This window comes from Brassica rapa, chromosome A09 (assembly GCF_000309985.2).
Source record: "Brassica rapa cultivar Chiifu-401-42 chromosome A09, CAAS_Brap_v3.01, whole genome shotgun sequence".
Classification (NCBI taxonomy): domain Eukaryota; kingdom Viridiplantae; phylum Streptophyta; class Magnoliopsida; order Brassicales; family Brassicaceae; genus Brassica; species Brassica rapa.
In genome coordinates, this window is record NC_024803.2 from 25670306 (window position 1) to 25791076 (window position 120771).

Below are 120771 nucleotides of genomic sequence, written 5' to 3' on the forward strand. Positions count from 1 at the left end.
ATCTGAACAGGTCGGTTGAATTCTTGTCAGGAATGAATCCATTTCATTCAAACTTGTGAAATTATTTTGGTTAACACATAGAACTGTCGAAATACTATGGTAAATATGATCGATGAAGTAATTAGCAATAGTGAAAAATAGAATGTACAAGATGTAATAAAAACACTTAAAATTTAAAACATGTAAATTCTATTTTGAATTTTTGTAATGAAGTCAAATTAATTAAAAAGACAATAAATAAAATGGTTATAATTAGTTTTAAAAAGAATAAAATATGTAAGAAATTACTTAAAATTAGGCAAATATTATTTTGTATTTCAATTTTAACAGAATAGATGTTATAGAAGCATTAATTAATTATATTATATAGTATTTTTTAAATTTTTTACATAGAAACATGTTGGATCTAACTTTGTACTTATGTTTTAATAGTAATGCTATCAAAATACTTGCTAATCACGAATTTATATATTTGATTGATTACAATAAATTTTGTATATCGATCAATTCAAATCTACCTAGCTACGTGAGAAAAATTAAACACAAAAATCTTTGGAAAATATTCGATACATTAAGTATATTCCTTATCTACACACGACTTGCTCATCAAGTTTTCTAATTAATAATTAAGATTTATTTCTCATCGATATCTCACCTATTTATCTATATATACACTTCGTTCTACGTTAAATAACAACATTCACATTGCGATCAAAACCAAAGCAAGAAAATGATGAACAATGCAAGTCTCACCCCTCTCAAAAACTTGAAGCCATTTAAGACTAAATGGCGATCTCAAGTGAAATTGCTACATTCCTGGCAACAAAACACTTCATTCGGTGGAGAGACTCTTCAGATGATCACCGATGAACATGTAAGTTTAAAAACGCAAACAATCATTTGATTGCTACAACAGTGAGAACAATACATGGGACATACAAATGGTACAAAACAGCAAAATATGGCGTAAACTGACTATTTGGTAAGCTATAAAAGTGAAGAAGAATGATCACTTGTCTATAGTTTATACAAGTCAAACACATTTCACTGACAGATACTATAAAAATGAAATAATTTTTTCTCATCTATTTTACAAATTCAGTCTCATGTGTTTAAACAAGTGCAATCTAATAAATTAGACCAAACAAACTTCACGGAGGTTAACATTTTTATAGAAACATTAAGCAATCTAAACTTATTATCTTTACAAGTTTATATAATACATTCAAGAAATCTAAACAGATTCTAAGTTTTATCATACTACTCACTGGAAATTTCTAAATATGGATAATAGAGTACTTATCTCTTTTTTTTTCATGTTGACCTCTTCCTTTTTTGCTGTTTACGGATCTGCTCTTATCACTCTCTAGATAACAATATGAACCAAACTATATCAGGAAACATAACCACATACGCATGCGACATGCGGCGTTTCTTCAATTGATGTATTGGATGTCTACTTTTTATTCTTCTATGTCTTGATTTCGTACACAATCAAGAAACCTATCAACTGGAGACACAAAAGATGTTTCATTAGTCTCAAACGAATATAGAACGCGATGTTTAAACAGAGTGTACATACTAATTGGTACCTTGATAGAGTCGATTAATCCATTCATTAAATCTTTTAATTCCAAATCACATTTAAATCGTCTGAAATTCTCCCTGGAACTCGCCGAATATCTCCCTATTTTTCCCTCCCAGCCCTAGAGTCTTCTCTTTCGATTATCGAGTTATTTTTTTTATCGTGTAACTGATTTTTTGTCCTGCGTAAAGTTGTTACACATCTAACTGGTTTTTGTTATTGTTATTTTTGGTTTAACATAGATAACTAGATTTCCACCCGCACAACCGTGCGGGTATATATTTTCACATTTATATATATAGATATTTGTTTTACATAATTATTATATATTTTTAATGTTACTTACATATTTAAATGTTTGTATAATTATACCAAATAAAATAATTTTATAGTTTTCATGTTGTAAATTAAAATCATCACATATATATGTTGCTTATTATATATTTGTCATATTGAATTTGCGTTTGATTACTAAACTAAATTTTTTAATGCATGAAACAATATATATGTAAACAAAATTTGTATTTAATTTATTATAATCATGATCCGTAATTCAAATCGATAGATTTTTTAGTAATTTTTTAATATTTATTAATTTTATATAATAAATTACTGTATATTAAAAAGTTTAAGATAAGATAAATTTTTAAACATGTATTATATTGTTTACTAATATTAACCCGTTCTACCAACATATTATATTTTTAGCATAAATATTTAATATTTATGAAAATAAAATATGTTAAATTATCAATTTAAAATAATTTTATCATATTTTGTTCAATGTAACGGTTTTATTTTAAAATTATAGATATTATTATAAAATTAATAAAATAGAATAAAATTTTACTCTTTTAGTAACATTTCGTTACTAATTACAAAATTAGTTGAAAATATTTATATTCAATTTATGACAATTAAGATCTTATTATAATCTTTTTCAAGAGATTTTTTAGAATTTTAAATTTTTTTAAAAAAATTAAAAGATATAAAAGTTATTATGATTAAAGTAGTTAAAATATTATATATATATTAGCATTATTGATATACATTTAATAGAAAATTTAAATGATGGTCCAAATAAAAATATCACTCATCAAAAAATCATGATTTTTATTTTATTAGAAAACAAATTTGAAAAAAATTATAATAGAAATAAATATTTATTTCTAATAAAATCTTTAAAAATTATTAGTAAATGTATTTTTGAAATTAATTAATTTCATTTTATTTAAATTTTCGTATATAAACGAAAACTATATTCAGTTTTTATTTCTAATTATATTTTATGATAATTTAAATTAAAACTAACTAATTTTTGAAAGTAAATTTAAAAAGATTCTAAGAAGATTTAAAAAGATTTTATTAGAACATTTTAAATATATTCATTTGTATTTCAAATAAAAAGATAAAGATATTAAAAGATATAATAATGAACTTATGTAAAATATGATATTTTCTAGGAATGGTCCAAACTAAAAAAATCACACATGAAAAGAAGTCATGACTTCTGTTTTAATATATTAGATTGGAAAGCCCATTTAGTAATTGGTTATATTTTGGTCTATAACCAGCAATTAAAAAGCCCATTTAGTAATAATATATATTGCTTAACTATAAATCTAATCTATTACATGAACATATTTAAAAAAATTAGAATTCGAATTTACAAATATACATAAATTATCTAATACTATTTTTGATTAATAACTTAATAATGTTAATAATCTAATATGGACTTATGCATTTCTAAATATATAAACAAAATATTTTAAAATATGTAAGTGAATGAGTATAAAAATATATCAAAATTTTCTTTTATTGACTATAAAATTAAAAAACTATCATAGACAAACTATATGATTAATAAAAAAGAATTTCAACCACTTAGATATAAATAACAAATGTAATTCATCTTTTAATTTTTTTACATAACCATATAATATAAGATATTTACTATAACACTTAAATAACCTGTAATAAATATTATAGCATTTCAAACCAAAAATGAAGACCCGCGCGGGCGTGCAGATCAAGGTCTAGTCTATATTATTAAAACTGAATTATCTTTTGATACTGTTTGGAAACATGAATAGGAGTATAAATAAGAATTGTTTGGAAACATTGATAGCAGTATAAAAAAAATATTGTCTTTTTAGTAATTTCGTTAATAAAATAACATTAATTGTATTTCCATATTTCACTTAGTTTAACAATTTCGTTAATTATATTACCTTAACAATACTTCACATAATTAATTATATTACCATATTAATAGTGTACATTTTTATTTTTTAGTTAATCAACATTAACTTTGTGTCAATTATAAAATCAAAAATGTAAAATTACTGGGTTTTGCATATGATTAAACATTCATAGTGTGTTTTACTAACACCATTTTTTATTTTAGTTTCCATTGGTGAAAAATTACATAGCCAAAAACATAATTCAAAAACAAATATTTTTGTGAATAAAATAATAACTTAAATAAAAATAATAAAAATGTATTAAATGTATTGCACTTTATTTTTCTCTCCATATAATTATTTTACTAAATAAAAAACTCCTTATATATCACTTAACTTAGCCAAATACATAGAAATAGTCCTTTTTATTAGTTTATAAAATCAGTTAGGTATGAACATTGGCTATCCATTTAGGTACGAGTTTTTCTTTTTGAGTATCATTTTTTTTAAATTAGGCCCCGCTTGAATACTATAAATTTATGTGTGAATTTTGAGTTGGATCCTTCTGGGTCTGGATGAGTTCGGTTATGATGTATATGAACATAAAAATATCTAAATAAAAAATGTATCTGAAATGGATTCGAATATTTGTACAAAAAATAACCATAATACTCAATTCGGTCCATACAATTAGTTATATACGACCTAACTAAAATAATAACACTAATTATAAAAACAAATGATGATTATAAATTTGCTGTATCAATTTAAAGCCATTGAGCTTTGGCTAAAATGTGAAAAGGAAACAAATTTAGGTCGAAAAATGCTATAAAACCCAAAACAATAAAAATGTGGGAGTATCATGTAAGACCAGGTGTTTAATTTGTTTTTCAACAGTTTAGACCCTAAATTGTCTTATGCTTATATGTTCAGATAATCACTCACACTCTCGTGCTATTCCAACTACTCAATTTTCTAGTATTACAAGATATCTTGGTGAAGAAATTAGTAAGTAACCATAGCAATCCTATGATTATCAGTTTGATATTAAGTTCATGGAATCCATAAACCTAATAGGTTGACTACTCTGACAAGAAAGCAATAACACAAATTATAGTCTCAATAAATAATAGATAAATCCAAAGGAGTTATAGGAAAACTCTAAAGGAGTTCTTCTCTTCTCTCCAGACCTAAAACGAAACTTAAAAGAAACGTTGTGCTGTCAACAATGACTTAGAAAAAATTATATAGGGCTTATACACGTTCTAGGATCTTATGTAAATAAGTTAAACTTTGAAACAAAGTTGCAATTCTTAGAACTTCATTAAAAGTAGTAGGTTTTTTGAGCCTTTCCCCCAAACTTAGGCTCTTCAGTCTCATATTGTTTTACCTAAGTTTGTTTTAAAATCAGGAGGGTGTCGATCGACGCTGGAGGGGTGTCGATCGACGCTGGAGGGGTGTCGATCGATCGACGCCGGAGGGGGGTCGATCGACGCCGGAGGGGGGTCGATCGACGCTGATGCTGGTTGTTCAGTCTCGTAATTTGAATCAGCTACAGGTGCTGGATCTCCAGGCAACTCTATGCAGGAAATAAGCTACTCGCTTTGGTCTTCTTCAAAGGATCATAAAAGACAGTTTTGTCAACAATAGTCAGACACATCTTATTCTTCTTTAGATCGCTAATTGCTCCTATTGTAGTCATGAAGGCTCATCCAAAAAGAAGAGAAGATTTCCAGCCTGATTTGTTCTCCAAAGTATGGAAGTCTACAAGCAAAATGAATTCTCCTATCTCTACTTTTACATTTCTGATCATGCCGGCTGAAATTTCTTAGAGTTATTCACGAAGTGAAACTAGCGTGAGAAGGTTCCAACTTTAATCCTAATAGTTCAGCAGTGTCTTTGGCCATATGCTGACCGCATATCTAATATAGCAAAGAGAATATGGGAAATCGTAGCCATGTATACAACAGGGAATAAGAAACTTCTCAGGATCTTGTTCCTTCTTTAGTGTCTTCTTGATTTTACGACTGAATTCTTTAAATAGCAGCTCAATGTCCTTATATGTCTCTTTTCTCTCTCAGAAGAAATTACCAAGTCTATACTGATGATAGGCATCCTCAAAAGACATATCTTTAGAAATCTTCTTCACTCTCTTATGAAATCCATCAAGTGATCAGCTTTGTTGGCTTCTCTCCTGAGGTGTTTGGGAACATAGGGCTTCCTATATTTCACTTTCTTCCCAATTGGAATTATTTTTTTCGTTGCATGCTTATCCATGTCAGGTTCGTGTTCGTCCATATGGTGTTGATCGACATTGGGTGTGTGTCGTTCGACACTCTCTTCTTGGAACGCGTCTTGAGAAATGTGTTGACCGACACGCATGGTATGTCGGTCGATAATTTCAGCTAGGGTTGATTGCTATGGTTTTGTTATCGGTTGACACCAGTAACCACTGCCGAATGACATGAAGCCTTCAACCGAAAAATCACCTTCTTCCAGCTTCTCATGCTCGACCACTTCCCTGAAATCATCATTGAAGATGGCATCAACCTGGTGCCTCTCACTTTCTTCAACTTTCTCTTTAACCAGAGCTTTTTACTTTTCATATCATCTGCGGTCTGAAAAACATGGGTGTCTAGCTTCTTCACATCGCTTTTGACACTAAAATCAATCTGAGACACAGCTGCCCCGCGAAGGATCTTGAGTAATCACAATGGAAGATGATGGTAGGATATGAGATTCAACCTCATATATACCACATGTAATCACAATCTCCCAAGGGTCTTGTAGCCTTGTGAGTTTCATGATCTCTACAGCTAATTATCTAGCCACATCATACAATGCATTGGTTTCCTTCATGGTTTCTCTAAAGGTATCAAAGAACTGAAAGAAACAAAAATCTTTGCAGGCATATTTAAAAGAGAAACCTTCAGGAATCATCTTCACTATCTTATTAAATCCAACCAATTCTTCTGTACAGATGGGTGGTTTCATATGCTTGTGGACAATAAGGTATGACACTTCAAGCTCGTACATTCTCTACTCAATTAGTTCTAACTCAATCTTGAGCCTCGGTAGTACGTCCAACCATGAGAGTCGATCGACATTAGATGAGTGCCAATCAATGCTAGTCTTTGGTGAAGTTTTTATATCTTTTTCCGATGGGTGTCGATGGATGATAGTGGAATGTTGATTGTCATGAAGCTTCAGTTTCGAGTCCTAACCAATATTTTCATGTTGTTCTTCATCCCCTAGCTTCAAAAAAAATTTCATAGTGATTTTGCTATTCAAATCGAGGGAAAGATGACAGCTCGACATAATTGTGTCGATCGACACGGAGCTCGAATAACCAGTACCAGTTTTGTTCATTGTGTTTAACTCGCTAAATCCATTGTGTTCATCACCATTTGCCATAGTGGAATCGGCAAGTTGTCTTAGTTTCAGTCTTTGCCTCTGCGTGATCTCGTCTCTGTTGAACCTGAATAATGGGCTTCTTGACATGATTGATCGGGGCTTCATATCTCCATTCGGCTCACTGTAGACCGAATCAAACTTCTGACTGCAATCAAGCATCATCTCCTTCTGCCAATCTTCCAGGACCTTGTCCACCATATCATCAAGCTCCTACAGTGTTGCTACATCATCATCGAGAAAATTATTGAGGTAGGAATTCTTTATGTCATCCCAACTAGTAAGAAATCCTGATAGTAGCTGTTTGAACCAACATGCTGCATTTTCAGCAAGAGAATACAAGAAAAGTTTGCAGAAATAGTAGTTTTCAGAGACTGCATTGAACTGAATGCATGATATATCCTCAAATGATTCAATATGAACCACTAGATACTCATGAGTAAGACAATGAAAGAGATGCTGACCCACAAGAGAGATATATGCATGATTCAGCTAAAAAAACATACTTTAGAGTGTATAATGACGAATCGTAGACCTGTTATCGTACAACTCTTCAGGACTGTTGTAATCTCTAAGAAGCAGAGATGAAACTCAAAGCCTTTCTCGAGAAGGCATAGAAAACTTAAAAGAAGAAAACATGTGTTGGACCAGAAAAGGAAAAGAAACCTTCAAAGATAAAGTTTGAAAATGCCATAGACAACAAGACATTTTACACACTAAAAGCTGCACACACAAACATCTGTAATGCGGTAGTCACACAACCACCATATCCACGGTGCACGAGCCGTCACGAATAAACGCTCGCCGCTCTTGAGCACCGGATAAACAATTAACTGAGATAAGACACCGAGCATCGACGCCATGAAAGCTGAAGCACCGCTCCACATCGAGAAGGAATTCTCGCTGAAGAAGACCATGAAAACCAGAGAAGCGAGGTCTATCTTGGCCTTAAACAACAACAGATCTAGAAAGAGGGAAACTAGATCTGCCATATTCCATTCCCTTTATAGCCTGCACCGCCTCATCTAAGCTCCAGAAAAGAGACTCAGCCACCAGATACATCACCCTTCGGAACAGCCTTAGATTTTTGTTGACGGAACTCTAAACAGAGCATCAACATTAGGCATGGGCATTCGGATACCCGTTCGGATTCAGATCGGATTTTTCGGATTTCGGTTCCATTTTGTAACACTTCCTAGGTCTCATTCTAGTAAATTTACAAGTACGGATCGGATTTAGATATAACACTTCGGTTTCAGATCGGTTCAGATATGTCCGAAGTAACCATATATCATTCGGATTCGGGTTATATTGGATCGCTTCAGGTATATCCAAAGTAAAATCTAAAATTTAAAAGTAAAACAAAAGAAATATATCCTTCTTTGTATATAATGGAGTATTTAAGGTGTTTATTTAAATTTTCAATACTTATTGTTAGATATCATATCCAAATAAATATGAAATTGAATATTTGAAGTACATATTTATGTTTCAAATATTTATATTATATATTAATTTGGACATTCGGATCGGTTATTTCGGATATTTTTTCGGGTTTTTGGGTTACTCGTTCGGGTTCGGTTAATAACACTTCGGGTTCGGATATGTTTTATAAAATCCTATAAGATCCATTGAGGTATTTTTTACATTTCGGATCGGGTACGGATCGGGTGTTTCGGTTCGGATTCGGTTCGGATTTCGGGTTTCAGATTTTATGCCCAACACTAATCAACATATTGGTGGCTAAATAAGAAGTAACGAAAATAAACAAACAAAAAAAGAGGAGAGGGCAGGTGACGCCCCTGATGGGGGCCTCATGGAGCTAACGCATGAATTTACCGGAAGGAGTTATCGCTTTTGTTTTCACTCGAGGAGAGAGAGAAAAAGTTTAAGTTTTTTTTATTGATGTTGGCTCTCTTTTGCAAATGATTAGATTAGTTTGCAACGGCTCTTAAATTTATTAGATTCTTAAAATATAATAAATTTAATATGTACTTTTATTTTAAAGTTAAAACTAAGTTAATATTTAGAAATATTTTCAGTAATAATTATGAATTTAATTATTTTGTTAAAAATAAAAGTAAAGGAAAATTCTAAAAATTATAAACAGAAAATATCCAAAGTAAAAAATCTATTTTATGAAATTAATCTTAATAAATGTATAAGAGGAATTAAAATTTGAATAACACAAACTGTAAATAATAAAAATAAAATTATATATATGATGTTTATGTTTAATAAGATAGAAGTAATTGTCTAGTAGTAAATATAATAAAACGCATAGTTGACGGGCATGAGTTTAAAATTTGTTGTTTAGTCCACTTAACATCCCCTATATATTATTTGAGAAGCATTGCAACATTTTTTTGTAACAACGTGTCATCACTAGAATGATTCTTAAAATTTTTAGAGAAATAAGTTGGTTCATCTAAACATATAATAAGCTTTTTATCAAACCACAATAAATACATTATTAATGTGCTTCATTATTTCCTTAAATAAGATTACGGAATTGCCTAATGTGGCTAAAGTATATATGACAATTAATGATTTTGAATAATAAATATTTGATAAAAATAAGTGTGTATTATAATTATTTTTGTTTAATTTTAAGCTATTAAAATAAATTAAACAATCATAGTAACCATATAAAAAAAATTAAAAAAATTATTTATATATTATATTTTGAATTTTTAAAAACGAGTATAAATTACTTAAACTGTTAAAAAATTCACATTCAAATTTTGTGATCTATGATTTGAAACTTTTGGTTATGACATGATACAAATAATTAAAAAATAATATAAGTTGAAAGTCTCATTTAATAAGTATCAAAAATAAAAGATATATAAATATATGTATCATTTTAAATTAAACTATACACCATATAAAAATACATAAATATCTTAATTTTGAAATTTACTTTGAACATTGTTTTGATAAAAAATATTGACAACTTAATTTTTTAAATATTATAAATTACTTAAACCATTAATCCCATAGTGAAAATTTTGTTATCAGATACAAATGATAAAAAAAATGAGCAAAAAACATCATCTGATAAATATTAATATTAAAATATAACATATATATGTTACTATCATTTAAATTTAATTATATATCATATCAAATAGAAAAATATTTTTTCGATTTATAAAATTTATTTATATATTCGCGCCAATTTAGTTATAGAAGTAGTAGATAATAACTTTTTAATTATTCAATATATATTTATTATTTTATAATATGTTATAGACATATAATATATAAAATAATTTATATATATAATGTTTATCCGTGGAAGGCGCGTGGATCTTAGTAAATTACTATTGTTGAAAATAAGATAAATAACTATCGGTATCTTTAAGAATTTGTTGGATATGCGTGAAGTGGCAGTCGCAATCCTATTTCTTCACGTGAAGAAAGTTGCTCCCTCAGCTGCGTAGTGGATTCATTGTCCATTTGTCTGATGAATCTCATCACTTCGGTTCTGAATTAACCTATAGAAACCAGTTAAAAATATATATATAACCCAATATAATTATAAGAACAATAATATCAAAATGAGAGAGTTCTAGACCGCTGATTCATTTACGGCGATCGTTTCGTAAATGATTACTCGACGCCACAATGGTTGGTCGGCTAATATCTACATAATATTTCATTTAAATAATTACTCGACGCCACAATGTATTATTATCTCTTAGAGCATCTCCAAAAAGGAACTCTATTTTGAAGTTTCCAAAACTTTATATTTGAAGTTTCAATGTGTTCTTCTCCAAAAGTAAAACTTCAAACCTAACTTCAAAATTATTTATATTTTACACTATGATCCTTATGTTTGTCATAGTTGATGTAAATTCATAAAACTTCTATAAATAACTAATACATATATATAAATATTAAAGAAATATTAATTAAAAAAAATCTTACACTAAAATATAAAATTATAAATAAAAGTACATAATTAAATATTAAACTGCAAGCAAATATTACATTATTGCATAAAATTATTTCCATAATGCTCCCATATATGATCAACTATTTCGAAGTAAGAAATGATTCTCTTTATTTTTTATTTGTAGATTACGAGCCAAAAATTGTTGAAACCGGATATCCTCATAATATGTCTGCTGATAGTTTGATATCATCAAACGAAAAAAATCCTTGATCTTTTAAACGAAAGTACAACAAGCAGGGAAAAATGTCATGAGATGATTGAATTACGACTGTAAAATGAAGCAAAAAAGTTAGCTTTTAAAGAAATAAAAGAGGAAAATAAAATATTGCTAAAAAACTTAGCTTCTATCGATGACGTTAATATTCGTGAATACATTCGATCTGAACAAGAAAGAATCATACGAAAAATGCGTCAAGAGCAACAACAACAATCATCTTCGGTTACACAAAATTTGTTGAACAATATTTTGGAGATTTTGGAGGTTCCGGAGCAAATTTACCAGACTATTAGTGTTGTTATAATATTTAAATTTGAGTAATAATTATGTCTTCATGTGTCTTTTTAATAAGTTTTTATTATGGTTTTTTGTAATATTCTTGTTGTTTAATTCTAGTTTTAAAATATTATAAATCTTGTTTTAATTTTTTTTATTTAATTTCATGTGTAAAACTTAAGTTTATATAACAAATTTGAAATATTTATGAGATATAAAAGTTTTAAGGATTAAAACAATAAACAAAAAAAATATTTAAGAATTATAAATATGATGTATAATTGTAAGGACCAAAATGCAAATAAAAAGATGAAACTTCAAATTTGAAGTTTTGAAAAGTGAAACTCTATATTTGGAGTTTCACTCTTCAAAACTTCAAATTTGAAGTTTTGAAATTCCTTTTTGGAGAGCAAAAAACTCTATATTTGGAGTTATAGAGTTTCTTTTGGAGATGCTCTTAGAAAATCGTTCTCTATCGTCATCATTATAAATGTATTACCACAAATACTATAGATAAAATCTACAAAAATAATGTAGAAAACATATTAATCCCTCACGAGAATTTATCCAATTTTGAAGCTTTCTGAAAAATAAATCAATTATACAGAATCTGAAAAGTGGGACCAGTCTTGCTTCTAGAGCAAAATGCTTTCAAGTTTTTCATCACTATTTTTTTTCCGTCTGAACTGATCATATTCATTAAACGTTAGAACACAAGTTTTGCTAGAGATGCTGGCGGATATCATAAAATCCCCAGAAATAAAAACCTAAAGAAAGACAACTATAACACCCACACTAAGACAACTTTCAAATATATATATATCTAACCTATACTAAAAGGGTTATATGAGCATCAGAGAAGCTGTCCACGTCAGCAATTAAATCCACGTCGGATTGGGTTGATGGGTTTCTCTATTTTTTTTTCTTTATAGTGTTGGCCCGTAAGGCCCGTTAATTTAGAGATATGGGTAGAGACGCATCGACACTCTGGAACCCTAATCTCTTCTCTCTCGCGCAAGACCGACGATCTCTTTCTGAGCCCTTTCATCTTCTTTCGTTAGTCGTTCACGTTTTGTCATTCAATCCACCATCAAACCTTAGGCTGAGATGATGAATATCTTCTGCCTCTCCTATCTTTGTCGTTTCCGCTACTCCGTCCCTGTGTCTTTATAAATTAAACATTTTAAAGCCTCTGATGCTCTTTGACAAAAAAAAAGTCTCTTAAGCTCCCACGAACAGGCCCTGTAACACTACCGTCGAAACTTTGTGTTCTCAGATTTTGCAAGGTCGGGAATCGGGATGTGATAAGAAATGGCAAGCTTATGGGGTCGGTCTACTTCTTCTTGACGCTAAGGTACCTCTGGCGATTTTCAAAAACAAATGGTTCCCTTTTCCTGATTTATAGGTAGCGATAGATTAATTATTCTATGGGTTCATGGTGTTTTTCAGCTTATGCAGGCCCGGATTGCAAATCTTTAACGAGTCATATGATTATGAACTGACGTGATCAAATCAGAAGCCAATCTAATCCCATGAGATCTTCCCGTAAGGGTCAATACCTATGGTAAGACAACTGATTTTACTTCTAATTTATATCATCATATAATTCAAAAATTAAAACCTCATGTTGGAGAAACAATTAAAAAGGAAATTGTTGGTGTTTATCTATCCTTGCAGGCCCAGATTGCAAACTTTTAAAAGAAAGTTGTTCAAGTAGATGTCAAAGGTACCTCTTTTTCATTAAGTTTTTTTATAAACACTGCTAATTAAAAGTTTAGCGCCAATTCAGTTACTGTCAATATGCCACTGGAAGCTTATAATTAGCCACAATTAACTTTTATATTGAGAGTTAAAGAAGATGAATTCATTCTTGGATTTTTCAGGTCTTGGCGCCACCACATCCATTGGTCAAACACTGGATCTTTGTCATGAGAAACGACCAACCTCCTACAGCTATTTCAGTGAGTATATATAATTTTGATTTCAGGGTTTGTGCAGATACAACCACTGTTAGGTTGTGCGCTTGAGTTTAAATACGAGTATTTAGGAACATGTTTTCAGTTTGCTACAGTAAGGTATCTGTCTTTCTTTTTAAGCTGAATTCTTTTGAGATTGTTTCAGGGAATGCAATAGCTGAAATAGGGAGACTATTGATGTTCGAAGCATCTCGAGAGTGGCTGGTACGTCCTGTTTGATACATCTCTCTTTTATTATGTTTGCTTATTTTTCTTGATTTTACACTCTGTCATGGTGATAAAGCCAATGGTTGTTGGAGAAATCATGACTCCAGTGGGTGCTGCTTCGGTTGAATTAATTGAGCGAATTAGTTTTGGTTCTGTTTTGCAAGCGTGTCTAATGCCGTAAAGCATATTAAAGTGGTGTTTGTTAGTTTAGAACGTTTGTTTTGTTTAATCTGCTCATATACGTAATTGTATATTTTATTGTAGCTGTGTTCATTCAGTAGCAAGTGTTTCTCAACACAGATCTATATGTGTCAAAGGTAATCTGGTAATGAAAGGAAATCTATTTTTGAGATACGTTCCTCATAGTTTAGCCAACTCACTTGATAAGGTATAAGTATTTGGCGTAGTTGCTTTATATGTTCAAATTTCTCATTCTCTCTGTATTATTATACGCTTGAGTTTCACTGAAGGCTTTTGAGTATCACTGATTCTCCTATACGAATAAATAAGCTTTGGTTGTTTGAATATGAGAGCCCATTAAAATTTTAATTAATTGTAACACAGATGTTTTATATTGAAATACTTACCATTATCTATTTCTTTGGTGAAACAAAAGATTCTAACCATTATCTGTTTGCAGGAATGGTTTCCAGAGGTAGGACTTTCTATGCAACAATTTTGACGAGCAAGCAACAGTTCACTGGAGAAGAAGAAATAGGAGTCTCGAGCACACACGGCTCAGATTCACGCTGATGTCTTTGTAGCTGGTGTGGATGCATCTGTTAGCTGTCGCAGGAGCAACCGTTGTGTCTTCCAGCTTTGGGAAGGACGAGAAAATGGCTAAGTCAGAAGTAGCAGTTGCCACGACCCTTGCGGATGCTCTGTATATGAAGGATGATGAAGTGATTGCAGCTAAGCGAGAGCATTTGGCCTTAACAGTCAATGAGACAATGAAGAAACCTTCAAGAATGAAGATTGTGGACAATGAGAAGAGCGGGAGAGTAACTTATCAGAAACTCAAAAAGCTTTGTTGAAAGATTTGATACCAATCTTGACAACTAGGACATCAGTGACCTGTACAATACTTGGATCCGTAGCTGTTGTAAGTATGATTCTTTATTTTTCCCATCAAAAGTTCTGATTTTGTATCTTACCTTTTGTCTAATGATCAAATTTTCTTAATACAATCAGCTTTGATCAATGGATTTTACAACATCTTTCTCATAGGTTTTTTGATGATTTAAATTAAACTATAGTATCTTCTTCTGCGTTTCAGAAGATAAAACTATGACCTTTTGTGATTTAGTTAAGTTTTTACGTTCTTTTCAGTGGGTCTATATGATAAAGGGAGATTGAATTTGGAGCTTGAGGTTTGACTGATAAGTGTGCATTGAACTTAGTTTTGAGGACCAATCAGACACTGTTACACTTATGTTCAAGGTCTTCATCAAGATATCAGTAGGGAAAGTTCTTCATCAAGATATCCGTAGGGAGATGGATCACAAAGGAGGACGGTTAATAAAGATATGAAGTTCAGTTATTAAAAGAATAATTGCACACAAAAGAAAAAAAATTAAAACTCTTGCGGAAAACGTACTCTATAGAATGTAGGACAACCTTAATATATCTCATAATTGTAACACAAACCCAAAGTTAGTAGCCATTAGTATCTACAAACCTTAACATTTGGTTAAACAACTAAAATCTGGTATTGATCTGGTATTGTAAAACGATTAGAACTCCATATTTGTCTTATTCAAATATATAACACATTCAATAACAAAATATAAAACCCACGGCACCTTGAAATACTTTACCACTTAAGTAATTTGTTGGTCTTTTCGGCTCTATTCTTTGTCTTCAATCTTTTATTTGGGCTACAATAGTATGAGTCTTACGATAATCAAATAGCAATTAACTAGATTTAGTCTTTTGTTTTGAAACAAACTAGATTTAGTTCATCGGTCAATTTTCTTTCTACGTCCATATATGGTCATTAATTTATCATAAATGTAATTATTTTAAACCTTTAGAATGACGAGGGGTTTGAAAAAACTTCAAAATCAACGTGCCGTTAACCAATACTACAAAATAGAGGAGGCAAAAACATTGGTACAATGACGGTTAATTTTCAAATCAATTACATGGAAGCCAAAAAGAGAAGTCAATGCAACTCCGAGTCCGAAGTATTTTATGTCCCAAAATATTTTCTTGCGAGCTCTTTTGAGCAAAAACATCTATCTATTTGTATTTAATTGATAACTAAAAGCTGGTTATGAAATAAAATTTCTGTATTATATTGAAGAAATCTCTAAGAATAAAATTATTTCTTTACTAAATAAAATAGAGAAACATTAAGTATAAAGTTAACATTAGATAGTATATTAAACTTTGGAAACAAACCCGGAGGGTTAAATACAAATAAAACAAAAAATAAGTATAACAAATTCAAAACTATATTATATTTTTTCCCATGTATTATTTGTGTGATCAAATTTCAATATTTTAACTAAAATGACCCAAAATGTATATACAACTACCACTGATAAATTTGTAAAACTTTATAAGCATCAAATAAAAATTTGAAAAATAAAGAATACAAAATGATTACATTAAAATAATTATAAAAATAACTCAGTTTATTTTCATCTTATTTGTTATGTTAATTGTGTTGTTTTACATATAGTTTAAATATGCTTTACATGAACATAAATTCTATGATACAATTGAAAAAATAAACCCAAATTAAAATTTGGAAATATTACACAATATTCAATTTAAATTGGTAACAAATAAACTGTTCCAAATTTAGTTAGAAATAATATATTACTAAATTTTTATATATAAATAAAACAAATTTAAAATATGTAATCCGCGCGCCATAAATATTTGATATCTTATTCTAAATTTATCATTGAAAAATATGTTTTAAGATAACAACACAATATATAAGAATTATCTTATTTCTTAGTTGCACCAAAAAGAATTATCTTTTTTTTAATCTTTCATTATTAAGAAAATTCGTTTTTGATTATATATATAATTAATTATATTAAAAGTTCATTAAATGTATCATCGACTTTGACCACTCTAATTTGTGAAGTGAGAACTCGATTGCGAAAACTTATTTCGCACTATATCGAAATTTTAAATGAAGCATTCACATATTAGAAATATTTTATAAAATATCTTTATATAAAATGTGTTAGTTGATTAATATTTATTTACAAATTGTTTATATGTTCTAACTTTTATAATTAATAAAATATTTTTTTAAGATAGCAACACAATACATATAAGAATTATCTAATTTAAAATATTGTAAAAATAAAAATTATAATAGTATCAATAATTTTTTTAATTATATAATTAATTATATATAAATTTCATCAAGGATAAAACTGATTTTAACCATTTAATTATTATAAATGGTTTGATATCTTATTTTAAATTTTATAATTGAAAATATGTTTTAAGATAACAACACAATATATAAGAATTATCTTATTTTGTAAAAACAAATATTATTAAGAAAATTTTGTTTTTGATTATATATATAATTAATTATTTATTTAAATATTTAATTTTGATAATAATTATGTAGAAAGAGGTTTTTAAGACACAAGGTATGATAACAAGAGTTACAAGAACTATATTTTCCAATGTGTTACAAGAGCTAGATTTTGAACACAATTATTCGTCAAAATTATTGAGTATTTACGTGGGTAATATAATACATGATCCTAACTCATGTGATTAAGAAAAATCCAAAAGACAATAATATTTGATAAGTTATTTAGGTGTCAAAAGCGATTACAAAATCATTGACATTTTACATAAAAATAAAATAATATATTGGAGTAAAAATCAACTCTATTTTAGTATTATATTATTATAAAATAAAATTTAGAATAATACTTGTGAAGTACTTTAATGGCCGCATTGTTTACTGAACTACCACATTTAAACACATGATTTAGGGGACGACTGGATTTCCCGCTACCACCCGCAAACGCAGCTTTTGCGGTTGGTAGCGGTTGTCGGCGGTTTGCAACAATCATTCAAATCGCTCTAAACCGCTTCAAACCGCTCCAAATCTCATAAATTCAAAAGCTGGTTCCAGCTAGCGTTTGCGGTTGCGGGCGGTTGCGGGAGGGTAAAAAAAATTTCTTTTTTTAAAACAATATATATACAAAAGTAAAAATATTTAATAAAAATTTTAAAATTGAAATTTTGAAAATATTAAAATATATCTATTATATTTTAATTAATATTATAAAATTTTATAATAAAAACAATTTCAATAAATTTTCAAAAATTAAAATTATAACTTTCTAAATATAAATCTTATATTTATTATAATTTTATGATTTTTGATATTTTTATGATTATATTAAACGTAAATATTGTTAATTTATTATTTGACTGTTATCACATTTGATAGTTAACCAGTCATAAGTCACCCGCAAACGCACCAATTTTTAACCGCAGTACCAATCGTACAAATCTCTTAAAACCGCTAGAAACCGCAACCGCCTGCATCCACAAACTCCCGCAACCGCAACCGCAACCGCTGCGTTTGAACCAGTCAGACCCTTAGTATATCATTTTCTCAGTAAAACGTTAAGGTTATTTGGTGTTGGTCATAAGAACTATCAAAACATGAGTACGTTTCAATCACCTATCCTACCATTTTTTTCTCTTTCAAATGCTTAAAAACATAGGAGTTATGATTAATAAAACAATACGAAAGATTTTTAAAATGATTGCAGCTTCTTTTTTTCAAAAGACTTAGAGCTTGATTGGTTTCCCCGCTACCACCCGCAAACGCAGCTTTTGCGGTTGGTAGCGGTTGACAGCGATTCGAAACAATCATCCAAACCGTTACAAATCGCTTCAAACCGCTCCGAACCTCTTAAAATCAAAAGCTGGTTCCAGCTAGCGTTTGCGGTTGCGGGCGGTTGCGGGAGGATAATTTTTTTTTCTTTTTCTTTAAAAACCATATAAATACAAAAATAAAAATATTCAATAAATTTTTTAAAATGGAATTATAAAAATACTAAAATATATCTATTATATTTTAATTAATATTATAAAATTTTAAAATAAAAATATTTTCTATAATTTTAAAATTTTAAAACTATAACTTTGAAAATATAATTTACATATTTATTATAATATTATGATTTTTGATATTTTTATAATTATATAAAATGTAAATATTGTTAATTTATTATTTAACCGCTGCTGTATTTGGTAGTTAACCAGTCATAATTATCCCGCAAACGCACCAATTTTTAACCGCAGAACCAGTCGTACAAATCTCTTAAAACCGCTAGAAACCGCAACCACCCGCATCCGCAAACGCCCGCAGCCGCAACCGCAACCGCTGCATTTGAACCAGTCAGGCCCTTAATCTCTTTTTTACAATATTTATGATAACTCTGTTACAAAAAAAAAATTATGATAATTTAAACTACTCTTTTTGTTTTTTAACAATTGCACAAATTTAATAATCATCAACTTTTCCATAATTTTGAAAAAAATACAATGTTCTCAGTCACCAGACAAAAACATTGAACCTATGGTCGTAAATTAAAATATCTACACACTTTTCCGCGCGTAGCGCGGAGAAAAACTCTAGTATATATAAAAGAAAGTTTAGATCCCTTCCAGGCTATCCACGTCAGCTGACAGATTACAAATTCGGATGCTATACGCGCGTCACCTGTCCCAAACGACTGAAACTCACCGTTTCATTTATTCCTCTTTTGATGGGCTTTGTAATTCACGTTTTGTTGCACGTTTTCTATGTGCTTAAAGGGCCTGAATAGAAAATGTATTGGGCCTTGCATCTCTAAACCTAAAGTTGTCTCTCTTTTGGTCTCGAAGTCAAGGTTCTCACCGTCGTCCTATCATGGTCATGCTACCGCCATGGATTAACAGTCGTGTTCTGTTAGTCGATTGAGTACCGGCGTACCCTAATTGAACGCAAACCGGTATCTTATTGAATTCTCACTACTGCCGTCAGAAAAATTTGGATATGTTACAGCAAGTCGGTTGAATTCACGCCATCATTAACAACAACTTTCCACTTTTCAACACGATCTTTCATTGAATGCATCCCCATTACTTCTATTGCGTGAATCTTCAAGTATAAATAGGTAACTCTTTCATCAGTTCAATCCAATCCTCTCAGAAGCATGCTATCTAGATCCGCTCTATATCCACAAAGAAGCCACACAGCTTACTTCGTAGTCACCAACTCCCACCTACTCAGCCTCCCACAGGTTGTCTTTCTTTCTTCTACTTTTTGGTTCTTGAGTAAGCTTTTTTTCTTTCTGAGAAAGCAAAGTGGAACTTCGACATTTTATCTATTTCCTCTTCACCTACATTCTCTTTTTGTTAATTTTCATGAAAATGACAAACGCCAAGTTTGATTCCAAAATAAAAAAAAAATCTGAGAAATCATCAATAAGTTTCAACATTTTTTACAGTTTTTGTTTTCTTTTCTTGATTTCAGTTTGATTTCTCTTCAGCTCTGCGGTTAAATTTAGCAAATGTCATATGACAAGCGGATAGCACGGTTTCTCAGCTTAAAGCTATTTCAGAGCAACTTGCTTCAGCCAAGCATTTGGGGGTTGTTCAGGTGTCTCTACCTGCAAATGTCCAAACTGAAATCGAGCAGATTGGAGAGATACTGAATTCTTCTATAGCTGCCATCACTAATAGCTCCAATGACATAAGAGACGATCTCAATTCCGTGTAAGAACAACCCTTCTGTTACGAATCCTTATGTTAAATCTTGAAAACAGTGTAACAGGTCATCTTCTTTATTGCAGAAGGGTGGCGCTTATCACAGTTTCAATCCTTATGCTTACCTCTTTACAATTCTTGGTCTCGGTAAGTCACAAATCTGCATCTTTTGTAATGTTTTAAAGTTTTGAAAGATGAGCTTCTGTATATCTCCTGCAATCTTCCACTACATGTTTCTCAACTGTATGTATAACTCATGATCTTATCTAATCATCTACTCTTGCAGTTTCTTCAATTTTTGGGATACATCTCATTGTCTACACGAACAATGACCCTGGAATGTTCTTTGTGTACTTTTTATAAGTAAGAACTATTTGAATCTTTTCCTCTTCCGCAGCCGTATGATTCTTGGATGGAGTTTGGTGACTGATGATTCTGGTGCATTCATCTTGAGCGGAGCATTCCTTCTGTTACAAAAATATGTCTCATGATTCTTCATAAACTTCTTCTTTATCGTTCAAAAATTTTAATGTGTTTGTTTGAGCATTAGTGAAACTGCAGGCAGATGTATAGCAATGAGTGCATCAGTAGAAAGGCCCGTAAGCAACACTCCTCTAGACGAGATCTTGCCTTGCACAGACAATGTTATAGCTGAGAAAATAACTGAAGTGCTTATAAATTTGGAAACATGACCATGCATCCTCTGCACACGTGACCTGCAAGCCTTTTAAAATATGTTAACAGATCACTTCTTCTCTAATTCAAACTGTGCTTACAAAAAAATTCAACAGTATTATATACAGTAAATCAGTTTAGTGGGATACAAAAAAAATTCCACCAGTTTCAGATTTTCTATTTTGAAATAATTTTAGTTAAAATGAATAAGTTATTTCTTTTGCATCGTGTAAATCATTAATTTTAAGAAAAACTGTATAAAGAAAAAGAAAAAAAAACAATTTATTTCATGAACAAATATATAAAAGAGACAGAAGTAAGTTCATTTTACTTATTATTTATAACATGATTAGACCGTAGTGTTTTAAAAAATTATTTTACTTATTTTTATTAAAGTGAAATAAACATTGAGAAAATCTAAAAAATATATTATAATATTATAATAACTAGAAATCATATAATTTCTAAAATAAATAGTTGAAATTGTTGTGAAAATTTTATGAAAGTAAATTGTTGTGAATACGTTGTTACAATTAATAAGAAAACGGGGTCGTACAAATATTTTCACGACTGTTTCTATCTCTCAAAACATATTTAAAAAAAAATTGTGATTCATTTAAATATATATTTCATTAAGTAAATTATATCACACTCATATTAATTAATTAATATATCTGCCAACCATGATAAATCAATGCTTATTGAATTAGAAAGAAAAAATACCAAAAAGTTAACACAATTAGCAACATCTAAGAGTTAATTTACCATATAAACAATGGTATCTAAAATCAAAGATACACGATAAAATTAAACAATGTAACTAATATTCCGCCCGTAGGACGGGCCGACCCTAGTACAACATAAACACGGAACAAAACCTAGCTAGAAACCGCATCTAAAACATAACCAACAAAAACGAGCTACACAAAGGTAAAAGACGATTCAGCATAACCAACGTTCCCACGTAATAGATAGCAATGATCTGGATATATCACAGCTGCCCTTAGCTCGTCGATACCTTCCACTTCTAGAACCGAAGACACCGAGTCTTCTCATGCCGGATCTATCGCTACCGTCTACGGCCGGCCAAACGATACCATCCCTAACTAGAAACCTAAAACCAGGACTTCACAACCCGACAAGCCTGAGCGCTTCACGCTCCACATAACTCTCAATACGGCTGGAACGCATTTTTGACCCTCCTTTACACCTAGATAGAAGTCCATCATAACCAAACAAACACACAAACCTCGTCAGTCACTCGGCTCCTATTAAAAATGAAATCCGCACCAACCTGAACCGCCGAGAGAACACTGCTACTACCACAATAGGAAAAGGAGACTGCACCTGAAGTCCAAGCTCCGTATTGCCATCGAACACAGGCTCATGACAGAGAAACAAGGCTCAAACAAACTACCGAGCAAACAAGAAAAACAAGGACAAGCCAGCACTTTAGACCTCCAACGAAACAGGAACAAGAGATGAAGAGTACAAAAAGAGAATCAAAAGATCAAAATCAGCGGCCAAAAACTACTACAGTACCAAAACGACCAAACCCTAGGTAACAAACCCAGATCTGAATCGAAGGGGACCAGAGCTCCAAATCACAACCTCGCCATACTAGATCTGAACCAAGACTCCAAATCAACTCCGAAGACAGCAAGAGATATCACCGGCGCTCAAAACAAATCTTTTCACCCCTCCTCACCTTAAATCACGATTGTAAAACACTTGCCCAGAAGAAACTACACACAGCAAACAAGGAAACCCTAGAGCTACACACTCCTCTCACAGCGCTGTGGAGGCCGCCGGAGAGGAAGAAACCCACAACCTTTTCTCTCTTTTTTCTCGCCTTAGACCGAGCTCTTGGAAATGAAGGCAAGCATGAAAAATTTCATCATTTGACAGTTCAGTATTTGTGGTGATCGAATCATTGTCCGGTCCTAATGAACATTCGCGCTAAACCAATTAAGGCCAAGAAAAAAAATTAAATTTGATAAGTGCATGACAGATAGTGAAAAGATTAGGCAGGTGATATTGGAGGGTTGTAACTCACCAGATCTTCTGTCAGATTTAAATATCATGACACATATCTCAAGTTTCCGCAGAGCTTTGAGCCCATGGAGATGAAAAAATGATATAAACTCGGATAAGCATGCGGAAGAGCTCCAAGAGAAAGTAGAGTCATGTACACGAATGATGATACATCCTCCGAGGACTTAGCTACTGCTATGAGTTATTTCAGAAATGTTTTTGAGTCATCAAACCCTAGAGAGATCGATGAAGCGCTAGAAAATATAGCCTCTACTATCACAGATACAATTAACGAGGATCTTACATATTCGGTTACATATTGGGAAGTCAAACTTGCTCTGTTTGCGATGCATACAAAAAAAGCTCATGGGCCAGATGAAATGATATTTTGTTCTATCAGAAATTTGAGATATAGTAAAAGGAGATTTAACTCTTATGCTTAATGATTTCATTTTTGAACGTATTATGGTGCAAGGATTAAATGATTAACAATGTGTCTCATTCGTAAGAAAGACAAGCCTACAAAGATGGCGCTATTTTGCCCAATCAGATTTGTGTAATGTTAGTTACAAGATCATTTTCAAGGTCTTACGTTATAGACTAAAGCGAGTATTATTTGACCGTATATCAGAGACCCGGTCAGCTTTTGTTCTGAGGGACAGATCACTGAAAATATTGTCATTTCTCAAGAGATGCTCCATGCGCTCAGAACAAATCTAGGAGGAAGAAATAAGAAAATAGCCATAAAAACAGACATGAGTAAATAACATGATCAAATGGAATGGGATTTTATTAGAACTGTTATGCAGAAGATGGGGTTTTCGGCAACCTGGATTAACTGGATAAAGTGTTGTATAACATATGTTAAGTATCATGTTATGATGAATGGTCATAATAGAGGCAACATGGTCCCTGAGGGGGGGATTACACGTCAATGAAATCCTTTGTTTTCTTTCATCTTTATTCTATGCAGGGAAGTACTCGCCAGCCTTCTTAATCATGCGAAGAATCAAGGAAGATAACGGTGATGTGCTTGTCATGCGCTATCCTCCCGTGTCACACATTTTTCACTGAGGATATCATTTTCTTCTGTGAGGCAGAGCCCCGTGAATGTGTTGAAGTAATGACAATAGTAAAGGTATATGGAAAGCAACGAGCCAGTGTATCAATTTGACAATTATTGTCTACTCTTTGGTAAGAGAGTGCCTGGTAATTTTAAATCAAACGATCAAATATTCATTGCTTATTGATAACGAAGGCATGAAGGGTTCACGTCTGGGAATTCCAGAGGATATCAGTAGATAAAAATGTAAACTTTTTGTGTTTCTCAAAGATAAATTGCACATAGGGTTAATAGATGGTATGCTCAATGGTTATCAAAATAAAAGAAAGAGATTCTGAAAACAAATTCTCTAGCTCTCCCAACCTATGTTATGTCCATCTTTCTGTTACAATTGGATATCTGGGAAAAGCTCACTAGTACCATTGCATGACTATAGTGGAGCTCAAATATAAAAGAATGATGCATTGGAAAAATGGGAAAAGCTGTGTTATCCAAAAGAGGAATGTGGTCTTGTTTTTATATGATCCATGATTTTAATCTAGAATTACTAGTAAGCAGTACAACCCAATTGCCAATACCAGAGATGACAAAATGGAGGCTTGCCCGTGGGCCTGGCCCGTAAAGACCCAATGCGGGGCGGAATTAGGCACAGATTTTACGGCCCGTTAATTGTGCTGGCCTCGCGGGCATAACTGCGACGGTATTGGGCCGAAGCGGGTTGCCAAAGCAGGACGCGGGACAATTGTGTGGCCCGCTTGACTCTTTCAATTTGTCTCTTTGGTGACACCGACTTCTCATCCCTGCTTCTCATTTTCCCAAACCGGTGACCAGAACTCATTCATTTCGGTCATGCCTCTTCCGGTTTGCTTCCAGTCTCTTCTCTTCAAACTTGGTAATGTTGACCAAAACTCATTCACTTTCTTTGTAACTCATCGCAGGGAAAAAAGGTTTCGTTTTTGAAGTGAGTGTGGGTGGAGAAAATGTACACACGACTTGTTTTTTGTTCTTGTTTTCTGGATGAAGTTCAAGTAATATTGTTATAGTTGATAAAGTTACTAATATCATGTGATACTAATGCTTCTATATAGGTGTTTGTGTTAGAATCAGTCTATACATAAAGATTAAGTAGACAATTGATTAAACAATATGTTTCCTTAAACATTGGAGGTTTAGTTGACCATTGGCATTATGATTTCTTGAGACTATTGAACACTTACAGGGTGCTTACCTTGGAAGATGCTTACTATGACAGGCAGAAACTCACCGGAAGTTCAGGGTTGCAGCGTTATACCAAAGGTCATGCATGGAGCACATGACTCCATGGGTTTAGCTGTGGCAAAGATGGCTTATCATGTCAATTATCTAGGGAGGGTACATATAAATTGCTTGCTGATTCACTTCACTGATTTCATCTTTTTCAACCAGGCTTTCATGGTTATCTTGGAAAATTTGAATTGTTGGGCTTCTTTTACAGTATGATTAAGTCTGGCATTAGGCAGTTATAGTTTACTGTGAGGGTTTTTCTTCTCTCTTTTTTCTTTGACATTAGCCACATGATTTAAAGCTTTTGTCTTGCCTGAGAACTTGGTAGCAGGAGCTTTTACTATTACAAAATCTTGCGGTTCTTGTTGTTAGCTACACACTGAATCGTATTGTTATAACTTAATATGGCTTTTTTTATTTGATGTAGTTTAGTTATCTTGTTCTGTTTCTCATCTTTAGAACACTGAAGTTACTCATGTTATGTACTCGTGTTGTTTCTTGATAACAATGCTACAACGGTTTTGATCAGTTTTTGTTTTAACTAGTGCTAAGAAGTAAGAGCGACTGTTGTTGTGTTATAGGCTGAGCATCATTGTGTTTAACTGATTCATAGAAAGACTTATGTTGTACTCTCCTCTCTATTGGTCTCTTCTTTTTGCAGGTGCCATGTTTTTATTGAAGACTGGAGTCCCGCGGGCCTGTGTCGCCAAGGCCTGTGCAAGTCGCGGGTCGGGATTGGTCAGCACTTCTAGGGACCGCATCCTGCGCGGGCCTGTACTGCCAAGAACCTCATCGAACTTGTACCGTGGCGGGGGAACTGTGGCGTATGATACAATTCCTAGATTCTCCTCTCGCAAGAGTACTGCATGGAAACTTTTACAGACATAGTTTACTTGTTTTTCATTTGCTACATATAGTCCTTCTTATGTTTGGATGATTCTATTGGCTGCTAGACTATTACCGAAATAAAGAATTCGTAAGAAAGTGCATTTTTGATTTGTCGTGGATTACAACGACTGTTTTGGTTGTTCATCCAAGGATGAAGGCGAGTAATTTTATTAATGGCCTGCCTAAACCGTGGGATATGGAGATGTTGGAGAGCCTAATTGTACCATAGGCATAGGATATACCATTTATTCGGCGTTTGGCCGTTAGCCGATCTACCCAAAGTGATAAGTTTTGTTGGAGCTACATATTGCTTAATTAGGTTACTAGGTAGCAATGAATATTCTAAACTGTGAACATGAAAGCTACGGTAAGTGAGCCTAGAATTACAAAGGTCCAAGCCTTTTCTCAGAAGATATGTCATTTGATAAGGCAAATTGTAAGTTGTAACACTTTGCGGTAACTAGGAACCTGACAAGTCATCCTATGTGATGTGATAATGATTTTTTTATTTGTAGCGAACCATATTAATCTGTTAATCAAGTAAATTATTTTTGAATGTCCTCCAGCTTTACAAACTTGGGCATTATCTTCTATTCCTTCCTGCTCATTGGGTTTTCCTATTTCTAGTGTTTATACCAACTTGAATTATCTGATCCGTAGGGAAAACGATATTGAAGATCTGTAGTTGAATAAAGATCCTTAACCATGGATAATCTGGTATTTCTGAAAAATGTGCAATGATAAATTATTTAGGGAAATCACAACTGATGCTCTAGAGCTAACATGCATGCATATGCTTGTTTGAAGCGAATGCAAAATAAATTGAGAAAAGGAAACCACTACATTATCCAATGACATCTCAAACCTCAAGGTTGCAGAGAAAATGTTTGGTGGATGATTCATGGACTAATGAGACATAGTTCAGTGGGTATAGGTGGATGTGAAAAGAGTCTTCAAGACAGGAGCAACTTTTGGGATTAAGGAAACAATGGAGGCGGCACGTCTCATCTCCGTATATGAAGCTGGAAGTGCTTACATGGGTTATGGAAAGTATGTTTCAATACTCAACATGTCAACATTTTGGAACAGTCTACAAGGACCTAATCTCAATGACTCAAGACCCAACAATATTGATATGTTGTTTATTTTGACACATTGTACAAACGTTTTCTGAATTGTTTTAGAGTCTTTATGGAGCCTTTCTAGTCTATTTTGAGTCAATTCAGGTCTAGAGTACGCATGGAGGCCCTTGGAGAGACGTATGAGGAAAAGAGTCAGAATTGGTGTTTTTCCACGAAGAAACCAAACAGAGCAGCCTAATAGGTGATCCTGAGCGGAGCAGCCGCTCAACTGCTCCCGATATTTAAGGAAACCAAGATTCTATTTCAAGATTTTTTCTAGTTTCCCTATCTTTTCATTCCAGCCGCATGTGGCCTCCATATATTATTTTCTTCTTTCTTTTATTTTTCTACTTTAGTTGTTATGCAAGAGACAAGAGTTTTGAGATTTGTACTTGGCGATTTTCTACTTTGTAAGTGAGATGGCTCCATCTCATACCTAGAGAAGATTACCATGAACCCTCTTTTTATTTGATCGCATGATGTATTTCTCAGTATTGATCTCTGTGTTATCTTGTGTTATGGCTGAGTAGTCGCTTGTTTAGACTAGGGTTCTAGGGTGTTAGATCCGTGAGCTAAACATAAATAAGTATCTATAAATTTTTTTTATTCAGAACTGTACTTATTGCTTGCATTAAACTGATCACTTAATGAATGAACTTAGGTTTAATCTATTCATTAACCGTGAAATAGATTGCTAGACATGTTATGAATGAGCATTGCATCCTAATCAGCGAGAATAGATATTAGAGTGTTTTGTGAACCAATTGGACCTGATCTTAATGTTTACATTCGCATCTTGATCCAAGCAAGAGCTTATATATCAAGATAGAATTGTAAAAGGAGAAGTTCCACGAGAGTGGGCTGATCTAACTAATGAGATTCAAGTTCTAGACTTGTCCCAATTCGAACTTGAATAATTGTTTGGCTCTCAACATTTTACACCTGATGATGTAACCATAGGTTAGCTTCTTAATTATCTGAAAACTTTAAACCAACTGTGTTGCTTGCTTTTTACATTTTCTCAGTTTTAAAACCGCCATATTGTTTTAGCTTGATATTGAACTTATAGAGATAAAGAATATCGAGCTAAAGTGCAAACTGGTCTTCTGGAACTAAATTTCAAAATACTACATTTACACTGTTAACTTATAATAGTAAAATACAAAATTTTAGTGTATAAGCATGACCAAGATTTTCAACGTAATTGAAACTTTTAGCTATTAAAGAATAGTTTCAAGACTTCAATATTGTCTGTAATTCATAAGCACATAATGTACTGCTGATTTATTAGTTAATACTGTACATGTTTTCATACAAATTATATTTTGTTAGTTATTTTATTTTGATTTGGATTTTCACAACACCTCTTAAACAATAAAATAACCTTTTATGTCAAAAAGAAAAAAAAATGGTACGTGAAAATGTCAAGTTTCTAGAAGTCAGTTATTTAACTAGCTATTTAGACATTCTAGAAAGATAAGAAAACGAAGACATTGCAAATTATGGAATAATTTATTTGTTTAAAAACCAAGACTCAGTTAAATGTTGGAATAATCTGCAGCTGAAAATTCGGTTCAACAAAATCAATTGACTAATCTCGTGGAGACATGCAATATATGTCCTTTCGAACTTGTTTAAAAGGAAATTTCAAGGTCAAAAAGTTTATAGTAATATATTTTATAATAAAAATTTGTTTTACAAAAAAAAAACTGATAATTAGATTGTATATTATTGATAGAGGTAGGTTTCACCCCGTTCCAAACCTCCTATTAAAGATCCAGCTCGATAACAAATTATAGTGAAATTAAAAAAATTATGCTATTATTACAAATAACAAAATTTAAAATTTTATTTTTATCGAAAACATTATTATTTTGGTTAAATAACACCAAAATAATAAATAAATAACACCACAATATTATCAACTCATATGTCCAACCAGCATAATTAACAGTTAAATAATTTCTGCTGCAACAACATAATAGATGTAGACACGTTTTAGAAAGTTGAGATCATTTATTTGAATTTGTTTGTAATTTACGATGAAATCAGCACAGATCTATAGTTCATGATGAAAATAAATTTGAAGCAAAAAGAAAATCAGTCCGGAAAATGCTTTTCGTGGTGTGGGTCATAACGTCGACTCTTCAACTCATTTTAAACATCAAATTTTCGTTTACCTCAAAGAGCATAGATATACAATTTTTTACACCTTTGGATATAATTTAATAATCATACAATTTTTTTATTTGATAATCAATCATATTTTACGGTCTCATAGTTCTACCGTCAATTTCAACGGTAACAAATATCAAATGTTCAGGATTTGATAATCAAACATCTTTTACGTCTGTACAATGAATGAAGACGATTTTACCAAAAATAAAAAAATGAATGAAGACGATTAGGGGGAATTCTTTGTGGCCGTTGAAATTGACTTTGAAACCATGATGTAATGGGTTGAATACATTTACATCAAATTTCAAACAAATAATTGTTTAAGGTGAGTTTGGTCTCGGGTGAAGTAAACAATACTAAAAATGGGTCGAACAGAGAGGCGTTTATTAGATTTCGAGATGATATTACAAAGATGGAGAAAGTAAAGGCAAGCCGGAGCTCGTGAGAGCTTAAACCGGAAAAGTACAAATAGCAGAGAGACGATTGTACGGATGATAAACCCTAATCTCGCCGCTAAATTTGTGTAGCTGAGTGTCAAATGCCTTTCTCCTTTGCTTTCCTCTCCTTTTATAGTCTGTTCGATCGCTTTAACCTAATCTCCTTTCACTGATTGGGCCTTGTCGGCCCTTCGGGCCTGATTAGGAAATGCTCGCCCTAAGCTGCTTAGTCGATCGGTCACGCTCCGTTTGCTCTCTGCTTCGACTAAAAGCATTCCTTAGTAAGTCGAAGCCTCGAGTATCGGCTTCCGAGCCGACGTCAATTCGGCTTACTGGATTGGGCCTTTTGTCCGATGGGCTTTGTGGATGGGTTAAATCCATCCCCAACAATAATGTAATTAATGCATGTAAGCTCCCAAATTAATTACTTAATCCTCTCTGTGGAGATAAAAGTCTGCCCATGTTTCTTTCTTTAAAATTCATAAAGATTTTTTTTTTTTTGTGAAAAAAATGCATAAAGATTCTAAACAAATTTTACCGATTATACTGTCTTAAGACAGTATATAACTGCTATCTTGAAAAACACTATATACCTAGGTGAAATATACTGTCAAATACATTTTGAACAACAAATTTTAATGCTTTAGGTTTTTTTTGTTTAAACCATTTTTAATGCTTTATGTAACTCATAATATTAAATCATAAAGAATGGCTACAATCCAATGATATCAAACCCTCTATATCAACCCTTTATGTAACATGTTTCGACCCATATATACACCAGAGGCGAGACACACTTCTAACAAGCACAAAGATCAAGAGAAAAAATGGGAGAGATCAAAAGCGGCGAGAAAACGCGAGTTTTAGTGGTGGGAGCGACGGGTTACTTAGGGAAGAGAATCGTAAGGGCGTTTTTGGTTGAAGGTCACGTGACCTACGTTTTGCAGCGGCCAGAGATTGGTCTCGACATCGAGAAAGTCCAACTCCTTCTCTCCTTCAAGAAACTCGGCGCTCGTCTTGTCGAAGCTTCTTTCTCCGACCACCAAAGCCTCGTATCAGCCATGAAACTCGTCGACGTCGTTGTCTCCACCATGTCTGGCGTTCACTTCCGTAGCCATAACATCCTTGTCCAGCTCAAGCTTGTTGAAGCCATCAAAGAAGCTGGTAATGTCAAGGTATGACAGTAAAGATTAAGAATAAAGATTTACAGATTGACCAACTAGTTTCTCTACCTATTAATTTTAGTAGTTTGGATGGTTATGGATATATCTAAAATGAAAATATATAAATTAACTATTTTAGCGCTTTTTACCATCTGAATTTGGTATGGATCCATCACGCATGGGACATGCGTTACCGCCGGGAAGAGAAACGTTCGACCAAAAAATGGAAGTTCGTCAGGCTATTGAAGCTGCCGGAATACCTTACACTTACGTTGTTGGCGCTTGCTTCGCCGCATATTTTACTGGAAACCTATCTCAGATGGAAACGTTACTCCCTCCAAAAAAAGAAGTTAATATATACGGAGATGGTAATGTAAAAGGTAAAAACTTTACTCCCTCATAAAGATATCCTTACTCTTCTCATTGTGATATTTACTTGTTAGTTTTCAAACTTAAATGGTTTTATCTTCGTAGTGGTGTTTGCGGATGAAGATGATATTGCGAACTACACTTCCAAAACTCTAAACGACCCACGAACTTTGAACAAAACCGTGTATGTCAGGCCTCCGAATAACGTTCTCACGCATATTGAATTAGTTCAGATTTGGGAAAACCTAACCGGAAATGAATTGGAGAAAACCAATATTACTGCAAAAGACTTCCTTTCCAACATTGAACGTAAGTCCCCAATCATAATGTGACATTGTATAATAATTTTCAGCTAGACATATTAAATGGTCCCAGGCTTTATGGCGATTTAATACATCAACCCCATAAATGGTATTTGATTTTCTTATATATATGTAGACATGGAGATTCCACAGCAAGCGGGGCTAGGACATTTTTATCATATTTTTTATGAAGGATGTCTCACTGATCATGAAGTGGGAGAAGATGAAGAAGCATCAAGTCTCTATCCGGATGTGAAATACAAGCGCATGGATGATTACTTAAGAATGTTCCTCTGATAATATTTTGGTTATATCAGCACATCTATGATAATGTATGCATATCATAAGTTTGAAATATTTATTCACATTCATGTTTTTTGATGTTACTCAAAATTAAAATATACTCATTATGAAATACAAATATATAGTATTATGCTTTTTCTAACATCCTTAATAACAACAATGTCGACAAAACCAAGCAATATTAACACTGATTGTACATAATTTTTTCTTTAGTTGATTAATGAATTTAACATTTCATCAAAAAAGCAAACTGAACGCAAACAATGAGAATGTGAGATACATATTTTTCTCTTACAAAATTAGATAACATTAGAAAAAGGAAAATGGAAAAAACAATTCACAACTTCCAAATTTGAGCCAAAATCACCAACTCACAAACACACAATTTCAATCTTCAACTTTTTTTTTTTTTTTTTGAAAGAATTTTAAATTTATTTCAATCAAAAAAACGTTTGTACAGTGTTCACTGCAACCTTAATACAAAAGATCTCAATAAATTAAGAGAAAACTTTTAGACTTTTTTAGCTTCTTCCAAACCAAATCTCCATTGTCTTCTCATGTTGTCCACCCACTCTACTTCTTATGGAGGTGATTCTGTTTCGAACAAGCTTGTCTAGTTTGGCAATTAGGCAGATCGCTAGCTGCGGTGTCTCTCCTGCCCTGCGTTTGTTCCTCTCATACCAAATTGCATAGATCACTGCTTGAAAGCAATACCTCACTAGAAAAGTTAGACCTCGCCCCTGCAAACCATTTTCTATAGTCTGCATCACTCTTGACCATTGATATATACTACCAGGCCCTGCCAGATTCTTAATGGTTCCCATCCACACTTCTTTAGAGTAGCAGCATTCAAAGAACAAATGATCTCTGGTTTCCGTTGTCAAATTGCATAACCAACAGGTAGAGATTGCTTGCGGATTCCATCTGGTCATCCTGTCTCCTGTTGCTAGCCTATTTAGAATCGCCAACCAAGCAATAAAAGAGAATCTCGGTGTTGCTTCAGAAAACCATACTCCTTTATACCATGAAACCTTCTGCAACTTATGTCTTGTGAGGTACCAAGTTTGAGAAGTTAAAAACTCTGATTTGAAGTCTCCATTCTCCCTCTTCCAAAGACATATATCATCCTGCTGATTGAGACCACGATTCTTTAGAGCTATAATCTCTTGCCCTATCAGCTGAAGGTTATGAACTCGATGTCTTCTTCCTCTATACAACTGAACTGCATTCTCCACTGTAGAGTTTATAGGAATCCCAAGATCCATACAACCTCTTTCTCCAGTTAGTTCAATCAGTTGACCCAGTGCCGACCATTTCTCATACCAAAAGGAAGTAGTAGATCCACTATTTATTTCCTTTTGTAACAACTGCATAGCCAAAGGTCGGAGCTTCAGCAGCTTCTTCCACATCCAAGATCCCAAATTACTTGTCTCCTTTACACTCCAGAACGAACCTTTTCGAATGAGATATTTCCAGATCCACTTAACCCATAAAGAAGACCTTGCAGATAAGATGCGCCAGATCAGTTTCAAAGAAGATACTCTGTTCATCTCTGTTAAGTTTTTTAAACCCAGTCCACCTTCATCCTTTGGCATACACACATCAGCCCATGCTACCTTAGCTTTTTGTGTGGAGAGAACCGGACCAGACCAAAGAAAGGTTGCACAGATACTATTTATTTCTTGGATACACTGATTTGGCAATCGATAGGCTGACATCCAGAAATTGGTAATGCTATAGAGGACATAACCAATTAATTGAAGCCTGCTAGCAAAAGAGAGATGCCTCGCCGTCCAAGAAGAAATCCGCGTTCTCAGTCTCGAAATGAGAGGGCTGTAGTCATGGACATTCATTCGCTTCGTTAAGAGGGGTAATCCAAGATACCTCACCGGGAGAGACCCTTTATCAAAAGGAAACTGCTCTAGTATGGCATCACTATCTTCTTCTTTAACTCCCGCAAGATATAATGTGGATTTCTCCAAACTTATATTCAATCCCGACATCTTCGCAAACTCCTGAAACACATCCAGAATACCCTTTACAGATTCCTTCTTTCCATCTGAAAACACCAGTACATCATCAGCAAAACATATGTGAGTCAGATTCAATTCTTTACAGTATGGGTGATATCCCATTCGCTTCTCCACCGCTGCTCTATCCAGAAGCTTTGATAAAACTTGCATACTGATGACAAATAAATAAGGAGACAATGCACAACCTTGACGCAGGCCTCTCTTACTGTTGAAATAGCCTGCCAATTCGCCGTTCACCTGAACCGAAAAAGAAGCCAACTCAATGCACTTCCTTATCCAGATTATAAACTTCTCTGGGAAATTCAAAGCTGCTAGCACTGAGAGTAAAAACGACCACTGAACAGAGTCGAAAGCCTTCGAAATATCTATCTTGACCGCGCATCTCTCAGTCACTGAATCCTTATGATAGCTCTTAACTAGCTCTGACGCTAATAAAACGTTTTCCATAAGAAGTCTATCCTTAACAAACGCTGACTGATTCAAAGATATGAAGAGAGGGAGAAGACCTTCATACGGTTTGCTAAGAGCTTTGAGATGACCTTATATATTACATTGCAGCACGAGATAGGACGGTAATCCTTCATGTATACTGCATCATTCTTCTTTGGTATAAGCGTTAGAATAGTAGAGTTTATCCCTTTCGGCAGAAACCCCTTATCAAAAAACGACTTGACTGCAATAACAAAATCTCCTCCTGTTATTCCCCAAGTTGCTTTAAAGAACTCGCTCGTATATCCATCTGGACCAGGTGACTTATCAGCAGCCATAGAGAAAACCACTCTTCTGATCTCTTCCGTAGTTACTTCTCTCATAAGTAGACTTCTATCAGCTTCAGAACATTCAAAATTAAGCAAAAGCTTCAACTCATCAACTCTTACGCCCGTGAACTCGGAGGGAATTAGAGTGAGAAACTTATAAAAATGATCCACTGCATCTTGCTTAATATCTTCTTGATTTTCTGCAATAGAACCATCCATCCTCTTTATTTCTCTAATGGAATTCCTGATCTCTCGTACTTTAGCCGCTCGATGATAAACCTTATTATTCCCATCTCCATAACTCAACCAATGTATTTTTGCCCTTTGACTAAGTACTTTCTCCTCCAATGTAGAGAGAAATATCCATCTCCTGTAGGCTACTGATTCAGCTTCAATGTTCATCTGTGTCGGATCACCTAGAGTATTTGTTTGAGCTTCACACAAATTTATATAGGCCTCCTTCGTCTTCTTCACAATTTCTCCCACTTTCTCTTTGCTTAGTTGCTTCAACATCGGCTTTAAGGCTTTTAACTTCTTTGACAACCTGAATAAAGCAGATGTGGAGTTGAACAAAACTTCTGTCTGCGACCAAAACCCTTGCACCAAAGGAATAAACTCAGGCATGTCCACCAACGCGTTGACAAATTTGAAAGGCTTCCTCGGCTTCATTATCTCTGATTTTATTACTATCCTGCATCTCTGATGATCTGAACACCCTCCAGCCTCAAAAACACAGTAAGATTGAGGAAACGTCCTCGTCCATACTTCATTGATCAAAGTACGATCCAACTTCTTACATATTACTCCATTGTCTCTTTTGTTACACCAAGTAAATCTTGGCCCCTGATAAGACATATCCAGTAGTGAACAATACTGTACTGTGGCTTGAAACTCTCTCATACCCAAATCTTGAGAAGAACCCATGCCTGAATGCTCCACTGGACTCAAAATCTCATTAAAGTCCCCTTGAATTATCCACGGGGATTTCCTTAATATAGGAGAATCATTATGATCCTTTAGGTCTCTCCATAACTCCTTTCTCTCTTCCGCTAAGTTGAAAGCATAAACGAAAGAACAAAAAACCTCTGTTTCCATACCTTCCATCAGAACTGAAAAAGTAATCAACTGCGCGCTCATAAAACACGGTGTAACCCTCACTCTCGGACTCCATATAACCCATAACCTTCCCAAACGGTGATGATCATAATTCGTAATATAAGACCATCCCGGGAAAACCATCTCCAAAATACGCTTAGCCTTATTCTCCTTTACTCTTGTCTCAATTAAACATCCATATTGAAATCCACGCTTCCTCACCCAATCTTGTACCACTATATGCTTAGAAAATTTGTTGAAGCCTCTAATATTCCAGTAAAAACCAGACATATTATTGGCGACGGGGTTTCTTTTTCCTCAGATAGCTAGAATCTTCATCCTGAGCTGTCTGACCTACTGCTTTGCCTTTCAGATATCTATGATTACTCTTAGAATCTCGGGGTAGTACTCTCCTATGAATGACTTCTTCATCTTGCAAAGTATCATGTTGATCATCTTCTACTTGCTCCTCTTCCTCATAGACTGCCACTTCTAATTCTGTTTCTTGATCCTCTGCAGGTGTCAAAACATCAAATCTTGATTTTGTACTCATAGACTCCAAATCCTTCTGGCTTGAGTTAGAAGAACGACTAGATTTTCCCGGTGAAACATCTGACCATTCTTTTTCTTTCTCAACGTTGTCTATACCTTGAGTTTTATCCTCCTTACTACTCGCACCTTCGCCCTCTTTCAACTTCAACATCTCAGAAGATTCTAACACATCCAATTCCTTCTCAGTATTTTCCTCCAAATTTTCCAAACGTCTTGCTAAAACCTCTTCCTTATCTTTTTCCTCCTCTCTGACTTCTTCTCTTATTTCACCCTCTTCCATTACCTCCAGATTCTCTCTCTGAATTTCCTTTTCTTTAGGACATGCTTTCACTGAATGTCCCCACTTGTCACACTTCACACACTTCTTCGGTAGCCATGGATAGTTGTATTCAACCATCACCTCCTCTCCTTGAATGGTAAAACTCATCTTTTGCGGCAAATCCTTTGTTAAATCAACATTTACAAAGAGTTTTGCCACATCAATCTTCAGGCATTGTGCTGTCTCTGGGTGCAGTCTAACAGGACTCTCAATTGGACTCGTCAAGAAACTTAATCTTTGCCATGAGAACATAGACAGAGGCACATTTTTGATGTGTACCCACATTGGAATAGACTGCGTTGGTGGTTTTTCCTTTTCAATCACCGGCGACCATTTGGTTATCACTACCGGAACTCCAGCTAAATTCCACATGCCTCTTCTCAGAATTCTTCTACGGTCATCTTGATTTGGAACTCGAAACTTCATCGTGGTTGTGTTAACCTCATACACTTCAATTTTCTGCGTCTTATCATTCAGATTCCAAATCTTGTTCACAATCGCATGAATTTTTGCAATATGTGGAGTAGTGTCCAAGAATTTACCAACCAGGAAGTCATCCCATAACGGTGGCATATCCTTTGTGATCTCTTCCGGAACCATTACCGATCCTATCCCATCTTTCACCGTAACTTCAACATCATATTTCCTCAGAATTTTTTGCCCCTGAACCGCACCGATCCACGAACCCTTAGATCCTCCCGTATTACCCTGATATTGTAAACCCAGCCTCGATACATCTTTTTTTACACCCAGATCCAAAATCTCCATTGCTCCTTCCTTCATCGAACCCTCCTTCACATTAGTGGCCATTTCGTGATTTGATTGCTGCCCAGAACCTTGCGTCCCCCCCCTGAGATGTACCCCCCCCCCCCCCCCCCTCATCGGAGTCGGAGATAATCCCGGCGGATCCGCCGTACTCATGCCGTTATCGAAGAGAAACCCCCAATCGCCTGATCGCCTTTTTTGTCGCCTTATCAAAACGGAGCGTTTCGTATTGATTCCGTGTTTCACTATCTGACAAAACTTCAATCTTCAACTTTTAGTTAAATACAAATAAATCTCATATTTTTGCTGACCAAACTTTTTTAGTTTTGTCAAAAATCAGCCGTTTTGTTTTGTTCGTTATATTTAATAGTTGATTTTTGATATGACTGAAATGATTTGGTCAATACAAATATAAGATATTTTTGGTTTCAGTTGAAATGTTAAACATTAAAATGGCTTACTTAAAATAGTTTAATTAAACAAATTAGCTTTTCATCTTGATTATTATCTGACTTAAGTATATATGTTTTCAATAAACTTAAAAATATTTTTTAAGGAAGCAAAAATTAAAAAAATGTCCAACGTTAAATGTGATTTAAACAAACAAATTTAAAGTAAATTCAAACATAACATGAAAATAAATAAATGTTTAAACTTAAAATAAACTTAAATATAAACATAAAAGTAATAGCCAGAATACCTCTAAAAACATGAAATTAGTAATAGGTATGCCTATGATTGTTCTTGAGACGATCTTCGTAATGATTCTATTTAAAACAATTTAGTTGGTGACTAATATAATATATATAATTCAAGTAAAGTTGAACACATATACAACATGTTTTTGTTACACAAAATCAAATTAATACAAAAAGCTAGTGTCATATATGTCTTCTCAAATTTACATGCAATTCAAATTTTTTTTTCAAAATATGTGTAATTTGTGAAGACCTTCCTAAAAATATGAACACATATATGATATGCTTTCGGTGTATTTATTTGAATTGTATTATTCATTTCGTAAAATTATTATTTATTAAGTCTATTTAAAACATATATACTCAATTAAAATATATTAATCAAGATGAAAGAGTTATAGCATAGTATATGTTCGCTCGTGTAGCATTTTATGCAAGATTTTTATACTATTTCAACGAAATGAAAGAGTATGTCGTGCCTTTCAAATTTTACACTTCTCTTCTTTCACATGTTCATTAGTATATATTATAGTTTGTTTTACACTTCTCTTCTTTCACATGATATTATAGTTTGTAGTTGTCTTATGTACTAACCACTGTTTCAATTTTGTATACATTTTTGGTTAAAATGAAAGAAAAAACATTAATATTTAATCGTCGCCGTGTGTCTTCTTTTTTACCACCGTCCGTAGTATCATCACGACATCACCTTCTCTTCTTATTCTTAACCCTGCGTGGTAGTTTTTTTCCTTCTCCATTAACACAGTCACATTTTCTTCTCTATCACACATTATCTATCTTTCACTACTTCATCTACTCAACTTCCGCTCACTCCGCCTCAATCACTTCCAGCTGTACAATCGGGTATTACCATCACCATCGATATATTCTCTTTCATCACCGTTGCCACCCGTCGTAACCCATCTTCTTCTTAGCTCTTCCCACCGTCTTTTCTTTTATTTCACCTAATGTACTGACAATTAAATTCTTCTTGATACCCATTTTATTCCATCGCCATTGGACACTAAGAAAATAATTAGAAGATATGAATCTTTTTGTTTTTGTGTTCTATTCTATTATAGATATATTGGAATAGAATAGTAAAACTCACATGCAATATCGTCACTACCATTGGTTGTTACGTCGCCAACACCATCTTTTCACCGTCGCCACTTAACGTCTCATAACCTTTTTTCCACTCTCTTCTTCTCCCTCCACCCTCGTTGATGGTTTCTTTTTCTCATCCATCAACTCTAAAGACAACTCTTCCTGATTCTTGTAAATTATGTATTATCATTCACTTCTTGATTTTTCTCTTTTACTATTTATGAGACTTTTGGTTACGCCATCGTGTTCTATTTGTTTTGTTATATTCTATTTTTTAAACATAGAACATAATTGTATTTTTCAAATTATTTGTTTTTTTACGTTATATATTTATCAATTTGTTATCAAATTCGTACTATTTTCATATGATGTTTACTGTTTAGTTTTATTAATTTTCAAAAGTAAATAGAATGGATCCAATATTTTATACTATTTATATGTATGTATAAGTTAAATAAGTGCGTGTCATCAGCCTCTTTGTATAGTATGATCTGATAGTTAACAGTGTTGTTTTATTCCTTGCAATATCTGCAAGCGTCGACGTGATCTCTTACCTTCCCTTTGTCACATGTTAGAAAATTAAAGGGGATAAGCATAATAATCTTGGGCTAAATGTTACTCCCTCCGTTTTTTTTTATGTAGGTAGTTTTTAGGTGAATGCACAAATATTAAGAAAGTTATTAATTTTCTCAAAAGTAACATTTGATATATAAATTAGGTGTAGTTAGACCAATCATAAATAAGTATATATTATTTGATTGATCACACTAAACCCAATAAAAGTAAAAGTTACTTAAATTTATTAAAACTACTTATATTTTGAAACAAATTTTTTTACTTAAACTACTTACTATAAAAAAACAGAGGGAGTATTAATTTATAATATCAAATCAATATTGTATATTTTTCGTTTTTAAAATGGTAAAATACTTTGCAGAGAGATTTTATTTCGAAAATTGCATTGTATTTTATTTCTTTTGAAAACTACATTTTTTCTTAGGCTAAATGACTAATTTATCCTAATTAAATCAACAATATATTAATAGAGAAACATTTAAAAATTTATAACATGTAGTTTGTAATAATTACAAAAGAGTCTTGCTAGTTGTCACTTAATTAAGATGTCAATTAATCTTAAGTGACAGCATAAGAATCAATTGAAAAAAAAAAATTGGTTCAAAATCCAATTACTATGAAACATTATATTAACCCAAAATATAAAAATCGTGTATTTTTTCGTTAAAAAAAGCTATGGAACTACCTAATATGATTAACATATATATAATAATTAATGATTATGAATAATAAATATTTATTAACAATTTTTGCATCCTTCCTCATTTTTGTTTAATTTTATATTTATTAAAAAAATAAACAATCACATTAACCATATAATTAAAAATATAGAATTTTCCTTATATGTTATATTTTGAATTTTTAAAACAACTTTAAATTTAAAAAAAAATGTTAAAAATCCCTTTGAAAATTTTGGGATCAATGGCTTAATTTTTTTGTTATAACAAGATACAAATGATCATACAATCGTATTAATATGAATTTTTATTATATTCATATTAAATAATAATATATATATTTTAGTATCGTTTAAATTAAACTATGTACCATTTAAAAATACATAATACGTTAATTTTGAAATTTGCATTGAAAGAGTATTCAAACCTTAATATTTTAATTATGAAATGTGCTTCAAAAAATACCACATCAAAAATTTGAGATTAATGGTTTAAATTGTTTTGCTACATCAAATATACAAATGTTAATAAAACCATACGAGTAGAAAGTCTCAATAATACATATTTACATTAAAATATACTATATATTTATGTCAATATCTTTGAAATATAATTATATACCTTATAAAATAAATAAAATAATTATTTTGATTTATTTACCATAAATATATTGTAAATAAACAAGAGGTATTGTTTTTATTTATGTGATTACTATAATCTCCTATACATTAATTCAGAAACAATTGATTACTCTAGAAAGTGTAAGATTTTACTAATTAATATTTTTTGAAAATCTTACATGAGATCGATACAACTAAGATTTATTTAGAAGTTATTGAAATCACCTAGCGAGAACATGAATTGCACAAACATTTTGCTTTCCTAACCCTAGCCCCCTTTCTATTCATCACAACACCAACATATAATATTTGAAAGTGTCTATTGATAATCTGATATGGTAAAGTTTTTTTAAGTTCAGCACATTGTTTTTCTTAAATGAGCCTAGAATAGTTTTTAATGATGAACTAAAACGGACCATATATATAGTAAAATATGTTTTCGTTTAAAATTTATTGCATACCCAAAATAAATTTGAACCACAATCATTTTTGTTTAAAATTTTGTCACAATAAAATTTTGGGTTGGACAAAAAATCTGAATCTAAAAAACCGAACCAAGGCCGATCCAAAGAATAGTACTGAACTTTAACTAAAACTGGTTAGATATTCGAATGAGTTCAAAATTTGGGTATCTAGTGAACCGGAACCGATCCAAACCAAGATATTTTAGGTATCCGAATATATGCGAACAAGATTTAAAAATTATTTTAAAATTTAATATCTAAAAGAATATACAAAATATATAAGACATTTTTAAGTTGTCCAAAATACTTGAAAATATATACAAATAGTTATAAGTACATGTTTAAAATAACTAAAGGATACCTATAATACCTAAAATACTTAAAATATCTTTTGATTTTTCTATCCAAATATTTAAGTTAAACTATTTTTATGTTAATTTTAAGTATTTTGGCATACATTATTCAAATGTATATGTTATATATTATTTTTATTTTTAGATTTTGAAAATTTTAAAATATATATGAACTTTAATTTTTGAAAAAAAAATTAAATAAGTATTTTGGAAAGAAGAGTTTTGGAAGTTGCAGGTTTGGTGAGATAATGAGTTTTAACATGTTAAGTTTTATATTGTGTATCAAACATGATACTTTATTCCATAAAATTATATAGTTATCTAAGGTTATATTTTTTTAAAGATTAACATTGAAATATTATAAAATATTTATCCAATCATATATTTTAAATCAATATATTTATCTTAATAATTTCAAAATTTGAATTTCACTAAAAGATAAAAATTTAACTTAAGGGGTTGATTGGTTATGTTTGTATTTTATTTTTTTGCTGTAAAATTTAAGATGTGAGATTTAATGTTGTAGCTTTAGAATTTTAGCTGTAGAGTTGTAGTTGTGAGTTTTTTTAAAGGAAAAACATGATTGATAATATTATTTCTACATATTAATTTATCTATGATTAAATATTTTATGAACTGATTAATTATTATATAATTATGAATTTTTATTTGAAGTAAAAGAATACAATTGTTAAGTATCATATATAATCAACATAAGTAAGTTTTCAAAGCAATAAAATGAAATAAAAGTTAGTTATGGCTGTGAGTTTTAAAATGTAAAGTAAAGTTTGATTGTTTTAATATTTTGGCTGTGGAGAGAAATGTACAGCGCAACCCTCAGAGCTCTCAGCAATAATCACCTAAACCTGTTAAGATGTCTTTTCACATATTGGACAAGTGTAATTTTCAAAATCAAATTAAGTCAGTGTATTTTTCAAATTTTAAACATAAATATGGTATTTTCTTAATTATCCCTTTTAAAATTGCTTACAAATTAAACTTTTTTTTGACAACAAAACATTCACAGATTCATATTGACTCCGTAAACCAAAACGGTAACTCCGAATCTATGTAAATGACGAAGAATGGTTGTTTCCTGGCACTGCGTGCTAAGCTATCCGCCCGTTGGTTCTCCGTTCGAGGTACATGAACGATGTCTAAGTTGAGGAAGCTTCTTTGTAAAAACTTGATATCTTTCAGATAACTTTCAAATATTGGCTATTCTTCTGGTTTCGAAACCATTTTTACTAACTGAGAACAATTTGTGGCAAACGTAACCTGAAAGTGTCTTAAATTCTTCACGCATTCCATTGCCCAAATCAAAACCTCCACTTCCGAATGAAGAGGTGAAAGACATGCCCTTACATTCATTGCCTCCTAATAAACCATCAAAACCTGGTAGGGTATTATATCAGTCTTGTCTTGAAAATAGTTTCTTATTTTTTCATGAACCATCATCAATATCCTGACGTTACTAATGGGATTCTGGTCTACACCTGAAATTCCTTCTTTTGATCGGTGAGTATATGTACTTATAAATTAAACTATTTAATATAATATTTCTTTCTTATTAAAGGAGGAGCATTGATAGAAATAAACCTTGGCCTCATGTGTTTATTACATGAGTGTCATTTCCTATGTGTCATCACCACATGCACTCTCACTTACTTAAAAAAAAAACCTTTATCAACTAGAATAATTACAAACAAATGCCACTGGTCATTACATTATACTATATTATTTCGGATTTCAAAAATAACCTTGATTACATTCCGATTTCAAAAGGGGTTATGTCTATGGTAAGTCATTTACACTTGATTACATTCCGATTTAAAAAAAAAACGGAGATTTAACTAAAGCAGCATATTAACTCATTTCTATGAAAGACTTTATGGTATGTTCGAAAATTTAGAAGTGTTTCATTTAAATAAGACAACAAAATAAGTGTTTCTTTAAACGTGGTACAACGTATTCAAGGCATTATGTCAAATCGTTTCTCAGCTGATATGCCATTGGAGGAAGGTCACTCCTATGAAATTAAAGATTTCGAGCTATCCCATGCAGCAGAGCGTGTTCGATTGACAAGGAACCGATATAATATTAACCTCACTAACTCCTCTGTCATTGTGAAGATCGATCCTATAAAACATTCCAGCTTTTATTGTTTTCCAAACTGGGATGATCTTTACCGTGGCTTACATCATCCTAAGTTTCCTATTGGTATGTTTTCTCTTCTATATAATTAAATGAAAATTGAGAGCAGCGAAATAATCTTGAATGTGTTCATATTGATAATATTATGTATCTAAATATGTGTAAATCTTTTGGCCTATCCAATCAGATATTTATGGTCAAGTGATAGGAGTATGATTTCTTGAAGAATATATGATGGAACCTACTAACGGAAATAATGGTATCATCGACCACAAAATCCGTTTTTTTTTGTACTACACATCCCGTAAGTATTCAACATCTGTAAAAAGAAAGATATACATTTGTATAGTATCACATGGTTTGATCCGTTTTTTTTTACAGTAACGTCGTCATTAAGTGTGTCGCTTATGGTGCACTTGCTCATGTTTTCAATGATTTATGGAATTCTATAGATGCAGACATAGTATTATGTGTTTTACAGTGTTGGCAAATTAATTGGAGACAAGGTAATCTATTGTATTTATTGTATATACAATAGATTAATAGGAGCTGATGTTATATGTATATTTTGCTAATATTTTTCATATTTCATAATAAGGCCGACTTAAGAGGGTTACTAACATTGATGGATTTTTCAAAATTGTCTTCGACCCCATTGGTGTTCCCGAAATTGATGCTTTACGATTGAGGTAATACATGCATTCACATATTTATTAAATAATTTTTTTAATTTCTCTAGATGGTCTCTTTGCTTGCTCATAATAGGATTGCAAATAAAGACTTTTGAAGGCATTATTGACAACAGTTATTTTGTCTCTATTTTTTATTTTCTTTTATTTTTTTTATACATTGTTCTTTTTATATTTTATTAGACTATTGCTTATCTTTCATTTAATATTATATTTATAATTTACCTGCATGCAAACAAATATACAATTTAATTTTAAAGTCCATCGCATATAAATTTATATTGACATACTAAAATTCTTAGCTATAATCCGTAATTTCTTACATATATTTTTTTTACTATGACTTTAACTTTTATTATGTCTACATATTAAAAGCTATAATACTTTAAAAAATCTCTTCGCTCTGCGCAGGCTGCGGGTTATTATCTAGTTATTTAATTAAAATAGAGATAACTTCGGGGAAAAACTCAGCACAAGTGGGAGAAGAGACAAAAGTCGCTCATCTCTTTATTGATAGAATCAGAACCTTCTCTCTTGTCCATACAAAGTCTCGTAATCCAATTCCCTTCATTAAACGAAGATGAATAAGACTATGATGTGTTGTCCCGCAGCATCACAGCCACGTCGTCTCCACCTCCATGGCTACTCCTTTAGTCACCCCTCTCTTCTCTCCGTTAGCTCTTTCTTCATCAAGAAACCGCCATTCATGTCCCAAGACCCTATTCCAATCGAAAGATGGAAAGACTTGCGATTCTAGTGCAACCCAGAAGCTAAACCAAACAAGATTACGTAAAACAGATGGACAGAGAAGGAGGTTTCTGCAAATGGGTTCTCGAGAGATGAGCTTCGGGAGAAAACTCTCAACTCAAGCCATGGATGGTGCAGGAACAGAAAACACGTCAACAACGATCTCTCGTAAGGTGTTTGCGGCAACGCACTTGTTGGTGTCGCTTGGGATCATACTTGCGGCAGACCAGTTCTTGAAACAGGCTTTTGTAGCAGCGTCCATCAAGTTCCCTAGCGCTCTCTTCGGGATGTTCTGTATTTTCTCCCTTCTTATGATATTAGATTCCGTTGTCCCCGCTGCTGCGACCGGTATGATGAACTTCTTCGAGCCTGCGTTTCTGTTCATCCAGAGATGGCTTCCTTTGTTCTACGTCCCTTCTCTTGTGGTTCTCCCTCTCTCCGTCAGAGATATTCCGGCGGCTTCAGGCGTCAAAATCTGCTACATTGTAGGTATACAATCACTCTCTTGTTCTTCTTCTAGCTTCCATAGTAATCTTCTGTTCATTCTCTTTTGTTTAATTAGTGTTATAAAATGCGCTAGGCGCTTGTTAGGCGCGCCTAGCCGTATATGTGGGTGCCTAAATGTGTGATCAAATGCTTGTACAGCTGGTGGATGGTTGGCGTCTCTTTGTGTAGCAGGTTTCACAGCTATAGCAGTTAGAAAAATGGTGAAAACCGAGATGACTGAAGCTGAGCCTATGTCAAAACCTTCACCATTTTCAACACTTGAGCTCTGGAGTTGGGGTGGGATCTTCGTTGTGTCGTTTGTTGGTGCTCTGTTTTACCCTACTTCGTTAGGGACAAGTGCAAGAACTTGTCTCCCTTTCCTTCTTTCTTCTACTGTTCTAGGTTACATTGTGGGATCAGGGTAATATTCAAATACCATTGTCAAGTATCTCTCTCTCTCTTGATTTTATATTCTCATCGTCTTGTCTTTTTTTTTTTTCAAGGTTGCCATCTTCTATCAAGAAAGTTTTCCATCCTATAATCTGCTGCGCGTTATCTTCAGTACTCGCTGTTCTAGCTTTTGGATATGCTTCAGGGTCTGGACTTGATCCTGTTTTAGGTAAAGTCACACAAACAATAGAGAAACCCTTTAAATAACCTAAACAAGAATGTAAAAACTATTCTTTAAATGGATGCAGGAAACTACCTAACCAAAGTAGCATCAGATCCTGGTGCTGGTGACATATTAATGGGTTTTCTTGGCTCTGTCATTCTCTCTTTTGCTTTCTCCATGTTTAAACAAAGAAAGGTAAAAAAAAAAAAAAAAAACAGCAAACATGTTCTGTTTTGCTTTAGAAAACTGGTAACGATCTGTTTGCTTTGCCTCTTGTCATCTTCAGCTCGTGAAGAGGCACGCAGCTGAGATCTTCACATCTGTGATAGTGTCAACACTATTCTCGCTCTATTCCACTGCTCTTGTTGGACGTTTAGTCGGTCTAGAACCATCTTTAACGGTGTCAATCTTACCACGCTGCATCACGGTTGCATTAGCCCTTAGCATTGTATCACTCTTTGAAGGTATTCTTCTCTTGTACAGAGCACATTAAAGAACATTTCCTAACGACTTTCTTGGACATTTTCAGGAACCAATTCGTCTCTTACAGCAGCTGTAGTCGTTGTGACTGGTCTGATTGGAGCTAACTTTGTACAAGTTGTTCTTGACAAATTGCGTTTGCGCGACCCAATTGCTCGGGGGATAGCAACTGCTTCAAGGTGACTCCTCTTTCACATTTTGAATCAGAATTAGGCAAAATCTGCGTTCTTTGATAACCATTAGTGCCGTTAAGATCAAAAGACATTAACTTTCTTGTTTTTATGGACAGTGCTCATGGACTTGGAACAGCAGCTTTGTCGGCTAAGGAGCCAGAGGCTCTTCCCTTCTGTGCGATTGCTTATGCGCTCACCGGAATCTTCGGATCCTTATTGTGTTCTGTCCCTGCGGTCAGGCAAAGTTTGCTGGCTGTCGTAGGCTGACGGGGATGATGATGTTGCGACACACAACTGGGACTCTCAGAATCTGGCAAGTTACTTTTGTAAATGTTGTGAATTTGTAATGGAAACAAAATTTGTAAAGTTAATATACCACCAACTTAAAAAATAATAATCCCATATATAAAAGGGATTGAGGGATTGTTTTCAGCCTATCCACTTGAGCAAATTAAATCAACCTATCATACACAAGTTTTATGCAATGTCATCACATCATTTGTCTCACGATTAATTGTCAAAAGCACGTTAGGGTTATCGTTTCCTCTTCTCTTATTTTAGGCTTCTAAACCTCTCCGAAATTTCTTTATCCCAGTTTCACTATTTTCTTCACGATCCTTTTCTCACATCTGGATCTTTTGGCAAACAAACAAAATTATCCAATCATAAATACATAGCCATATTCTCTACCAATTGGCCTTCGCTGTGAATCGGAGTGGAAAGCTGTAGGAGTTTGATGTCGTGTGTTACAGCTAAAGTAGTAAGGACAGATGGCAGTAGATGAGTGAGGAGAAGAGTTACGAAAGTTGTTGGTAAGTTTGTTACGGGAAGTCCAGCTGACAGAGCGTCATTGGTCGATCAAAAGGAGACGAGGAGAAACAGAGTGTAAAAGAGTTGTTGCACTTTCTTTTCAATTCATTCAGATTCATTTGTAAAACTTTCTCAAGAATTCTAATAAACGTCTCGTAAAGAGTTTACTACTTAGAAGATCGTTCTCTCATCGGGATCTTCTACAGGTAGACTCCAATTCCTCATTTTATGAACGTCGGATTGATCTTACCGTGAAAACATTGTTTTAACGCTATCATCGTGTTGCCAAAACGGGGCCTGGAGATAAAGACAATTCTTTGGATCGAAAGTTTTATGTCAATTTTGACGCATCATCTTATTGCAGGTAACTTTTCAAGTAAAATTTTCATTGAATCATGGTTTCCTTTTTTTTTACAACCAAGCTTCCACATACTGGAGAAAAGAAGAAGAAGAGTTTTCAGAGAATGAGGCTCTTTTGGCAGAGAAGAATCACAAAAATAAAGAAGAGACACGGGAGAGAGCAGAGTATAAAGCTGCTACATTGAGAATGAAGCAAGAGAAGGTCTTGCGATGAAACCTGAGAAAGGACCTGATGATACACAAGTAACTACTCCTTTCTTTGCCACTCATCACTTATAATTCGCTGACTAAAGGTCACACTACTACTTATTATATGCAAAGCACATCAATCTATTTTACTTATTTTGTTATTAACAACTTCGTGAGTGATATAAAAAATTTAGTACCTCTTTAAAAATTAAGTTCTCTGTTTAATCTTCACCAATCAAACATCTGGAATTTGCGTTCTTTTGACTTGAGGATATGAGAAGATTCTGATTTATTATATCATCTTGATGCCTTCTCTTATAAGCTTCAGAAAATAGAGTTGGGCTCTCAAGTAAGTGTTGCAATATTTTTTTTTTTTTTGAATGAATGCTAAATTTATTCATCAAAAAAACCTATTTACATCAAGTGGGTCATTTGTTAAAAGAAATAAGATCCTAACTCTTTACATAAAAATCTTATCTCTTTTTAATCTCTTAAAGCTCTGCAAAAATATTTACTCTCTAGTTCCAAACCAGTGCTGGAGAATGAAGCTCATGCCTTTAACTCCCTTCATTTGGACCAGACTAAGTTTATTTCGGATTGCTTTGTCTATCAGCTTTGCCAGAACTTGCTGAGGCATAGGACTTTCACCATGACGTCTCTTGTTTCTTTCTCTCCACAGCATGTAGACCGCAATTTGGAAAGCATAACTCAGACAGAAGCACTTCATTTTCTCCATTGGTGAGACAGAGATCAGTGCAGTAACTTCATCCCACTTATGAGCATAAGCATTGCCTAGAATTCCTTTAACCAGATTCTCCCAAATTCGAGAAGAGAAAGCACACTCGAAAAAGAGGTGATTTTTAGTCTCCTGAAACGATTTGCAGAGAACACAGGTAGAGTCAACTCCTTAATTACAGCGAGATATCCGATCCATTGTTGCCAGTGTACCCCTAGCAGCAATCCAAGTTATGAATGCGAATTTTGGTGTGGCTTGAGAGAACCAGATACTTCCTCCCCAAGAACATTTAACCCCTGTTTCTCTTATCTGCATCCATGTTTCTGTGGTAGAGAATCTCGGTTTGTAACCCGCTTTCCCCCTCCACAAATCCCCATCCTCCACTTTAGCCCTCTGCTTCCTTTTAACAATCTCCAACTCTGCTTCTATATCATTTAGCAAAAGCCGTCTGTGCTTCTTCCTTCTTCTTGTATTATTTAGTACTTCTTCCAAAGTAGCTTCCTTTCGAATGCCCATTTCTATAAAGCCCCTGTCTCCAAGCAGATCAATCATCACCCCAAGATCAGACCACCAGTCGTACCAGAAGGAGGTGTGACGGCCATTTCCTACTGCTTTCCAGTGGAATCTCTTAGCTATCTCCCTCAGCTTTAGCATCTTTTTCCATATCCACGATCCCACTTGCGTTTTTTCACTCATCACCCAGAATTTCTTCTTTTTTATCAGGTTGATTCTGACCCATTTCCCCCACAATGAGTCTCCAACAAGCATTCTCCAGATAAGTTTTAACCTGTAGACCAGATTCACTTCCTTCAATGCTCTGATCCCAAGACCTCCTTCTTCCTTTGGTTTACAAATGTCTTGCCACGCCACCTATGCACCCGTCGGCTTAAGCTCTGGACCAGACCAAAGAAAAGCAGATGCTAGTTTCTCAATTTCCTTCAGATATTGGCTCGGAAGGCGAAAGACTGCGGCCCATAAGTTAACTATATTCATCAACACCGCTTTGATCAACTGTAGTCTGCCCGCGTAAGAGAGAAAACGACTAGTCCAGGTGCTTATGCGACCTCTAATCTTCTCAAGTAGCGGCAAGTAATCATGTCTACCCATGGCCTGAGTTAACAGGGGCAGCCCCAAGTATATAACAGGAAGAGATCCCTCCGCAAAGGGGAAGTTTGTGAGTATTCTACTCTTCTCCACTACTGAAACTCCTGCCATGAATATGGTTGATTTCTCCAGGCTAATCGAGAGGCCCGACCACACTGCAAATTCTTCAAGCACCGACAGAATCCCTTGCACAGATTCTTTCTTCCCTTTTACAAAGACCATCAAGTCATCTGCGAAGCAAAGATGGGTTAGAGCTAAACCTTGACACCGGGGGTGAAGTTCAAATTTCTTCTCTCTCATCGCTTTGTCAATTTTATATGATAACACATTCATACAAATAACAAAGAGATAGGGTGAGAGGGAGCATCCATGTCGTAGTCCTCTCAAGCTCTGAAAATAACCCGCTAAATCTCCATTAACTTGAACCGAGAATGAGGGGGAGGTGACACAAAGCTTTGTATTTAATGGTTTAGATGTCTAATACTACAGTTTTTCTCGCATATTAAGTCCAATAAATTTGATTTTAACCGTGTGAAAAAATAAATGTTAACCATGTGTTGTATGAGTATTTCTTACATCTAAAGTGTGGTGCATCTTATCCAAACACTGCTGCTACATACATATATGTAGACATGATGGAGGAAGTTTGAGGAACTGTACATGTTTTCTTGCGGCATCTTCACAAAGCTCTCAAGTGTAATCAGAGGTTGCTTGGTCTCCTGACCATATCCAGGTTCTTTCTCAATGTTCTCTAGAAACATCACTTTTGTATCTAATTTGATTTGCTTATTATGTGTACTGTCCCTTTTGTCTCAAAAGCCATTGGTCACCCTCTTTGAGAAGTTTCGAGGGTGCGACGTGATTCTCAGCCAAGAGATGAAAAGCGCATGAGAAGTGTTGAACATCAATTTTAATTTCCCAAGCGCATTCAGAAAGGGTTTAGTGCAAATATATGACTAGATGTGTAAGTTAGATGTCTGCTTTGCTTATTTCACGTAGAGGTACTGAATATTGTTTAGTTATGGAAAATCATCGAGTGGCACAAAGACGAAAAAAAGTTAGATTTTGTTCGCTATTATTGTCCTTAGAATCATGTTCTCAGATTTAAACTCACTGATCAAGTATTAGAGACTGTTATTGAAATTTGACCAAAAGAATATGTGATCAGGATGTTAAAATATATCATTGGTTCATTTACAAAATTGTTAATGATTTTAAAGTTTTCAAAATAGACATTTTTAGAAGAAAAAAAAACAGCAGCAATGCACTACCTTAAAGCCTTGATGTTTATTTGCGAAATCAATGATTTACAATATTTTTCGAACTGGTTGCTGATATTATGATTACTAGGTAAGTATCTGTGCTACGCCGCGGGATGTTTTGTAATTTATTATTTTATTTTGACATCACTTTTCATAAATAAAAATAAATATTTTGAATGAAATATCAGTATACAGTAAAAATTCTATAAATTAATCATTCTATTAATTTATAAAAAAAAGTTTATTTGTATATTTTTATGTATATTTCAGTGTAAAAATAAGAAGAATAATATATATTACGTATGTATTGATTAAATTTTATAAATATAAATTTTCTGTTGTTTTTATTCAATTATTTAATGTACATAAAATAGTCACCAAAAATGTAGATGCATTTTTAGGTGTAAAAAGATAAAATAAAATCAAAATATTTTGAAGTTTAAAAGAAAAAGATAAACTTCACTATGAATAAAAACAAACTATAATATATTGGCCCAACTGGGAACTGATGAAATATATTTATTTATAGTTTTTATTAATTTATCGAGTATTAACTTATAGAATTTATATTGTATTGATGCAATTCTAATTCAAACAAAATACTATTTAAAAGTGGAGCAAGCAAGAAGGTAGTATGGGCTTTTATAATCATACATGTTTTCATAATTTGCATATTTTCTTAATTTCTCATGTTTAGTCTAATTTGTGTTAAACCCTTCAGCACTCTCTGTTAAGTTTTGTATATGTTTTCCTTCAAATTCTGATTATTTTATTTATCACTATTACTATTTATTTTACATTTGTATATTTGTTATAATGGATTTTACCAGAATCTAATCTGTTATCATTGTTCTTATTTGTTACAGAAATAGTATGATTACTTCATTTAGTTCACCAATGTTATATCAATGAATGAAGCTTCATTTTTCTTCTCATTACTTCCATCGAATGCCACCTCTTTTTCTAGTCTCCAAATCTACATATAACTTTTAGCAATAGTTCAATATACTTTCATCACCCAGAGTATTATACTCATCTAAACGACTATGTAATCCATTTATCTTTGGCTGACACAGAGTGCAAACTGAGTTCTATAAATTCTCATATGTTGCTTGTCAAACTTGGATCCAATGCAAATTCAATTTTTCATGATAGTATTTATGAGATAAATGAGGAGACTATTGCACCATTGATCTTGTATATTGAGGTACTTGTACACTGTTTAAATATTATAAATACTTTGAAGATATAATTATAGACCCCCATTGAAAGTTAGTTACAATGCAAGTACGTAAAACAAGCAAAAAAAAATTTTCAAACAAACAAATATAAGCATCGAAGGCCAATTTGTGCAAGCTAGCTAGAGAGTGATTGAGCATATTCCCGGTTAGCCACTATTGGATGAAACTCATGTCCTCCCCTCACTATCAGCAGATCCGACCATGCATGCCGGTCCAAACAATAAAAAAAATTCTGTGAGCCCTAAGCTAATATAGCAAATATACAAATAATAACAATTTGTAATGTAAAATTGTGAAATATGGCTCAGTGGCCCTAAGCAGCTGCTTATGTAGCCTACTTTCTAGGACGGACCTCTATCAGCGTAGTGATTTTCAGGTTTTGCAAGAGTCAAATGTTGCAAAACTTATGAAAATGTTGTTTAAGTTTTAGGCAAAAACAATCTGATTCTTTAATATTCTTTAACTGTGAACAATCAGGTTTTACCCTGACTCCTCTGTCATACTCAAGTCATTTGAAAATAAAACTTGAACCTGAAATAAGCAATATAATCGTTGGATTCGTACTAAACCCAGAAACGACTATACAAGATTTTTGCCAAGCATTAGCGAAAGAAATGCTATTTTTTTTTAACATGAGAAAAGAGCAACACATCTATGAAATCGACTCATGGTCGGGTTCTTAACTATATTCAGTCTCCTGGTGACTTTTCTTGTATATCATCCTCCTTCAAAATCAAGTTGATTCAGTACCACGGGTTGACATCAAACAAGAGGTTCCTTAAATATAAGCTAGCTCTAATCGTACAAAAGAGTTGTTTGAGAAGCAGTGACACCTCTCGACTGAAGCCTAAGCATCCCTATAGCTTTAAGAATGATGTATGGATCTCATGTGACTTTCGTGGTTGAATCAGTCATGAAACCTTCAACCTACAATTACAACGACATATTACCAAACAGAGCAACAAAAAATAAAAAATAAACCCATGAGGTCCATGAAACATTGGTTCTTGATCCGTTAACCAAAATTCCTCAAGCTAGTACATTTGAGAGTCTTTCTCGTTTCACAATATTAGGAATTGTGGATGAAGTTGAAATAGAGTCATCTAGCTCACTCAGCTTGACAAGAGGTTGGAGGGAGATAAAACCTCCTATAAATACCAAGCCATAGAATGGAAGATGGTCTGAGGGAGAAGAAAATATGGCCGATGTGGTCATGGTTATTATTAGTATATATTGTATTTTATTGCATTGTTGGCTCTTCTAATCTCTACCTTTATTGTTTCATAGGTTTGGGATTGAGTCTTTCATGAAATTATTTCATGCAAATTTTACCAAACTAATACTTTTCGTCTTATCATGTAATAGTTTACGTTTTTAATTTGAAAATCTTTAGTCAAAAACAGTAAATGTTTATATATACAATTATCATATAAAGTTATATGATATATAATTTTTAATTTATAAATATTATTATATATATATATAATTTTTAGTTCTTTTGTTATTGAAAGTTATATATAGTAAATTTTATTTTAAATTTGAAATATTATTCTTTTAAAAATTAGAAATATATTAATTTTAAAATATTATTTTAAAATTATAAATGTAATAAATGGAATATAAATATAGTTTTTGATATTATTAACTAAAATTAATAAATTATATAAAATAATGTTTTATCAAAAGTTTCATATAAAAACATTGAATAAAGAGTATCTGGAGAACATTTGCAGCTTCTAAATGCTACTATAAATGGTTTAGTAGTTGATTGAATAATTAGTAATATTATGTTTTTACAAATGCTTTCCATTGAAGACCACATAAGGCGATAATTAGCAACAGCAGAAGAAGCTAAATGAAATGGCACGTGCGACGTAGGATCATTTCTTTAATGCTACACTTTGGGGTCCATGTTCTTGTTGATCCTAGATATCAGGTAACAAAAAAATATGAAGTTTCTGTTTTGGAGCTGTGTTTAATGTTAAGAAGTGTTCTTTTATTTTTGGTTTCAGGGTCAAGGGCTTGGTAAAGCTCTTGTGAAAAGCTAGTAAGGGCTCTTCTTCAAAAATATATTGGTAATATATCTCTTTTTGCAGATAGCCAAGGTGATAAAAATATTTAGATGTATTTCCTTTTTGAAGAAAATATATTTAGATCTTTTTTCCCTTGAATGTTTCATGCAGTTGTGGATTTCTCTCTGATCCAGAAGGCATCAAAGGCAAGTTTTTACCAGTGCACTTCTGTAACTCGAAATCAATATGTATCTATGGTAGATACATACTAAAATACATGAGTATGATCAACAGGAAGAAACCTTAATTCATTCTTTTGCTTAAAGGTTGATTTTCGGTTTTACTTTTATCAATAGATAAAGAGTAAATCTCCAAAGTAGCACATTTCTAAGTTTATGTCACAAAAATAACCCTCAAAAACTAAAATGACCAAAATAGCATTTTATGTTTTGAAAAATTTAATTTTTTTTTATTTTTCAAAATTTGAAATCTTATCCTCAAAACCCCACTTTCCAACTCTAAACCCTAAAACCTAAACTCTAAACCCTAAATCCTAAACTCTAAACCCTAAATCCTAAACTCTACCCCTTAACTCTAAACCCAAATGTCTAAATTAATTTACCATTGGGGTATAAGTGTATATTTATTTCTTTTGATAAAACATTAAGTGCTATTTTGGTCATTTTTATTCTTATAGGTTATATTTGTGACAAAAACTTTTTTAGTGTTATCTAAGTCATTTTCTCATAGATAAAAGCATTGTACTAACTTAATTGTTATTGCTCTGCTAATAAATTTTCTACATTACATGCTTTTCTTTTTATATCTCCACACAAATTACAAACATGCAACACCGTCCTTTTCTCCATGAAAATCCGCGGAAACAAAGCATAAAGAAAGAAAGAAGAAGAAACAACCAATGGGTTTATCGACGCGTTCTGTTTTGCTTATTTGTTTTAGGCTTTAGCAGCTTCTGTAGGAGCATTGGCTTTGTTGGCAATGAGCTGCTCATAGAGATCTCTGATTTTCAATCCAACAATTGTCTGGAAAAGACCAGTTCCGTTGTTGCTACCAGGGAAGTCAGCATGTTTGAGCATTTGTTGAGTCACTTCACCGTAGAATTTGGTCGAGAGGTTGCTCAGATGGCTCTCCACGTAAATCAGCTCGTCAAGTCTATCGAATTGCCCATCCATCTCCACAACAGAAACCTGAAAGAAAGAACAAATGTTCCAACCAAGAGCTAAAGAAACTTAAAACTCATTCTGCAACCTAGACAAATGAATGCACCTCATTGTCGAAGTAGGAATCAGGTTGGTAGTTGAACTTGATGCCAGGGTAGGAGCAGGTGAGTTTGCGACCACAAGGGATCCACGAGATGGTTGAACCTTCATCGAATAGGTAAACCGGGCTGAAGTACTTAACACCTTCTTTCATTATCAATCTCACTCTCAACACTTTGCCTTCATTATCATCTGGAATCAACTGCGTTGGAAGCACTTCTATCACCGCATCCGCGTACTGCTTTTGTGGGTCTGTATAAGCCATTCATAGATTGTTAAACCAGATGAGTTAATATTCTAGGGAAATATAAAACATAAACTATAATTATACCGATGAATGCATCGAAGTCGGGCTTTCGTGCTTCTATACTTGCTTTGATGCTCTCTAAACTGTGACCTCTCTCAGCCATGTCCCTCTATTATCATCAAACCGTTACAAAAGTCCATATCAACGACACATTAACAGTAACGGTCGAGTGAAATGAAATATGTATATAGATAAAGAAACACACCTGGATTTTCCAAGCGAATTTGACCTCATTGCTAATGTCTAGGTAGATACTGAAGTCCAACAACTCTCTTACTCTCTCATCAAACCTTCACAAGTAGATAAAACATTATTATAAAATATTGGAATGAGCAATGACCGAAACGATATACTTAACTATTCGAATAAAACTTTTAATTCTTGTCCAACTACAAGACTTTCATGCAAAGGTTCGAAGATCCGTATTTTAACCCTCATACTCATTCGTATATAATATTTAATAAGTCTAAGATTCTTAATCATCCAAATTCCGACAAGAAAGGAGACTTCCAAACTCGAAACTGATACGTTTTGTATTGGTAAAACTTACATTGGATGAAGACCTTCGATGACGAGAATCTTGGGAGGCTGAATAAGCTCAGGTGCGTCGAGAAGTCCTGTGACGTGATTATAAATAGGTTTCTCGACGGCGATGCCACTCTTGAGAGCTTTGACTTGCTCATACATGAGATCAAAGTCATTGGCGCGTGGGTCCAAAGCAGTGACTCCTTTCTCTTTGCGACCGGTCCTGTCCAACGAATGGTAATCGTCGAGACAGATCACAGTGGTCATGTCACTGATGAGTGTGTTGGAGTCAGGGTTCCCTCCTTTTGGTGGCTCAGCTGCTCCACCGAAGACACTGGTTAGCCTCCGCATGAAGGTACTTTTGCCGCATCCAGAGTCGGCAGCGAGTCCGATCACGACGGTTTGTTGTGCGGCGCAAGTGATGATGGTGTTGAATCTACGGTTGGTTTGACGACGGTAGAAGAAGACTTGCTTTGAAGAGGAAGAAGGGGAAGAGGTTAAGAAATGAGTTGAGTTAAGAGCTTGTGTTGAGTAGATTGTTGAGACAGCCATTGTTGCTTGATGTTTGGTTCCTCTTCCTCTTCTTCTCCGCCTAAGCACTCTGTTTTGAGTGATGAGGATTAGGATAGAATGAGAGAATGTGGGTAACGATTTTTGATTTTATGGGTTATTGTGTGGTGACATAAAGATGTTATTTTCTTGAAATAAAAATAAAATGAGGAATGAGAGGAGGAAAATGGGTTATAGGAATTAATGGCAATTTGTAAAGAAGAAAATGAGTTTTGTTGTGACTAGATGTGGTTGTGTAATGAGTGGCTCATGTTTTGATTTTCTGAATTAAACTATACCTTGTGATGTTGTTTTAGATAAGTCTTTAGTTTATCTGTTAAGATAGTTGTTGATAAGTAAACATTTATAGCCTCAAAAAACAAGCAACATCTATCTTTACTTCATGGTTCTTTTGGTATGTCTTAAGTTTAGATTTGCATAATGGCATTTGTTTTTGATTAAAAGATTAAAAGATTAAAAGATTATTGGATATTTGAAGGTTCGGAGAGTGGAGTTGTGATGAAGTGATAAAACTAGAACGAGAGACACATGATGGTTATTTACTTGTTTTTTGGGTTTCGGATATTTGTATTGACACGTGGGGAAGGCTAATTGGAAAAATGCGGATTAGGTGTTTACGGTCTGAAGTTGAATGAGAGTGTATCGTGTGGGTCCATTGACACATCCCCTATATCCCTTAAGCTTCAAATCTGAATGGTCTTACGTTTTTTCATTTAGCATTAGTCCAAGATCTTCTACTCGAGGCACTTAACAAAGCTGTTTGAAGCATTGAACCATGAGCTAGCAAAGACCATTATATAACGAGAACTGAAACCACCACATTTTCAATATGCATGCATTTCACCGTGCCTTGTAATATCAAGTACGAACATTATTAAGGGTCAGCTAAATCTATAATATAATATAGTACAGTTCCCTCTTTTCTGAGGCTGACACGTTAGCATTTTGGTGGATCTCACTTTTAAAAAGTGTGAAAAAGTGTTAGGGTTGTGGTTCAAACCTAGGTCATTAAGATATAAACACCAACATTTATACCACTAAACTAAATGATACTTTGAACATTGATGGCCGAAACTAATATATATTTATGAAGGTAAGAAACCTTTGCTTCTTCGGTTTTCTCTGTGGACCGGGTCTACAAGTGTATTATGAGTTTCATTTTTAAATGAGGTTCATCACTGAAAAAAACAATTATAGTTTTTTCATATTTTAAATTGTCTTCGTTTAATATGAGTTAGGGTTCTTTTCATCATTGTCTCAGACAAGTCTGAGTTACAGAGTTGCGCCGTATGTCTGTTTGGAATCTATTTTTTCACCGGTGAACTTTTCATCTCCCCATCTTAAATCGTTTCATCTTAAATGTTCCTGATTTGTACCCTTTCTGTAAACCCTATATATATGATTCTCATCTTTGGTGAACCCAATATGCATCTCCACAAAACTCATTGATTCCTCTTAGCTTTAACGATCTTCTAGAAAATGTCTCTCTGCCTCTCCAGTTTTTCAAACCGGCGTTCCCGACATCCGTCACTGAACCTTCGAGTCTCTCCGTATTGATTGTAGTAGTCAGAGCATAGCCTCTAACCTCCTCGCTTAAGGGATTCCCTGAACTTCAAGAAAGACAGTGAGTTTATGGGAATCACGGTTCTCTTTTTTGATGAAAAGGTAAGTTAATCTTCGATTTATAACACTTATTTAATATAATTGTTTTTAATTGATTTCCTGATTCTTTGTTAATTAATATTATTTACAGATTCCGTGATTCATAGGTTTATTCCCGCCGAACGTGCTAACTATTACATGCCATCTTTGAAAGGCGATTTCATTGTGAAAGTCGATCGTTTTGAAGTTGCTAGGTGCTCAAGCATGTACAAGATAATTGATCATCCATTCCTCATTCGTTTCATCTCACCAACTATTATTGATGAAGTCAGCACCGTTGCTCCTGAGATCAATCTCCAATCATAATTAGACTATTTGACAATTTCCAAGTGACTGCGAACACAAACCTAGAATTCTCAGGTATATTATCATATTGCATCTGGGTTTATAATATGTTTCGTTATCATAACTGATATTTAAACTCGCATATATGGTTGGGCAAATTCGTTATGTCCAAGGCTCTGACCTTAACAAAGAAACAACTCGAGTCGTTATCCGTCTCCTCATTGATCCATAAGAAACAATCAACACACAATTCCCTTTATATTATTATCTATATTGTGCTAACATCAATAATCAAAAATATTTCCTATCCAAATTATGTGGTCGTCTATTTATCTCCCTTACTTATCAAACTAATTTTACACAAACATTTATGAGCCATTTGCAAGAAAAATATACAATAAGTGCAAAATTTGCAAAAATGGAAAAACACAAAAAAACATGGTTGTCAGTAATCTCTCTCTAGAGTATTTTACTATTTGCCCCTTACTCTAACTAGCTAGTCTAAATTAATATAAAAACCAATTATATTATAAAGTATATATATATACACACGTAATGATCGATCCAAGGCAAGCTTGAAAATCAGGGATGGAAGGCTTCACCTTAGCATGAAACAACTTCTTTGCAACCAAAGTCACGAAAAAAAGAATCTGGTCGCTTATCGTCAAAACCAAAGAACCTAAAGTAGTGATGTTCATCTTAAGCACTTCTACAGCTATAGCCATAAGATCTTTACACAAAGAAACTCCAATTTTACTATTATCGTCTTCTTCTTGATACACATAATTGAAAGTTTCTCATTGGCTCCTTTATGAGAACTACCGGCTTGAACCATCTTGTACTTGGACCATCCACGCTCACTAGCCTTGTTATAAAACCTCTCAGTATATAGTAACTATGTGAGTTAGCTGGATATACTCTCATTTATATGGATAATTTTTAAATTAGCTGGATATACTCTCATTTATATGGATACTTTTTAAATTAGCTAGATATACTCTCATTTATATAGATACTTTTTAAATTAGTATTGTTATATTCTGAATTATCTGGATATTTTACTTGTTAGCCATAAGATCTTTACACAAAGAAATTCTGGTTTTGCCATTATCGTCTTCTTCTTGATACACATAATTGAAAGTTTATCATCGGGTCCTTTATGAGAACTACCGGCTTGAACCATCTTGTACTTGGACCATCCATGCTCACTAGCCTTGTTACAAAACCCCTTAGTATATATTAACTATGTGAGTTAGCTGGATATACTCTTATTTATATGGATAATTTTTAAATTAGCTGGATATACTCTCATTTATATGGATAATTTTTAAATTAATATTGTTATATTCTGATTTATCTGGATATTTTACTTGCTAGCTGGTATGTAATTTATATTTACCAACTATTTGATCAATTGATGGTTGTTATTTTTTATCAATTCAGATAAACAAATGACTAGATTACGTGTTCGGCTAAACATAGAATTAACTCTTTAACAAATTGCAGTACATATGATTAAAATAGTTGTTTAGCCGGATATAACTTTATAAGTATAACTATTTTTAATATTAGTTTTAATTCCTAAACAACATATAATTCTTATTTGATGTCTCATCGGCGACATCACCGATATAAAGATTTTCTGCCAAATCTGATCTCTCCACTGGAAACGTGGTTTACACTTTCTACATCTTCACTGTTTCTTACTCTTTGTGGCGAAAATCAACAGTTGACTACAACCTCAATCTCATCATTCGATCTCGTTTTTTTTTTGCTGTTCTCTCTTCTCTTCCGAAGGACTAGACGTAAGAGACGTTGTTATTAGAGAAAGCCATCTCGATCATGAATCAGAAAAAATGAAGTTCTAAAAAGAGAGAAACCAAGAACAAAATCCAGAAAAAAAGAAAACAACAAAGTTGTAGGGAGATACACAAAAAAAGAAAGAAGAATCACAATTCTTGAGATAAACGAATACATTACATTGCTTCCATGACAATGGAGATAAGAAAGACAAAGATTTAATTCAACACCACGAAAAGTAGAAAGAAAGAGAGAGTATGTTTTGCTTTAGATGAGTAGGGGTAAAATGGCTATTAGAAAAAAACAGATCATCATAAAAGTGGGTTTTCCATTTTTGCAAATATCATGGTTATCTGTGTATAGGAGGTGCAATTACTCAACATTTATTTTACAGCTTAAAAGAAACCACAACAACCCAAACAATCAAAACACCAAAAACTAAAATTCTAAAAAAGACGAATCATTAATAATCACCTCTCTTTTTTTTTGTCTAATCTTAGAAATAAACTTCAAAACAAATATACCAAACCAATCACCTCAACTAAAACTCAACGACACATACATCAAGTCAGCTAAACAAATACAAACTACACGGCCAGCTATTTAACAATTTACAAACTTACTTTCCCAACGACACATACATCGAGTCAGCTAAACAAATACAAACTACACGTACGGTCAGCTATTTAACAATTTACAAACTTACTTTCGCAACGAATAAGACGAAGACGACAACTAAGATTAGTGAAATTACCTAAACAAAAAAAGTAGAGTAAGTTATGAACTCTGATAAATATATCTAATAATGATTTTTGTTTACATATTATCCATCAAATAAAAGATAAACAAACACAGCCACAACAGGAGATACAAGAGACAATTCTGACAGACACAAAGGCGGCAACAACATCTCCACCTGCTCACTTCTCTTGTCTTATAAAAATAGCTTACATGCTCAATGTCAACATGCCAATGCTATTGTCTTCTTATGAGAAATACATAAATTCGTTTAAAACTCATTAAACTCCAAATACTCAGAACTGTCACTCATTTTATAGTTATTTCTACAAGTTTTCATGTATTTGTTTTAAAGGTCCGATTAAAAGAACACATTTAAAAATAATAAAAAAACATATAACAAACATAATAAGGATAATAAAAATTATTACTTAATACATACAATTTACACAACTAAACTGGAAAAAAATATCCAGAAACAAAAGGTACTCTCAACAATTTTAATATAATTTATGTACTTTCAACAATACAAGAAACAAATTAAAAAGATAAACAAACAATAAATCTCACTGACACAGCAAACAACAACACGAACTATATCAATCACAATACTAACAAAGTTTAGTCCTTCATAAGTGGAAAACAATGCATACACAGTTCATCATCACAACACTAACCCTATAACAATAAAAAAAAAATTGAAAAACAACTCAAAACTCAAAATTCATAATTAAAATAACCCTAGCAAATATTAAGATGAAACAAGAACTCTATCCAAAACTCCGCGCTTACGCGGAGGCAATGCCCTTAGTAAACAAAATAGGAGAGTTAAGCAAGTGTAAATGCTATTCAACCATGTGCCTTCTTTTTTTTTTGCAGACAGACTTAAACGAATGACAAGCAGTAGTTAAGGGTGCTACGGTTTTGTCTTAATCTTTCACTTCTTCTAGAAAATCTAACAATCAATACAATACTAAAAGGGAGATATACTCAACTCTCAGCCTGTCCACCTAGGATTAAAAAATTAGCCAATCATAGAAGTTTAATCCACCACGTCATAACTGATTTAACGTGATAAAACTTGTGCGAGAGGACTTTCATAATGGGCTTCTAATAATTTGTCCTAGCCAATTTAAATCAGCCCAAAAACTGACGATATCATTTTGCCTCTTCTGCTCTTCCACTTCACCATCCGTTTCTTTTGGAGTTATTGCGATCTACTCTCAATAATTCAATTCCAGATCTTTACTCCTATCGCTATCCTTCCACCTCCCTTTTATGTCTCCTCCTCTTAGATGAATCCTTTTGTAGACAAGCCTGCTATGTTCTTTACTCTTGCAATTTTAGTTTTTTTTTTTGTGCCTGTCGAAGCCATGGCCTCAAATCCAGACGGATCAAGATTAATTATCGTCATGAATCAATGCTGTCTTCCACTACCTCCATACATAAGCTGATGACTCCTTCCAGAGTTAAGACTTATCCTCACAGCAGGTTTCCGCTGGCTGACCTACGTGACTGAGAAGCGTCTCCGGCGAAGCTATACTCGGTCGGGTTCAGTTTCGATCCGATACTTTTGAAAAGGTTAAAATTAAGTTTCTCTTATACTTTCATCTCTTTGGGGTTTTGATTGGGTAGTGTCTGCAATCTAGAGATTGATTTCAGATTTTTCCCTTTTAACAGCAACAACGAAAGGTAAAGGGAGCGAAAAGCACGAACATACCACCATGGTAAAACTTTTGATTTTCTTCTGAATTTTCTAAAACTAATAATAATGTGATAAAATCTCAGTTTTTGGTTTAAGCCAGCGCAGATGGTTTTCATGGACAGAGATTATACGAAGAAGAAAGTTCGAAGCTTAGTAGCTGAGTCTTGGGAGTTTCTGTACGCCATTCCGGTGACTAAGACAAGAGCATTCTGTGAGGTTGATTTTGATTGGGTAGTGTCTGCAAACAGTTGATAACAAACAGTTGGCTCTGTTTATCCCTACTCCAGATGAGAGCTCTGATTCCTCCAAACCGATCGAGTTCTTGGTTCGGCACGGTGAAGCTCCGCAGGAACTTTGTGACACAGTTTGCAATTTGTATGCAGTTAGCACCTCCACAGGTTAGTTCTTTGTTGTACTATGTTCTCTTTCAGTTTCCAAAAAATATATGTTGTAAAATTTAATCAATATGCAGGTCTCGGAGGTATGCACTTGGTGTTGTTTAAGGTTGGGGGCAACCATCGTCTACCTCCTACAACACTTTCCCCTGGTGACATGGTTTGCATAAGAATTTGTGACAGTAAGGGTGCTGGAGCAACTTCTTGTACGCAGGGGTTTGTTCACAGCCTTGGAGATGATGGGTGCAGCATTGGCGTTGCTCTAGAATCTCGCCATGGAGATCCTACTTTCTCCAAGCTCTTTGGAAAGAGTGTCAGAATTGATCGTATTCATGGGTTGGCCGATGCTCTCACTTATGAGGTATATTTTTGTAGAGTTTAATCCCAGTAATTTTCATCTTTACGACATTCGAAGATGCTTATCATGGCTTTTTTTTTTGCAAGTGTTTGCTCATATGTCGATTCTTCTCATTACTATTTCTTTAGAAAATTTCCACTGAAACATTACATGATACTATCTTTGCTTGTGGTTGAATGTCGCGCTGCTCCTGAGCTTGCGAAAGATGATTCGCGTCTTCTTTTGTTTGGTGATTAGAAATTAAACAAAAGTGTCGAAAATGAGCTTACCTTTACCTTTGGTGGTCTAATTGACTGCAACAGACTCACCATGGTAACCCCACGACACTTAAGGTTTAACATCATCTTTCTTTTTTTTCCACTTACTGCAGCCTACTTGGATAACACAATGCCCGCTGCTTCTTCTCGACACAAGAATGTCATATGGGAGTTTGTCAATGGCCTGCGAGGAGCGTCTAGATCCAGCTGGTACAGGCTCATTATACAATGAAGGAGAAGCAGATATTGTGGTTAATCACGTCATCGCGTTGATTTATGCAGGTGAGTAGTATATTTTCAGTTAGTTGTAAATTAGAAGAAACAAGCCATAGTTTGAAGACTCACGCATGTTTAAGCTCAATATCCTAATAAATTCCAAATGATTGTAGGGGTTAGTACAATGGCTATAGCCGTTCAATCCCCATATGTTGCTCAGGTGCAGCTTCTCAGAGAAAGGCTAGATGATTTTCCAGTTGCTGATGGAGTTGAGGTCGCAACCATTGACAGCTTTCAAGGACGGGAGGCTGATGCAGTGATCATATCAATGGTACACTATTACCTTCTGTAGCATTGCATACCTTTTTATTTTATTTTGCCAAGTGCAAAGAAGACTGATGTAGTTTGTTGCTGCTTTTGTATAGGTACGGTCGAACAACCTAAGTGGGATTCCTAGGGGATAGCAGAAGGATGAACGTAGCCATAACAAGAGCCCGGAAGCACGTGGCGGTGGTATGCGATAGCTCAACAATCTGCCACAACACGTTCCTTGCAAGACTGTTGCGTCACATACGCTATTTCGGAAGAGTGAAACATGTAGACCCAGGTAGCTTGGGTGGTTCAGGACTAGGCTTGGACCCGATGTTGCTAACTCCGCCAAACATACAATGTAACTACTACCAACAACAAGAAAACCAAAAACTTATTTTCTCTCTCTATCTTGGTGTAATATGTTTCCATGGCGAGTTGTTCCTTGTACAGGAAAATATTTATTTTCCATGCATCTACAAGAAAATATTTATTCTCCCCTGCTAGGTCTTCATGGAGTAAATTGAACACTGATAAAATTATATTATTATAATACTGTTTCTCTCAAATTAAAATATTCATAACTTGAATAAATATACATACATAATTTATGAATAAAAAATAATGTTGCCCCAAAAAAATATACATAATTTATGAATAAAAAAATAGGTGTAGCCTAAGAAATCACATAGTTCTTATAAAATTACAAACTACAGAACTTGAAAGCTTCCTACTCATTTCTCTTTGAATTGAATAATAACACCATTAACTCTCATAATTAGATGTATTTTTTCTAATTTATGAACACTATAATCATTTTACATTCTGCTATTATTGTCTTTAATAAAACCCAAAATATTTATAGATTTCATGAAACAAAAAAACTGTCACTAACAAATAAGGTACCTTCACTAAAACATTTCACCCATTGTCACTAATTTCTGACCGGTAACTTTTTTTTTTGAAACACTCTAACCGGTAACTATCACCAAACATTAGGAACAAACAAGGAAAAAACAGAAAAAAAAAAAATTTCAAAAATAATTATTTTTTATCAAATTTATTGAGGAACAAATTTGTTCTATACTACTTACAATAAAAAATGAATAGAAAGAAAAAAAAAATTCTTTATAAATGATAAAAATTAGAATTATTAAGAAATAGTGTTCCTCTTGATTTATTTGGTCATCATTTAAAGCTTAATTATAAGTCATTCAGTACAATAAACATAAAATTGTATATTCCAGTAGCAATAGTGAAGTTAATGTTAATTTGTAGTCAATATAACGCTATACCCACATATTATATGAAAGATAGATTACCAAAATTTATTTATGAAACATATCATTTATATAAATTTTAAACCAAATATTTCAGATCAAATTAGTATTTCAACGTAATTCTGTAAATTATTTCTCTTATAAATTTAGCTATAGCTATATTACAAAAATGAAATTTGCACATAAAAGAAGAAAAGGGTAATAAAACTGAGCTTCATCTATTATAATTTCTACACATGTAACATATAGCTCAAATTTGTTAAGAAAACACAAATTCTTTTTAAGAAAAATTAGTCACATAATTGGCTAAAACCAAGTGCTTAATTTTCTGGATATTAACTAAGGTTTAGGAAATTTCTTAATACATATTAAATATAATGATATTTGTATAAACCCGGGCATAGCCCGGACAAAATCTCTAGTATAAAGTAAACACATTAGAAAGAGCTTCTAAAAACCAAATAAAGTTATAGTATCATGACTAAAAAGTCAACGTTCACATTCAAAATCAATCATTTCATGACATTTCAGAAGTTTGCAGTTATAGTTCTTGCTGATTTAAAAAGACTACGTTAAAAGCTTGAAAAATCCTAAATCTATTTTATTAAATTAGGAATATGACCGGTTGATATATATTTAGTTCAATATTGATTTTTTCAAGACATTTCCAACCCATAATACTATTTTAATGTTAAGACTACATTATTTTAGTGTAATTTCAGCACTACAAAAATTATTCTCTAACCATAACATCAAATTTCACACTAAAAAATATTTTCTAATATTAAATGTATTTATTTTTCATTTATTTAATTATCTATTTTACTAATAAGTGAATAGTATTTTAGTAGGGTAAATAGTATTTTAGTGTGGTGAATACTATCACACCAATTTGGTGTGAAATTATAGGGTTGCACTAAAATCATGTGAATTTTAGTGTTGAATTGGAGAACGTTTTTGTGTCAAAATCACACTAAAACTCTTGTTGGGTTAGAGATGGCCTCATGATCTACTTAAAAAAATAAGACAATTCTCTCAAATAGTCATTTTAAGTTTTTGTCATAAAAATAGCACTCAAAAAAGAAAATGATCAAAATAGCCCTCTTTTATTTTAAAAATTTTAATTTTAATTTTAATTTTTTAAAATTTGAAACCCTATCCCCAAAACCTCACCCCTTAACTCTAAATCATAAGTCTAAATTAGTTAACACTAGAGTAAAAATTCATTTTTACCCTTTACCAAAATTTATTTTGATAAAGAGTATTTTGTTGATGACTATTTTTTATCCTTTATTTTGGTCATTTTTTTCGTTGATGACTATTTTTGTAACAAAAACTTAAAAAAGAGTATCCTAAAGAATTTCTATAAAAAATATAACTGTAACTACTTTTTGTTAACCCTCTATTTTAATCCCAAAAATCTCTGAGCCAGTTCACTCAAATTCATACATTAGTCTACGATTATATATTGAGAATATTGAAACACAACCACTTTTATTGAATTCATAATAAAAGCAAACTAAACTTAATGGCCAGTAAAATAAATTAAGACGATGAATTGTAAATAACATAAAGCTGACGAGCTTTCAAGACTCATTAATTATTTTTTGGGGAAATTACATATTTACCACTTTCATGGTACCACTTTTCATTTTTACTACCACTAAAGAGATATTTTCAAAAATACATTCTTCATTAAGTGGCAAAAGACTTTTATGCTCTTGTTATTTATTCATATAATAAATCATTATATAAATAATAATAAAAAAAATAAAATAAAAATAAAAAAAATAAAATAAAGTAAAATTTTTATATGTTTTCGAATTATACTTTTTCAAATTCGAACTTTTTTATAAATTTTTTTTTCGAATTTTTTTTATTTTTAATTTTTTTTTAGAAAAACGAAAATTATGTTTGAAACTATTTTTTAAAATTTTTTATATATTTTTTAAGTCTTTATTTATATATTTATTAGAATCCTAAATTTCACATTCCAAAAACCCTACCCCACCCCTCAACTCTAAACCCTAAGTCTAGATTAGTTAACCCTAACGGTATAATTATCTTTTACCCTTCATTAAAAGTGAGGATAAAAGTGGTTAGTATAAACATGAAAAGTGATACTATGAATGTGCTATTTGTGGCAATTTTCCTTATTTTATTAATTATTATTTTATTAATAATTATTATTTATATTAGTTTAATATTTATTAAACTAAACCACTAAAATAAAATCAAGTTGAAATAACAAATAATTAAATCAACAAAAACCATAATGTAGGTCAGAATTATCTCAAATCCTTAAAAATGGTTCAATTTAAAATACAAAATTAATAATATAAACGAAATTTAATAAAATTATAGAAAAAATTAAAACGCACAAAAATGAATTTTATCAATGGAGAATGAGTTAAAAATATAAACTATTTTATTTAAATTAAAATATTAAAATAAAATCAGTGTGAAATAATTTTAACATGTTAAATAAATAAAATTATAATATGTGTTAGTATTATTTGGAGTCTTCAAAAATTTAGTCATGTTTGAAATAACAAAAATAATTCATAGAAATAAATTTAAGATAAATTTCATTAAAAAATATATATAATTTATTAAAAATCATAATTTTCATTACGTAAAATATTTATCCGCTTTTTGAAGAACGAGTCAGAATCTAGTATTTGCTTTAAAACGAACTATCTACACAAAAAAGTCGATATAAAAATGATTTTAACCAAATATATTATTCCGAGCAACAAATTTAAAGTAATGGTTGAATGTGATTGTTAAAAGGAAAGAGAAAATGATTCATATCTTAATTATTTGATCTTTGCAAGTGTTGAACTCGTTGAGGCTCTACTATGTTATAGAGGTTGATTACGGATCCACCTTTGAAACATCATGAAGCTTTCATATGGTTTATACTCTGCAGTGTGCCCGCCTCCCTACAAAATTAAACCAATTACAAAATCTTTTATCAATTCTAACGTGTAACGACGATAACAAAACATGAGAATGAAAAACCAAAAAAAAATCACTTACTTTGATAGTGGCAAACGTCATGTTGTTGACGTAACTCCTTGTGTTTCCAATAACTTGATTGTCAACAAACCATGGCCTCCATTGATCAATGATCGAATAGTTTAGAGATCTAATCCAAGCTACGGTTCCAACATAAGGCACCATCATATCATGATCGCCACTGACACTGTAAACCAATGACCTATATAACCCTTTTCTGCTAATGTTCATATGGTACGGTAGACTACTCTTTATGTTTTTCTCATAAGCCATATCCCAATCGCATCTCATCCATTTCCCTATACTTCCCTGAAAAATTTACATACATTAATTGATTGATAATATATTATATGGTTGTTAGATAATAACATGCATGTAATTATGTATATATGAATGTAAAATGACATACTTTCTCCACATGAAGCGCTTTGCGTACATCTTCATCATTAGCCCAATATGTAGCTAAAACATAACGGTACATCTGCACATTTCATCTCAGTGGTTTATATAACAACATGATTTCCACTGCATAACTAAACCAATCCTTTTCTTTATTTTTTTCCTTGGCTTACATAGCAACCAGGAGTTGGAAGATAAAGATCTGACTGGTCTTTCGAGACTTCTTCTTCCAGCATTCTCCATTGAAAATGGATTTGGTGAAGCCAAATCACACAATGGTATCAGAATAGAACCTTCATTTATCCTTGATACACACTGTCATCAATCATCATAATCAGCAATGCAAAAAGAATTAAACTAGTCTTGGTTTATTCACATTTTTAAACTTTGTTTACCTTATCGTAGTCTTCCACCAATTTCAAGCATTGTGTATTAGTGTGGTCTATGTTTACATAGTTTCCGTTGCAGCTTATCTTTAGCGACTGAAAACAAGAGTTACAAGAAACTAGTTTAATGAAAGTACTTACATTAGGGTATAGAAGAGACTAGGTAAGACTTCAATATATTATATACCTCAAAAAGTTCATCAGAGATCAGTCCCATTCCATGTGCGTATGGAATCTTGGCGTTATGATCTTTATCAAGTTCTGTTGACGGATTCCCAAGAACATAGCCCTGTTGGTAAAAATGATGCTTTCAAACAAGGTTTACATATCTATAAAGTTATGAATCATAATTTATAATGAAAATATAGTGAAGATACTGATCGTGAACCTTAAGATTCATCGGTTTGTTGCTATTTTCATTTCCTGCGTAACCATAATGTGTAAGAGCGTAATAAGTGGCTAAGTAAAATAATATCCAAAGAAGATCAGAAGATGGATAATGGAAAAAAAAACAACAAAATCAAACCTATTGAGATCTGTTGAACAATGGCTGGCACAACTATACCAGCGTAAGAATCTCCACCGACATAGAGAGGATTTGAGACAAACTCTGGATGCTCCACTAGCCACTACAACAACAACAACAACAACAAGGATTGAAAAGATTATGATATACTTTTACTGAAGAGACATATGTTTATGCAATATTGGAACCTTTTGGAGAAACTCATAGGTCTGTTTTGCTTCTCCTGTGTCACTAGGCTTATCAGCAAGAGGGGTTGTTGAATAAGAGAAGCCAGTCCCAACAGGTTGGTCCAAGAATATTATGCTTGCTACCTAAAATATAATAACCAAATAAAAAATATCATGAAACCAGCAAAAAAAAAACAAGAATCGTAATCTCTAATCTAAGATAGTCAATAGGTGATGGGTTTACCTTTGTCCAGGAATAGGAAGTAGAGACAAGAGAAGGCAAACCTCCATTGTAGCCTTCAGTCTTGAAAGTCAACGGCCCTGCACTTAAACCAATAAGACTAACACACAAGTAGAATCAATTAAAAGTCAACTCTTAAAAGTTTTTTTCCCTCTTCAAACTACCAATCTCGAAAGCAAGAGCAGAGAGAGCAGTGCAGGCAGGTCCTCCTGTTAACCAAATCAGAAGAGGATCTTCTTCAGGCTTGTTCTCTGATTTGATGAAATAGTAGAAAAGTTGGACTTTCTCTTCTTCACCAACAACCGATATAGCTTTCCATAAGAAAGATGCAAATATATTTAACTCAGTTGGGTTGTTTTATTGTTTAGTCATGAATATAGAAAAGCAGAGGAACACGAAGAGAAAACAGACCCAGTTTCAAGGTGGAAAGGAAGAGGACCTTCAAAACCGGGAAGATGGCTGATAACAGAAGCTGTATCAACACCATGTTGAGTCAAGAGGAGGAGTTGAAGCAGGAGAAGCAACTTCATCTTCCATGCTTTAGACATTCTTGATTTCATTTCAGGAAACAAAACAGACTAAAGAAGGATGGTTTTCTCATATCTGCGGACAATATATATCCGAACTCAAGAGATCAAACTGAACTACTGTGTTCCGGTTTGGCGTCGATTAAACCGATATATTGGTTCAGCTACGATACATGAAAACTGAAAAGATTGGTTTCCCCCGCTTAGCATGACCCTACTCAAGGATGACACGCACAAAATAATTGGAACCGAACGGTTTGATGGAGTGGTGGTCCCAGTTGAAGTGACGTATCCTTGGATCCCTGCTACGTGCTCCAACTGCAAAGAGCTTAGGCATGTAGATAAATAGGTACGAAGAATCGTAAAACTTAATCGGTTGGCCTTTAACCAGGTTTTAAGATTTAGTACCTAACGGTTTAATCGGTTTAATAGATACCTGACGGACAAAGACTAATTCGATATTTGCTAACAAACAAGAGATTAAATTCATCGTTTTTTTCTGGTTTAACTAGAAACCAATTATCCTCTATCTTCTTTCGAAATATTATTATTTTGTATCAGTCTTTCAGATTCATGAGAACTTAATTAAGCTTACAATATATTAACTTATACTTCAACTTGTCGTTTTCCACAAAAAAAAATGTTATAATATAGCCCACGTCTTGGTCTTTACGACTAAAAAAATAAAATAGTCTACTCTCTTGGACGACTGGATCAGTTCAGTGTGTTTAAGTATTCATCACCTAATCAATCCTTTTCTACACTGAATTTCCTCTTAATATAGAAGTAAAAAATAGCATTCATTTATAATATTGGAAAATATAGCAGTTCTTTTTAACACATTTGAGCAGAAACTCATTTCTGTGTTAGAATTGCTCCATTATAAAAGAAAATATTAAGAGTGGTGGGAGATGGTCCTATATATCGTCTAGTTATCTTTGAAGGTAACAATAAATCAGTCTGAGATTTGGTTGAAGGCAAGAAGAAGAATTTCAATCTATATAATCGGGTAACGTAATCTCTTATATATTAATTGAAAAACATTACAACATTGTTTTGTATCCACGTGTCATCATGAGAATAAAATTCAAAATTCTTAGAGAAATAGATTGGTTCATCTTAATTTGTATTATATTTTTTTATTAAACTAACTATTAAATTGATAAATAGTATTTAAAATAATATTTTCTCGCATTTTCTTTAAATAAAAGCTACAAAATTGCCTAATATGATTAATGTATATATGATAATTAATGATTATGAATAATAAATATTTGATAATAATTTTTGTATTTTAGCTCTTTTTGTTTAATTTACTACTAGCTTAAGACCTGCACAATTGCGCGGGATGAATGTTATATATAAAACTAATTTATCTATTATTATTTATTTGTATTCATTTACGTATTATATATGTAATTAAATTAGAGTAAAAATATAAATCAAAACAATACATCTTGTTTATTTACGATACTTTTTTGATAAATAAATCAAAATAATCATTTTATTTATTTCATATGGTATATAACTAAATTTCAATGACATGGACATAGATATATAGTATATTTTAATATAAATATTTATTATTGAGAATTCATACTCATATGATAAACAAAAAAAAAATTATAATGTGCAATTTTCTGAATGCAAATTTTAAAATTAAAATATTAAGGTTTCAATACTTTTTCAATACAAATTTAGAAAGTATCATATTTAAGTATTTTCTATGTTATATAGCTTAATTTTAAACTACATTAATATATAATACGAATGTCTAGTAAATGATACTTCATATTCATACGAGTTATGATCATTTATATATTTTTATTACCAAAAAATGTTAAACTATTGATCACAAAATTTTAGTGTGAGATATTTTACGTTTTTAGTAATTTATACTCGTTTTTAAAATTTAAAATATAACATATAAGAAGAAAATATTTTTTTTTATTATGATTAATGTGGTTATTAATATCTTTTAATAATATAAAATTAAACAAAAAGTAGCTAAGGTACAAAAATTATTATCAAATATTTATTACTTATAATCATTGATTGTCATATATATGTTAATCATATTAGGAAATTCCGTAGCCTTTATTTAAGGAAAGTGTGAGAATATTTTTTTGTATACTATTTATCAATTTAATAGTTAGTTTAATAAAAAAGTATACTGTAAGTTAAGATGGACCAACCTATTATTCTAAGAATTCTGAATTTCATTCTCATGGTGACACATGGCTACAAGATAATGTTGTAATGTTTCTCAATTAATATATAATGGATTATTAAAAGATATTAAGCAACAACATTAACCATTAAATATTTTTTTTCTTATATGTTATATTTTGAATTTTTAAAACGACTATAAATTACTAAAACGTTAAATGTCTCACACTAAAATTTTGTGATCAATGGTTTATCTTTTTTTGGTAATAACAAGATACAAATGATCATAGTATGAATATGAAATCGTATGAATATGAAATCTCATTTACAAGACACTCATATTAGAAACTAAATTTTTAGAAGACTTCTTTTGAAGTATTCTCCATGTAGACTTCTTTAGAAGTTCCTTAGAAGTTTTCTACAAAAAGTCAAAATTTTGACTAACTTCGATTAAATGCAAAAGTAGCATGTTTATCCGAGAAGACTTCAAAAGAAATCTTCTCTGGGAATTTTGACAAAAAAAAATTTAAAAGTAAGCCAATATTTACAAAGAAAGATTTCCGAAGATGTCTTCTGTAGAGTAAACTTCTTAAGAAGTCTTCCTTCGTAAATTTAAATTGCAAAAATGACCTAAATAGAATACTTCTTTTGAAGTCTACACAGTGTAGAATTTTTTTGAAGCCTTTCGTGGATGACTTCAAAAGAAGTCTTCTACGTAAATCCTTATTAAACTTCAAATTTATCCAAAATTGAAATGAATTTTTAATATCTTCTTACTAATTCATGTTTATTAGTCAATATTAGGACTACTGAGTCTAATTTATAACTTAATTCTACTGAGTTTAATATCTTCTTAAGAATTATGAAGTTACACACATTAATGTTAAATAATGTTTTTAGCTAAACGGAGAAGTCTTCTGTAAGTCTTCCTCATAGAAGACTTGTAGACGACTTCATAAGAAGTCTTCTCCGATGATTTTATTTTATTAAGCTGATGTTCTATGCTTGTGGTGTCTTCCTCATAAGATACAATTTTTAACTTCCAGGAGATTTAAAATTTCAACTTTCACTTAAACGTTTTGTGAATTTGACTAAGGTTTCTTGAGAAGTCTTCTCTCTTAATTTTAGCAAATTTACTAAGTTTTTGTGTTGTTGTGTTTTGTTATGTGTGGGTAGAACGATTAAAATATTTTTTGGTATGTTGCATCAATAACTTTAATGAAGTCAAATACTTTTGGCACAACATGAACATATTTACCATTCTTTTGATTAACATCTCTTAAAGTTTACAATATAATTCACAACTAAAATATTACACATACAAATCATAAAAAGATCATAAACAAAACTATTACACAACTAAATATTATTCTTCGACAGAGATAAGCTTGGACTCCACTTCACATCATCTCTTTGAACCACTTTGGACAGAAAAGATTGGAAGATTTCTGAAGACTTCATGGGAAGTCTTCTAGCATAAAATACATTAGAAAATTTTCCAAGAAGTCTTCTGAGAATCTTCCAAAAATTATCCCAGAAGTCTTCCAAAATCTGTCACAGATCTGAAAAATCTGCATATTTAAAAGCTTTCAAATGACTTCAAAATAGAGAAGACTTCAAAAATAAATTTTTAGATAATAAACAAAACATTCACATTAGGTTGGATCTATAAGTTTTTAGAATCTAATATATAAAAGACACAAAATACATATCCAAAATTTACACCACTTTAGGCAGAAGACTTCTTGAAGACTTCGTGGAAAGTTTTCTAGCATAAAATGCATTAGAAGACTTTCTAAGAAGGCTTCTGAGAAGTCTTCCGAGAGTCTTCTGAAAGTCTTCTGAAAGTCTTCTGAAAAGTCTTTCAAAGTCTCTCAGATCTGGAAAAAGCTGCAAATTCAAAAATATTCAAATGACTTCAAAACAGAGAAAAACTTCAAAAAATGAAAATACAAAATAAACAAAACAGTCACACTATGTTGAATCTATAGATTTTTAAAATCTAACATATAAACGCACACATAAATTCATATCCAAAATTTAGAGATCTACCTTTAAAAGAGTGAAAGATAAAAATCATGCAATGAAAAACCTGCAAAAAGAAGAAAAGTTAGTGAGAAGACATAAGAAAAAGTGAGAAATGGATATAAAGTTTGGTGTTTTGATGTTCAAAGAGAATAGAGAGAGGTTAGAGAGTTTTAAAGTGAGAAACATTACATTTTTGTTGCAGCCATTTGAGAGGAAGAAAGAGAATGCGTAAATTTTTTTTATATAAGGAGACAAAAATTCCAATTAGGTTAAATATTTTCGACCCAGAAGACTTCTGGAAGACTTATGGAAGAATCATGAAAGACTTATGTAAGACTTATAGAAGACTTTGATTTAAGCGGGAAACCTAAATAATTTAAAAATTTAGGAACCATAAATTTTACTTAAATTTAGGCGGGATGTGCTGGAAGATTTCTTTTTAATTTTTTTTGTGAGTTTTCTAAACCCTAAAATCAAATAACTATGCAAAAAAAACCTTTTTAAATTTAAAAAAAAAACTTAAAAAGTGTTTAAATCAAATTATTAGATAGTTACTAAACATATATAGGTCAATTTGAAAAAGGAAAAAAAATGAAGATAAGATTTTAAATCTAACCCTAAAGATACCAACAATACTATAACATATGTTACCAAACCTTATACTAGTGACTCATGAACTATCTACATACACTCATCTATGTTGAAAATAATTCAATTTCAGATAAACGAAATTTACATCATTGAAAAATGTTTATTATTACACGATTTCAAATTTTAACCCATGAAAATACTTTTTATAAAAAATTTAAATTATTTTTAATATCTAATCCATGAGAAAACTTTCTCTGGAAGACTTCTGGAAGACTAATGGAAGACTCCTGAAAAACTTATGCAAGACTCCTGGAAGACTTATGGAAGACTTTGATTTAGGCGGGAAACCTAAATTATTCAAAAATATTGGTGGGAACCATAAATTCTACTAAAATTTAGGCGGGATGTGTCTGAAGACTTCTTTTTAAGTCTTCTGTGAGTTTTCCAGACCCTAAAATCAATTAACTATACAAAAAACACTTTCTTAAACTTAAAAAAAACCTTAGAAAGTGTTTAAATCAAGTTATTAGATAGTTACTAAACATATATGAGTTAATTTGAAAAAGAAAAAAAAATAAAGGTAAGATTTCAGAATCTAACCCTAAAGATACATACACTACTATAACATATGTTACCAAACCTTAAACCAATGACTCATGAGCCAATATACATTCACTCATCTATGTTGAAAATAATTCAATTTGAGATGAACTAAATTTACATCATTGAGAAATGCTTATTATTACATGATTTCAATTTTTTACTCATCAAAATATTTTTTATAAAATTATAAAATTATTTTTAAGATCTATTGAACGAGAAGACTTACAAAGAAACCTTCTCTAACGGAGGGTTATAATGGTAAAATTGAATACATGTTTTTTGTTTGTTCATAAAGGGATTGTTGTAATTTCACTAGGCTTTTGAGTTATTTTTGCATTTGATTGAATTTGGGGTACACTTTTGTATTCAAAATCAAGTTTTGAGTCATTTTTGGCAAATTTCCCATATATTAATATAGTTTAAAATTAAACTATATAAAATAGAAAAATACTTAAATATGATAATTTCTAAAGTTGTATTGAAAAAGTATTGAAACCTTAATATTTTAATTTTGAAATTTGCATTCAAAAGATCGCACATTAGAAATTTTGTGTTTATATGAATATGAATTCTCAATAATAAATATTTATATTAAAATATACTATATATCTATATAGTATATCTGTATCATTGAAATTTAGTTATATACCATATAAAATAAATAAAATAATTGTTTTAATTTATTTACCAAAAAAATATCGTAAATAAACAAGATGTAATGTTTTGATTTATGTCTTTACTTTAATTTAATTATATACATAATACGTAAATAAATACAAATAAATAATTATATATAAAATTTATTTTTATATATAACTTCATTTCGCGCAATTGTGCGGGTTTAAGCTAGTATTGAGAATTGGAGAAATAAATATCATTTTATTCTGTTCAAAGCTCAAGTTCAAGTGGACACAAAAACTATAACAATAACGCAGCTGACGGGTTAACAAAATAGGGACAAAATAACCCATTTAAACTTTCAAGGCAACGTTTCTTTCTCTTTTTTTTTTGCTTTTGTTTTGTGCCAACTACTTTGAATAAATCCTCTATGAAGATGCAATTTTAGCATTGGTATTTGGCATATGAAAGAAGATGTTAAATAACTATATCTATTATTTATCCATCTTAACATTAATTGGATCCAGTTTTAAAAACAGAATTTTTGTATTCACTGATTTATGAAATATGACATTGTAATGCAATTCACAATTGCCAGTTTATGAATCTGACACTTTTATAAAATATAAAGTTATTGTTTTGATGAATTTTAAACTCATTAAAATCAATTATTCAAAATTTTGGTTTCTGATTTTGGAGTTATATTAAAATTTAGTATATATCATTAGCCAAAGTTATGTATTAACGCCTACTCTTCTCGACTAGTCGTTCAAAACATTAGGTTCCGATTGACTGTATATCGATTTTACCATAGAGAACCCAAAATCTTTTTAGGCCCAAAAACTAATCCCACAAGATCTTGCATCCGAATATGCAATTAATCCATCAATATATAACACGACTAGGTGACCAAGGTGAATCAAACTCATGGCGGAAGTTCCACCGGGAGCCATTTTACAACTTGACCAACGCAACTTGGTTTAAAAGTAGATTCTTAAACTTGTTATATCTTTGATGGACTTTTAAATACAGAAAAGTTTCTATGCAAATTTATCAAATATTTTTACAAAAATATTTCAACTTCTACAATCAATAAACTCTACCAAAATCCATCCCGCGCATACCTATTTTATTTTTTTGTTCATTTTTTGTTTTGTTTTGGAGGGTTAGCAGTAGATCTCACACTCATTCTATACGCAAACCGTAACATCTTACACCGGCGGTAGTTGTGGTGAATCAGAGCCGGATATGCTCGCCTCCGAGTAGATCATGAATGCATTGAAAGTATCGTAAACCACCACGGAGAGCCAGAGAAACCAGAGAAGAAGAAGGACTAAAGCAAACGGCACGTAAACTACAGAGACTAACACAAGAACGGCTAGACCTCCAAATAGATGGCTTGCGTGTCCCACGATCCTTGGCACTATACCGGGACGCAGCCGCCAGTCAATGGCTTCACGGACGCGAAGAATGGCGTAGAACAAAATGAATACGCAGAAAGAGAGGAATGCTGCTTTATGTGTTTCAAAACCAGATGACTGTTGGTTTATGAGCTGAAGTAATCCTAGAATTCCGGTATTGACCATGACAACGACTTTGTGGACTGCAATGGAGTATGTGATAAACATTGACGTTTCATCGCCGGAGATTTGGAGTGTTTGGTTAGTGGTGGAGAAAGCCTCCATAGTTTCTATATTATATGTTTTTGTTTGTTTATCTCTTCTTGATTTTCAATGTCGACATCGATCAATGCAAATTTATAAGAAGAGCAGCGCAAGGATCAATATCCGTGTATTGTTTTGTCTTATTGACTTCTATGGATCACGCTCTTACGGATAGAAGTTGGAACACAAACAGAAAGAACATTCTAAATTTCGGGGGGGGGGGGGGCATTTAAGAATGAGATTATGTGGAATGGAAATGAGTATTTTGTCACGTGTTTCTTTTAATTGTCATCTCTTCTTTTCTACACGAGAGAGAGTACACACGTACTTGTGTTCATATGCTTCTAAAAAGAAGTACATGTAACATGTGTCTTGATTGAATAATAAATACGTAAAAGTAGATACAAATCTATATATGGATAAAAACGAAAATTACAAAAAATCCATTCGCGGATCTTACTTAAATTAATGTATACGCACGATTATTACGTCCTATTTTTTTTTATTCTACAAAAAGTTACGTACATGGAATGTTATAACGTACGATAATTTTACATGTGCAGGAAAGAGAGTACATGTAACATGATTTTTGATGTTTTAACAAAAAAATAAGAAAAACATGTTTTATGGTTGAATAAAAATGTATATTTGATAATGAAAAATCTTACTTCAATAAACTTATTAAATTATGTAAAGTTTATATAACCAACAAAAAGTTAACCTACTGGCAAAATTCCTGAAAAAGATACTTGGAACCCATAATTAATTTCATGATAGTTATTTGCACATCAAATTAATTTTTAAAAAAGTTGTTGATTAGTATGATTTAGGCACTCTGAAAAGATTTTATGTACCAAATAGTATAAAAACTATAAAAACAAAATTAACTAAATTAACACTCTATATATAAACCCTTAACTTTAAACTATAAACACCTAAACCTAAATTTTGAACAGTGAACATGTATGACTTATGGCTGGAACAAGTTTGCATGGTTGTCTCAGGTGAATAATCTGTAACATATGTTTCATATCTTCTCACATGAACATTAATGTACTACTTACGGTAACATATATTTCAATAACTTTATAAGATCAATACTCAAATTCATAAATATTATTTTTTCTTAAAAGTAAGGAAGGAGGCAAGCAAATTAGCGGACATCTGAAATCTACCAAAAACCGAATAAAATACTGAAATGTTTATAGTAAATTAATTTTAAAAGAAAACCACGTATATAAAATCTAAAAATGACATAAATAAATTGAATCTAAATTCGAATAAAACAGTGATGATCCTAAAACACCAAATCGCCCATATTTCTAATTATTTGTCCGGCTCAACTCAAAATGAAAAAAATTAGTATCAAGAGAATCATTTAGTGATGTATAAGGTGCTAAACATGCAAGTCACTGATTCAGTTATAGCACTCTCTGACCACAGGTGTCTAGATACAAGCATGAATAATAGATTTAATGCACCATACACATCAAACAAGGTGCTGATAGATAAGCCGGTACATGAACCCTGTATTTTCTTCATTAATATATAATGCACCCTGTATTTTCTTCAATAATATATAATGCAACGTTAATGCATAAGTTTCTTTTTACACACTTTAATCTTCTATGTGTTGCTAGTAAACACGTCTTGGTACCCTCGTAATCTACATATAATGCGTCGTTACACAAACTTCACAATAAAAATGTCTCATGTTTAGAAAGTGCAATTCAAAATCTAGTATGTTTTAAATATAATGAACAACCAGACGAGCCAAGGATTGTAGTTTTACAATTTCACCGTACATTAACATCCTTTCTCGATAAAATGAAAATCCGTATCCCAGAATTTTGCAAGTGTTGGAAAACTTTTAGGTGATATGTTAGCAATTATCTGTCTTATAAGGTATAAATTCTTATATATATGGTTAAAACTGGTCATCTTATACTAAAAATGCGAGGTAAAATATTTAGACTTTATAAACCAATTCACAATATTCTGGTGGTTAAAGATAAAGCTCAAAAGATGTCTCGTGGGAAGAGGGGTCAGTCACTTTGGCAAGGTTGTGCTTACGTTAAGATGATGTATATACAAGATCTACTCAAACAAAACAATTTTATAACTATCGCAAAAGCTCAATAATCCAACAAGTGAAAGCTAGCAAATTCTTCGGAAGAATATTATAACCGAATTGAATTCATGGCCTCTAGACTTAAACTTAGTGATTCCATTCAACATTCAGGGTCCGATTGGCATTAGGACTCTGAGGGTTTTGTGGTATTAGAAAGTTTCTGCAACTTTTTTTACCAATAAGGCTATTTAAAAAATAAATCATATTAATTAAAGTTTATAAAGTTCTTATAAAACCCTTTTTCTTCTTTTGTTTTGTTTTTCTTAAAGGCAACAATACATGATTTTACAACTTTTTTTCTCGAAAAATATTTTCTTCTTTTCTTCCCTTCATAAATCTTTTATTTAAGTTTATAACAATTTTATTAAAATTTAAGATTAAAAAATTAATCATTGATTTTTTTTCTTGTTCATTTGATATCCATATTGTACTGTTTTATAATCGTATATATATAATTTTCAATCATAGTATAATTTTACATTTAAAGAAAATATTTAAAATATTATTCAAATCTTCTACAATTTTAACTACCAATTTAATTTTAATAAAACTTAAATTAACAGCTAAAAGTTTCAACATCCAAATTCTCTACAGCTATAATTCTAAAGCCAAAACCTAAAAAGAAAGATCTTACCCATCCGTAGGAGCTTCAATCTGATCCGTTCTAAACAACAAAATCGCATGAAAGGACTTTAGTTTCCGAAACGACCAAACAAAAAACCAAAATAAAGGAAATAAAGCCACCATGAAATTCCTCCATTTCACTTTTCTATGGCACCCACTTGCAATATTGTTCTTGGTCACCCAAATATTAATCTTCTTTGTTATATGGCACTGCTGTAACAACGAAAACCGAACTCCTCTATAAACCCTAAGCACAAGAGCATCTTTACAAGCATTCTTCTCAGATGGTAGATGACAAAATATCGAGAAAGTTTCGCTAGAAAAACTGAAGCTTAAAATGACGAACGTAAGATGAGTTATGTACCCAATTCAAAGATCCATTCAATGACACAGCTCTTGTTGAGTGGAAAGCTCAAAAAAACTGAAGCTTAAAATGACGAACGTAAGATGAGTCATGACTCATGTACCCAATTCAAAGATCCATTCAACGACACAGCTCTTGTTGAGTGGAAAGAAAGACTACTATTACTACGCGGTGTTCCTTGTTTTGGTTCTTACAAAACTAGGTCTTTCCACGCATATGTGGCAAAGTCATGGATTTTCCACCCATATGTACCTGCAAACTTCAGACAATACACAAGGGTCTTATAAACAATTTTGTCAGCTCTCTTATCATTATTATCATAACCTAAAAAATTCATTCTAGGTTGGTTACATCCGGCATGGATGCGTCTGGCTTCTGGATGCGTCTGGCTTTCCTAACCACGGGTTACAAGCCACAGCTCCTTTATTCATGCCAAATAGCAAGAGCTCATTGCAATCGGCCAAGTCATTAGGTGTCTGAGATATTAAACCAGGGATATCTAAGCCACAGCTCCTCTATCTCGGGATTGAGGCTTACCGAATAAATCTTGGATTTAGTTACTAAAATAAACTGAAATGTCGACATCTTGTGGTTATTGATGAAAGTCTTGTCGCCAAAGAGAGTGTTCCATCGCTTGCACACGGTTCTGAATCGGACAAGTGGTATAGGAGGGACACGAGAGAGGATATCTTCCACCAAGAGTCCCATGGAAGCTTCTCATTGTTGGCCATTATAGGGTTCTTTTGTTTTGTTTCTCAGTCGCCGAATTTTCAGATTGACTACTCTTATAGTTTTTAGGACTTGTTACATATTCACATTTGATCCCAAATCCCAATACTCTCTCCGTTCGTGTTTACCAAGTCGTTTTATTTTTTTATTTTCATATTTACTTCATTCATAATTTTTTTCTTTATAGTAAATCTTACTTCAGTTATAATTTTTTTTGTTTTCATAAACAAAGGTGTCTTGGAAAGAAAAAAATTACCATGCCTAGGCGTTAGTTGGGTTTTAAATGGTTTTGAAATGCTCTGTTTTCTTGAGATCTTAGAAGTACTTTCACCACTAATCTTTACAATTGTGAAGGTACCTTTAAAAAAGGCAAAGAGAATCTGTCTCTGAAAGAGCTTTTGTAGACTATAAAATCACTCGTGTGAGAATATGGTGATGTTTTAATGCTAGTAAGTAGAACGTGCATGTTTCCCGAACATGTAAAAATGCTCTCCGTTTCAAAATCTCAACAAGACTAGTGCGCCGAAAGCTTATTAATCCAACAAGTAAAAGCTAACATAGTGATCACAGATCAGAGTCAAAACCACAAGAGTTAAACTGAATCCCCTAAATAGTATCTTGTTTGCTCCAAAATATTCTAATAGAAGTTGTTCAGTAAAAATAAAATCAAACAAAAAGGAAAAAAAAAATAGTAAAATTAGAACATAGAAGATGGTTTGTTAATGAACACAAAAATCCAAGTCAATTGAAGCTTCTTCAAGAAGCAAACAAAAAAGCAGAAGGTAGTGAGATTAAAGTTGTAATTTTTCTTCACCTCGAGGAACCGAGATCAAACTAGGAGTAAAGGAACAATGCAAAGGCCAAGGATCTACAAGATCTATTTTTATTTTTCTGATCAAGTTATTGTTCCCCACAACATAGATCCAAGCCCAGCCAGTTTCTTTTTTTTTGAATGAATGTTAAATTTATTCATGCAAAAACATATTTACATCATGTGCAACTGTTTATGAATCAAAGAATCAGACTCATGAAACTAAGAACAAAATTCCTAAGTTAAGGATCCACTCTAGACCCAAACCATGTTGCAAGCCCTCCTTCCATTTTTCCTCTACCTTGGAGTGAAAGCAACCAAAGCCTAACATTTTTATCTATAAGCTTTGCTAGACACTGAGCTTCTCTTTCTTGTTCCCCATGTCGTCGAGCATTGCGCTCTCTCCATATTGAGTGTACAGCTGCTTGGAAAACATATCGGACAAGGAAGTTTTTAATGGGAGTGAGCCCCGGCCTGGTGATGATCGCAACAAGTTGACTCCAGTCTGTGGTGAATCTGTTTTGTAACAATCCCTCCGCGAGAGCCTTCCAGATCTGTCTTGTGTACCTGCAGCCAAAGAAGAGATGTTCACGGGTTTCTTCGGCTACATTACACAGAATGCAGGTCGCGTTTATCCCAGTGTGCCAAAGCCGCATTTTATCACCAGTTTGTAGTCTGTTGAGCGCAGCTACCCAGACAAGGAAGGAGAACTTTGGAGTTGAATGGGTGAACCAGATGCCTTTGCTCCAGTTGCAAGCTTGGCGGCTGTGGCGAATCTGTTCCCAGGTTTTTTTTGCAGAAAATTTATTTACAAATCTGCCTTCCTGTTGCTTCCACAGAGCAATATCATCACCCTGATTCGCAGCTAACCGTAAAGCCTCTATTTCAGTCTCCACTTCATTTAAAATACTCACTCTGTGCCTTCTCCTTCTTCGCTGCCTACCAAGAACATCAGACACTAAGGCATTATCACCAATGCCTAAGTCAATCAGACCGCGGTCACCAAGAGCAACTTTGAGGCAACCGATCTTGGACCAGAGATCATACCAGAAGGAGGTATGTTTCCCATTCCCAACTTCCATCCGAAGGAACTGTGTTGCAAGTTCTCGATGCTTGAGGAGTTTTCTCCAAACCCATGAGCCAGAGGCTGTAGTATTACTTACTGACCAAAATGATCCCTTCCTGATGAGATAGCAATGAATCCAACGGACCCATAACGAAGCTTTTTCAGAGGAGATGCGCCATATTAGCTTTAAGCAGAAGACTGTGTTCATTTCTTTCAGTGGCCTTATTCCCAATCCTCCTTCACTTTTTGGCAAACATAGATCTTTCCAACAGATTTTGGCTTTTGATGTTTTGAGGTCCGGGCCTGACCAAAGAAAAGCCGAACAGAGGCTCTCGATCTCCTTCAGACAACTACTAGGCAAGGTGAAAGCTTGCATCCAGAAGTTGGCCATACTGGTAATGACGGAGTTGATGAGTTGCAATCTACCAGCATGGGAGAGAAACCTTCCGGTCCAAGACTTCATGCGCTTTCTGATCTTCTCAACAAGAGGCATGTAGTCAGCGATCGTCATGCGTTTTGTGAGCAGGGGAAGACCCAGGTAGCGAACTGGCAGACGACCAGATGCCAAAGGAAAGTTGTTGCGGATCTCTGTCTCTGCATCTGCTGAAGTACCAGCAATGTATAACGTTGACTTCTCCAGGCTGATGTTTAAACCAGATATGGCAGCAAACTCTTCAAAAACTTTGAGTACTCCTTCTATAGAACGTTTGGTCCCATCGGTGAACACCATCAGATCGTCAGCGAAACACAAGTGTGTTACCTGAATGTTCTTACACTTAGGGTGATAGCCCACTAGATTTCTCTCCGCGGCCTTGTCGAGCATGCTAGATAGGATGTTGATGCAGATAACGAATAGATAAGGAGATAAGGCACATCCTTGTCTTAGTCCTCTTTTGCTCTGGAAGTATCCCGCAAGTTCCCCATTGACCTGAACTGAGAAGGATGCTGTGCAGACACAAAGCTCCACCCAATGAACAAACTCTTCAGGTATGTTAAGCACTCGCAGGGTGTTCAATAGGAAAGGCCAATGAACAGAGTCAAAAGCCTTTGCTATGTCGATCTTCATTGCACAGCGGGGTGAGATGTCATCCTTGTGATAGTTCTTAACAATCTCCGTAGCTAGCAACAGGTTCTCCACAAGCAGCCTGTCTTTGATGAACGCCGACTGATTGTGGGAGATACACCGGGGAAGGGACCCTTTTAGACGGTTCGCAATGATTTTAGAGATCACTTTGTAGATGACATTGCAGCAGGAGATTGGCCTATAGTCTTTCATCTCAGTTGCTGTGTCTGTCTTGGGGATTAGCGCGAGAATGGTTGAGTTAAGACCCTTCGGGAGGAAGCCTTTACTGAAGAAAGACTGGACCGCAATAGTGAGATCTTTTCCTATCACACTCCAAGATGCTTTGAAGAATTCAGTGGTGAATCCATCTGGGCCAGGAGATTTGTTACTAGGCATTCGAAAGATCACATCTCGTACCTCTTCCTCTGTTACCAGTCGCGTGAGCATCGCCCTCTCATCATCAGAGCATCTAAAAGGTAGTATCTCTTGAAGCTCCGCAACTGATCTCCTCTGTATGTATGGCGGTTCATGGGAGAGAAACTTATGGAAAAATCTCTCTGCCTCATGCTTGATTTCCTCTTGCGTTGTTGCCATATGTCCAGAGGGACACTTTATCTCACGGATAGAATTCGTTGCTTCCCTGACCTTAGCAGCATTGTGAAATACCCTGTTGTTTCTGTCTCCCACGTGAAGCCAATGAAGTTTTGATCGTTGCTTGAGGAGCTTCTCTTCAATATCTGAGATTCTCTGCCATCTTTCAGCCGCTGCTTGTTCTGCACTCATATTCTCTTGACTCGGTTCTCTGAGGGTTTTCTCCTGCCTTTCACAGAGAATCAAGTAGGCTTCCTTGACTTTCTTTGATAATTCTCCCAGTTTCTCTTTGCTGAGTCTCCTAATCAGAGGCTTCAAAGCCTTGAGGGCCTTTGAGAATCTGAAAAGGGCAGAAGTAGATTGGAAAAGAGGTTGACAGTCTTTCCAATAATCTGCAACTGTGTCAAGCAGCTCAGGCATATCAGCAACTACATTAGTAAATTTGAACGGTCTCTTCTTCCCAACTGCTTGAGTTGTTAGATGGAACCGTCCCCGAAGGTGATCTGAACAGCCACCATCCTCAAAGACTCCATAAGCTTGGGTACGGTTATGGAGCCATGTCTCGTTGATTAGAATACGATCCAGTTTCTTACATATAATCCCTTCGTTACGCTTGTTGCACCACGTGAATTTCGGTCCTTGATATCCCATATCCAAGAGCCTACAGTGCTGTATAACATCTTCAAAGTCCCGCATACCTGATGTAGATACACAAGAATCTACATAGCTTGAATGTTCCTCTCCGTCAAGAATCTCATTAAAATCACCCATGAGAATCCATTCTTTGTTTTTGAAGATAGGAGAATCCTGGTGAGCTTTGATGTCTCTCCATAATTCCTTTATTTTCTCTGCCGTGTTATCAGCATAGATGAACGAGCAGAAGAACTCCTCCGCTTCCCCTTCCATTTGAACAGACACAATAATGATCTGATCAGTTTTTATTACAGGCGTTAGTCTAACCTGCGAACTCCACAAAATCCAGAGCCTTCCCCTTCTACTAAACTCATAGTTGTTCATAAAAGACCATCCTGGAAAAACAGAAGACACGATTTGCGTCGCCTTTCTCTCCTTTACTCGCGTTTCAATTAGACAGCCAAACTTGAAGTCGTTGCTCCTGATCCATTTCCTGACAACAGTGTGCTTAGAAGGTTTGTTGAATCCCCTGATGTTCCAGAAGAATCCAGTCATTGAGAAGATTTGCGAGTACTTCGCTTTCCTATGTGACTAGGAGGTTCTGAGTCCTTGCCTGAAATCTCAGGAACAACCCGGTGATTTGTCTTTGAGACTTTTGGTAGAGAAGGACGAAGAGTACTTCCCTGCATTGAGCTTCCGCCTACTTCAGTGGTTACTTCATCTTGCTTGACACTGATTGTTTCCTCTTTTCTTTCCACTGCATTTACGGTAGTCTCAACCCCCACCAGAGATGCAAAATCGATATTTTCCTCCATTTCCTGAGTCTCCCTTCCCTTGTCTACTGCATTTTTCTCCTTTCCTTGGCTCAGCAACTCTCCGTTGTCATCTATGTCATTCAGAGCTGAGTACCGCGAAGGTGTCGCTATTCTCACCTGACCATATTTGAGTGTTGCTTTCGGACTTCTACTGGCTTTCCCCGGTGTAACATTAGCCCAATCTGTGACCAATTCCCCCTCCTCTATCTCATCTTCCTTGTCCTCCATTTCCTTCTCTGTTGTTACTTTCATGTTGTTTTCCACTTCCACTGCTTTTCCAGTTTGGGCTTGGACCCTCCCTGTCTGTTGTGATTCCATCCCCTCAAGTTCTGGTATCTCTAAAGTTGGTTTTGATGCATCCTCTACTTCTTTTGAAACCTCCATTATTTGTTTTTGAGGCTCCTCTGTTGGAACCTTCTCTGTTTGTACTGAACCCTCCACAATTTGTTTTGATATCTCGACTGTGTGCTCTGGAGCCTCCACTACTTGTTTTGAGACCTCTGTGTTTCCTCTGTAGCCCTCTGCTATTATCTCTTTAACAGATTTTGTAGTCCCATCCTTCTTATTCATAATGCAGACCTTCTCAATATGTCCCCATTTCCCACACGTATGGCACCGGAGTGGCATACGAGGGTAGCTGAACTCCACCAGAAATGATTTCCCATCTTTTGTAAAGTTGATCTCTTTGGGAAAATCCTTTGCAAGATCAGCGTTTACAAACACTTTTGCTACCTTGAAGTTCGAGCATGAAGCCGTTTCTGGGTGTAGTCTGACCGGGAAGCCCACTGCGCTGGTGATGAAGCTCAGACCTTCCCAAGAGAACATGTGCATTGGAACATTTTTCAGATGAACCCAGAGTGGGATTGATTTTACCTCAGGTTTCTCTTCTAGCTCCTCTGGGATCCACTGCGTCACCACTAAAGGTACGTTGCCAATGTTCCACATCCCCCTCCGCAGAATCCTAGCCCTCATATTTGAGTTCGAAACTCGAAACTTCATCGTTGTGGTGTCAACCTCATAAACTTCTATCTTCTCCCCTTGAGACCAAATTTTGTTCACAATAGAATGAACTCTTGCAATGTGAGGTGCTGTGTCAAGGAACCTCCCAATCAAAAAATCATCCCACAGATGATTTGCGTTTTTCACTACCTCGTCTGGAATCTCCACAACAGATTTCCCCTCCAAGTTCATGATCTCCAGTTCGTATTTCTTCATAACCTTCTTCTCCTTTGCTACATCAGCCCACGATGCTGCCGCCGGAGCAACCCTTTCTTGTTTACCCAAATCCTTCTCCGAACCAATTCCGCTTCGTATAGAAACCTCCGCTCGATCCTCCTGAACCTTCTGAACCTCACCAGAGCCCCCAGTGGGCCATGGCAAGATCGGCGCCGCCGCCGAATCCATCTCCAAACCCTAGTCGCCAATCGCCTTTTTTATCGCTCAGAGCAAAACGGTGCGTTTTCCCTGTGTTAAAAACCGTTCAAGCCCAGCCAGTTTCGTCACAAGAACACACTACAAGTCTTTTATCATCGATGAAGAAACTTGGCTGCGAGTAGGATCTAGTCTGTACTAGAGTCGGTAAGTTAGGAGCTGACACTTCCATGAAATTCATCCACTCCACATCTGCACCACCCTTATTATGAATCTTGTTCTTGGTCAGCCAAATCTGAATCTTCTTTGTTAGATGGGATTGCTTTAACAACGAAAACCGATCTCCTTTGAAAGCCCCAATAACAAGAGTATCCTGATGATGATTATCTTCACAAGGTAGATCACAGAATTTGTAGAATGCTTCGATCGAAAAATCAAAGTTAATTAGGAAGAACAAGTACTTTGTCTTGTCATAAGAAGCAATCCGATACCAAGTTCCATTCAACGATAAACCACATGTGGTGTGAAATGTATTAGATCCTCCTTTCTGATGAGTACTACTATCAGATATCATGACCATAGTGTGTAGGTCCTTCCATGCATCAGACGAAAAGTCATGGGTTTTCCAAGATGTCTTGGTAGCCCAGTACTTCTTATAAGATGCAAGGGTCTTGTAACGATTATCATAATCATAACCTATGCCATAAAATTTAATGAGAGGGTGGTTACTCTCGGGCTCGATCCATCTAGTCTGTCCTAAATACGGATTCCAAACCACAGCTCCTTTACCCATGGAACATAGCAAAAGCCCTTCACAATTGATCAAATGTCTAGGTAACAGAGATTCTAAAGCGGGAATATCTAATGTTAACTCACTGACCTCTATCTTTGGATTGACTCTTACTCCATAAATCTTGGATTTGGTTGCTAAGAAGAATTGAGACGTCGTCTTGTTGTTGTTGATGAAGGCCTTGTCGTTGATAAGAGTGTTCCATTGCTTAGATACGGTTCTGAATCGGATAAGAGATTTAGGAGGGACATGAGAGAGGATTTCTACAATCAAATCGCATGGAACGTTCTCCTTGTTTGCCATAGGGGTCTTTTGCTTTTAGATTGACTACTTTACTTAAAATGTTTTCCCAATTACTAGGGTTTCAGGTCATTATTCCTTAGATATGTACATGAAAGATTCAGAGTTTGTAACATTAAATATATCCATCCATATAAGATTACTGTATAGTGTATAACCTTTTTAAACTCTTAGGTTATGAATTGTCCCTTTTTTTTTTCTGTCTAAGGCTTATTTTATTCAATATTGTCAATAAATAACATAACAGTTGAATTATCCCCTGTTTTTGTCCAACGTTTTTTTATTTAAAACGTGAAATCTAGTACTAAAAAAAGAAAAATATACATCGATAGTTTTAAGTTGAAAGAATGAGGACACTGAAATAAAATACACTTTAAAAGTCATAAATATCAGCTATTTCTACCTTCAAAAGATTATACCTCTCTTCTCTGATTCTTTTACAGGCAAAGCCAAACAAAGTGATTGGGATTAGGGGCGGATCCACCACATTGATGGATGTGCGTGACCCCTGTTCCACACCCGGTTCGAGATCTCATCCCAAGCGTAATAAAGCCCAGATCAAGTATTATCGAAGCCCAAGAAGGAACGATAGACCCACGTAGATATCAAAGCCCACCCGGGCTGAGAGAATTTCACCGCCGAACTCGGTGAGTCGAAGTAAAACGTAAAGAAATCAAAGGCAATAAAGACTACATAAAAACATTTTATCCACGCGAGGATCGCTGTTACGAACTTACGATCCATCTCCAAAGATCTATAAAAGAAAGAGGAAAAGCCAAGACAAGGCCATCCAAGTCTCTCGATCGCTAAACTATATTCGTAAAACATTCATACTCTCTTGTCCTTAGGTTCCCTATGTATTCATAGTTTATTATTGATCTCATTAACAATAAAACATACATTTTCCATATTTAATCATAGCTCATGTTTTTCTTTTTAGATAACTCCTTACATAAGTCAACTAAAACACAAACACAAACCCTTACTCTCTAGTTTGTGGACTAGAAGCAGTAACCCCATAAAAAAATGGAAGTACCTCCACTGAAGACAGTGATACCACTCAAATTACCCTAAAGAGTGTTACTCTCATCAAAAAAGGTTCAGATGTAGTACTTAGGGATCGAATCCACAGAGACTCTAGGATTACTCAACAGACTTAAATAATTAGAAATGAATATAGACTAAAAGATTTTAATAGTTTTAAAAGCAATAAATGATAAATCGAAAACAATAGTGATTCAATAGATTGAATTGAAGTGGTTTCAAGATTGGGAAAGTGGCTAGATCCAGGTAATTCTCAGGTGTAAAATGTATGCACTTAGTTTAGACTAAAGGGTTCAATGGTTCTTGAACTAAGCGTTGATTTAACCGGATAGGTTCTCTTCACTAGATCTCGGATCTCAACTGTCGTATTTTGATCTCGAGAACGTGTCGATCGATGTGACTTTATGTACATCGACCGAAACACCTTTGTAACGATCGACCGACAGAACGATAGTTGCGTCGATCGACGGTTATTCTAGTGAGCTTTGCGAACGGGTTTAACCTGTTCTCTAACCTTCTCAGACCAACTGTCGTTGCGCCTGAGTCAGTTAGATCACGCAAATGGGTTCAGGTATTGAGGAGAAATGGTTAGTCGGACTCAATTAATCCTAGGATCTAAAATGAAGGTGATCAATCTCAATTTTAGCATTAAGTTCATAAGCAATGAAAGAACAATCAAAACACCTTTTTAACAGCCATATTAGCAGTACATATTTTCAACCATGGTGAGAAACCTAAATCTAACAATTGGTTTACTCAAACATATTCATGAGAGACAAAGTCATGATGGTGTGAAATAAACTCAAATGAAACATAGAACACAAATAGATAGAATAATAGAAATAAAGGAGTTCAAGATCTTCTCTGTTTTGCAGTCTCAGATCTATCTCTCCAATCCTAAGCTCTCCTAATGGTAGCCAAAATGCTCTTTTTCCAAACTAGGTCTTTTGCAAGTGTCTGCCTAGAAATGATACAAAACCCTAGTACATATAGCCTAACAGGCGGCAAGGGACTTAAGTTGTAAATAATAGATTTTCTGGGAAATGAAATTTTTTAGTTTGCGATTTCATCTGTGTGACTGCGTATCGATCGATGCACAAGACTGTATGTCGATCGATAATAAGTGATTAAGATCGACCGATGTTGCTCTTCAAGCGTCGATCGATTTTCCTTGCGTAAAAGCATTCCAAAATGTCCCAAAAGTATCATTTTCTTCAATCAGGTGAATAGACATGTATTTGCTTTGAAAAGACTCTAAAACATGATTAATACATCTTAAAACCTTTATATACCATGTATAAAAGCGGGTGAAAATCATGGTATATCAGACAGCCATGTTACCGCAACTCATAGACGTTAACGAAGAGGTTAAACGACAAGGGTCATACAGTAGAAGAGCTGCGGGAGCATTGTTAAGAATGCAAAAATACCGAAGAAAAATTACACGATTTACAACAAGAACGTACGGCACATGAATTCTCCTATGCTTTTTTCGTTTTTAATTTCCTCTTATTTCAGCTCACTGACACAGGCGAAATCCACTATCCAAGCCGAATCAAAACTATAAACTTAATTAATATTTGATTTGATTTGAGTTCTGAGCTGTAAATATACTCTCAATCGATTTTTATTGTCATCTATTAGATTTATGTTAGATTGACAAGAGATTACACGGAGCTGGCAAAGGTATACAACTTTTTCGAAGCCATAAGCAGGTGAGGTAAGAGTAATCTCCCAGAGACAAACTTTATAAACAAACATTTAAAAGAACAACTAAACAAAACTAAAAGAAGGAGATAAATTTTTTGGCCGAAGAAGACAACTGGCCATCTATGTTGGCCGAATTTGATGAGTTCCACCTCATTCGTTCTATGTTTACGTTTTTCTCTAAATCTTTTATTCCCTGTTCTCTTAACTTCTGAGTTGACCGACTTGCAAAAGGAGCTCGGACTCGAGGATTCTCTTTTTCCCATGTAAACTCTCAGCTTCCAAGATAGATGGCTCCTGAGGCCATTCTCTCGGTAGCTTCTTAATAAGATATGGAGCTTTCGATGTCAAAAAAAAAAAAAAACTAAATGAAGGAGACAAGGTTACAAATAGGTACATTAGAGGACCATGATAATCTGCAACAAGTGTGGAGCTTAACAGCGCCGGAAAAAGAGATGAACGAGAAAGCGATTCACGACTAAATTATTGGAGTTGGAAGAAGATCTCTTAGAACGGTGACACACTGGAACCAGGAACAGACCACAGCACATTCATCAACACAAACAAGACGCCACAAGAGAAAAACATCTTCAATCCGGGCAGCCAAAGAAGACGTTATAAACTAACTACTCAAAGACAGCATGCAATTGAGACACAGATCCAATGTCCCTTACCAAGTAATCTGGAGAACCCGTTGATTTCAAACCAAGGGACATCACAACTTCGCAACACTGCAGCTTCACCCATTAAAGAACATTAAAATAAACGCTGAAGTCAAACGACGAGGCCTTACCCAAAGAACGTCGGAGATAAGAAACAGGATGCCTTAGATAAAAACAGCAACTCCACAAACCAGAGCAGAACAGCACTGCCCATGAACACGAGCAATGCCATTTTCCAAACAGCCGAAGGACTAACCAAACATTAGCGTGCTGAAGAACCTTACACTTCTTCAATAGATACAACCATAGAAACAGAGGATTTCTATCAAACCTTGAGAGAAGTTTGGCTGAGACACAATAAGGAAGTGCTTGAACCAGGAAAATCAGCTACATCAACCAAGGATGAAGCAAAACAACTTCTAGAATCCACAGATGACTCAAGAACACAAAACCATCTAACGATCCTCACAGAGTTATCGAAGGTAAATTCGAATACCTTATGTGAAGCCACACAAGATCACACCAGAACATGCTACCTTGTTGCAGAACCAAACTTATATCGGGAGGTGATGGATTTAGACCAAAGAAAGAAGCTAAGACCACTACCTGAATCTGAGGTGATATGACACAGAAGCTGGGGAAGAGGATCATGATGTAGTGAGAGGTGAGATTGAGGCTGGTGTGAGCATAGGAAGATGGCTGTTTCTGGCTGCTGCACCTATTTCAAGTCTGGTGGGGGGTTGTGTTCGCAATGTGGCTAAGCAACCCACAGAGGAGGAATATAGTATTCTCTCATAGCCAAAAGGGGAACAAGACCAGAAGATGGTTGCCATTTTTCTGACATCTGATGACCATGCAAGTTCCAGGTGTGTTATTCCAGAATGTGTATTATTATTACAGATCTTACAAGATGCTTGAGTTTTTTTTTTCTGTTTCCATCTCTTGGATATTGACTTGTGTTGTGTTCACATGTTAGTTTAATGGAAGCTTAACCAAAGTTGTGTTGTGTGTTGCAAGTAGTTTTTATATCAATCTTATCTTTGGTTACCTTGTATCGCCTCTTTTGATTATTTTGATGAACTTTAACAAGTGGTTCTTACATCGTAGCTCTGAACATGTAAATTTGTCCGTTGAATAGTGTTCTTTATGATATTTTTATAATTTTAATGTTAAAAGAATATGGATTTTTTGTTGTTGTTTTTAACGAAATAGTTTATTATGAATAAATGTAGGGACATGATGATTAAAAGGAGTCTCACACACTTGGCCGGAACAATCCCATGGAAAACTCTAACGAACTCTCCCAAAAATGGCGCGCTTAAAACCGAACAAACAAAGCAGAAAAGGTAAGAAAATTCTGTTTTGAACATTTCAAAACACACAGAAAAAGAGAGAGAAGATCTGTAAGAAGAATGAGCAGCGAGGAAGAGAAGACGGTGTGTGTGACAGGAGCTTCAGGTTACATCGCTTCATGGATCGTCAAGCTTCTCCTTCTTCGTGGCTACACCGTTAAAGCCTCTGTTCGTGATCCAAGTCTGTCTCTTTTCTCTATTTAATATCATTCCAAAAAAAACAACGGATCTTATAGTTTTCTTAGGTTTAGATAGAAGATTTAATTTTGTGAAATGATTAGAGATCTTTAGATCTAATACTTTTTAGATAATTCAAGATTTTATAGATTGGTTATGTATGATGCAGATGATCCAAGGAAAACAGAGCATCTGCTTGCATTAGAAGGTGCAGAGGAAAGACTTCAATTGTTCAAAGCAAACTTGTTAGAAGAAGGCTCTTTCGATTCAGCCATTGATGGCTGCCAAGGTGTTTTCCACACCGCCTCACCATTCTATCACGACGTCAAAGATCCTCAGGTGTGTGTGTGTCTTTCTCTCTGTCTTATTTGCATTATTCTCTGAGATATGTTTTTTGCAGGCTGAGTTACTAGATCCAGCGGTGAAAGGAACAATCAATGTTCTAAGCACTTGCTTGAAGACTCCTTCTGTTAAGAGAGTCGTCTTAACCTCATCAATAGCAGCTGTTGCTTTCAATGGCATGCCTCGAACACCCGATACCATAGTTGATGAGTCATGGTTCGCTGATCCTGAATATTGCAGAGCTGCCAAGGTAAATAAATAAAAAATAACTTAGGGTTGCGTGATCACCAAGCTATCACTCTGTTTTTTTTTTTTTGGCTGAAACACGCTGTGTTTGCTTTTGTAAAAGCTATGGTATGTACTGTCCAAGACATTAGCTGAAAACGCAGCGTGGAAGTTCGCGAAAGAGAACGATATGCAGTTGGTTTCGATAAACGCAGCAATGGTGATTGGTCCTCTTTTACAGCCAACACTCAACACTAGTGCTGCTGCAGTATTGAGCTTGATCAAAGGTAGAGAAAAAGCATATGTTTGATTCAGACATTTACTAAGCTTGAACATTGGTTTAACGTCCTCAGGAGCACAGACGTTTCCTAATGCGACATTTGGGTGGGTTAACGTTAAAGATGTAGCAAACGCTCATATTCAAGCGTTTGAGAATCCAGATGCTAATGGAAGATACTGTTTAGTGGAGAGAGTTGCTCATTACTCTGAAGTTGTTAACATTTTACATGATCTTTACCCTGATTTTCAACTCCCTGAGAAGTAAGTCTTTCTTTTAATGTCAGAAACAGAGCAACTCTGTTTTTTCTTTATAGAAAAAACGAGATCTTTGTAAAGAATATTTTAAAATTTCAGGTGTGCAGATGAAAAGATATTTATTCCAACCTACAAAGTGTCTAAAGAGAAAGCAGAGTCTCTTGGGGTTGAGTTTGTGCCATTGGAGGTTAGCATAAAGGAGACTGTTGAGAGTTTGCAAGACAAAGGGTTTATCAGATTCTGAGTTTCAAGCCAGAACAAGACTTGGATGTGTTTGTGTTTCTTTTTTTTTCTATTTGGTGTTGTTATTTTTTTCCTTAAATTTAAATCTGAGTGCATGTTGCATATTGACATTTTGAAAGTTTGTTGTTGCACCATTTGGGACTGATGGAATAAACTATTTTGTTCTCATTGGAATTTGTATTTGCAGCTAATTGCCTAACAAGTGATGAGTCTATCTATGTCAGCCAGTGATATATGCTCATTATTATCACCTTTGTTCTATGTACAAATGTTTTCACTATGAGGAATAAGTAACAACAATAAGATAGTGTCTTCTGAGATTTAAGTTTTACTCAACCAATAATATGATTTTTGTGTGTGTTTGCAGTGTTTTATGAAACAAAATAAAAATAAAAGGAGGATAATCATTAGAGGATCCGGTTGCTATCATCTTTCATCTTGATTCCTCCGACCATGTTTTCTGCTCATTTTCTCACACAATCCTTAATTTTTTCCTGCATATTCCAATACATTTTCAATATTCAAGAAACTGAAACTACTCTTCTAGATTTCTATACTAATGTACAACTGCTTGCCCTCTTGATCATCTCTTACCTTTGAGGTGAATTTGACAGTTGTTGTCCAGCATTTCCTTTAATTCCCTTGGATATATATCCACAATTATGGAAGGTAATAGTTCACTTTTATGTAGCATACTAATACTTTTAGTTACCAGTTTGTTCCCATTTATTAAGCTTTACTATCCAAGTCCTAGGAGTAGCCTCTGTTGCCAGAACCTGATCTGTCCAAATTGGAAACTTCTTGTCCTTTTTGTCTCCATGGTTCTTCCCAAGCTCATCAATGGTGTCTCTGAGAGATTTTTCAGCACCATATGGATGAACAAAGACACCACCAGGATGCTAGTGGTGTTTTTTTGACAAAATAGATCATATTATCATTCGCTAATTAGTCTCTCACTCTGTTGGATATAGTTAGATTTGATGATAAAGAGAGAAACAAGGGTTATCTATACTCACACATGAAGCTTTGAGACTTGCTACGTATGCCTCACAGTTCTCAACTCCCCCTCTTCGATCTCCATCTCCCATAGAACAAGAAAAAATTGACAAATCAGACCCGGGTTGACATCCTCCTCCTTGCACTCTAAGAAGTCATAAACATCTCTTGGAGAACGATTTGGACCAAGCTTAAAATGACAGATTTGGACCAAGCTTAAAATGACCAATAACTTTTAAATGCCACCAGCACACCTCTCACTCGCGTGGATTATCTTTGCATTGTTCTCTTGAGTCTTGAGAGTTGCTTACCTGTGATTAACAAGAGAAGATTTTAAAACATGAAAAGAATAAAACAAACACAGAGATTCAGATGGTGAAAACTAACTATAACACCATAAACATTAAGAGTAAATAGCTCTGTGTCCTTTCCAGAGTTACCGCAGACAAGAATTTTCACAGGAAGCTTCCCTTCAGCCTTGAGTTTGTTCAGAAGATAAGCAAGAGCTTGTCCTTTTCCTCCACCTTTTGGTAAAACATCTAAAGATTTTGATATCCAACTGAAAAACAAGACACCATCATGTAACATGTTGTAAAAGTAAACGGACAAGATTAAACGATGGTACGTACTCCACGTTTCTCCAACCGTTGGTATAGCTCCTTGGTCACTTCTTGAGCCTTACTCTTGTCAATGCAAAATCTAACCTTGTTTGGTCTCTGATCACATCTCTCTGCATCAAGTGATTCCACTTTGGTCACTTAACATGGAGTATTTAACTATATATACATAGTGGTTATACAGTCTTTGTTTGTGTTAAGGAGAGAAAGTAACCTGAAGAGTCAACTCAGAGAAATTTCTGGTTTCTTCTTCAACGATTCCTCGGTTCCAATTTTTGATTCATGATTTCAACTCAACTATCATCTGTAACCATGGAGTTTCCATAAGCTATCTCAGTTCCTACTGATGAAATGATAATAACATCAGGAGTTAATAGTGGTCTCTTTTTCCTCAGCTTCTTGTACAAGGCTAGTGTTATTTCTGTTGGGAAAACAAGAAGACAGTCGTGGCGAAAAACATCTTCACATAATGAACTAAACCTCAATAAAGAGAAATTCTCAAGATCATTATGATGATCAACCTTCACGAACACATCAAAATACACATCAAAAATCAAGATTTAGAGCAAAAAAGAAGTTTGTTAATCGGCGTTTTATACCTTGGCGCAAGCCTCATTTTTCTTTGAAATATCCGAAAGTAACCCCATGAGAACAAGCTCCATTCCACTCAAAAAATATTGTAGGAACATTATAAGATGAAAGCGTATAAGATCTTTGTTAACTGTGGCAGTAGCTACCTCTAACGGAACTCAAAATACCAGAAAAATGATTGACTGCTAGATCATGAACATCCTGCAAAGAAGCTGTCCGAATTCTTTTTTTTTTTTTTTAGGAAAAAAATTTCAGCTACACAAAATTTTAGGGGATATATTGAATTAAGGGTTTGAGGAGATTTGAGATTATAATCTATAGTTGATTTGGTAAGATATTTTCTATAAATTTCAGAATTGTTTACTTGATTTGAAATGACATCCCTTATATATTAAAATAGGAACATTATTAAGAATAAACCTTGTCTTCATGTGTGATTTACAAGAGTGTCATTTACACGTGGCAGTTCTACAATCACTCTCAGCCCTTTTATCTAATAAGGATTAGTTTACTAGATTAATTACATGAATTACCATTGATCATATTAATTAGTTTCGAATATATTGTATACAATTGTATGTTACAAATCATTTATGGTATATTCATATATTTGCTAATAAATTACGTTTCACAATATAACAATTGTTTTCTTCAAATTTTAAATATATTTGCATTATAAATTCCAAATATACTAAGTTATGTATATAAAATTTTCATATTAAGAATAATATATATCATCAAAAAGATAGTCAAACAACTTTTAAATGTTCGCAAAGTATACATTTTTATTATGTCCATGTATTTACGATTTTGATTATAGTTTTAATTTTATCAATACACATGTTGTATATAATCAACATTTCAAATAGTTTTTAAATTACAATAGTTTTATATGGGTACATGTTAGATAATATTTTATATGAATATATGAATAAGAAATCAATAATGAATGGAAACTAATATTAAAAAAACATTTTTAAACATTTTTAATAATCAATATTTCAAATATTCCATAAAAAAAATCAATTTCAACATGGATGATTGGAAAGTGAATATTTGAAATTGTAATCACTAATTCTAATCACACATTTAACTTTGTAAATAGGAAATCATCATAAATGGTAATAGATAAATTATGAGTCAATTTAAAAATTTGAAATGATTAAGTTTATGGTCAAATATCATGATTAATATATTGTTTCATATTTTTTTCCTTGCATATAATACTTTCCAAAAATTAAAATTTGGAAAGGAGAAATCAAAAATTTTATGATTGAATTATGCTGAAAATATATTCATTTCACCAAAATAAAATGCGTTTAAACATCATATTTTGTGTATATATATCATACTAAGCTAAAGCTTAGGCATCACATGAACAATGTGTGTTAAACCACTTAGTTAAAGAGCTCGATATATTAACATTAGTTTAATTATTTACTTTTAACATGGATAGCTTACTTCATTTGAAAGTCAGTATTTTTTTTATCCATTTACTCCATACAAAGGATTTCAAATTGTCATTTCATAATTTATTTTATATTAATATTTACTTATTCTTATTGATTTACTTGCATGATAAAATATTTCAATTAAACAAAACAAATATACAAGTTAAAAAAAAAACAGAATTTGTATTGACATACTAAATTTCGTTTAAACCCATATTTTATAACATGTAATATTTCTTCCTATAACTTTAATATCAACATATTTAAAGTGATTATATTTTTAAATCTATTCACCCTGCGCAAGGCGCAGGTTATCACCTAGTTATTGTTAAAAAACATTTTGCTTAGGGAGTTATCGCATTAGGGCATCTCCAACCCTACTTCATTTTTGACTCCAAACTCAATTATGGAATAAAATTTTCTCCAACCTCACTTCATATTCAACTCCAAAATGGAGTAATAGCTAGGGTTACTCTATTTATGGAGTAATCTTACCCATTACTCCATTTTGGAGTTGAACTTTTTATATTTATAAAATGGTCCTTTTAATTTTTAATGTTTTTATTTCATACTTAAAATAATATAATAACATAAAAAAATATAATATTCCGTAAAAGATTACTTTATAGTTTACAGAAAATATACATAAACTCATAAAAGTCAAAACTAAGAATAAATAATATAAAATAAATATAATACATTATAAATAAGTAATTTAATAATTAATTCGGTAAATTATTTTCGAAACTACCAGGTGAAGTATTATTCAAACGGAATAGATGAGTTTTTTAATCTTGTGGGTCAAAATTTTGATTGATAACATTTGTATTTGTTGAACTTGATATATACACAAACAAACAATAGGACCCAATACATAATTCAAATTACAAAACAAAACTTTGTTTTTTCTTTATGTTCTTTTAATGCATAAAAATATTTTTGAATTAGAAAAATTGCATATGATAAAATCTGCACGAATTGAAATTGGAAGATAATCTCTCGTTGTATTTTTAGTGATAAATATTTAATTTAAATAAAATATATTATTATAGAAATTTTGTAAACATAAAATAGTTGGGTTAATTGTTAATTTTTTATAAGTTGAAGGTACTAATAACAATTATTAACTAAATGAAAACAGAATCCTTTTGTTTGAAGTAAAAAATGGAGTAATACATTGGAGTAAAATTCAACTCCATTTTAGAGTTACACCATTTTAGAGTAAAATTTGAAGTAATACATTGGAGATGCTCTTAGCCTACTCACGTCACCTCTCGGCAGTCTGCACTAATCTTTCTTAGTTGTTTTGGCTTTTGTTTTGTCACCAGTTTTATACATATCCCATACATTGTGCTCGAGGTTTTTTTGATGCAGATAATGAATTTTTTTGGCATCATCATTTGTGTTTTTTCTTTATATCTGATCATTGCCGAGTAAAATTGAGAACTTGACTGCAGTATATTATTGATCAGTTTTGCAAGTGGTATGATCAGTTCATGGCTTGCCTATGGATTTATTGTTCTTCAGTTTTGTTTTCAGATATTATTGACGATTAAGCTTTTTGATATGTACTTGAGACTGCGAGCCAAGTGCCAAACCCGAGGAGAAAAAAACTGACATTCCTTTTGCCAGTTATTATTTTCTTTGTGACCACTAAAGAGTTGTCACTGAAAATAATCTAGAAATAGGAGAAACTAAACAAAGGTGAAGATAAGTGTGTCATAGAACTGCAGCAAGTTTATCTTTCGTGATTTATGCTGTTAAAAGTATTTTAAACCAATTTGCTAGATATAAAACTTAGAAGTAGTGTACGTAGACGAAACACAATGTAATCAAGATTCAATAGGAATAGGAAGTGACTTTTGTGATTTATGCTGCTAAAAGTATTTTGGTAGCAATCTTTCTCCAAACACCTTCTCTTTCACCTTATCTTCATCTTTTTTCAGCCGTCATTTGGTACTTTTAACTGCTCATCATACACGTCTATTTGACCCTTGGTTTAAACCACATCGTAACTCTTGTTGGACCTGATTTTTTGTTTTCTGGGCTAACTCATCCCAGTATAAAGACGGCAGAAACGAGAACGATCCAGAACTTGATAGATGATTTTACGATTTGCATTCACAACTAGATTGCAGTCTTGGTAGATAATTTCTCTATCCATTTTCAGAAGGTTTCTTACGATCGTCTTCTTCCACTCTCCGTCAGCATAACTCCAGCCTCCTGATGTAAAAAATAGAATAACATGTTGTAAGAAAAAAAGTAACTTTTTGTCAAAAAAAAAAAGAAAAAAAGTAACTATGGATAATAGTTGATGTATTTTAATGGATTTAGGAATACAAATTAAACCTATTGTTATTGATTCAATGATTTTAAAATTTACATTAAAATCATAGTTAATGATTTAATGATTTATAAATTCTAATTCAAATCAAGAGTTAATTGTTTAATGATTTATAAATTCTAATTCAAATCAGGTTTTATTCAATCAAACATATTTACTAATGAATTTGATTCATAACAGATTTGAATGAATTTGTAAAGATTTATTTGTTAAAAATATAAAGATTCAAATCCGAGAAAACCTCCCATATTTTGTAAATACTAATTAAAATTCATATATTAGATTATAAAATTTGTATCTTTTACTCAAATTTGTAAATACTATATAGATTTCTAAATCAAATAAAATATATAAACTAATAACACTTCCTAAAAATATGAGTCTCATGCCCATTTAAAAGCTCATATTTAGAAAAATATACAAATAAAGCGAAAATATTAGAAAAGTAGCATAACAACTTATACACCTTTTTTATGACCGGGTTAATATGGCAGATCAGACTCCAACCAACTAATTTTTTGAAAGCATGTCACCGGCACTAGACAGATCTTCTTGCTAAAATGAGATTAAATACCACTATATCTAGATCCGCGCAACAGCTCGTGTTTTTGTTTTCATTTATTTTTATATAAATATTTTGTTTTTAATTCTAAATTGGTATATATTATAATATATATGTGTCTCGATTTTTAAAACATAATAAGTTTACAGTATATTTTTTCATTGAATAGATTGTTTCAAACTTTCACATGTATTTGTATCTTCTTCTATATATATATATATATTTGGATTATTACTTCATTATTAAAATTGTAACTATATATATAAATATTAGTAAAATATTGTTTTATTGTCATATTCAAAGATATTGTAACATTTCACAAATTTAGAAAGTTTTTTAAAAATTAAACTTTTCGCTTCATAGATTTATATTATCAAATAAATAATTAAACATTTGTTTTATTGTCATATTCAAAGATATTGTAACATTTCACAAATTTAGAAAGTTTTTTAAAAATTAAACTTTTTGTTTCATAGATTTATATTATCAAATAAATAATTAAACATTTAGTTTTTGTTTAATTTTTAAAATAAATATATAGTTTAAAATTTGTTTTCATTGGTTTAAGATAGTAAAGATTAATCATTGTTAGATAATATGATTTTTGTTATTTAAAAAAAATCTTAATAATTTTAAAAGTTAGCATCGACAAATAATTAGATATTTAACATATGCAGGTATAGTATTATAACATTAAATTATATCTATTTAATTTGTACTATCTACAAATCCAATGGATCATCTATTGTTTAAATCCAATTATTGATAGCCCAATAAAAGTTTCTGGTAGACCCAAAATTTAAATGATAAGATTAGAGATTAAATTAACATCATTTTCTAGTAATAGGTCTATTAGGTCCATTTTTTTAAAAAATCACACATGAATCAAAGTTGTGACTTCTGTTTTAATATATAAGATGTTACTTGGCCACACAAGCAGATAAATCTGAGATAGTAAGTTTCAAACCTAGGGTGTTTAGCACCTTTCCAAATTTGCCTTACCACTTGACCATGCTTAATACACATTTTTGTACATCCAAATTTATAGTAGATTAACTAGCCTAAGAAAATTAACCGAGAACCAAAACCTGAACCAGAAAGAACCAGAAAATGAGGACGTTGCGTACTTTGAGAGAATGTGAATCGTAACATCCCAGTTTGTTGTATATAAAAATGCTTAATTAAGAGAATTGATTTGGCTACCTATGTCACTAAAGTACGCTTACCTTTTTCGTCACACATCCGTTTAGAACTCCAGGGTTAAGCATGCTTGAGCTAGAGTAGTGGAAGGATGGGTGACCTACCGGAAAGTGATTCCCGATACCGTGTGAGTTAGGTCAAAGCACAGGGAAAGGTCATGTTGTAATTGCAAGATCAGTAAACAATGATTTCGAGCCTTCGGAAAAAATTAACGCACTGTCCGTCGGACGGGATGGGATCCACGAGATGAATGAACCAGCAAGGGTGGTCCATTAGATGTGGGCGGTCGTGCCGTTACATATTTAGCTGAAATTAGGAGACACTCAATGATCCAAAATTTTCTCTAGATACATCCTCAAGATGATAGTCAATAAAAAGAAGTTCATTCTTGAAAAAGAAACAAGTTAAATAGTTTATTTTTGTTGCACTTTTAGGGATAGGCATTCGGGTATCTATTCGGTTTCGGTTCATATTTATTTTAATTTTGGATTTTTGGATTTAAAGATTTTAGCCTCATTCGGGTATTTAAAATTTTGGTTCGGTTTGGATTCAGATAACCCGTATAAATTATTTAAAAAAATTAAAATTCATATATGCTTTAAATTTTTCAAAATGTAAAAATAAAAATAATATATAACATATAAATTTTAATAATATATACCAAAACACCTAAACTTCACATAAAAATTGTTAGGTTGAATCTTTGGATGAAGAATTATTAGATATTTTAAGTATTTTGGTGTCTTGAATATTGTGTAGCGATTTAGATATTTACTTTTGATTATTAATACTAGGGTTTGGTCCGCCCTACGGGCGGGTTAGTAACTGAACGAAGTATATAATATATCATAAATTTTATCGAATATTTCAAAGTGTTTAGTTTACTTGAAATCTTTATCATGTTTTTTCCAGCTGATTAAAACTTGAAATGCTGATAAATAACCACATACTATAATCTAGTGTTAGTTAAGACATCAAATATACATATTAGATATTTACAATCATAGATAAAATGTTATCATCATACGACATACGCACAAAATTATCCGGCTAACAAATTAAGAGAAGAAAAAGAATAACATCAGAAAGATCCTTTACATCATCTTAGATTATACTGCCAAACTTGAGATTCCTTGTCCTCCTTTGTCATTCCTATCCTATGGATATCTTGATGAAAGACCTTGCACAGAAGTGTGTCAGTGTCTGGTTGGTCCTTAAAACCAAGCTGAATGCAGACACTTATCATTCGAACCTCAAGCTCCAAATTCAGTTTCCCTACATCATATGCACCCACTGAAAAAAACGCGAAAAATAAAATAAATCACGTAAAATAAGAGCTTTAGTTCATGAACGCAGAAGTATATGATATTAACCAAGTTCAAACAAAAGACTAAGCAACTAAAATGCTAAAACCATCAAAACACCTATGGGAAAGATGTTGTAAGTAGAATCCATTGATCAAATTGTATTAAAAAGTTTTTGATCATTAGACAGAGGGTAAGAAACAAAATCAGAACTTCTGATGAGATATGTTTAAGGATTCAGACCTGCAATAGCAAGAGATCCAAGCTTTGTGGTAGGCCATTGATGTCGGAGTTGTCAAGCTTCGTGTCGAATCTTGGAAGACAGTTAAGAGTCACAATCAAACCGGGTGTTAACACTTAGTCGGTGCGAGTATTCTTGGTGGAGCACCCTTCCTCTACAGTTAAATCTTCCTCTCCATTGTAACCAGCAGAAACAGGTGGCTCTATTGGATCATTGGCGGACCTGTTTGTCCTTCAGCCATCACAGTAGCATTGTAACCGATTTTGTCCAGGCCATTCATGAGCAGGTGTTGTTCTTTTCAAGGCAAGCTGACAGAAAATAAGTTGTAGAAAATCTTATTATACAATGATCAAGAACTATATACATACTTGTTGTGAGCTAAAAAAGATAGCTAAACCATTGAGCAGATAATTGTAGGTATAAGGCTTTATATACTTTTCTCCTTTCAATATTTCTCAAGAAAGAATAATGAGTTTAATCAATAGATAGTGGTCGCTTTGACCTCCCCCCTCCCATGATGTTTCCTGGAATCGCTTAACTAAAATGAAGCAATACATAAGGGTTTAACTAAAGCTACCAATAGAATCTAGTGAAACATAAAAAGAAATAGTTTTTCAGTACCATGGTTGTAATTTTGGTTTGAATTTAGAAGTGTGGCGTGCCCATGCTTAGCTCTCTGTGTCTATGTGTAACTTGTTTAAGCTCTTCTCCTCAAATAGATGAACAAACAGAGGTTGTTTAAGTAAAATAATGTAGACAGCAGTATCATCATCGTCACCATAAGAGTGTAGGCTTTCACCTCCAAGGCTCCAACTAACTTTGGATTGACATTGGTAGATAATAACACCTTAGGTTCTACACCAGAGGCTATCAACAGTTCATCCAAGAGCTTCGCAATCGCAAGGCCGTCCAATACACTCGCAGACAATTGTTTCACTGGAAAGTGATAAAGTTAGAGCAGTGTGTATGCTCAAGTTTGAAAAAATAGAAACCTTGACACAATTAAAGCAAGAGACTTCTCACATAATTCTCAATCATTATGGTAACTGTGATGCGTTGAATACTTTGTGTCTCCTTGTTGAAAATTGTTCTAATACCCTTAACTTCCCCAACAACATCTGCTTACAAAAACAAAAATGAATACAAACTTTACTACAATACTTCTATGGGATTATAAGGCTAACTAACCTGGCAGATCATTGTTCATATTGGCTAGCACCATGAGTTATTCTTAATTGTGGAATCGGAAACTCTCAGGCGGAACAGGTTCAGCTGTTTCTGAATCTTCAAGAATACGGTTTGGTCTGTGAATCTAATAGCAACTGAGGCATCACCAAACTTGAAGCTCGGGCTGTTTCTTGCAACATCAAAAACATTTTCATAAGCCGATTCTTCTTTCAGGAGATGTTAACATCAATAGCTCAAAACCTTAAAGTAATAACTGGAATAATGAACCGGCTTAACTCCCCATCAATGAGCAGCATATCAACAGCCATACGCTCGCCCCCTTTCTTCACATTCTGAGCCTCACAAAATCAAAGCAGCCTTGTCTCAACAACTTGTCTACATCAGCCTGCCTTCAACTCTGAGAAAGGAATTTGAGAGGTCATGATGTTCGAAGGGGTTCTGTGTGGTAGGACACAAAATCTGATTTCGGCAAAGTTAAAAAGACGAATCATGGTCTCTCAAGAGCAATATATATATACGGAATATAGACGCTGAAGGTTTTAAAAAGTGGAGTTAGTGGGTTTAGTGGTAATCTTTAATGCTTGGTATAACTACGAAGCAAAACGTAACTTGGAATGATGAAGTGGAATCTTTGACGTTACAGTTTCACCATGGACGACGATAGGGAGAAGGAGGTGAGAGCTAAATAGGGAAGATATCAAAACTATATGGGATAAAAAAAAATGAAACTTTTTAAGACTTAAGAGAGATAAATATTTTACAGGCCCACACGGAGCACTGGCCCTGGAAAAAAACACGACAAAAGCTCAATCTAAAGAAATCGGTTTAGTCAAGTGTTTTTAAAGTGACATGTGTTGAGATTGATGATGACATGTCAGTTTTATTGGCTATGAATATTTTATCATAGGTGAATCAATACAATACTAAAAGTTGAATAAGAGCTCCTCTCATGCTGTCCACGTCCTCACAAATAATCAACCAATAGAAAATCAGATTTTTGCCACATCACCAGAGCGTCCAACTTTGATGAAAGGGATCGCAGACTCTTCATCTCCATTTTCGTCGTATATGATTCATGTGATTTACGATCATACGAAGAGTCTTCAAGAGATTATTATAAATTGATATTATTTCGATGGATTTGAACCAAAATCAAAAGTCGGCTACCTTCTTCGAACGGATCTGAAGCATCCATTCATCTTCCACTGATTCCTCATCAAATCTCTCTCAAAACCCCTAAATCGCTCATACATCTCTCTCTCTTTTTACTGTATATTCTTAAAAGACTGCTTCTGATTTGATTTTGCTCTTAATATTTTGTCTCCTATTTTGTTTTCATCAAGATCATTGAATCCAGGCTGTTCTCTGGTGTGGCTAGAGCTGTTACTACTATTGCAGCAGCCACTGTCACGTCTTTGCGCTCTGGGAAGGATGAGCAGATGGCTAAAACGATGTGGTGATTACTTCCGCCGGCGACCTTTGCGGATACTCACTGCCGGCGTAACCACAGGTTTAGCAACTTAAAAATATATATTTTGGGCATTTAAAGTTTTGACGGATATTTGGTTTTGATATCGTTGTTGCTATTTCTTTTATACTGATCAAAAATATCGTAACAGAATCTTGGATTAACTCAAGATTGGTACTTTATGAAGAGTCAAGATGTTTGGATTTTTGGTGCATATATAGGTTTAATAGGAGTGGTGACATTGAGGACTAATAAAGAAAGTTTGAAACATTGCATCAGTGATTCCACTGGATAAAATTACTCACTGCTCTGATAGATGTAGCAACGTTAATATGGTACCTGTGGAGGCTCGAGTAGTAGTCACAGTGGCAAACTTATGGTAGCAGAGAATGGCTCGCAAGAGGCTGTAAACTTCCCAAACAACAAAGATAATAGTTTCTTTTTTAGTTACGTTTTTGTTCTTGAAGATTTGCCTATTGCTTTGTTACTTTTGCAAGTGATCTCCACTTGAAAAATAGCCATGTTTACACCAACAAAATGAATCAGTTGCAAGATCGTTGATTTGATGAATAGGGTATAAGAGGCCAAATTATTTATGAACAGTGGGTAATCTCTAGCTAGCTTCACATGGATGTGAACTTTGTTATAACACATAGTAATATTCCAAATGGCGGGATAAGAGGAGAAATCAGAAGCAAAAATAAAGCTGATAAAAAGCATTCTTTATGACAATGATGATGAAAATGAAGTGTTATGGGATCCACATTTGTCTCTTACTCAAGCTTCTTCGTTGAGAATCACGAAATGGAAGACTGTAAAAGGTATACCTTGGCATTGTTATCTAGGCTTTTATATTGTTAGTTTATTTTGTGACAAAGAGATTTTTTGTTTGTATCCTCTATATATATAGATGTACACATGGGTTTGTGACTAAGTTTGCAACATCTCAGGAACAAAGAAATTACCGGTGATGAGGTTCATTATTAGGATATGAAAATGTGATTCTCACTCTATGTTTTCTTCCATGTTTATAGATTAATAGGCGTGAAGGAGCTCTTAAGTATCTTAAATATTTCAAGTGGAATAGAGTTGAATAACCTAAAAAGTTCACGTTTGAGCTTTTCTTTGTAGCTATTGCGCTGAAGAACAATGAAATTTCCGATAACGAGGTTCCTTATTAGGATATGTTTTTTTTAAAATGTTATTCTCTTTATTGATGTTTTCCCATGCTTATAGCTAAATAAGCAAGAAAAAGGAGCTCTCAGATGCAACCATCGCTATCAATTTCACTGCCTCACCCAGTTTGTTAAAATGATTGAAGACTGTTAATCCGGTACCGCTTTAGCTCTTCAGCCTCTGGAGCTACAAACAACTCATGTCATTTGCAAATACGAGATGATGATGGAAATAGAGAAGGTTATTAAGAGATATCAACAGATTTTCATACTCCAGAACAAAAAGAAGCCAACAGAAACTACACTAACTCAAACTTCCCCTCAGAGTTTTATCTCCATTCTCTGCATTATTATTGAAGCCAATATTTTTAATACAATGGAGTATTCTTTTAAACGGTATACCTCCAGTTTTTGCTATAATAGTTTTGAAACTCACAAGGTCGTCAACAATGGTCAATATGATGCACAAATACTTGAATCCATAGCCAACAATGACAATTTTGGCTGTAGAATCGAGAGATATTGCGTTGTAGACCCGCCATAAATACAAAAGGTATAGATGGTTTAAAAGATCAATCAAGTTACATACTCCCCAAACCACTCCTACCATCTAAAAGGATGTTACTGATTCATCTGTCTTATTTTGGTCAAGTTTAAACTGTAACAAAAGCAGCACAAGCAACACAAACAAGATCAAGAAAATGAAAATTTAAGCGTATGAACAAACTATAACATTGAGGAAGCTCGAATGACGTAGCGACGACAGTGACAAGGAAAAAAAAATTTCTCTGTATAATCCTTACTGTGTTTTATATTTAAATTTGTTAATCAGACTAAACTGAACGAAAAAGCCGACTAATAGTAATGGTGATGATTGTGTAAAACAACGAACAACTAATACTGATAAATAAATGTTATATTTCTCTTCTATATTTACTTAAAATTATTTAACATAAATAATAATTTAGGATATATTCTCAAATCCAACCAAACTTAAAACATTCACCTTCCCATAAAACGATATTAGTCTAATGAAAAATTAATAACTATTTTAAAAATAATAAAATATAAAAAAGGTAAAAACAAATGTATTATAATTCATTATGATCTTCTCTTTTTCACAACTTATCAAATAAGAACTAATAAAAAAACACTGAATCTCAAGAAATTTTACGTCTTTGGATCAATGCACTCAAAAGAGAAAATAAATAATATGCAACCACATTTACAAATCGTACATGATCAAAAAGTATTAGAAAAATTAACTTAGCAGAATAAAGAAAATAAAAAGCTATACTAACATAAAGGTCCACATATTTCTTTTTAATCATGATTTAAAGATAAAAATTACAAAATACATACGTTGTATAAAACTACATTATAAAAATAATTAAATTACAAGATACATCAATTAAACGCTGTTTAAAAGTACATATGCATCAAAATATAGAGATGTGTTTTATTAGTCAAATAAACACAATACAAACTATTAGAAGAACTAAAAAGAAATAATGTGAACATAAATACTGACATCAAATAAAACAAATAATTAGCAACACAATTATCAAACAGATATTTAAAAAAAAAAACTAAAACTAAAACATATTTATACTTATTTATGTATAAACTATTAAAACATCTTTCATGGTGAAAGAAATGAAAACAACACCAATCTTATAGACGCATCAACGTTTAAAATGTTCTACGTTTTAAATAACGGCCCAAAAAAACTACTAATGATGGATGTGCAGGTGATGAGTTGACGAAGTCAACGACTCCGAAGGTGTTACAAACCGTCGAAGTATCGTCGCCTAGAGTAACGCTTATGCTTGCTATTGAGGCCGACAAATTGAGTAATTGAAAGACATATTTTATGTTAGTCATATAGTCATAGATAATCAGTCTTTTGGAAAAGAAAAAAAAAAGATAATCAGTTAATGATAAATATGTTCAGCCTCAGTTGAAGTAGCTTAGGTCCCCCTTGAGCATGTATTTAATACTATAAACAAACGAACCTCTCAAGTTGTAACTGAGATAGTTAGGAAGAAACTAGGAGTCAGACCAATAGTTGATCCGAGTAAAACAATGGCTGCTAGACGTCAATGTTGTAAACCTCTACATCATTTTATACCATCCACTACCGGCAATACACTGATTCTGTTAAATGGTGAAGAAGTTTTTCTTTAAGAAAAGAAAGTCCCAACCACCACTACTTATACACTACAGTTCCTCCTGAAGGAAAACAAAATAATTTTCCGGCTTCCTCCACTAGCTCACGGTTCACACAAAAAAAAAACACAAAAGTACAGAGTTTAAAAGTCCTTCACACAACGCCTTTAACTGCATGCCCTCAACCCTCATACCAATGCCACTATTTTACATTACCAAAAAATATCAGATCACACCATCTTACCTTTCAAATAAACTCATACGTTCAAATACATATGAAGTCTAAGTCAATTGACAAAACACCTCCTAACATATACATTAACACTTTTGCATACCCCGCTCGAAGTAAAATTTGAAAGGGGCCGGTCAGTAGCTAACCCGCCCGTAGGACGAGCCAAACCCTAGTAGCTTTAAAAAGTTTCAATTTAGTCTCTTTTATATAGTAGAGATATATTTTCAAGTATTTTGGACAGCTTCGAAATATCTTATACATTTTAGATATTTTTTTTGATATTATAAAAATAACTAACATATTTAATCATAAAATATGATTCCAATCTATTCGGATACCCGAAATAATTGGGTTCGTATCGGATTTGATTCTGGTTCTCTAGATACCAAAATTTTTAACTCATTTGGAAATTCAACCAATTCGTCGGATTCTGTATTTCTTTTTCGGTTCTTCATATTCAGATTTTTTTGCCCAGCCTTAGCGTCATTCTCTCTAGAATGCATTGTTTTTCTCGTTTTGTTTATATAGTAATCCATAAATTATAAAAGTTTGGATTATTATATTTTATGAATCTACAGATTTTTCATGATTTATAAATTAGAAATATATTTTTATTTTAAAATAGGAAAATAACTGATTTTTACGGTATATAAATTGACTTCAATTTACAGATATAAATTTATAGTTTGACTTCTATTTACAGATATAAATTTATAGTATTCTCATTTGATTATTTGATATGTAGAAAATATGTACTATAAAACGTAGATGCATTTTTAGGTGTAATCGACAAAATAACATCAAAATATTTTTAAGTGCTTAAAAAGTTGAAGATGTACTTAATTATAAATAAAAAATAAATTGTACAATGTTTATTCAAATTTATATATATGTTATATATATATATATTAGCTATTAATTTATGTTTATATTTGGACCATATATTTATATAAGGATTTTGACAATTTATTATCTTATTGTTTATCGAATTGTGCTATATTTAAAACTAGTTTAATTCAGAAATGATAGAATTTATTAATTTATATTGTTTATTAATTTATACTACTATTAATTTATGGAGTTTCTATTTGATAGATAATCATTTTAAGCAGTACACCAGTTACCATAACGATCAAATGGTACCTTCAACTCGTTATCTTACTGATTGAACCTTGTAAAGTTCTACAAAATGGTTAAAATGTCGTTTACCATAGTTAAGGTGTTGTTTGGCGGACGTTAGGAGACACTAAATGGTCCCAAAGATTCTGCAGATGCATCCCCAATATATATAACTATGCCACTTTCTTGTTCGATTGAAACTAGAGAGATCAGATCAATTCCACCATACAGGTTTATCCTTGGAGACATATTCGAGAAATGAAAAGAATAAATTAATCAATGCAGTAACTAAAGCAGAGCAAAATAAGATACCAGATTCATATTAAATTGTTAACTTCATACAATAGCAAAGATCTAAAACAACAGATCACACTCCTAGTGACAAATCGAAGAAAAACCTCAACAATCCCCTGACATTAGATCACAGTGAGAATAGATCAACCAACAACAGACATGATAAACATTTCAGACAGAGAGATCAAGAGATGAGCTACTGTGTGCCATGTCAGGAGGAGGAGGAGGAAGAACAAGGGCAAAGCAGAGACGTTCGCGCCACCTGAAATACCAAACACTGACGTCGTCATCTTCTTTCAAACCATTACCCTGAACGACATCGTTCCACCCACAGATCAAAGCATAGTTCAAGGTTCCATTCCCTGCTCCTTTCAACATCTCCCTCCTCATCAAAATCAAACCCCACTTTTTCTTGTGCTGATCCACTAGCATCGCCCCAACTCCGTTCTTTCCATCTTGATGCTCTGCTACGATTCTCAACTCCACGGGAGTCAAGAAGTCGTTACGGATTAGGCTGTTGAAAGGCAATAAGAGACGGCTCTGTGCCGGGTCGACATCTGTACTGGTCAGCTTCTTCTCAAAGATGAGCCACGGGCCTTCGGTTACAAGCTCTCCTCTCGTTGCTGCCATTGCTTCCAGTAAACTGACCAGCCACTCCGGAGTAGCTCTACCTTTCCATGAAAAAGGAGGAACCCTAACTTTCTTGGATTTACCACCAGTGTTACGCTTCTCTTGCCGGGCACGTCTCTTGCGGTTTGTCTTCTCTGTTAGGGTTGAAGAAGAAGAAGGATGAGCAGTTACATAAAAACACTGAAGAGGGTTCGATGGAGCTTCTTCTGTATCAGAATCATCTGGGGTCTTGTTAAGGTCGAAAAGTGATGAAGAAGTAGAAGCTTCATTAAGGGTTTCATGGCTTTGTGACCGGAGAAATTTCTTCGACGGGCTCCTTCTTTTCCTTGGGAAGGCATTGAAAAATCCATACTCGATGTCTTCTTCTTTTTCAGACAGAGTCCCCGATTTTAATATACGGTCTGCTTCTGCTTCTGCTTCTTCTTCATATAACAGGACGGCCGCATCAACCAAGGTACAGAAATTTCTCGAGCTTATCTCTTTCTCCGCAGCCGCAAGATGATCATCGTAATACATACCCTCTGTGTTTTCCTCTCTCTTTCTCGTCGACATAGTTTAGGGTCTCAAAGCAAACGAAAGAGGAGAGGATGAGAATTATTAGAGATTAATTTGATGTGATTTTATAAAGAGAGAGTAAAGGCTAAAGAGCTCCTAATTGGGTACTGTTATGTTTCGAAACTCTTCCTTTTTAACTTACTTGGAAACCAAGCCTCCCATTATTTTCCTTTCTCTGTTTTTAAAAGTTTTCCATTTTTTTCTCTAGGAAAATCAGTAAATCTGATAATTAGATGTTTTAAAATCTTTAAGAAATCTTAGTACACTTATCTCAAATAATTTTATATTATTTGTTCGCCATGATATTTATCCAAGATCAAATCATATATATATATATATATATATATATATATCTGTAAAGAATTTTTTTTTCTTACAATAAAAAAATCTATTTTTGATTTCTTGAATTTAAAATTATTTTAGGGGGTGTTATTGGTTCATATATTTTAATGGATTTGAAAATACAAGTCAAATCAAGTGTTATTGGTTATGTGATTTTAAAATCCATATTCAAATTCATTGTTATTGGTTATATGATTTTAAAATCTATATTCAAATCAATTGTTATTGGTTTTATGATTTTAAAATAGATTTTAAAATCAGGTGTTATTCAATAATAATAATTTGTTTGAAGATTTGATTTAAAGTTAGATTTGAATGGATTTATGAATGATTTTAAGTTAAAAATACAAAGGAGCAAATATTGAGTTGAACCTTGATATTTTGACAAATCTGTATTATATTTTCCTAATATCTTTTTGGCACCAAGTTTCGTATATATGTATTGCATACGTTAATTATAACAAGCACTCACAAAGATATGATTATTTTGTACGGTTGTGTGCTTGTAACTTTTCCATTTAAAAACATTGAGAGCACTCATCACATTTTTGAAAGTTTTCTATTTTTTCAATTGTCCAATTTCTACATTTTCCTATGTTTTCTATTTCTATCGTAGTGGTCGGTGTATCATAGTTATATATAATCTCTACTATACATTAGAAAATTAACACAAAAAACAAACACTTTAAAACCCTAAAAGAGCATCAATGGAAGAATCACAACAAGAACCACAAGAACGTGGAAAAGGTTCTTATGTTCAATGGAGTCCTCAAGAAAATAAAACTTTGATAAATCTACTTTTAGATTGTATTGCTGCAGGTTTACGTGATAGTAATGGTCTATTCAGCAAATTCACAGTGGAGAGAAGAATCCTACCTACTCTCAATCAAATGCATGGGAGCACCAAAACTTTTCAGCACTACTCAAACAGAATGAAGATTCTGAAAACAAAGTATCTAGCTGCTGCTGAACTTCTTCGTTTTAGTTCTGGGTTCGGATGGGATGCAACTACAAAACGGTTTACGGCTCCAGATGAAGTGTGGACTGAATATATAAAGGTAAAAAGATATGTAAGACTATATTGTTATAAATTTTTTTCTTTGTATTAACTTTTTTTTTTAATTTTAGGCACATCCAAACTACAAAAAATTTCGTGATGAGACTTTTGAAGAATTTGATGATCTCAAAGTTATATTTGAAAGGAATTTAGCAACTGGCAGAAGCGCGATTGGATTGGGTGATACAACTGATGCTCGAACAACTGAAACTGCCGAAGCAGAAAAGGAACAACCAAATAATGGTGAAGAATTTTCTTTTAATGTTCAAGAAAATTATGAATCACAATCATCCTTTTTAGGCAGCCCTTCAAATGATACTGTGGAAAAGCTCCCACTACGAAAGAGACAAAAAACTAATTCTCTTCATAAAGCTGATGATCCATCCATTCAAAAAGAAGGTGTAGAAGAAGCTACCTCTGAGATTAACGCTTTGACAACGATCACTCAGAAACTTTTCAATTTAATAGAAGAAAGGGAATCAAGACAAAAGCAAGAAGCTGAACAAAGAGAAGCAGAAAAAAAAAAGAATAACTTATGGGAAGCAATCAAAGAAGTTTCTGATTTGGAGGACCATGTACGTCATGATGCAGTTAAAATAATTCATCAATAAGGAATGAAAGATGTTTTCATTAGCATGTCCGTTGATGAACGTTATGGTTGGATTAAACATAATGTCATGAGGTTTTGAATTAGCTATTATTTTATATGATGGGGTTTTATTTATTTTTATCATCTGATGTGGGTTTTATAGTCTGCGGTTTTTTTGCTATTATTATAGTTTGGGTTTTTGATTTTTATAATAAAATTATTTTTTTATCATTCTTTTCTATAATTTCAAAATTGATAATTCCACTGTGTTGTAAGCTTTTGAACATGTCCAAAACATGCAATTATGCAAACAAACAAAATTGGAATTAATTAAATATGTGCTTGGATAAGATTTGCTCTATGACAGGTCAAGAGATGTAAAACTCGTTGCTTAAACTATGTTACATAATGTATAAATCAAAGAGCGTTGTAGCCTTACCTTGTGTGATTGTCTATCCATCCTTTTTACATATATTTTTTTACTTTCTTTTATTTAAAATTTACGTGCTTTTAGTTTCTTATTTAAATGTAAATTTACATACTTTTTTTTTAATTTACGTAATTTTAGATTTGCATACTTTTTGTTAAATTTACGTAATTTTAGTTTCTTATTTAAATGGAAACCTTACATTCTTTTTTTGTCAAATGTAAAATTTTGATATGTATAATTTACATTATTTTATAAGTTAGTTGCTTATTTAGTAATAAAGAAAAGAAGCACGATCAAATAAATAAAGTAAGATCATCTCGTCAAACAGCCGTGCTTAACCTTTTTTTTTTTTTATCATAGGTAGACATTATCAAACATGAATCCTGAGTTTCTTGGGCAACAAGAAACTTCTGATGACAAAGAGACATACATGTCACATGAAGATGAGGAGTTAGATGTCCATATTACTTTATTGGTGCTCTTAATTTTTCGTCAGCTGATGTGTTTGAAGAAGCGACAACGAGAACTTCAATTGCAAATTGAACGTCCCATTCGACGTGTAATCACAAGAGCTGGTCAAGACTATATAGAAAGTGTGTTGAAAGAAGATCCTCTTAATTTTAGAGAGTTATACCGAATGTATCCAGATATTTTCTTGAAGTTATGCAATCTCATCCGAGAGAAGACAGGTTTAACCGATACAAGATATATTAGCCTTGAAGAAATGGTTGCATCTTTTCTCTTAATAGTTGGCCAAAACGCAAGGTATTGCTATACACGAGATACTTTTAAGAGATCAAAATTTGCTGTAAGTGAGAACTTTCGTAAAGTTTTGCGAGCTTTAAACCAAATTTCACCAAGTTTCATGGCTACCGCTGGACCCGGAATACCTCAAAAGATTAGAGAAAATACAAGATTTTATCCTTATTTTAAGGTACTTATAACTATACTATATATATATATATATATATATATATATATTATTTTGATCCCTGTTCATATCATTATTATTTTGATCATATATTTATTATATTTTTAGGATTGTGTCGGAGCTATTGATGGTACACATATATTTGCAATGGTGCAAAAAAAAGAAGCAGCTTCTTTCCGTAACAGAAAAGGAGATATATCACAAAATGTGTTGGCTGCATGTAACTTTGATCTTGAGTTCATATACGTACTTAGTGGATGGGAAGGTTCAGCTCATGATTCAAAAATATTAATTGATGCTTTAACAAGGAACACAAATCGACTACCAGTTCCAGAAGGTACATATAAATATTATATATATATATATTGTAATCCTTGATAAATTTTCTAGAAATAACTATTTTATTGTTAAATATCAGGAAAATTTTATCTGGTTGATTGTGGTTTTGCAAATCGTCGCAACTTTTTGGCTCCATATCGTGGTGTTCGATATCATCTACAAGAGTTTTCAGGTCAAGATTCTACTCCACAAAATGACAAAGAATTGTTCAATCATCGTCATGCTTCCCTGAGGAATGTTATCGAGAGAATTTTTGGTATATTCAAATCTCGATTTCTAATATTTAAATCTGCACCCCCTTTTCCTTATAAGACACAAGCGGAAATTGTACTTGCGTGTGCTGGTTTACATAATTTTCTTCGAAAGTTCTGTCGAACAGACATTTTTCCTGAAGAAAAAGATTATGCTGATGTGGAAGAACTTCAAGAAGTTAATAACAATGGTGAAGAAATCCTTGCAACTCCAGATCAACAAAGAGAACATGCCAATCAAATGAGAGCGTCAATAGCTACAAATATGTGGACAGATTTTGTATTATCATGATATACAAAATGCTAAAACCCACATTGTAGTTTTTATATTTATTTTATTACAAAACTGAACTTATCTATTATTATTATTTTGAGTAATATAATAATAAATTGCTGCTTCATATACGAAGTAGTTATTTTACTACTTTTTTTGGTTCTGTCTTTGTACTATAGGAGGTGACGAGAAAATTGCATTGAAAATAAATTGCAGTCTAGGTTCTCTAGACTCGAGAGTCTCTCTTGCGGCTATTTTGTTGCAACTTCCTCTGGTGTTAATAAGAGACCTCTAGATTATTTGGCTGATTTATGATAATCCAGTTATTTTGATTCTGAAATCTATATCATTGATTCTGAAATCTACTTATTTGACTTTAAAATCTATGTATTTATCAAAAATTTCTAAATCCAAGAAAGAATCCTAAATTCATTAAAATACTACAACCAATAAACCCCACTTAGAATTTTGTATAACACAGTAATATAAAAGGGAAATAACAAACTAAGAATAAAAAACGATCTTGGAGTTTGCAAGAAGTGTTTAAAAGGTTCGATACCACTCTAGTGACAGTAAAAAGTTCTGCCGGTCCAGTTATATTTTTTTCTATTGAAATGCCAGAGATTGAGTTTGCTAAAGCTCTCGACCATTTAACCGTTTAGGGGAAGGGAGTATGGTTGGTGTTAGACATGTTAAACCGAGACTCTTGTGGAACTTGCAAAAATGTGTTAGATTGGTATCACTCAAGAGAGAGAGGATAAGAACACAAGAGACTGA

General features: G+C 33.2%; 11 protein-coding genes, 3 long non-coding RNA genes and 2 pseudogenes across 27 annotated transcripts; 8 read left to right on the forward strand and 8 right to left on the reverse strand.

The window, feature by feature from the left end:
* The first annotated feature begins 11961 nt into the window (after positions 1-11961).
* LOC103840188 (uracil phosphoribosyltransferase, chloroplastic) lies at positions 11962-16358 on the forward strand. 8 transcript variants are annotated; one of them, XM_009116669.3, is made up of 7 exons: positions 11962-12990; positions 13095-13200; positions 13314-13362; positions 13520-13597; positions 13748-13816; positions 14084-14136; positions 14460-15036. In XM_009116669.3, exons 3-7 carry the CDS (start codon positions 13354-13356, stop codon positions 14476-14478), a joined length of 228 nt encoding a protein of 75 aa, XP_009114917.2. In that variant the 5' UTR covers positions 11962-12990; positions 13095-13200; positions 13314-13353; the 3' UTR covers positions 14479-15036. The 8 variants fall into 8 exon arrangements, 2 of the variants coding, with proteins under 2 accessions (XP_009114917.2, XP_009114916.2); XM_009116668.3 differs by having other exon boundaries at positions 11968-12990; positions 13086-13200; XR_001955941.2 differs by having other exon boundaries at positions 12587-12990; positions 13086-13200; positions 13758-13816.
* Positions 16359-19629: 3271 nt separating this feature from the next.
* On the forward strand, positions 19630-21475 carry LOC103840190. Its single transcript, XR_627570.3, has 4 exons — positions 19630-20109; positions 20343-20584; positions 20662-20722; positions 20862-21475. It is a non-coding gene; the product is annotated as an uncharacterized LOC103840190 (long non-coding RNA).
* A 6300-nt stretch (positions 21476-27775) lies between these two features.
* Positions 27776-32498, forward strand: LOC103840191 (pinoresinol reductase 1). Its single transcript, XM_009116670.2, has 4 exons — positions 27776-31409; positions 31537-31777; positions 31872-32075; positions 32205-32498. Exons 1-4 carry the CDS (start codon positions 31062-31064, stop codon positions 32363-32365), a joined length of 954 nt encoding a protein of 317 aa, XP_009114918.1. The 5' UTR covers positions 27776-31061; the 3' UTR covers positions 32366-32498.
* Positions 32499-38790: 6292 nt separating this feature from the next.
* LOC117128588 lies at positions 38791-45524 on the reverse strand. The gene is made up of 2 exons (XR_004451956.1): positions 39703-45524; positions 38791-39615 (listed from the first exon to the last, which is right to left on the reverse strand). It is a non-coding gene; the product is annotated as an uncharacterized LOC117128588 (long non-coding RNA).
* A 248-nt stretch (positions 45525-45772) lies between these two features.
* LOC103840192 (plastidal glycolate/glycerate translocator 1, chloroplastic) lies at positions 45773-48169 on the forward strand. Its single transcript, XM_009116671.3, has 7 exons — positions 45773-46467; positions 46624-46885; positions 46968-47083; positions 47163-47272; positions 47364-47541; positions 47607-47736; positions 47847-48169. The coding sequence occupies exons 1-7, from the start codon at positions 45870-45872 to the stop codon at positions 47995-47997; spliced, it is 1545 nt and encodes a 514-aa protein (XP_009114919.1). The 5' UTR covers positions 45773-45869; the 3' UTR covers positions 47998-48169.
* Positions 48170-48519: 350 nt separating this feature from the next.
* Positions 48520-52053, forward strand: LOC108869898. Of its 2 annotated transcripts, none has more exons than XR_004451955.1 (3): positions 48520-49438; positions 51560-51662; positions 51749-52053. It is a non-coding gene; the product is annotated as an uncharacterized LOC108869898 (long non-coding RNA). The 2 variants fall into 2 exon arrangements; XR_004451954.1 differs by having other exon boundaries at positions 48520-49143.
* A 4150-nt stretch (positions 52054-56203) lies between these two features.
* Positions 56204-58282, reverse strand: LOC103840194 (phosphoribulokinase, chloroplastic). Its single transcript, XM_009116672.2, has 5 exons — positions 57582-58282; positions 57237-57321; positions 57056-57140; positions 56732-56976; positions 56204-56652 (listed from the first exon to the last, which is right to left on the reverse strand). Exons 1-5 carry the CDS (start codon positions 58106-58108, stop codon positions 56401-56403), a joined length of 1194 nt encoding a protein of 397 aa, XP_009114920.1. The 5' UTR covers positions 58109-58282; the 3' UTR covers positions 56204-56400.
* A 5350-nt stretch (positions 58283-63632) lies between these two features.
* On the forward strand, positions 63633-66406 carry LOC103840195. 6 transcript variants are annotated; one of them, XM_033281315.1, is made up of 8 exons: positions 63633-64192; positions 64274-64338; positions 64413-64527; positions 64604-64714; positions 64789-65072; positions 65440-65608; positions 65716-65873; positions 65968-66406. In XM_033281315.1, the coding sequence occupies exons 2-8, from the start codon at positions 64336-64338 to the stop codon at positions 66004-66006; spliced, it is 879 nt and encodes a 292-aa protein (XP_033137206.1). In that variant the 5' UTR covers positions 63633-64192; positions 64274-64335; the 3' UTR covers positions 66007-66406. The 6 variants fall into 6 exon arrangements, with proteins under 6 accessions (XP_033137206.1, XP_033137205.1, XP_033137209.1 ...); XM_033281314.1 differs by having other exon boundaries at positions 64292-64338; XM_033281318.1 differs by having other exon boundaries at positions 63635-64192; positions 64292-64338; positions 64400-64527.
* Positions 66407-69844: 3438 nt separating this feature from the next.
* Positions 69845-72650, reverse strand: LOC103840196 (serine carboxypeptidase-like 18). Its single transcript, XM_009116678.3, is given in 14 exon segments — positions 69845-70076; positions 70174-70461; positions 70562-70633; positions 70725-70761; positions 70763-70866; positions 70947-71033; positions 71125-71226; positions 71326-71360; positions 71464-71566; positions 71652-71774; positions 71875-71951; positions 72036-72171; positions 72173-72182; positions 72283-72650. Coding segments are annotated over 14 exon segments (1404 nt in total). The 5' UTR covers positions 72432-72650; the 3' UTR covers positions 69845-69995.
* A 6897-nt stretch (positions 72651-79547) lies between these two features.
* LOC103840337 lies at positions 79548-82380 on the reverse strand. The gene has a single exon (XM_033281320.1). The coding sequence runs from the start codon at positions 80090-80092 to the stop codon at positions 79619-79621; it is 474 nt and encodes a 157-aa protein (XP_033137211.1). The 5' UTR covers positions 80093-82380; the 3' UTR covers positions 79548-79618.
* A 233-nt stretch (positions 82381-82613) lies between these two features.
* Positions 82614-83921, reverse strand: LOC103840197 (annotated as a pseudogene).
* On the reverse strand, positions 83167-90358 carry LOC103840316 (annotated as a pseudogene).
* Positions 90359-90378: 20 nt separating this feature from the next.
* On the reverse strand, positions 90379-91362 carry LOC103840338 (putative F-box protein At1g47390). Its single transcript, XM_033278447.1, has one exon. The coding sequence runs from the start codon at positions 91360-91362 to the stop codon at positions 90379-90381; it is 984 nt and encodes a 327-aa protein (XP_033134338.1).
* A 1862-nt stretch (positions 91363-93224) lies between these two features.
* Positions 93225-103885, forward strand: LOC103840198 (cinnamoyl-CoA reductase 1). The gene is made up of 6 exons (XM_009116679.3): positions 93225-96305; positions 96471-96640; positions 96702-96893; positions 96993-97155; positions 97222-97408; positions 97502-103885. The coding sequence occupies exons 1-6, from the start codon at positions 96185-96187 to the stop codon at positions 97644-97646; spliced, it is 978 nt and encodes a 325-aa protein (XP_009114927.1). The 5' UTR covers positions 93225-96184; the 3' UTR covers positions 97647-103885.
* A 2487-nt stretch (positions 103886-106372) lies between these two features.
* Positions 106373-119378, reverse strand: LOC103840199 (B3 domain-containing protein At1g32030). The gene is made up of 2 exons (XM_033280376.1): positions 106954-119378; positions 106373-106699 (listed from the first exon to the last, which is right to left on the reverse strand). The coding sequence occupies exon 1, from the start codon at positions 115776-115778 to the stop codon at positions 114768-114770; it is 1011 nt and encodes a 336-aa protein (XP_033136267.1). The 5' UTR covers positions 115779-119378; the 3' UTR covers positions 106373-106699; positions 106954-114767.
* LOC103840200 (uncharacterized protein At2g29880) lies at positions 116831-117791 on the forward strand. Its single transcript, XM_033278448.1, has 3 exons — positions 116831-116870; positions 116943-117181; positions 117252-117791. The coding sequence occupies exons 1-3, from the start codon at positions 116831-116833 to the stop codon at positions 117789-117791; spliced, it is 819 nt and encodes a 272-aa protein (XP_033134339.1).
* Positions 119379-120771: the final 1393 nt, after the last annotated feature.

What these genes read in the sequence shown, in the direction of transcription:
- LOC103840188 (XM_009116669.3), top strand. An exon ending in AACCTCCTACAGCTATTTCA is followed by an intron (nt 13,598 to 13,747) that starts GTGAGTATATAT and finishes AATTCTTTTGAG; the next exon opens with ATTGTTTCAGGGAATGCAAT. An exon ending in AAGCATCTCGAGAGTGGCTG is followed by an intron (nt 13,817 to 14,083) that starts GTACGTCCTGTT and finishes ATTTTATTGTAG; the next exon opens with CTGTGTTCATTCAGTAGCAA.
- LOC103840191 (XM_009116670.2), top strand. Translation starts at nt 31,062, where the DNA reads ATGGGAGAGATCAAAAGCGGCGAGAAAACGCGAGTTTTAGTGGTGGGA. An exon ending in AAGAAGCTGGTAATGTCAAG is followed by an intron (nt 31,410 to 31,536) that starts GTATGACAGTAA and finishes TAACTATTTTAG; the next exon opens with CGCTTTTTACCATCTGAATT. An exon ending in CGGAGATGGTAATGTAAAAG is followed by an intron (nt 31,778 to 31,871) that starts GTAAAAACTTTA and finishes TTATCTTCGTAG; the next exon opens with TGGTGTTTGCGGATGAAGAT.
- LOC103840192 (XM_009116671.3), top strand. Translation starts at nt 45,870, where the DNA reads ATGGCTACTCCTTTAGTCACCCCTCTCTTCTCTCCGTTAGCTCTTTCT. An exon ending in CAAAATCTGCTACATTGTAG is followed by an intron (nt 46,468 to 46,623) that starts GTATACAATCAC and finishes ATGCTTGTACAG; the next exon opens with CTGGTGGATGGTTGGCGTCT. An exon ending in CATTGTATCACTCTTTGAAG is followed by an intron (nt 47,542 to 47,606) that starts GTATTCTTCTCT and finishes GGACATTTTCAG; the next exon opens with GAACCAATTCGTCTCTTACA.
- LOC103840194 (XM_009116672.2), bottom strand. Translation starts at nt 58,108, where the DNA reads ATGGCTGTCTCAACAATCTACTCAACACAAGCTCTTAACTCAACTCAT. An exon ending in ATCGAAGGTCTTCATCCAAT is followed by an intron (nt 57,322 to 57,581) that starts GTAAGTTTTACC and finishes CTACTTGTGAAG; the next exon opens with GTTTGATGAGAGAGTAAGAG. An exon ending in ATTCCTACTTCGACAATGAG is followed by an intron (nt 56,653 to 56,731) that starts GTGCATTCATTT and finishes TCTTTCTTTCAG; the next exon opens with GTTTCTGTTGTGGAGATGGA.
- LOC103840195 (XM_033281315.1), top strand. An exon ending in TGCAGTTAGCACCTCCACAG is followed by an intron (nt 64,715 to 64,788) that starts GTTAGTTCTTTG and finishes ATCAATATGCAG; the next exon opens with GTCTCGGAGGTATGCACTTG. An exon ending in CATCGCGTTGATTTATGCAG is followed by an intron (nt 65,609 to 65,715) that starts GTGAGTAGTATA and finishes AAATGATTGTAG; the next exon opens with GGGTTAGTACAATGGCTATA.
- LOC103840337 (XM_033281320.1), bottom strand. Translation starts at nt 80,092, where the DNA reads ATGGAGGCTTTCTCCACCACTAACCAAACACTCCAAATCTCCGGCGAT.
- LOC103840338 (XM_033278447.1), bottom strand. Translation starts at nt 91,362, where the DNA reads ATGGCAAACAAGGAGAACGTTCCATGCGATTTGATTGTAGAAATCCTC.
- LOC103840198 (XM_009116679.3), top strand. Translation starts at nt 96,185, where the DNA reads ATGAGCAGCGAGGAAGAGAAGACGGTGTGTGTGACAGGAGCTTCAGGT. An exon ending in ACGACGTCAAAGATCCTCAG is followed by an intron (nt 96,641 to 96,701) that starts GTGTGTGTGTGT and finishes TGTTTTTTGCAG; the next exon opens with GCTGAGTTACTAGATCCAGC. An exon ending in AATATTGCAGAGCTGCCAAG is followed by an intron (nt 96,894 to 96,992) that starts GTAAATAAATAA and finishes CTTTTGTAAAAG; the next exon opens with CTATGGTATGTACTGTCCAA.
- LOC103840199 (XM_033280376.1), bottom strand. Translation starts at nt 115,778, where the DNA reads ATGTCGACGAGAAAGAGAGAGGAAAACACAGAGGGTATGTATTACGAT.
- LOC103840200 (XM_033278448.1), top strand. Translation starts at nt 116,831, where the DNA reads ATGGAAGAATCACAACAAGAACCACAAGAACGTGGAAAAG. An exon ending in ACCACAAGAACGTGGAAAAG is followed by an intron (nt 116,871 to 116,942) that starts GTTCTTATGTTC and finishes GTATTGCTGCAG; the next exon opens with GTTTACGTGATAGTAATGGT. An exon ending in TGTGGACTGAATATATAAAG is followed by an intron (nt 117,182 to 117,251) that starts GTAAAAAGATAT and finishes TTTTAATTTTAG; the next exon opens with GCACATCCAAACTACAAAAA.